The sequence below is a fragment of the Narcine bancroftii genome, chromosome 6 (genome assembly GCF_036971445.1).
Source record: "Narcine bancroftii isolate sNarBan1 chromosome 6, sNarBan1.hap1, whole genome shotgun sequence".
Classification (NCBI taxonomy): Eukaryota; Metazoa; Chordata; class Chondrichthyes; order Torpediniformes; family Narcinidae; genus Narcine; species Narcine bancroftii.
The window spans coordinates 99,109,723-99,247,494 of record NC_091474.1 but is presented as its reverse complement, the minus strand read 5'-3'; the positions used below and the strand labels follow the sequence as shown (position 1 = coordinate 99,247,494).

The following is a 137,772-nucleotide window of genomic DNA, read 5'->3' as shown; positions in this document are numbered from 1 at the left end:
GGAGGAATAAATTAGTAAAAAGCTCACACACAAAATATGTCAGAGCAATGAAGGTCGCAGCAGCAATAGAGCACTTGTTGATATGCATCTGCACTGATTAGCACCCTGACACTTCGCATATGCAAGAAGTGGTATTGATAAGCTGCAATCTTATGATTGATAAAATATTATACAGCAAATGTACTAACTTAGAGATATTTTGTATATGTGAGGAACTAACTATTGGATATTAAAAGATGAGGTCTTTTATGATTGGTGTAACATTATTCAGTACACTATGGATCAGGATAAAAGAGAACGTATTGTAGTTGTTCGGGGGACTTTTGTCACAAATGGCATTTCAGTAGTAGCGGTGTATGAAAGTAACCCAATCTGCAGATTAAAGAATGATCCAACCACGATTGTGGTTGAAGTCAGTCATTTCATGCGAGCACTCTGCAGACCTGAAATCCACAGGAACAGAAAGGAATAGTAGATTCAAGGTGTGAGAGGTGCTTTTTTTCCCCAAACGATGATGGTTATGGAGACTGAGCTGATACAGTACAATGTTTAAAGGACATTCGGGCAGGTACCAAGAGGAAAGTTGTGGAGGGTTATAGACCAAACCAGGTAAATGAGATTAGTGTCGGTAGACATCATGGTGCAATGGATGAGACGATCTGAGAAGACCTGTCCCTGTGTTACAGAATTCTATTGAATATTTAATGGCTCTCATTTGCCCAAACATCTGCAAGATTTGCCCATGACCACATTCAAGTGCAGTAGTTTTTCATTGAAACTAAGTAACAATAATTGAGGCTAGTGAAGCTTTTGTTGATAAAGGTGTTAATCCTTGGTTGGCAGACAACTTAAGGAGTACCTTCAAATATCTCCAAATTAGTTAAAAAGAATATCTATGGATACTGGGGTCGAGTGCAATACACAAATATGTTGGAAAAATTCAGCTCGTCACACTGCATCCATTGGAAGTAAAAGGTAATCGTTATTTTTGAGGAAAAGAAACTTGACATTAAAGGAAGAAATTAATTAATTAAACTTTTTTCAGGGACAAGCTTTTGAGTAGAATATGGGAAGGTAGGAGAATAAAAAGAGATCAGTGGAAAATTACTGTAAATAGATACTCACTAGTCAGTGGGTCAAAAAGCTTGTTTCCATGCTGCCAACTTCAAAAGTAACGAGAATAAGATTTCTTGAATCAAGTTGCTTGCAACTGAGATCTATTGCTTGCAATTCCTGCATCTTATAGAAACTTCAGGACATTCATCCAGAAAACTGAGGCATAAGAATGGGATCCACAGTAACTCAACAGATTGGCTTGATCTGAGAAGACATACGGTAGGGTTGGAGGGTTATCGTTCTGGCTGAAAGTCTGTGACCATGGGTTTTCTGTGAGGAACCAGTACATGGACTTCTTTTTAAAATTTTTTAAATGATATATATGTGATCTGGACAAAGATGCAGTCCAGTATCTTTAGCTGCTCAGTACATTTGCAGAAAAAAAACACTGGATCACAAATTTTGTCAAGAGGTTTGCTTCCTGAAACAAATTGGGGATTATGATAGACAACATCAAGTTGAACACAAAGATAATTTCAGATTTTCTGGATCATGTAGGAAGTTGGAGAAACATTAAATGAATGTTTATTGAATTTAGCATGTTTAATCGCAAAATGATGTTGACACATCAATTGACCCAAAAATGTTTTACTACTGATTTTCGTTTGTACTCAACATCTGATGCCTCTTGTGCCAGTGTCCAACAATAGTTGGCCAACATTGATGGATTCCAGTTGCCCTTTCCATGGTCACAATGTCCTGGCGAAACCATTCACCATGTTCATCACTGACTGCACCAAGATCAGCAGGGAAAAAAATTTCCAAGTGCGAATGAAGAAAATGAATTTTTAATGACACGTTGCATTTCATGGCTTTGGACGCTTGACATACTGTAGATTTCGACAAACAAGTTGACCTTCAGATGAATTGGGTCCCCATTTTCATGGTTTTATCATATATGTTGACCCCCCTCTCAATTTTATGCAAGGAATGTACGGGTACTTACTGGATAAGTTAACATTGTGGTTGGCATAGCATCATGGACTGAAGGGTCTGCACTCTTCGATGATTTTATCTGCAGGACATATTTATAAAGATGGCAGCCACTGAAGAACTGCCCTCCAACTTCACACATTAGTGTTTGCGAGCCCAGGAGTTGGTTTGGATTCCTCCCCCTCCAATTCTTCTTCCTTGAGGCGCCTGACTGCTTTTTACCAAATTGTTGGTAATACAGGGTATATCTTTATCTCCTCTGGATATTGTGAGACTAGCTGAGCTCCTACAATTTCAGCATCTGTAGACATTCATGTTTCTCTTCATGGAGAATACACCAATCAACATCAACATTTCCCTGTGCAGCTGATGGTACACATTTCTGCTTCCATGGAGGAACAGGTGAAGCACAGCCAAAGTTTTCATGCATCTGAACAATCTCAATAATTTCCAATGAGAGCTTTATCCACTGTTGTACTTGAAGCAAACTGCTGTCATGAGATAAAGGAATTAATGGGAGTAGAAGACAGGAATGTTAGGCAGGACTTTTTACAAGAATGGAGTTCCCAAGGAGAGGCCTGATCAACTGGGAAGCTAAGGAAGAAATCTTTAACACAGAGGAGGGATTAGAAAACCAGAGGATGGCTAATGCTGTGCCTTTATTTAAAGAAGGCTGCAGTGACTAGACAACGGCAAGCTAGGTTACTTAGGGGAGATTCTGAGGGAGAAAACAAGGACTCATTAGGGATAGTCAGCATGGTTTGTGTATGGAAAATGGTGTCTCATGAATTTGATTGTTTTATTGAAGTGATGACCAAGAAGATTGATGAGGATAGTGCCTACCAGCAGGTCAAAGGTCTTGCTAAAGTCCGTGTGCTCAAACTCTCACATTTTCTCGAAGGTCAGATCACATGGGATCCAGGATGAAGTGGCCAACTGGATACAGAATTTGCTTGACGATAAAAGGTAGAGTGTGATAGTGGAGGATTCTTACTCAGTCTGGAGGCCTGTGATCAGTGGTGCTATATTATCTATATTAATGACTTGGGTGATGATGTGGTTAAGGTGGTGAGTAAATTTGCGGATTAGTGGTCTGGTGAACAGATGAGAAGATTATTTGAGATTCCAAAGGGATCTAAATGAACTGGAAAAGTGGTCCTGACAAGTGCGAGGTAGTTAAACCAGGGGCAGGTCATACACAGTGAAGAAAGCCCCAGAGAGTGTAGTAGAACAGAAAAACTTAGGGTTCGGGTATATAGTTCCATAATGGTGGCAATACATGTAGACAGAGTGATGTGTGACACTTGAAGACAAAGCATTTTTGAATATTAAGAATGAAGCAGTTGCTTGGCCATCCTGTAAGTAACACAGAATTGAAATACAGAATTGAGAAAAGTACTATTATGTGTTACTCCCGGTCAAAGGAGAACATAGAATAAGTGACTTTCGCAAGAGAATGACCACTTCTGACTGCCTCTTGTTCAGCATGGCACTTTTCCTGGGTTTGTGAAATCATTGTAGAAGAAAAACAAGTACTGAAAGCTCCTCCATGCAAGAGGGTGAAATCATTCACATGGAGAAATAATTTTCTGAAAACTACTGTTCAAGAAATTCGTGAGTTTTGAGAAGTCTGATGCCTCACACTTACCTCATTATTGCTGTTGAGCAACAATTTAAAGAATTGGACTTTCAACACAAAACTTTAAAATCATCTCTTCAGAATTAAACCAATGGCTTTGGTTTTGCCCCCCACCCCACACACACGCACACAACACAGTTAAGTTTAGAGTTAAGTATGTTATTAATAGTTATAAATAAAAATTATTGTTTTGTGGCATTGTGAGCAGTTGAAGATACACAGCCACCAAGTTGAGGGTTGTTAATGACTGTTTTTATTCATATTCAGTGCGCCCCTTTAAGGGCAGCATGAGCTCAGTAACCTGGTACATTGTGACATCATAATCACTGCCCAGGGTGCGTGCTGGAAGGGATGCTGGAGTCTGAGAGAAACCTCTGACGACACCATTTCCCCATGGCTGCCCCGCCATGTGGCAATACAAGCGGGGCCAATTCGCCAAGCGGTCCACTGTAAAAAGTTCTTCTCCCCCCCCCCCCCCCCCCCAACGACCAGGGTGAAGGTTCCGCTGGGCCAGTACAAGACTTTGTATGGCCCCTCAAATTGTCACTGTAGTGGTGCACCTTGTGGTCCCCTCCATACGAAAGCGAACTGGGCCGAGTCAAGATCTTTGGGGAGATGAAATGACCGGGTGCCGTCGCATTCCGGGGGTGGGGGGGCTAGGGAGGACAGTCGCCTGCATAGGTCTGTTAGCACATTTTTGTCGGTGGCCGTGGTGTCAAGGTCTGGGCTGAAAAACTCAACCGGCAGGGAAAGCAGTGTACCATAGACCATCTCCACTGTTGAAGCCTGCAGGTCCTTCTTGGCTGCCGTCTTAATCCCGAGGAGGACCGAGGTAGTTTGTCTGCCCAGTCTGGTCCAGAGAGCCTGGGCATAAGTGATGCCTTCAGGTGCCTGTGGAACCTCTCCACCAACCCGTTAGACTGTGGGTGGTATGCTGTGGTGTGGTGGAGCTTGACACCCAGGAGATTCACCATCTGAGTCCACAGGGCAGACATGAATTGTGCCCCTCTGTCGCTAGTGATCTGCGCCGGGACTCCGAAACGGGCGATCCATTGGCTGACCAGAGTCCTGGAACACGTTTCCGCGGAGGCCTCCTTAATCAGGACAGCCTCTGGCCACCTTGTGGTCCAATCCACCACCGTGAGGAGGTAAAGAGCCTCCTTGGATACCGGCAGGGGCCCAACGACATTAACATAGATGTGTTGGAATCTGCAAACCGCTGGGTCGAAGTTCTGGATGGGGGCTTGCATGTGTCGCTGGACCTTGGAGGTCTGGCACCTGGTACAGTTCCTGGCCAGATCCGCCACCTCCTTCTTCAGCCCGTGCCACACAAACAGCTCAGCGACTATCCGCATGGTTGTCTTTACAACTGGGTGAGCGAGGTTGTGGATCAGACTGAAGACTTTCATTCTCCAGTGCGGCGGGACCACTGGGCATGGCGTGCCTGTTGAGATGTCGCAGAACAATGTGTCTGGGCTGCTGGGCACCCAGACATCCTTGAGTTTGAGGCCCGAGATGCTGGTCCGCAAAGACTGTTTCTCTGCATCATTCCTCTGTGCCTGAGCCAGTTGCTCATAATCCAGGCAGGGCAGGAGAGAGCATTCGCCACTACATTGTCCTTGCTGGCCCTGTGACGGATGTCGGTGGAGAACTCAGACATGTATGAGAGGTGGCATTGCTGTCTGGCAAACCACGGATCCTTGGCGATTGCCAGTGCTTGAGTGAGGGGCTTGCGATCCGTGAAGGCTGTGAACGGCCTGCCCTCGAGGAAGTAGCGGAAATGGCAGATGAGCAAATACAGCCCCAAAAAGGCCAGCGGGAACCATTGTCCATCGAGCCACTGTTCCAGAACCCCCTACCACCACCACCGTAGATGAGGCGTTCTCGGAAAGTGCCATGTGTGCATCCGAGCCTTCTATGTTGTGATGAAAGCCCTGTCCGCCTCCTCTGACCACGATAAAGACTTACCTTTGGTGTCCATGAGTGCGAACAATGGGCGCATGGTGCGCGCAACTCCGGGGATGAAATGATGGTAAAAGTTAACCATCCCCGCAAACTCTTGGAGGCCTTTCAGGGTGGAGGGTTTGGGGAATCGTTGAACAGCCTCTACCTTCTCTGACGCTGGTGCGGCCCATAAATCACATTAGCCATGATATACACTATTTCTTTTCACACATATACAGTGACTTTTTCTCCCCCCCCCCCCTTTCCTCCCAAACCACCCCCCCACCCCCCCCTCTCATCCATTTTAGGTATACAATCTAGGTTGCATTAAGCCAGTCAGACAATGTTGTCATTCAACAAAATTACACCAGAAATTCTACTGAGTCCATTCTTTTCTTTCCTTCTCCTTCCATCAACTTAGGTAATGTTTGTCCCCGGTAGGTTTTCGCTATTGTATTTAATGTAAGGCTCCTATACTTGTTCGAATATTTCAATATTATTTCTTAACCAATATGTTATTTTTTCTAATGGAATACATTTATTCATTTAAATTTGGTAGTTTCTTCCTTTTAATTTGGTTATGTATTCCATTAATATTTAAAGACATATAGTTCAGCGTAGCCCTTTTATATTTTGTTTATCTTCTCTTTCCGTTTTTCCATCATTACCTTTCCTCCTTTTCCATTTCTGTTTTCTTATTTTCAACTCTTTATAAGACAACATTCCTACAACATCTAACATTTTCCTTATTCTCCTATTTCTATCTTATTTATCCCCAATCTCCCCTTCACCTCCTGAGTTGTCCTTTATCCCTTGTCGGACAACCACATCTCCCCTCTCCATTTGGATTTGCGAATCCACTCGCAAGCGTCAACTGATTTTGCAGTGACCGCTATTTCCCCCCACCCCGCCTCCCCCAGAAAAGATTTCACTTTTCATATGTCACAAAGGTCCCTCTTTTAATTCCCTCCTTATTCTCTCTATTCCATTACCTTCCCTTATTAATTCTTGTCTATACTATCTATATTTTCCTCTAAGTACAGATACATTCATGTATGCTCATTGTCTCTATTCACTCTTATACCTCTTTACCTGCATACATATCAATCGTGATCATTTTTACTCTCATTACCCGTCTTCATCCCTCAGTCTATTTTTGTCTTTACCCACATACATATCAGTCGTGATCATTTTAACTCTCATTACCCGTCTTCCTCCCTCAGTCTATTTTTGTAATTGTTCTGCAAATTTTCGTGCTTCTTCTGGATCCGAGAATAGTCTGTTTTGTTGTCCTGGAATAAATATTTTCAATACCGCTGGATGCTTTAGTATAAATTTATACCCTTTCTTCCATAAAATCGCCTTTGCTGTATTGAACTCTTTTCTCTTCTTTAGGAGTTCAAAACTTATATCTGGATAAATGAAGATTTTTTGCCCTTTATACTCCAGTGGTTTGTTGCCCTCTCTTACTTTTTCCATTGTCTTCTCCAGTACCTTTTCTCTTGTAGTATATCTTAGGAATTTTACTACAATAGATCTTGGTTTTTGTTGTGGTTGTGGTTTAGAGGCCAATACTCTATGTGCCCTTTCTATTTCCATTTCATGCTGTAGTTCTGGACATCCTAGGGTCTTAGGGATCCACTCTTTTATAAACTCCCTCATATTCTTGCCTTCTTCATCTTCCTTAAGGCCCACTATCTTTATGTTATTTCTTCTGTTATGGTTTTCCATTGTATCTATTTTTTGAGCTAGTAGTTCTTGTGTCTCTTTAGTTTTTTTATTAGATTTCTCCAATTTCTTTTTTAAGTCTTCTACCTCCATTTCTGCTGCTACTGCCCGCTCTTCCATCTTGTCCATTTTTTTTCCCATTTCTGTTAAGGTCATCTCCATTTTAATTATTTTCTCCTCTGTGTTGTTTATTCTTTTTCTTAAATCCTTAAATTCCTGTGTTTGCCATTCTTTAAATGACTCCATGTATCCTTTAATAAGAGCAAGTATATCCTTTACCTTGCCTTTCTTTTCTTCTTCTATTTCACCATACTCTTCCTCTTCTTCTTCCTCTGGGTTGACCATCTGTTGTTTCTTTGTTGCCCTTTCCTCCTCTTCTATCTTGTTTCTATTGTCTTCTGTGGTCTCTTCTTGCTGCAGGTGTTCTGCAGCTGTCGTTGCCGGCTGTGGAGATCGACTCCCCAGCTGGTCCCCCCTCCCGTCGGTGTGTTTTTTTTCATTCGCATCGCGCATGCGCGAAACTTCGCGCATGCGCGTTTGCGCACTTTTGCTCGGCTCTGCGAGCCATTTTTGTAGTCCATTATTTACCGACCTGAGGGAGTGGGTTTCTCTCTCCGCAGCGGGCCTCTTCGGACAGGTAAGGCCTTCACCTTTTTCCTCCTTTGTCTTCTCTTCCTCTCTTCTTACCGTTGCTTTCGACTTTTCTTTTTTTGTCGCCATCTTCTTTCCACCTTTATACTCACTTTTCTGTAACTTTTATTTCTGTGCCTTTGTGTTTTCCTTTGTTTTTCCCGACTTTTCTGGAGAGGGCTGGAGTTCACCGTCCGGCCACTACTCCATCGCGTGACTCCTCCCGAACTGGAGGGACTCCTTGCAGAATTGGCATTTGGCCGTGTTGACTGTGAGGCAGAAGTCCACTAGCCGGGGGAAAAGAGTGTGTGGAGATGGGCTTTGTGTTCATTGCGGTTGTGACTGGCAATGAGAATATCGTCCAGGTAAATGAACACAAGGTCCAGGTCTTTTCCAACCACGTCCATAAGGTGCTGGAACATTTGGGCCTCGTGTTTTAGACTGAAGGGCATATGCAAGAACTCAAAGAGGCCGAAAGGGGTGATAATGGCCATCTTACCCACATCATCTGGATGTACCAGGATCTGATGGTATCCCTGCACGGGTCCACTTTGGAGAAGACTTATGCGCCGTTGAGAGGTTGGCGGAGAAGTCCCATATGTGGGGCACTGGGTACCTGTCGGGGGTGGTTGCATCATTCAACTGACGGTAGTCCCCGCATGGTCTCCAGACCCTGGACGATTTCGGGACCAGATGGAGTGGCGATGCCCAGGTGCTGTCTGAGTGCCGGACAATTCCCAGTTCTTGGAGCCTGGAGAACTCCTCCTTTGCCTGCTGGAGCTTCTTGGACGGTAGCCATCTGGGTCTAGTGTGCAGCGGGGGGCCCTGTGTGGCGATGTGGTGGAAGACCCCATGCTGGGGCAGGGCCATGACTCTAAGATGGCGAGGAATTTGTGAAGGATCTCATTGAACTTGTTCCTGGCGGTGGCTATGGTGGTGATTTCGGGCCTGCTGTGTCCAGTCAGGTGGAGTGGAATGTTCAGGCGTTGACCAGCCTTTTGCCATTCATGTCAACCAGTAGGCTGTGAGCTCTGAGGAAGTCGGCCCCCAACAGCGCGGTGCCCATGGAGGCTAGGACGAACCTCCAGTGGAACTTCTCCTTCCCGATCTGGATCTGTGCCCTGCGGGCGCAGTAGGTCCTGATAGTGGAGCCATTGGCCACCCACAGGCTTGGACCTCGAGATCGGGTGCAAGTCTCTAATGCTAAGGGGGGAAGGATACTGAGCTCAGCCCCTGTGTCCACCAGGAATCGGTGGCCAGTGGATCTGTCTGTCACATGAAAGAGGCTGTTTGTGTGGCCAGCCATTGCAGCCATCAACAGCGGCTGGTCTGGTCATTTCCCTGAAACCCGCAGGGCTGGTGGCACTTACGGGTAGTAGAAACACCAGGTTGACTGGACCTTCTCTGGCTTGGTCTTGGGAGTGGCTTGTGGTTGGCTGGCTCCAGCTTTTATTTATTTTATTTTTTATTTTTCACACTATAAACCACATTGATCAAGATACAAACATTTTTCTTTTCAAATATATAGTGTCATTTTCTCCCCCCCTCCCTCTTCCCATCCCACCCTCCCTACTTCCCCTCCCATTCATTTAAAGTTCAGAATCTAAGAAACATTAAACCCGTCAAACAATGTTGTCACTCAATAAAAATAAACAAGAAATTCCACTGAGTCAATTCTTTTCATTTCCTTCTCCTTCTGTCATTTTAGGTGATAGATGTCCCTGGTAGGTTTTCTCTATTGTGTTTCATGTATGGCTCCCATATTTGTTCAAATATTGTAATATTATTTCTTAAATTATATGTTATTTTTTCTAATGAAATACGTTCATTTCTATATACCATTGTTGTATTCTCAAATTATCTTCTAATTTCCAGTCTAACATAACATAACATAACATAACAATTACAGCACGGAAACAGGCCATTAGGCCCTTCTAGTCCGCACTGAACCAAACACCCCTTTCTAGTCCCACCTCCCTGCACAATGCCCATAACCCTCCATCTTCTTCTCATCCATATACCTGTCCAACCTTTTCTTAAATAATACAATTGAATCCGCCGCCACTATTTCTCCCCGAAGATCATTCCACACGGCTACCACTCTCTGAGTAAAGAAGTTCCCCCTCATGTTACCTCTAAACCTCTGCCCCTTAATTCTTAACTCATGTCCTCTTGTTTTAATCTTTCCTCCTCTTAACGGAAATACTCTATCCACATCCACTCTGTCAATCCCTTTCATAATCTTAAATACTTCTATCAAATCCCCTCTCAACCTTCTATGCTCCAAAGAATAAAGACCTAATCTGTCCAATCTCTCCCTATACTCTAGATGCTTAAACCCAGGTAACATTCTGGTAAACCTTCTCTGCACTCTCTCCACTCTGTTTATATCCTTCCTATAATTAGGCGACCAGAACTGCACACAGAACTCCAAATTAGGCCGCACCAACGTCTTATACAATCTCAACATCACCTCCCAACTCCTATATTCCATGCAATGATTGATAAAGGCCAGCATACTAAAAGCCTTCTTCACCACCCTATTCACGTGAGTTTCTGCCTTCAGGGAACGATGTACCGTCACTCCTAAATCTTTCTGCTCTTCTGTATTCCTCAATGCTCTCCCATTTACCACGTATGTCCTATTCTAATTCTTCTTACCAAAATGAAGCACCTCACACTTATCAGCATTAAATTCCATCTGCCATTTTTCAGCCCACTTTTCTAAGCAGCACAAATCCCTCTGCAATCCTTGAAAACCTTCTTCATTATCCACTATTCCACCTATCTTAGTATCGTCTGCATATTTATTAATCCAATTCACCACCCCATCATCTAGATCATTAATGTATATAACGAACAACAATGGGCCCAATACAGATCCTTGAGGCACACCACTGGTCACCGGCCTCCAACCTGACAGACAATTATCCACTACCACTCTCTGGCCTCTCCCTTTCAGCCAATGTTCAATCCATTTGACTATCTTAAAATTTATACCTAAAGACTGCACCTTCCTAACTAACCTTCCATGTGGTACCTTATCGAAGGCCTTACTGAAGTCCATATAGACAACATCCACTGCGCTACCCTCATCCACATTCCTAGTCACCTCTTCAAAAAATTCAATCAGATTGGTCAAACATGACCTTCCTCCCACAAATCCATGTTGAGTGCTCCTGATCAGACCCTGTCTATCCAGATGTTTATAAGTACTATCTCTAAGAATTTTCTCCATTAATTTACCTACCACAGACGTCAAACTTACAGGCCGATAGTTGCCAGGCTTCCTCCTTGAACCCTTTTTAAATAACGGAACCACATGCGCAATGCGCCAATCCTCCGGCACTATCCCCATATCTAATGACATTTGGAAAATTACCGCCAGAGCCTCTGCTATTTCCTCCTTCACTTCTCTCAATGTCCTGGGGAAGATCCCGTCTGGTCCCGGAGACTTATCCTCCTTTATATTCTTCAAAGCCTTAAAACTACACCTTTTGTAATCTCTATATTCCCCATATTTACCCAATTTGCTTTTTTTAATCTCACATCTCCCAATATCCTTCTCCTTAGTGAATACCGAAGAAAAGAAACTGTTCAATATCTCCCCCATTTCTCTAGGCTCCACACACAGTTTTCCGCTCTGATTTTCTAAGGGACCAATTTTGTCTCTAGCTTTCCTCTTACCATTAACATATTTGTAGAACTCTTTTGGATTAGTTTTCACCCTGCTTGCCATAGTTTTCTCGTACCTTCTTTTAGCTTTCCTAATTCCTCTCTTAAGATTCCTCTTACATTCAATGTATCTTTCAAACATCTCCTTAACTCCATGCTTCTTATATCTAATGTACGCCTCCCTTTTTCTTCGAACCAAGTTTCCAATATTCCTTGAAAACCACAGCTCTCTCAAACCTTTTGTCCCTCCTTTTAACCTAATGGTTAAACATATGGTCTGACATAATACATTTTTTTGCTACAGCTAGGGCTGTCCTAACAAATCTTTTTTGTACACCATCCAAATCAAGTCCAAATTCTTTTTTTTTAAATGTTATTTAGGAGGAAGATCTCTGGGTTTTTTGGTATATTGCTTTTTGTGATTTTATTTAATATCTGGTTTAGATCTTCCCAAAATTTTTTCACTTTCTCACATGTCCAGATTGCATGAATTGTTGTTCCCATTTCCTTTTTACAGCGAAAACATCTGTCAGATACTGGTGGGTCCCATTTATTTAACTTTTGAGGTGTAATATATAGCCTGTGTATCCAGTTATATTGTATCATACGTAACCTCATGTTTATTGTATTTCTCATAGTTCCAGAGCATAACTTCTCCAATGTTTCCTTCTTTATCTTTATGTTTAAATCTTGTTCCCATTTTTGTTTAGTTTTACCATATGTTTCCTCATTCTCCTATTCGTGCAATTTAATATACATATTTGTTATAAATTTTTTGATTATCACATATTCAAAATTACTTCCCTCTGGTAACCTCAGACTGCTTCCCAATTTGTCCTTCAAGTAGGATTTCAGTTGGTAGTATGCCAACACTGTATCGTGAGTTATATTATATTTATCCTTCATTTGTTGAAAGGATAATAATTTATTTCCTGAAAAGCAATTTTCTATTCTTTTGACCCCTTTTTTCTCCCATTCTCTAAAGGAAAGATTATCTATTGTAAAAGGGATTAGCTGATTTTGCGTCAGTATTAGTTTTGGTAATTGGTAATTTGTTTTATTCCTTTCTACATGAATCTTCTTCCAGATATTGAGCAGATGATGTAATACTGGAGAATTCCTACATTGTACCAATTTTTCATCCCATTTGCATAATATATGTTCAGGTATCTTGGCAGTTGTAAACCTCCTTGTTTATACCATTCTGTTAATTTATCTAGTGCTATCCTCGGTTTCCCCCCTTTCCATAAAAATTTCCTTATTATTTCCTTTAACTCCTAGAAGAATTTTTCCATCAAGTGTATTGGCAATGCCTGAAATAGGTATAGTATCCTTGGGAAAATGTTCATTTTAATTCAGTTTATCCTTCCTATTAGTCGTTTTGTAATTTTTTCATTAGTGGATAATAATTAAGGTTATATAGATGGCCGAGGTTTTTATTTATTTGTATACCTAGGTATCGTATTGCTTGCATTTGCCATCTGAATGGTGATTCTTTCTTAAATTTTGAGAAATCCGCATTATTCATTGGCATTGCTTCACTTTTATTTGCGTTAATCTTGTATCCCGGCACTTCTCCATATTCCTTCAATTTCTTATGTAATTCTTTTATTGATATTTCTGGTTCTGTTAAGTATACTATAACATCATCTGCAAATAAACTGATTTTATATTCCTTGTCTTTTATTGTTATCCCTTTTATTTTACTTTCTGTTCTTATCAATTCTGCTAGTGGTTCTATAGCTAATGCGAACAATAAGGGCGATAGTGGGCATCCCTGCCTTGTTGATCTGCTTAAGTTAAATTGCTTTGATATATATCCATTTACTGTCACTTTCGCCAATGGCCCCTTATATAATGCTTTAATCCAATTAATATATTTCTCTGGTAAACTGAATTTTTGTAGTACTTTGAATAAATAATTCCATTCTACTCTGTCAAAGGCATTCTCTGCGTCTAAAGCAACCGCGACTGTTGGAGTTTTATTCCCTTCTACTGCATGAATTAAGTTAATAAATTTACAAATATTGTCTGTTGTTCATCTTTTTTTAATAAATCCAGTTTGGTCTAGATTTACTACTTTTGGTACATAGTTGGCTAATCTGTTTGGCTATTATCTTATAATCTGTGTTAAGTAATGATATTGGTCTATATGATGCTGGTGCTAGTGGATCTTTCCTTGTCTTTGGTATTACTGTAATTATTGCTGTTTTGCATGAATCTGGTAAGCTTTGTGTTTTATCAATCTGGTTGATTACTTCCAGGAGGGGAGGAATTAATAAATCTTTAAATGTTTTATAGAATTCTATTGGGAATCCATCCTCTCCTGGTGTTTTATTATTCATTAGTTTTTTTATTATCTCTTGTATTTCTACTATTTCAAATAGTTCTGTTAATTTATTTTGTTCCTCTATTTGTAATTTTGGTCATTCAATTTTAGTTAAAAATTCATCTATTTTGTCTTCTTTCCCTTCGTTGTTAGATTGGTATAATTTTTCGTAGAATTCTCTGAAGTTTTCATTAATCTCTGTTGGATTATATGTGATTTGTTTGTCTTTTTTCCTTGATGCCAATACCATTCTCTTAGTTTGTTCGGTCTTAAGCTGCCATGCTAGAATTTTGTGCGTTTTTTCTCCTAGTTCATAATATTTCTGTTTTGTCTTCATTATGTTCTTCTCCACCTTATATGTTTGTAGTGTTTCATATTTTATTTTTTTATCTGCCAATTCTCTTCTTTTAGTTGTGTCTTCCTTCATTGCTAATTCTTTTTCTATATTTGCTATTTCCCTTTCCAACTGCTCTGTTTCCTTCTTCATCTTGGTTACATAACTTATTATTTGCCCTCTGATGAATGCTTTCATTGCGTCCCATAGTATAAACTTATCTTTCACTGATTCCGTATTTATTTCAAAGTACATTTTAATTTGTCTTTCAATTAATTCTCTAAAATCCTGCCTTTTAAGTAGCATGGAGGTTAATCTCCATCTATACATTCTTGGAGGGATGTCCTCTAACTCTATTGTCAATATCAGGGTGAGTGGTCTGATAATATTCTAGCTTTATATTCTGTTTTTCTTACACTGTCTTGCATACGAGCTGATAACAGGAATAGGTCTATTCTTGAGTATGTTTTATGTCTACCCGAATAATATGAATATTCCTTTTCCTTTGGGTGTTGTTTCCTCCATATATCCAAAAGTTGCATTTCTTGCATCGATTTAATTATAAATTTGGTTACTTTGTTCTTTCTGTTAATTTTTTTTCCCAGTTTTATCCATGTTTGAATCCAAATTAAGGTTGAAATCCTCTCCTATTAGTATGTTCCCTTGCGTGTCTGCTATCTTCAAAAAAATATCTTGCATAAATTTTTGATCTTCGTTAGGTGAATATACATTGAGTAAATTCCAAAACTTCGAATATATCTGACATTTTATCATTACATATCTCCCTGCTGGATCTATTATTTCCTCTTCAATTTTAATTGGTACATTTTTACTGATTAATATAGCTACTCCTCTAGCTTTTGAATTATATGACACTGCTGTTAGATGTCCTACCCAATCTCTCTTTAATTTCTTGTGCTCCATTTCAGTTAAATGTGTTTCTTGCACGAATGCTATATCAATTTTTTCTTTTTTCAGTATATTTAGCAGTTTCTTCCTTTGGATTTGGTTATGTATTCCGTTAATATTTAAAGTCATATAGTTCAACGTAGCTATTTCATACTTTGTTTATCTTTCCTTTCCGTTTCCTAATCACCTTTCCTTCTTATCCATTTCTGTTTTCTTATTTTGAATACTTTATAAGACAACATTTCTAAAACATAAAACATTTCCCTTATTCTCCTATCTAAAATTTCTTTAACCCCAGTATCCCCTCCCCTTCCTGAGTTGGCCTTTATCCCTTGTCGGGCAACCACATCTCCCCTCTCCATTTGGATTTGCGAATTCACTCGCAAGCGTCAACTGATTTCGCAGTGACCGTAACTCCTCCCCACCCAGAAGATTTTAATTTTCATATATAACAAAGGTCACTCTCTTAATTCCCTCCTTACTTACTCTCTTCCCTTTCTTTCCCTTATCAATTCTTATCTATACTCTATATATTTTCCTTTAAATACAGATACACTCATGTACACACATGTATACATACACACACACACACACACACACACACACACACACACACATATATATATATATATATATATATATATATATATTCTTTGGCTTGGCTTCGTGGACGAAGATTTATGGAGGGGTAAATGTCCACGTCAGCTGCAGGCTCGTTTGTGGCTGACAAGTCCGATGCGGGACAGGCAGACACGGTTGCAGCGGTTGCAGGGGAAAATTGGTTGGTTGGGGTTGGGTGTTGGATTTTTCCTCCTTTGCCTTTTGTCAGTGAGGTGGGCTCTGCAGTCTTCTTCAAAGGTGGTTGCTGCCCGCCAAACTGTGAGGCGCCAAGATGCACAGTTTGAGGCGATAGCCCACTGGCGGTGGTCAATGTGGCAGGCATCAAGAGATTTCTTTAGGCAGTCCTTGTACCTTTTCGGTGCACCTCTGTCACGGTGGCCAGTGGAGAGCTCGCCATATAACACGATCTTGGGAAGGCGATGGTCCTCCATTCTGGAGACGTGACCCACCCAGCGCAGCTGGATCTTCAGCAGCGTGGACTCGATGCTGTCGACCTCTGCCATCTCGAGTACTTCGACGTTAGGGATGAAAGCACTCCAATGAATGTTGAGGATGGAGCGGAGATAACGCTGGTGGAAGCGTTCTAGGAGCCGTAGGTGATGCCGGTAGAGGACCCATGATTCTGAGCCGAACAGGAGTGTGGGTATGACAACGGCTCTATATACGCTGATCTTTGTGAGGTTTTTCAGTTAGTTGTTTTTCCAAACTCTTTTGTGTAGTCTTCCAAAGGCGCTATTTGCCTTGGCGAGTCTGTTGTCTATCTCGTTGTCGATCCTTGCATCTGATGAAATGGTGCAGCCGAGATAGGTAAATTGGTTGACCGTTTTGAGTTTTGTGTGCCCGATGGAGATGTGGGGGGGCTGGTAGTCATGGTGGGGAGCTGGCTGATGGAGGACCTCTGTTTTCTTCAGGCTGACTTCCAGGCCAAATATTTTGGCAGTTTCCGCAAAACAGGACGTCAAGCGCTGAAGAGCTGGCTCTGAATGGGCAACTAAAGTGGCATCGTCTGCAAAGAGTAGTTCACGGACAAGTTTCTCTTGTGTCTTGGTGTGAGCTTGCAGGGGCCTCAGATTGAAGAGACTGCCATCCGTGCGGTACCGGATGTAATGATAAATATATATATACCCATATACACACATACATAAAGTTCGTGGTCATTTTTACTCTCGTTACATGTCTCCATCTCTCTGTCTGTTTTGTAGTTCTTCTGCAAATTTTCGTGCTTCCTCCGAATCCGAGAATAGTCTGTTTTGCTGCCCTGGAATAACTATTTTAAATACCACTGGGTACTTTAGCATAAATTTATATCCTTTTTTCCATAGGATCACTTTTGCTGTATTAAACTCCTTTCTCTTCCTCAGGAGTTCAAAACTTATGTCTGGACAAAAAAAAAAAATTTTGACCTTTGTATTCCAGTGTCTTTTTGTCTTCTCTTATTTTCTTCATTGCTTTCTCCAATATATTTTCTCTTGTTGTATATCTTAGGAATTTTACTGAAATGGATCTTGGTTTTTGTTGTGGCTGTGGTTTCGGGGCTAATGTTCTATGTGCCCTTTCTATTTCCATTTCTTCCTGTCATTCTGGTCTTCCTAGGACCCTGGGGATCCAATCTTTTATAAATTCTCTCATATTCTTGCCTTCTTCATCTTCCTTAAGGCCCACTATCTTTATATTATTTCTTCTATTATAATTTTCCATTATATCTATCTTCTGAGCTAACAGCTCTTGTGTCTCTTTAACTTTTTTACCAGATTCTTCTAATTTCTTTTTTAAGTCCTCTACTTCCATTTCTACGGCTGTTTCTCGTTCTTCCACTTTGTCCACTCTTTTTCCTATATCTGACATGACCATCTCTAATCTATTCATTTTTTCTTCTGTACTTTTAATTCTTCTTTTTATTTCACTAAATTCTTGTGATTGCCATTCTTTTACTGATTCCATATATTCTTAAAAAAAAATCCATTGTCTTGCCTTTCCCTTCTTCTTCCATTTCTCTATGTTCTTCTTCTTCTTCTTCCTCTGGGTTGGTCATCTGTTGTTTCCTTGTTTTCTTTTTACTCTCTTCTTTCTTGTTCTCGTTGTTTTCTATGTTCTTTTCCTGTTGTTGTGTTGCAGCTGTCATTCTCAGCTGTGGAGATCGACTCCTCACCTGGTCCCCCCTCCCATCAGTGTTTTTTTTGTCATGCGCATCGCGCATGCACGACTCCTCGCGCATGCGCGGTTGCGCACTTTTGCTTGGCTCCGTGAGCCATTTTTGTAGTCCCGAGCTCGGGACTTCAACTGACCTTAGGGAGCGGGCTTCTCTCTCCGCGGCGGGCATCCTCGGACACGTAAGGCCTTCACCTTCTTCTTCCGACGTCCTTTCTTCTTCTCTTCTTCCCATTGCTTTTGACTTTTCTTTCTTCGCTGCCATTTTCTTCCCACCTTTACTTTCACTTTATTTTAATTTTTATGTTTGTGCCTGTGTTTTCTTTAAACTTTTCTGGAGAGGGCTGGAGTTCCCCGACCGGCCACTTCTCCATCACGTGACTCCTCCGTGCCACCTGGTTGAGGGCTGCCTCATTCTCCCTTTTTGTGTGCCAGAGGGCATCCACATGGACAGCTGCTCTCCTCAGGTTCGAGGAGTCTTCATCTGTGAGGAGTCACTGGATGTCCTCTGGGATCTGTTTCAGGAATATCTGGCGTAAGAGAAAACAAGGCTTGTGGTTTTCCGCCAGGGCCACCATTTCATCCATCAATGCCGACGAACTATGGTCCCCAAGCCCATCTTGGTGAAGGAACCTGGAAGCCTGTTGGTGGGGAGTTAGCCTGAAAGTTCCAAGCAGCAGGTCTTTGAGAGCGGTGTTCTTGCCTGTAGCCGGGGTGGTGGTGGATGATGTCATCCACCCTCTCTGCCATATCTTGGTCCAGAGTACTCACGACATGATAGAACATCATGTCTTCTGAGGAGATGTTGCAGAGTTGAAATCGTGCTTCCGCCTGCCCGAACCACATTCTGGGTCAGTGGGTCCAAAAGGGGGGAAGCTTGATGGAGACAGCGTTAACCTCTGCTGAATCCATGAAAAACACCTGGGCTTGTCAGGGTCACCATTGTGGTGGTGTGAGCAGTGGAAGATAAACAGCCACCACTTTGAGGGTCATTAATGACTGCTTTTATTAATATTCAGCATGCCCCTTTAAGGGCAGCATGAGCTCAGTTACCTGGTGCATTGTGACATCATAATCGCTACTCAGGGTGCGCGGTGGAAGGGATGCTGGAGTCGGAGAGAAACCTCTGACGACCCCATTTTCCCCATGGCTGCCCCGCCACATGGCAATACAAGCGTGGCCAGTTCGCCATGAGGATGCCATTGTCTTGGTGAATTTTCCATTGCTGCTGGTTTAGTTTGTAACAGGAGGAATGATACATATGAACAAGACATTGGTGCAGTTCTGGTCACCCAGGTATAGAAAAGGTCTATTATTTTTTAAAAGACTGGGGTGAAGGAAAGAAAAGGCAGGGGAGGAGCACAGACCAACAGAATAAAGGTGATCATTGGTTAGGTATAGGACGACAGGAGAGGAAAGAATTGATCAGTGGAGGGGGGGATGGTCTCTGTGAATGCATAGCTGGATGAAAGGAGAAAGAGGGAAAGGAAAAGAGAGTCAGAGCTCGGGGAAAGAAGACAAAGGAATACATGGGAGGGAGGGAGGCTAATGAAAACTGGAGAAGTTGATGTTAATGCCATGCAGTTGGAGGATGCCCAGAAGGAAGATGAGGTCTTGTTCCTCCAATATGAGGGTGGTCCAAGTCAAGCAGTGCACGACCTCTTGGACAGACATATTGGGATGTGAATGGCTTCTCCCTTGCACCTTTTTTCCGAAATGTACTTATCAAGCATCAAGCACAACTTTGTACACATTGTGCTCCTATTGTAGCGATCTGTGCACGGAGACATGGACTAGTCTGCAAAATGGCCAACGAACGATGACCTCCGCATGGTGAGAAGGTGGGGAACTCTGTCGGGATCACCGGCCATCCCGAGTCCGGTGCTCTGATGTCACTGGGCCTTGACGTCAGTGCCAGGGGCCCCTATAAGCGTGACGGTCAGAAAAATCAAGGCTTTGGTGTGAGTGTTATTCTTCTCCATGCTCTAGTGGCGCGTATTTTTTTGTTTTCTAACAGAAAAAAAAGGAAAAATATTAAGCAGCAGAAGGTGCAAAAGGATTAACAGGGTCATGAAGGCTTGAAATCAGAGGCTAAGAAGGCTGGGACTTACCTCCCTAGAGCGTGGGAGGCTGCTGGGTCTATAATATCACAAGGGGCATAAAAACAGAAAATAGTCTGTCTTTTCAGATGAGTCGGGCAATCTAAAATGAAAGGACATAGGGCAAACAGACCTGACGGTGGTGGGCATATGGAATGAAATGGCAGAGCAAGTGGCAAAAGTAAGTAAAAATCCATTTAAACATGGAAGGGAAAAGTTTAGAATGATTTGCCTAAATGGGGACAGGAGGGATGGGCCCAGGTAGACAACTTGGTTGGCATGGAAGAGCTGAGCCCAAGATACTGTCTGGCTTACGTTGTCTGGCTCAAAGTCTTCCACTTACCATAAACAGCCTCTCCAAATCAACCTCTGCAAGTTTCTGTTTAATATCAAAATTAGCCTTGCTCTCATTCAAAACTTAAACTCTTTTGTTGCATGAGAAAAATCTAATCCACTGGAGCAACTCTGTGGCTCTAAGAGAAAAGGAATTGATGTTTCATGATGAAACCCTTCAAGATTTAGTGTGCAGAGGTGAGGTAGATAATGAAATGTGGACAGGGTAGGAGGGATTGGAAGGGCCAGTAGGACACTGGTGAACATGGGAGGTGTGAAGGATGGCAGACAGAAAGGGGTTTCAAATTTATTTCCAGAGTACATATATGACATCCCTTGCAACTCTCAGATTTTTTATTTCCTGTGGGCATGGCAGAATAATCACTTATTGGTAGTGCAAAAAACCTGTACTCAACGTATATGTAAACATATAAAGAAATGGTGCAATAACAAAGTATTCTGTATTCAGCTACCATAGACATTGATGTACATATTGTGGAATTGCTATACACGTTGTCGAATTGATGCATACGCTGTGGAGTCAGTGCAAGCCCAAGCTTGCATGCTTGGCTTATAAATATCAATGCTTCTGTCGTATGTACAGGAAGTGATGTTATCAGTGATGTCATGTGTTTTCCACAGGTCGCCCACCATTTTGAGAGTCAGTTTGCTTGCTGGTAAGTGGGTCGCCACAAGAGTTTGTTGTTGAGGAGTCTGTCAGTGGAGGGGTAGAGGTGATTGCCGGGTGCAAGACAAAGTTGAGGAAAAGGGGCTCAGGTGGAAGCTGAGTCACATGGGATGGAGGAGGGTGGACGGGTGAAAAGTGGAGACAAAGGCTTCCAGTAATGCAATCTGATCAGCTTGACAATGGTGGTTGAGCTGTTCGGGGTGCGATGAATGTGCAATTATTAATCCTTAGTTTAATGTTAAACGGTATTTCATATTTATATGTCTTAGTAAGGTTATTTTGTGGGTTTGGTTTCAGGCACACAATGACAATATATTTGCATTTTAAAAACAGATTCTTTCAAGATTGCAGCTGACATCATCTCAGGGACAGAAGTCGACTGTGACTGCAGTTGAAGTGGAGCGATGAAAGATTTTATGATGGTTTTTGAGTTACTGAGAACAATGGACCATTTACTTTAGAAGTGTTTGGTGGTCCATCCCAAACATTTCGGAAGCAGGACACCAAACACAAACAATTACTTTGATTTTAAGTTTGGGAAGACAAAAATTGAATGATGCTTTTTAGTATGAAGATATTAAAAGGTTCAAAGGCTGTTATGATGTTGTTAGAAATTAAAGTACCTTTAAAGAAATTGCTCGAGACAAAAATTGAGAACAAAGAACATTTATTACTACAACAATGCAAAGTTGGGTGCTTCCCCTTACCCTGGGAATACACACAGACACTGGGGCTCACCCAACTTTTATACAGTTGATTTCAGTGTAGGAATACCCTCCCCCTTACATTCTTCTGCCTCCTGCTGGAGAGGTTTGGCATTAGGCAATCCTGCCTGCCTACGTGCAATTTCAGTATACTTGGAGAACCAGGGGGGGGGGTATCCTGTCGGTGTCCCTTCATGTCATTGTCCTTATTCACACCTTCCTGATTCTCGGGGCTACAGTCTCTTGATATGCAGAGTTGACTCATTCTATCTAGGGTTGGCTAATTTCATATGTATAAATCTGTGTATGGTTAGCTAATTAGAAATGTATGACTTGGTACTTCTGTCCAGGGCTAGGAGACCCTTATCTGATCCAGACTACCTCAACTTCCTACATTCTATTGTACCTTACCATTCCTTATCTTAGTCCTATGGTCTTGTCACAAAGACTAGAAGATTCTTATGTTAATCGTGCTGACTCTGCTTTCCTGCATCCTAAGCCCCAAGCTTATCCCGTTTGAACTGGTTACAGCCATTTTACTGATGAACTTTAGTTTCTTCCATGTTCATAATTTTAGATCAATTTTCCCATCTCTCACAATCCTCACTTTTCTTTTAGATCAGTAATACTGATCTTTCACCATGATCAGTGTTACTGATCTTTGGTTACTAGTGTCAGTGTGACTGATCCCCCCCCCCCTTCCTCACTTTTCTTTTAGATCAGTAATACTGATCTTTCAATTGTAAGGTGTAGTTTTACCCAGCTGGTCAATAACCGAATTGTAACACCTGTGTAAAGTCTTTAGGTAGGGGAGCACCATGAAGGTCAGAGTAGCGAGTCCAGCTGCTTATTAGGGTTGTGAGTATCAGGCTCCAGTTCTCAGTAAAGAGTCTAGTCCATCCCACATCAGTCCGAAGTTGCCACGTCTGAACATGGGCATGGGCAGATTCACGTTGAAACATTGAAGCAGTGTCTTTTAACCACCCGACTTTTGTAAGCATTGTCCTGACGAAGTCTGTGAGAGACGCTGCCTTCAGCAGCAACAAGTAGCAGTCTCTGAGAAACGCTGCCTTCAGCAGCGAACGAGTAGTCAGGCGGTTCCGTTGAATTGTGGCTAGTATCTGATGTCCTCTTCAGCCCCGAACCCTAGGGCCACCGATCTCCGAAGGCTGTTTGGAGCCTGATATTAAAGTGTCAAGCAGCTCACGTTGTTGGTAACTGGTGCTCCCCTTCACGGGGTGATGAAAAGAGACCAAGCTGGGGGGGGATTGTTTCTTGTGATTTAACTGTGTGTTGCAGCTTGTCTGCTAACATTAGCATATGTATCATTGAACTTGTGAGTTGCAGCCTGTCTGTGTACATTAGCATATGTATTAACTCTCTCTCTCTCTGTGTTACATGTACAATCCTGACTACCATTCTGTCTGTCTTTGTCCCACCATGTCCTTTGTGCTATCGCTTCAAAACTCCTGTCTTTAATACCTGTGTAGGCTAAGATACAAATTAGATGTACTCCACTAAAGCTGTTCAGTTCCCCTGGTCCGTATTGGAATCCCTTGTTAACCCATATCCCACTATGACTATACATTAAATCTATGCCCTGTCTACATTCTAAAGGAGCACAATTGTAACCTCTGCTGCCCCTATTCCAGTGGGACTTAAAACATTAACGAACAATATTCCAAAAAATGAGTAAAACAACAATGAAAGTAAAACCCATTGAAAGCAGCAATAAAATATAACAATAACTGAATAAACAACAATAAATGTAAAGCTCATTGAAAACAGCAATAAAATACAACAATAACTGAATAAACCACAATAAATGTAAAGCTCATTGAAAACAGCAATAAAATACAACAATAACTGAATAAACAACGATAAATGTAACACCCATTGAAAACCGCAATAAAATACAACAATAACTGAATAAACCATTAAAATACGACAATAAATGTAAAAACCCATTAAAATACGGCAATAAAGAATACAACAATAACTCTATAAACCATTAAAATAGGACAATAAATGTAACATTATGGCACTTTGTCACGGCGCAGTGTAAGTTTCAGGTCTGAAGGATGAGGGACTGCATGCCAGGTTGGGGGTTGAATCTGTGTGTCGTGATGTTGTGGTTCAGAAGCTGGTTTAATTCTTTGAATGTGGGTCCAGCCTTTCTCTCTTGTTCTTACTGCGGTGTCTGTAATTAAAAGTACACAGAAGGGACCATCCCAGGCAGGTTTTAGTTGATCCTCTTGCCATGCTTTTACATATAACCAATCACTAGATTTTAATAAAATGAATAACAATCTGACTTTCCTTTGTGTTAGTGTAAAAATTGTAAAATGAAACACAAACCATATTTGCATGGGTTTTGAATATGTTAGACCTTATTAAAATGCAGTTGGAGCTGCTTGTCTGTATGGGGCACAACCCTCCAATTTGTTAGAGTACATAACAGACATTGTAGCACAAGAGCCTCTGCAAGAGAACTTGAAACATATTCAACCTTTAGTTCTGCCTTAAGTAAAATGCCTTGTGCCACAGCTCACAGGAGCTGGTCTTATTTAAAACAGTCTGTAAAACAGGCACCAAAAAAAGTTAAAAGATGTTCTTATGAAGATTGCACACACAATAATTTAAGTACAGGCTAGTTTCTATTATATTCCACTTAAAAGTTCTGCTGCATGAATCCTGGAGCTTGTGGAGTCATTATTGAATCAAGAAATATTGGTGCCATGCCAATCTCATTCTAACATGCCAATTTCTCCAGTCCTTAAGTCAAGATGTACTGAATAGCATCTGGTACAAGATCTGTGAGTTCTTAATGATATTATTCTTATGCACCCAATTGTTCTGAACGATGCCACCAATTTAAATCATATTCCACCTATTGCAGTACTCACACAGCACCATAGACCAGTTCGCAGGTTTATTTCTCCATTAAGCTGAATCCACTCGCGCAGGGTTTAGCTCCATGATCATTTACAATGTAACTTCCGCACTACCGGATTTAAATATAAACCTGATGAATGGGGAAAGTTATCATGAATTAAATAACAGCGGCAATACAGAGAAATTGTGCTGAGGCATTAATTTCACTCCAGAGGAAAATGCACCAGAGAAATAAATGATTAAACTTATAGGAATCCCCATAGGAATCCCCAGAGGTATCTTTATTCTCCAGAGGTGGGTGATCTTTAAACTCACGGACCTTGACTGCTGAATGTGTAGAAGAAATGTATTAAATGTGTTGATAGGGCTCCATACCTCTAACTGCAAGACAAGAGCCTGAAGCCTCAATTTCAAGTGCCACAGTGCACTTAAAGGGACATGCACACTCCCCCTTCAACTGGCTGATCCAGCCACTTTACACATCAGATCCTTTCTTTATCTCACATACACTTAAAGTTAAGATGTATAGAACTCACCCTATTTGCGCAAACATTTCTCCCTGCAAATGTTATAACATCACTCAACTCTCAGGTACTCCCTGTGCAAAATCACATTTAAATACAATTTATTTCATAAATTGGAATTAACTGGTAGTTAAATTCGCTAATTCTACAGTATTGAAAAACGATCATTTATGACATTTAATTTTTAGCATGAATTTTAATCAATATTGGTCAGTGACTGAAGTGGGAAGTCGTGATTTATGAAATTATCTCTGGTCTCTACTCTCCCACTCCCTGCACTTCTCCCAACATTCAGGAGCTGGCACACAGTCCCTGCCTTTTTTCATGTTACTCATCTACTATTCCTTTAACTGCTTGCATCAAAATGTTAGCCTTTGCTTTCTGCTTATCCTCAGATGTCTGGACAAATGCTTTTTGTGTGATCTGTAGAAGCTGGGTTATTCCCTGCTCATGCCAATTTTCTGTCTTTTGTAATTTTCTCCTAATGTCTGGGGCTGAGTTGGTAACAAAACCTGTTAGTACCAATTGTTCCCCTGCTGGGGATTCTATGTCGAGACCCCCATATTGTATATTTGGTCCCAAAAATTGGTCTAACTGTTCGGCACATCCCTGGGGATCTTCTATCAGGGAGGTCAGTTCTTTCTCAAAGTTACGCACTTCAGTACTGGTCAGGGGCACATTTACGAAACCGAGACCCTCTCCCATGGGAACTTCCCGCAGTGGTCTCATCCAATTGGTTTCTGGCTTATTAGGTCTGGGTTCCTGCTCCCTGGGAAATGAATCAAAGGGTTCTGCCCTTTCTTCCTGAAGAGTCTCACGCTGTTCTGAATTAAAGTTACCTCTCTCTCCTGTCAACAGAGGTGGTAATCGAGTGCTTTGTGAGCAAGTTATCATACCAGTCCTGCTCTCTTCTCTCTTCTCTAGTGGTGGGGGAGGTGGGGAAGGTGCAGAAGGGTAGGTCATAGGAGGGGAAGGAAAGATAGGAGCCGGCATAGGAGGAACATAAGGTGGAGGGAGGGAATGTAACACATCCCAACCCTGTGATTCAGGGACAAGAGGTTCCTCCTCTCTCTTATTCCTGAATTCTTTCTCATTCAAAACCAGCTGTTCAATGGATCCCTTGAGCCAGCAGGCTGCATATTCCCTGCTCTCAACATTGTCTTTCTGGTTTTGATAGAGCCATAGGTTCAAAGCTTCACACATCCATTCATCCTCGGATCCGAATTTTGGCCAGTACACGGAGCTCCCTTTAACCGGGTATTTAACCCATTCATTACAACAATACCTGACCATCGTCAGTTTGTCTTTACCGCGGGTCTTTCCTGTGCCCCACTCAGATAACATCAACCCAAGCGGGCTGTACGTAGCTATCTGGTGGTCACGTCCTGTGTCAGGACTCTCATCTCTACTGCCCGCTATTCCCATCCTTAGGAACAAGTAAAATACTCTTACCGAGTTCTGGCAGTACTGCTCTAGCGCGCGTCCTTCCGCCGTTTGTTCTCAATGCCTCTTCTCGGATATCACTCGCTTCTTCCACTGACCAGCCACCCGTCGCCCGTGAGTCCAGCTGAATCAGCCGGGGTGCACCTACTCTCGTCGTCGGGGTACTCTGTCAGTGGAGGGAGTGTGATCCCGGACGAGCCCCCATTTGTTAGAAATTAAAGTACCTTTAAAGAAATTGCTCGAGACAAAAATTGAGAACAAAGAACATTTATTACTACAACAATGCAAAGTTGGGTGCTTCCCCTTACCCTGGGAATACACACAGACACTGGGGCTCACCCAACTTTTATACAGTTGATTTCAGTGTAGGAATACCCTCCCCCTTACATTCTTCTGCCTCCTGCTGGAGAGGTTTGGCATTAGGCAATCCTGCCTGCCTACGTGCAATTTCAGTATACTTGGAGAACCAGGGGGGGGGTATCCTGTCGGTGTCCCTTCATGTCATTGTCCTTATTCACACCTTCCTGATTCTCGGGGCTACAGACTCTTGATATGCAGAGTTGACTCATTCTATCTAGGGTTGGCTAATTTCATATGTATAAATCTGTGTATGGTTAGCTAATTAGAAATGTATGACTTGGTACTTCTGTCCAGGGCTAGGAGACCCTTATCTGATCCAGACTACCTCAACTTCCTACATTCTATTGTACCTTACCATTCCTTATCTTAGTCCTATGGTCTTGTCACAAAGACTAGAAGATTCTTATGTTAATCGTGCTGACTCTGCTTTCCTGCATCCTAAGCCCCAAGCTTATCCCGTTTGAACTGGTTACAGTCATTTTACTGATGAACTTTAGTTTCTTCCATGTTCATAATTTTAGATCAATTTTCCCATCTCTCACAATGTCATACCATGCCACATGAAAGATCTGTAAGGAATATATTAGTGAAATGAGACATTTTTGAATCAGATGAAGAAGAGAAGGCCATCTGTATCGACAGGATTGGGAAACCAGCCATCAATTCTTTAAAAGAGGGAAGGCTATCTGTGTTCTCCTTAATAAAAGGAGGAACACCAACATTTTAAAAGAAACAGCCACTCTGACTGCCTCTAATAAAAGAGGGCAGTCTCGTGTCCATGACAAAAGGTTATGACAGAAATCATCGTGGAAAACAGACTCCATAACTCCTAGACAAGATAAGGAGTTTGTGAAATCACTCGCATAAAGGAACTGAAAATACTCTACAAAAGAAAGTTGTGAGTTTTAAAGAGATCTGAAGACATAATGTTTTAAAATGCTTCATAATTACTTCTGAACTGTGATTTCAAACACACACACATTCACGCACACGCACGCAAACACACATGCACACACACACATACACGCACACATCTACATTTGCACATAATGGGGGGTTTAAGCTAGAGTTAAGTAAAAAATTTTATGTTATTTATAATTTAATAAAAAAACTATTATTTTGAATTTACCATGGTCTGATGAATTTTCCATTGCTGTTCCTTTGTACTAATAACATGTTATTAGTTCGTAACAGGAGAAAGGTGAAGACAAATTGGATCAAGTGGAACTGGTGGGGAAGAAATCCTGTTGGTGACTTGCAGGTGGAAGAGGACAGAACCAGAAGGGGGAAGGCATTGAAGATGGGTGGGGGTGGAGGTGGGAAAGTAGACAAAAATAGGAAGAAGAAGGTAGAAGAACAAATGAATCAGACAAAGGGAGAGGGGATTCATTACCTGAAATTGGAAAATACTTAAACCTGTGCCTTCTAGTTCAAGACTCTGCTGTCCCAGGAAAATGGGCCCTGAACACCTGTCCTATCCTTGCCCGATAATTTGATAAACTCAGATAATGCCCCCTCAGCCTCATATGAGAATAACCCCAGCCTATCCTATTGCTCTGTCTAACTCCAGCATCCATTCCTAGGCAACATCCTAGGTGTAGAGAGGTGTTGTTCCTCCAATTTATGGGTGGTCTTGGTGGGATGAGGCCATGGATAGACATATGAGCATGGGAGTGGATGCAGAACTGAAATGGTTGGCCACTGGGAGGTCTCTGTTGTTGGTGTGATGGAGCGAAGATGCTTAGTGAAGCAATCTCCCAGTCTGTGCCCAATCTCTCTGACATAGATTTATCAGGTGTTGTTCCTCCAATTTTGGGTGGTTGGTGTGATACTACATTTATCAGGTGTTGTTTTACAAGATCACAAGAAAAATTAACAGAAGTAGGCCATTTGGCCCATCGAGTCTGCTCTGTGAAACCTTCCTGAGCTAAACTGTTCTTGCATCTAGTTCCAAGTTCCGGTCTTGTCCCTATATCCCTTAATACCATGACTAATTAGATACCTATCAATTTCCCCCAAAGATCCTGCCTCCACAGTTACATGTGGCAATGAATTCCATAAATCCACTACCCTCTGGCTAAAGAAATTTCTCATCTAGTTGTAAATTGGTACTTTTTAATTCTAAGACTGTGCCCTCTTGACCTGGAATCACCCAACAGGGGAAACATCTTATTTACATCCACTCTGTCCAATCCATTCATTATTCAAAATGTTTCTATGAGATCCCTTCTCATTCCTCTATATCTAATGAATAGCTAAGTGTTCCTCATAGGTTAGCCTCTCATTCCTGGAATCATTCTGGTCAACCTCCTCGACACCCTCTCCAACCTTGATATATCCTTTCTAAGATATGGGACCCAAAACTGCACGCCGTACTCCAAATGAGGTCTCACCAGTGCCCCAAAGAGTCTCATCAGCACATCTTAATTCTTATACACAATCCCCATTGAAATGAATGCCAACATACCATTCAACTTCTTTACTGCTGATCCAACCTGGCGGTCAACTTTCAGGTTATCCTGCACGAGGACCCCCAAGCCTTATTGTACTTCTGAGGTTTGAATTTTCTTTCCATCCAAATAAATTATTTCCCTACCAAGATGCACAACCATACATTTCTCAACATTATATCTCATCTGCCATTTCTTCCCACATTCTCCAACTTGTCCAAATCTCTCTGTAAACTTTTGATTTCTTATACACTTCGTACTCTACCACTTGTCTTTGTGTCATCTGCAAACTTCACTACAAAACCATTTAATCCACAATCTAAATCCTCAATATATATTGTAAAAATAAGTGGCCTCAGCACCGACCCTTACGGAACCAGCAACCAACCAGAATCGGATCCTTTTATTCCCACCCTTTGCTTTCTGCCTATCAGGCTCATCTTATTAAACAGCCATTTTGAAAATCCAAATACACAACATCCACAGCCTCTCCCTTGTCCATCCTATATGAGATTTCCTCAAAAAATTCCAATAGGTTGGTCAGGCAGGATCTTCCCTTCATGAACCCATGACTATCATGCCATGCACCTTGAAGTATTCCATAACCTTGTCCTTGAGGTTTGATCCAATATCTTTCCAACTACCGAAGTCAGACTAATAGGCCTGTAATTTCCTTTTTTCTGCCTCCCTCCTTTCGGAACTACATTTGCGATTTCCAATCCTCAGGAACCATGCCAGAATCTATTGATTGCAATGCCTCTACAATCTCCAAGGCCACCTACTTCAGAGCCCATTGGTGTACCTCATCCGGTCCCAGAGACTTAACTACTTTTAGACCATTCAGCTGACTAAGCATATCTCTCTTGTAATCTTGACTGTACTTAATTCAATTTCCGGAGACCTTTGAATATCAGGTATATTGCTAATGTCCTCCACAGTGAAGACTGATGCAAAATATCCATTTAATTCCTCTGCCATCTCCTTGTCACCCATTATAATTTCTCTAACTTCATTTTCAATTGGCCCTATGAGTCATAACATTTCAGAGACCTTTGTCTCTCTTTTACTTTTTATATATTTGAAGAAACTCTTTTGTAAGTTATTTGCCAATTTCCTTTCATAATTCATCTTTTCTTTCCTAATGACTTTCTTTAATTCTCTATGCAATTTTTGCTACCCTGTCTGCCCTCCCTTTTGCTTTTGTTTTAGCTTTAGCCTCTCATGTTAGTCACATCTGCATCATTTTATCATTCATAATTTTCCTTTTCCTTGGAATATATCCAACCTGGGCTTTCTTTATTTCTTGAAGAAATATCAACCTATTCTGTTCTGCTGCCCCGCCCACCCCCCCCCCCCCCCCACCCCACCATCCAGTTTACTTTTCCAGTCAACTTGGGCCCATTCCTCTCATACCTTTGCTGCACTGAAATATTGACACACCTAATATCAATCACTTTTTTCTTTTCAAATTGGAAGCTGAACTCCATCACGTTGTGATCACTACCCCTGAGGGGTTCACAACCTTTAAATCCCTAATTATTTCAGGTTTATTACACATCACCCAATCCAAAACTGCCGATCCTCTGGTGGGCTGATCAACCAGCCATCCTTAAGGCATTCTATAAACTCATTCTCCTGAGATCCTGTACCTTCCTGGCATCCCCTTTCATATTAAAATCTCCCATCATTATCTTGACATTCTCCTGACACACTTTTTCTATTTCCAGCTGCATCTCGCAGTCCACATCCCGGCTGGTGTTTGGAGGCCTGTAACCCATAAAGATTCCACAATTTCTGTCTCTATGACCCTCCTTTCAAGTGATTTAGTAGCATCACTTACCATCAGGGCCAAGCCACCCCCTCTACCTGCCTATCTTTCCTATACTTTTATCAGGTGTTTTACTTTGCTGACTAACATCCTGGCTGTGTCTCTTTTGAAGTGTTTCCAGCACCCACATCCTTGCATACAAAACAATAATGGGAATAAGAAGCTATGAGATACCCAGGATTATGAAAACATACAGAACGCATAATATATAACACAAAGAAAAGTTAGAAGATAAAGAGGCAGGATCAGTGAAGTAGTTTGATAGAGAAAATTGTAGAAAAAGGAATATTTAAACAAGGGGAGCACTGTCCATGTTATGACTGAGGGGGGAATGGGGTGAGCGCAAGTGCATGGGAATTGGAAGAGATGTTTATGGGAAGCTCCCAGGACAACCACCAATAAGGGCTGCAGCGGTTGGTGAGAAATCTGCAAGCCTACTGTATGTATGGGACCAGTTGTCCGAGCAAAAATTTCTGGTGGATAAGGGTTAAGAAATTAGTGTATTTCAATGCACCAGTTTTAACACACACCATCCTACACCAGACCTGCAACTACAAGCAGTTAGCAGTTCCAACATTCCGACCTTTGGCACTAGGAAGATGAATGTTAAGTTTGAGAATCATCTCTACACTTGGCCATTTATTATAGCAGCAGTATCCTGACCTTTGCTTGGTGCAGATTTTCTTTGGGCTCATTCATTCCTTGTTGACTTTAAAAGGCATCAGCTAATAGATAGAATTACTTTTCAGACTATTCCTCTGGCAGATGCCTATACCCCTGCTCTGCACCTTCAAACAGTAGGTAAACCAGGAGATGAATTCTCCAAGCTGTTGGAAGATTTCCCTGAGATTACTACTCTACAATTTTCTGCCTCCACTACAATGTACGGTGTTACTCATCGCATTTGTACTAAGGACCCTCCTATCCATACTATAGCACACCACTTGCCTTCAGAGAAGCTGCGCTTAGCAAAGGAGGAGGAACTAGGCATATTTCGTAGGTCCGACAGTCCCTGGGCATCTCCATTACATATGGTCCTGAAACACAATGGAGGTTGGTGACCTTATGGAGATTATAGACATCTTAACGACACCTCCATCCCAGATCATTATCCGATACCTCATATTCAAGATTTCTCAGCTAATTTGCAATGAGGTGAAGCTCTTCTCCAAAATAGGTGAGAAGTCATTACAAAAACAGCAATAATTACCCCATTTGAGTTGTTCGAATTTTTACGAATGCCGTTCAATCATTCCAACGGGTGATGGATGCTTTAGGATGTGGTATGACCAATGTCTTCATTTACCTCGACGATATTTTAGTGGCCAGTGAGACTAAGGAAAAACATTTGGAACATCTTTGTACACTTTTTATTCATCTTCAAAAGTTTGGACTGACCATCAATCTGCATAAATGCAGTTTTTGACAAGAAATTTCTTGGGGCATAGGATTACTCAGGAAGGCGTGATTCTGCTGCCATCCATAGTTGAGGCCATGACCAAGTACTCAAGACCTGCCACAGTTAAAAGCCTGCAGGAATTCTTTGGACTGGTAAATTTTTACCGTCGGTTTCTTCCGAGAGCTGCTTATACCATGGAGCCTCTTTTCAATTTACTGTCTAGAAGCGCCAGAAACATCCAGTGGACTGAAGAGGGAAACAATGCCTTCTTGAAGACGAAAGAGTTGCTGACTCATGCCACTATGCTCAGCTACCCAGTTTTAAATGCAACCACTGCTCTTTCTACAGACACTTCCAGTATGGACGTAGGAGGTGCACTTCATCAATATGTCAATGGGGAATGGAAACCGTTAGCATTCTTCAGCCGCCATTTTCGTGAAGCAGAGAAGAAATACAGTGCTTTTGATATGGATTGTTTGGCTATTTACTTGTCTATTTTACTTTATTTTTTGGAGAGCAGAGAATTTACTATGTACACTGACCACAATCCCTTAACATTTGCATTTTCCAAGGTTGCAGAGCCCTGGTCAGTACATCAACAATGGCAATTATCATTCATTTCAGAATTTTCCACAAAAATACTACATATTTCCAGAAAAAACAATGTAGTAGCCGATGCACTTTCCCGCTCTGCTCCACTCGAGGTTTCGTTTGTGAATCAAAATATTGACTACACAGCTTTGGCCACGGCCCAAGGACATGACCATGAGATGAATGTTTATCAGACTGGAATCATGAACCAGTAATTGAAAGATGTCCAATTTGGAGATAATGGCAAACTACTCCTCTGTGATATATCAACAGAGCACCCACGCCCAGTCGTTCTGGCATCATGAAAACGTTGAGTATTCAACTCTGTGCATTGTCTCTCACATCCATCGATTAGATAGACTGTTCATATGGTTTCGGACAGATTCATGAGGTATGGAAAATAAACCACATGAACTACCATCCATTAGTATGGAACAATTTACACACACTTTGTTTCAAAACTAATAATCCATTATGTATTTACTACACAAGGCCACAGTAATGAATAGAAGGCGGGATATAATGAAACACGTGGTTCTAAACATGATTAGATTACTGGGTAGAGAATAATGAAAATAATTGTGGTGAGCCATGGGATGACGTTCTGTTAAGATATGAAGTTATGAATGATTGGGGGCAGAAATGTAATTAAGTCAGGACTATAATATATAAAAGGGCAGAGTCTCATAGCAACAGGCATTTCAGAGTCCAGGCTTTGATTTGTCTCAGCTTTTGTTTGCAAATAAAGACTTAAACTTTTCTGAAGAATTCTCCATGTTTTCTGACTCATTTTTGGACATCAGAAAACCACAACAGTGGCACGGCCTTAAAAAAAATCTTACACAAATAGCAAGGCCACGCATTGCCTGCCAAAAAGCAAAGGTTCAGCGACATACTAAGGCATCGTTGCAGTCCTTCCCGGCAGTTACTTGGCGTTTTGCTTCCCTCTTCATTTCACTGGATGTTTCTGGCGCTTCTGGACAGTAAATTGAAAAGAGGCTCCATGGTATAAGCAGCTCTCGGAAGAAACCGACGGTAAAAATTTACCAGTCCAAAGAATTCCTGCAGGCTTTTAACTGTAGCAGGTCTTGAGTACTTGGTAATGGCCTCAACTTTGGATGGTAGTAGAATCACGCCTTCCTGAGTAATCCTATGCCCCAAGAAATTTCTTGTCAAAAACTGCATTTATGCAGATTGATGGTCGGTCCAAACTTTTGAAGATGAATAAAAAGTGTACAAAGATGTTCCAAATGTTTTTCCTTAGTCCCACTGGCCACACATTGTGGGTCTGCTTCCTGTTTAAAGAGGATACCGTTATCTTTTAACAGTAATAAGACAGGATTACATGATGGACCGAGGCCATGCCTATGGTAGATGCTACTTCAGACACTTGTATTCGGGCGTTCTTCAGTTCCTGGGTGTCTCGTTTTGGTTTACCAGCACGTTACTTCGGATAGAAGACCACAATTTACTTCCTCGCTGTGGATGGCCTTGACTCACTTCCTCAGTACAACAATTCATCATATGAATGCCTATTATCCCCAGGCCACTGGAATGGTGGAAAAATTTCAACGACATTTAGCCTGACTAGGCTGATGAGCTGCCCTGGGCATTAGAACTCCAAAGGAAGTCCTCCAAGCTTCATCTGCAGAACTTATGTATGGTGTACCGTTGGTGGTCCCAGGTAAATTCATCCTCTACCATTCCAACTTCAGCAATGATCCTAAGGAACTTCGAGCAGGCTAAGGGATACCATAGAAAAATCGACCCTTATACCACCATTGTCTCATGCAGAACATTCTTCTTTTGTACCTGAAGACCTCAAAAACTGTGAATATGTGTTTGTCCGAAGGGGAACACTTGGTCAACCTTTGCAGATGTCCTACGAAGGTCCTTAAAGGATACTCAGACAAACTGTATGTTGGACATTGGAGGGAAGCCGCAGTCTTTCACTATTGACAAGTTTAAACCAGCTCACGTGGACAAGTCTTCCGCACTGCAACAGCCAAAAGTCTGTCGCAACCTGAAAGACAGACATACCTTCCTGCCAGTTCTTGGTGGAGGGGCGCATGCGGTGGCGCTATGGCAGCACTAAAACTCCTAGCAGGCGTCGAACCGGCCATGTGATGTCAGTGCTTGATGACACCAATACATGCTGAGCAAAGGGGCGTGGCAAGATGATGTAGAAGGAGAATGTGTGTTCCACCTCTCCCCAGCTGGATCATTAAATACCCAGTTATTCAATAGTATAAAAATGATTAAAAATAAGATTTACAGTTATTTAAATAACAGTGCTTTATGACGGCATCTAATGTGAAAAAGTTTAAACCTCAAATTCAGAAAAAAATACCGTATGGAAGAATTTAGGCCTACCTATATAGCTGAAACCATGGAGTCGTCGCTGGGAGTCTCCAACCCTCAGAGGACTCCAGCCAGTTCGAGTTTGACTCCGGCGCCGATCCTGCATCGACAAGATGGCGCCGATACATCAGTGAGTTCGGCAGTTGCATACCCCCGTTCACATGAAGCCATGTGCGCAGGCAGCACGGCTGATAAGAGAATCCGTGACCTCACTGGGAGGCCCACTGGCACGCAGGGTAACGTCGGAGGATGCCTCTGCGCGCCTGACGGCCTTACTTGGCCTGCATGTTGCATCGCAATCCCGAGAGCTATTGGAGAAAGTCGGTGCTGTGGGGAGCCCAAACGCCAGTGTCCCGAAGAGGTCGGGGTGCCGGCGTCAGGTGTCCAGACCCACAGATGTTTAGTCAAAGGACCTATGATGACTGAGGAAGAAGAGGAACTTACCTTATTGGAATTCATCCAGGAGGAGGAGCTTGCAGCAAAAAAAGATGAATTTCAAAAATCGGAAGTGGAATCTGGACTGATTCAGTTTTCACTGTTTTGGAAGGGATTGCTTGTCAAATATAGCAAATGCATAATATGTCAAAACAAATATCGACTCAAATGAATCAAGGATTTATGGAGATGAAAATAAAAATGAATACTTTGTGATGAAATGTCAACTGTGAAACAGGAAATGACTAGTTAAAAGTGATATTAATAAATGTATAACATCAGTTGATGTTCAGATAATTTTTTAAAAATTGTAACTGCTTCTCTGAGTGTCAAACTCAGGTAGAACGTAATAGAGAAAAAATGGAAAAAGTGGAAGGTTCTTTTGTAGATTGGGGGATTCAGAAAAGAGATTTAATGAAGAAGATTGATTCGTTGGAAAATCAAAGTTGGAGGAATAATGTGAAAATAGTTGGTCTCCCAGAGGATATTGAAGGTGCTGACCCTATAAAACTTTTTAAGCACTGGATCCCAGAGGTGCTGGGTAAAGAGCTTTCCCTTGAAGGTTTGGAATTGGATAGGGCTCATAGAGCTCTGAGAAGAAGACCACTTCCAGGACAAGCATCGAGAGCAGTCTTGATTCATTGTTTAAAATATCAAGATCGCCAGGGAGGGTAAGAAGAGGATAATATGGCAGATGAATGTGTGGCTGCATAACAGGTGCAAGGGGCAGTATTTCAGGTTTCTGATCTTTTGAATGTCTTCTGGGGAAGGTACGACCTGTACAAAAAAGAAGGGTAACACCAGAACTGGACAGGACCAATATCCTGCCAGAGAGGTTTGCTACAGCTGATGGGGAGGGTTTAAAATACTGGTAGTTTGGCAGGAGGATTGGAACCAAAATGATAGGGCAGAGAATAGAGCAGATGGTGGAAAGGTTCATGTATTTTGAGGGAGAGCAGGCTATGGAGGGAGCATAAATGGAGTTTGTTGGAAGAATTGAAATGTGTTTACTTCAAAGGAAGTATTAACAATAAGGGAAATGAACTTAAAGGATAGATCAGTACCTGGAATTAAAATGTGGCATTTACATAAACTTGGCTGATGCAAGGACAGAAAAGTAGACTCCATCATCAAGGACTCTCTCCACCCAAGCTATGCCTTGGGAGCTTATGCCTTGTAAGCTATGCCTACAGGAGCCTGAAGACAAACACCCAATGTTACAAAAACTGTTTCTTCCCCTCTATAATCAGATATCTGAGTTGACAATGAGAACCACTACCTCACTTTTTTCATCTTTTGTATTAACTTAAAAAAAAGTGTATTTATGGAGATGTAATTTATAGCAATTTTTTAACCTGTAATGGACAATACTGCCGTAAAATAACAAACTTCATGTCACATGTTTGTGACAATAAACCTGATTCTGATTGGCTGCTGCAGTTACTGGGCTTTAGATGTTTCAAAAGGGATATGAAAGTAGGTAAAAGTGGCGGTGGGGAGGGGAGTAGTGGCATTACTGATCAGGAATAGTACCACAGCTGGAGAAAGGAGGAAGTTTTCGAGAGACTGTTTAATGAATCAGCGTGGGTGCAAGCTAGAAACTGAAAGGGAGTGATTTCTCGATTGCAAGTAGCCAACAGCTGCCAACCTCAACTTTGTTTTTGGCTATGGCCTTTGAAGGACTCTGCTCAAAGTTTATGGCCTGCCCTTCGTTGTGAACCAGTCGTTTAGCTGTTTTATTTTTTACTTATCTCTACTGATGACATAAAAACATTATTAAATATTATGTTACGTAAGGCGAGACAACTTAAATACTTAAATAGCTGGTCTGTAGGCCCCCAAATAGCAACCGGGACACTGAGGAGATGATGATGGCAGATTTTGGAATGGTGCAAAAATAACTGGTTTGTTGTTATGGGAGACTTCAACTTCCCAAATATTGAGTGGCACCTCCTTTCTGCAAGAAGGAAAGATGGGGCAGAATTTGTCAGGTGTGTCCAAGAAGGATTTCTGACAAAGTATGTGGACAAGTCGACTAGAGGAGAGGCCTTTCTGGAAATGAACCTGGTCAGGTAACAGACCCCTTGATAGGGGAGCATTTCAGTGGCCGAGACCAAAACTCCCTGACCTTTAGCATCGCTGTGACAAGGAGAGTAGACAAAATGGTCAAGTGTTTCATTGGGGAAGGGTTAATTACAATGGAATTAGGCAGGAATTGGGGAGTAAATTGAGAATGGATGTACTCGGTGGAAAAGCTGAGAAATAGAAAAGTTAGGATAAGGGAACTGTAGTTAACAAAAGTGGTGAGACAGGTATGAGAGGAAGAAGGTTGAGGAATCAAAAGATAAAAGGACTTATGAGAAGTATATGGTAACCAGGAGGAAATTAATAAAGGATTTAGGAGAGCAAGAAGGCCTTGGCAAGTAGGATTAATCTATTCGTACATGAAGAACAGAAGGATGACTTGAGTGAACATGGTGCCATAAAGGAAGCAACATGGGCCTGGGGGCAGAGGAGGTGCAAAATGAATACTTTGCTTCAGTGTAGAACAGGCTTTTGTGCTGAGGTTAAGGATGAGGTTAATGAAGAGGAAGTGCTGGATTTTCTTAAAAACGTTTAAAATGTGTAAATGTCATCGAGGATGCAGGTGTTGTGAATAGTTGTTGTAAGTTGCAGTAGGAGAAGTCACAGATGTGAAGGTCAAACTTGAAGGTGGAGTGTTTGGTTAATGGCAGGATACTTAACGGCAAGGAAGAACAAGGGACTTTGGGATCCAAATTCATAATTCTCTCAAGGATGCTGTGCAGGTTGATAGGGTAGTTAAGGCAGCTTCTGGTACGCTGGCATTTATTAGTCAGGTGACGGGGGGTTGGGGGGGGATTGAATTCAAGAGCTGTAAGGTAACAATACAGCTCTATAAAACTCTGGTTAGACCACACTTGGAATATTCTGGTTGCCTCATTACAGGAAGGATGTGGAAGTTATGGAGAGGGTGCAGAGAAGATTTACAGGATGTTGCCTGGATTGGAAAATGTGTCTTTTGAGGCAAGGTTAACAGAGCTGACTCTGGAGTAAAAAAGGATGAGAGGTAAACTAATAGAGGTTGACAGATTATGAGAGGCATAGAAAGGGTGGCTTTTTCCCACGAGCATTTTTTTCCCCAAGGGCGTCAATAGCAAATACCAGATGTTATCTGCTTACAGTGAGAGGAGGAAAGTTCAGGGGAGATGTCAAGGAAATGTGTGTGTGGTTTTTTTTTACACAGAGAGTAGTAGGTGCCTGGAATGCATTGCCAGAGCTGGTGGTGAAAGCTGGTAGAATAAAGATATTTGAAATACTTGTATACAGACGTATGTTGCAAGAGAAGATGATAGAGAAGGTTTAAATTGTTCAATAGAGCCTGTACTATGCTGTCAGGTTCCATGTTCTATTATCCACAACTCTGCCAATTTTTTTGTCATCTGTAAACTTACTGATCAGCCAGCCTGTAGCAGTCCATGGCTGTCGCCACAGACTGGCACACATGACAAAATTCGAACAATTGAGCGGGCTGCACAAGGTGTCAGTGGCCTTTTCCCAAAGGCTGCTGCAAAATGGGCTTTGCCAGTCAATTGCTGGTGACGGATCACGAAAGGGCCAACTGGTGCACAAACCACACCTGTCAATGACGCTGCAGCAAAATAGGCCGATTCAGCCAATCACCAACGACGGGTCGTGGGGACACCAATCAGAGCCTGAAGGAACATGGGTCATGGCCATCAGTGACGTGGCAGCCAGGGTCAGCCTGACTGTATAAAAAAAGAGCAGCCATTCATTAAATCAGTGTCAACTGCACTCCTTGTTGTATATGTCTTATTTCTGCGCTATAACCTCGAGACATGTCACAGTGGTGACCCCAACTGGTCCAAAGGGCATTTTTGGACCCAATGCTGGATATCAGAATGGAAGGCCAACCTTCAATCAACACAATCTCCCTGAGGCTGCAGAGCTTCTTTACGAATGATACAATATAATTGGTTACACAGGAAATATGCCACACCCCAAAAGTTAAATAAATGGGACCCAAAAGTATCAGATGGATATTTTCGCTGTAAGAAGGAAACGGGAACAACAGTACATGCAATTTGGGCATGTGAGAAAGTGGATAAGTTTTGGGAAGATCACAAAAGCAACATACCAAAAAATCCAGAGATCTTTCTTCTAAGAAGTAAAGAACTAGGCCTCAATTTGGATGAAGCACAAAAAAGATTTATTATGATAGCCTTAGCTATAGCAAAAAAATGTATGTCAACCTGGAAATCAGAAGAGAGCCTGAGAGTACAGCAATGGTACATGGAAATGAATAAATGTATTCCATTGGAAAAAATAACATATAATTTAAAAAATAAAGTCACATTATTTGAACAAATTTGGGAACCGTATATGGAACACAACAGAAAGGGCCTACTGCGACCTCTACCCCCTAAAATGATAGAATGAGAAGACGACGAAATGAACTGACCCAGTGTGTAAAAGTAGGTGACACAATTTTCTTGTTTATTTTCATTGTGTGATGACATTGTTTAATGGATTTATTGTATTGTACATGTTGAATGTTTAGTGGGTAGAGAGGGGGGTGGGAAGGGAAGGGGGAAAAGGGGAGAAAATGACACTGTGTATATTCAAAAGCAAAATGTTTGTGTGTATTTGTTAATATGGTTCATAGTGTGAAAAATAATAAAAAAAACTGCAGAGCTTTTGGGCGTTGCAGGCACAGGTGTGTTTCCAGCAAGCCGAGGCACAGTTTGCCATTCGCCTGATCTCTGCCAACGACACACGCTACTACCACATAATAAGTGTCCTCGACCAGGACATCGTGGCCCGGATCATCGACTTCCTTCAGTAGCCCTGGAGCAAGGGAATTATGTGGCCATCAATGAACTACTAACCCGCACTTTCAGGCTCTTGAGCACACGGCCCGACTTGTATATGGACGGGATGGGGGACAGGGCCCCTTCTGTCCATGCTCACTTTCAACGATGTCCACACCTCTTGCCCACTGTTTCAGCTGATCTTTCTGGAGTGGCTGTCTGAAGACATCTGGCTGCTCTTCGCAGATTTCAACGCTGCCAGAAAGGTAGCTCCCGAAGTGGATGTGCTATGGGCGGCGAAGAGAGATTCCTGCGCTACACTGAAACAGGTGATGACACCTTGACAACAGCGACCAGCCAGGAAGCCTAATCACCCAAGCGACAGACCCCATCAGTGAGCTGTACTGATTTTATCACCAATGCTGGGGTTCAGAGGCCCATCGATGCCACTCCCCCTGCGCGTTCCTGGGAAATGCCAGAGCCGGCCATTGTTGATGGCTGCCACAACCGTACACATCAAAGCCTACTTCATATACGAGCCACTAGTTCCTGGTCGACACTGGGGCTGAAGTCCATGTCCTTCCCCCTCCACCTCCGACGCCTGCAGGTCAAGAACTAAAGGATGCTAATAATTCAAATATATGGACCTATGCACCATTTCCCTTCGTTTTGGCAACTGCCATTTTACCTGGAGGTTCACTTTGAACCATTCGACAGCCACTCCTGGGGGCCAACTTCCTCTGAGCCAACTCTCTACTGGTGGACATTAAGGGATGGCGACTGGTCCACTCAAAGACTTTCCAGTCCCTTTCACTCAGTGGCACTAGACTCATGGCCTCACCTACATTCAAAGACTGCTGCTGACAATGCGTTTGCACGCATTCTTGACGAGTTTCCTTCCATAACAATGCTACATTTCACATCGACCACACCCAAACATGGGATGCAACACCAGATCCTCACTCAGGGACCGCCCCTCCACACCACCTACCACCTGAGAAATGTAACCTGGCAAGAGAAGAATTCCATAAAATGGAGGAGCTTGGAATTGTACAACAATCTGAGAGTCCGTGGGCCTCACCGCTCCACATGGTGCCCAAAGCATCAGCAGGGTGGAGGCCATGTGGAGACTACTGACACCTCAATGATGCCACTGTGCCCAACAGGTATTTGGTCCCCCACATATAAGACTCGTCGCTAACCTTCAAGGGGCACCAATATTCTCAAATGTTGACTTAATCTGGGACTATTATCAAATCCTGATTCACCCAGATGATATCCCCAAGACCGCCATTAACACCCCCTCTGGACTTTTTGAGTTCCTTTGGATGCCTTTCTGATTAAAAATATTCAGCTCAAACCTCCCAGAGATTAATGGATGCAGTGGGCCGGGATCTCAATTTGTTTTCGTCTATCTTGATGATATTCTGATGGATAGTTGTGACCATGCTGTTCATTAAGATATTTGTGCACTTGCCTGAGTGAGTATAGGTTGACCATTAACCCAGCAAAATGCCAGTTCGGCCATGACTATTGATTTCTTGGGGCACCATATTAATAAAGATGGGGCCAGACCACTGCCCAAGAAGGTTAATACCATTCAGTCATCTGCTAGGCCAAATACAGCCTACAAGAATTTGCTGGTATGATAAATTTTTAGCACCAATTCATTATGGCAGCAGCCTGCATCATGAGGCCATTATTCTTCCTCATTTCCAGTCACAAGAAAGATATATGAACAAATGAGGCTTTCCAATCCACTAAGGATGCTCTGGACAATGCAACGTTACTGGAGCACCCTATGCCTGATGTCCCAACAGCCCTCACAGTGGATGCCTCTGATACAGCAGTTGGGGATGGCCTTGAGCTGCTAGTGTATTGACAATTGCAGCCACTAGCCTCATTTAGCAAGCACCTCCGGCCGCCAGAAATTAAATACAGTGCATTTGACCGCGAACTATTGACTCTGTACCTGGCAGTGAGGAATTCTCGATATTTCCTAGAGGGCAGGAAATTCCAGATCTTCAATGACCATAAACCACTTTTAGCAAAGTTTCAGATCTATGGTCAGCCAGGCAACAGACACCTTTCTTATATTTCAGAATTCTCCACCGACATTAGTCACATCATGGGAAAATCCAATATGGTAACCTGACGCATTTTCCCAACCTGCCATTTCCGGCATACAGGTCCCCACCCCAGGAATCGACTACATGAGCCTGGCGAAAGCACAACAAGCGGATCCCAACATTCCCACTAACTGGACTGCAGTAACTGGCCTGCAGCTGGAGGATGTCCCAATAGGCCCAGGTAAAATGACTCTTCTGTGTGATACAGCTGCCAGTAAGCCATACCCAATCATCTGGGCCAATTGGAAAAGACAGATTTTCGACATGGTCCACAATCTGGCACAACCCTCCATTAGGACCACTGTCAGAATGATAGATGACTGATTCATCTGGCGTGGCCTCTGAAAAGAGGTCAGCCAGTGGGCAAGGGCTTGTACACAATGTCAATCTGGTAAAATCCAGACACACATTAAGGACCCTCTCCAGACTTTTGAACCATCGCAGTGAAGGACACACAGGTGGACATTTTTGGCCCACTATCGGTGACACAGACCATTCAACCAGGTGGCCTAAAGCAGTCCCATTACCTGAGGTATCCACTAAGACATGTGCTAGGCCCCTGCTGAACAATTGGCTGGTATGCTTTGGGGTTCGAGAACACCTCACCTCTGATAGATGAGCCCAATTTACCTCCAGTCTATGGGCAGCCTTAGCCAATACCCAACTCCACCAGACAACAGATTGATGGAGAAGTTCCATAGGCACCTCAAACCAGCCCTCATGACCAGACTCTCAGGACCCAACTGGACAGATGAGCTGCCAAGGGTCCTCTTGGGCATTTGAACTGCACCCAAGAAGGATTTCAATACATCTGCAGCCAAGATGGTGTACGGCATGAATTCTTGGCTAGTACCCCAGAAGACCCACCAGCCATCTCCCTAGCCAGATTGTGTGAACGCTTGCCCCAACACTTCCCAAAGCGCATGGCCATTCCTGATTTATAGTCCCCAAAGACTTCCAGAATTGTAAATATGTTTTTGTGAGGTGTTGTGCTCACTGGCCACCAATTCAAAGACCGTACTAAGGCCATATCACATCTTTCAACACAATGGGTCCACCTGGGTTCTGGTCGTCGGTGGCAGGAAAGAGGCTTTCACGATTGACTGGCTTAAACCAACACATTTGGACAGCAGTCAACCAATTACACTCCAAATCTCTTGCCGCAGGGGCAGGCCTTCCAATCCCCAGTTCTAGGGGGTGGTCATGTAGCAGCCGTTGCTGCAGGCTGACACAGAAGACGTTGTCAAACACGGCAATCGAGTGGGCTGCATGAGATGTCAGCAGTCTGTTCCCATAGGCCGCTGCAAAAAAGGGCTCTGCCAGACAATCGCTGACGACGGATCGCGAAAGGACCAATCTGCGCCCAGGATGGCACAAACCACACCCGTTGATGATGCTACAGCAGAATGGGCCGATCCAGCCAATCAGAGCCTGAAGGAACTCAGATCACGCCCTTCGGTCACATGGCAGCCAGGGTCAGCTTGACCATATAAGAGAGCACCCAGTTCATTAAATCAGTGTTAACTGCACTCCTTGTTGTGTGCGTCTTATTTCAGAACTATAACCTCGAGACACTCCACAAGCCTACATTTTCAACAATAATCATTTGTATACATCACAAATAGTAGAAATCTGTGGTGGCTCAACAGGTGCACTGGCTCATGGAGTCAGCAGCAGATCTGACCGTGAGAGCTCCAGGTGCAGGGCAAGCCCACAGCCTAGTGCCTAATATTACTTCGTACTAGGCACGCAGTGAGCAAAAGAAGCACACAGAGTCGAAAGTGAGTTGAACCAACTGACTTTAATAGAACTTTCGCACGCATTTAAATCCCTCAGATCCTGACTCTGTGCGGTTCTTTTGCTCACGACACGCCTATTGTGACTGCAAGTCTACTAGTCACAGATATCTAGTAACAATATCCCTCCACTTCTATTCTTCATCTGTTATGGTCAAGCCAATTTTGAATCAAATCTACCAATTCTCTGCGGATCCCATATAACCACTTACAGCACAGAACAGGCCAGTTCGGCCCTACTAGTCCATGCTGTAACAAATCCCCACCCTCCTAGTCCCACTGACCAGCACCCGGTCCATACCCCTCCAGTCCTCTCCTCTCCATGTAACTATCCAGTCTTTCCTTAAATGTAACCAATGATCCCGCATTGACCAAGTCTTTCGGAAGCTCATTCCACATCCCTACCATCCTTTGCGTAAAGAAATTTCTCCTCATGTTCCCCTTATAATTTTCCCCCTTCAATCTTAAACCATTCTCGTGAACCTTCTCTGCACTCTCTCTATTTTGGTTATATCTTTCCTATAATTTGGTGACCAAAACTGTACACAGTACTCCAAATTTGGCCTCACCAATGCCTTGTACAATTTCATCATAACCTCCCTACTCTTGAATTCAATACTCCGATTTATGAAGGCCAACATTCCAAATGTCTTCTTCACCACACCACCTGAGTATCAGCCTTGAGGGTACTATTTACCACAACTCCTAAATCCCTTTGTTGCTCTGCACATCTCAATAGCCTACCATTTAATGCATATGACCTATTCAGATTTGCCTTTCCAAAATGTAACACCTCACACTTATCTGTATTAAATTCCATAAGCCATTTCTCAGCTCACACCTCCAGCCTTCCTAAATCACCTTTTAATCTACGGTAATCTTCCTCACTGTCCACAACACCACCAATCTTTGTATCATCCGCAAACTTGCTTATCCAATTCTCCACCCCTACTTCCAGATCGTTAATATATATAACAAACAATAGTGGACCCAGGACCGATCCCTGAGGAACTCCACTAGTCACCGGCCTCCAATTGGACAAACAATTTTCTACCACTACTCTCTGACACCTCCCATCCAATTCCCATTGCTGAATCCATTTCACTACCTCCTCATTTATACCTAATGCCTCCACCTTTTTTCCTAACCTCCTGTGGGGAACTTTGTCAAAAGCTTTACTAAAGTCTAAATAGACAACATCCACAGCTTTCCCTTCATCAACCTTTTTTGTAACCCCCCTCGAAAAATTCAATCAGGTTTGTCAAGCATGATCTACCCCTGACAAAACCATGCTGATTACTCCCTATCAATACCTGTACCTCCAAATATTTGTAAATGCCATCCCTCGGAACACTTTCCATCAACTTGCCCACCACAGACGTCAGATTTACGGGCCTATAATTCCCAGGTTTACATTTAGACCCTTTCTTAAACAGCGGAACCACATGCGCCACCCTCCAATGCTTTGGCACCACCCCCGTGGCCAGTGACATCCTAAATATCTCTGTTAATGGCCCCATTATCTGTCCACTAGCCTCCCTGAGTGTCCTTGGAAATATTTTGTCCGGTCCCGGAGATTTATCCACCTTTATCTTTTTCAACACAGCCATCACTACCTCCTCGGTTACCCTTATATGCTTCATTACCTCCCCTTGAGACCAATCCTGCTCGCAGCGCCAATTGTCTTGGGTAAACTTATACCTCTCATTTTGTTCATTTAGATTGGTCACAGTGTTTAAGCTACCGAAAGAAAATAGACACACACACCGAGAGCAGTTCAGTTTATACAAATGAATAAACATTAGTAATAAAACTAATTCAAAAGCTGATTTCACACTACAATATGCAAGCCCTTCCCAACTATACTTATCAACGCTTGGACTGGTCCCAACTGCCGAAGCGAGGCAACGACTGCACACTTGTAGTAGGTTGTCAGGGCGCTGGTAGCAGCTTCTCCACCTCCCCCGACCGGGACGTTGCTCGGACTCTGGCTGTTCTTCCTTCTTGACAAGGGGTGTTCCCACCCCTTGGAGAGTCTAAACTTCAGCAGCAGGACCACAGGCTTATATACCCCAAAAACAATTAATCATGCGCCTACTCCTTCTAATATTTGTCAGTCAAAATCAAAACTGAACATTACATTCTACAATTTAGAAGATTAATTATTATGGAACCAGGATGTTATAACTTCCTGGTTTATCTCGTAGATACAAAGACTTATTAAAACTTCTCGAGCAAGACAGGTTGTGACCAATTCGTCAATTTCAGAGTGTTGCATTTGACAACTGCTTTCCCTGGGCCTCACAGTGGAATTCCATTTCAAAGTGTATCTTCAGATAAGTCCCCATGGCTGAGTTTAATTACATCTGCTAGTTCTGAAAGTAAGGTGACCTGCGTGTGGACCCAGTGTCGTCAGTTCCACATAAGCAAAAAGCATCTGGGTACATGGTTTTAATCCTCCATTACATTCCACCCCTTGGTCACAATCTGTCATTTGCGAGGCCTAACCAGTATTTGAGTACAGAGGGAGCGAAAAAAGAGAAATCAAAACAACAATTACAAAGATAAGCAATGACGCGAGCAACCAACGGAGGATAGTGTGGCCCACTCCCCCAAATGTAGCAGTTAGCCATGAGAAAGGATTCCAACCAAGGCTCAAATTATCCTTGTTGGCCACAATACCCAGATACTGGAGCTCACGAACAGATTTTGAAACATGCTGAACAATAACATATTTATATAAGCTGCACTTGAGGCTGGTGACTGAGGACTTCCTTGGTGTAATGCATCGGACCGTGTTTCCCATGGGGAACTCCCTTGGAACGTCCTCGACATTACAAATCCAATTGCTGGCATCAAAGCAGCTGTTAAGCCAGATCACCAGGAGTGTAAAATGGAGAACCTGGAACAAAGAAGCCTGACACATGTCACTCACGATACCATAAGCGTTCAGTGTTTAAACAGACTAAATCATCCTGTCCCTCAATAGCTACCCACCGAGTGTTACCCTGGGCAGGTGTCACTATTTCCCCATTTACAGGAGGGCCACTACCTGGTGGTTCCACCCATACCTTTTGTCCAACATTCTCTTAGTTCGGGGATGGGGGGCAATGACTGTTATTCCTCTGGAATAGGCTGTAATTCAGGAGCGTGAAGAAGTCGGTGGAAAGGTGTACCTCCTTTTAAAGGGCGATGATTCAAATTGTCGACTGCCTGCTGCAGCACATGGCACCATTCCTTCTGGGTCCCCAGTGATGTTAACAAACGAATTTGTTCCTTCAGTAAGCCGTTCATTTGTTCAACTAACCCGGCAGCCTGCGGGTAATAAGGAATATGGTGGACCCATAAAATACCGTTGTCATTTGCCCAATCACAGATTGCTTTCCCGGAGAAGTGCGAGCCATTATCAGAGTGAATCTCCTCTGGAACATCATAACGATAAATCAAATGGTTTAGTCCTTGGATAGTGCTAGCTTGGTCAGCTGTCTTGGTGGGAAAGTAAAAACCAGGCCCGAAAAGGTGTCAACCATTACTAGGACGTAATATTTACCCATACAGTCTAGCATGGGGCCTATGTAATCAATTTGCCAGACCGCAGCTGAGTGAGCACCCCGTTTTATTTGGCCATGCGGACCAGGTGGAACGGTATGGAACTTCACAACTTCTGGGCATGTACGTACGACCATGCGGACATCATCCTGATGGACGGATAAAGCATGTGTACGGGACCACATAGCTGATCCCTTCTCCCCCAAATGACCACTCTGTTCATGTGCCCATCGAGCCAGGGGGACGGTATCAGCACAGCTGATAGTGGCAAGCTGATCTGCTACTGCATTATGTTGAGCCATGTTAGTCGCCATATTGGTATGGGCATCAACGTGATAAACGGTTATCTCACGATGGTGGGAAGCATCCCACAACAGCTGCCACAACTCTTTGTCCCATACTGGGCAGTCATGTATCATCCAGTTGTTCTTTTGCAAATCAGGCATCCATACCACAAGTCCATTAGCCAAAGCCCAGGAATCAGTAAACAGGCGAAGAGGGTGATCATGGGGATCTAGTGGTAAAGTGACTGCCTTCAACTCATCATACTGACTGGAGCCACCATCCCCCTCCTCCGATAAGTGAGTTCCTGACCTGGGATGGTAAGCCACCTGTTCGTGTACGCGGCCCACCCCTTCAGGCCCTCTGGTCGCATGACTCTGAATATACCACTTCCATTTAACAATAGAAGACTGCTGAGCCCGCCCGATCTTTAGATTAGCATTATTAGCCAGGACCCAATTCATTATAGGAAGTGCAGGTCGCAATTGAACATCTGCATCACCTGTCATTCTTTCAGTCTCTAGCAGGGCCCAGTAACAGGCTAGTAACTGTTGTTCAAAAGCAGAATAACGAGCGGCAGCCTCGGGCATGGTATGTGACCAGAATCCCAGTGGGACTCGGCGACCCTCTTGTTTCTGCCAGAGGCTCCAGGAGGCCACATCATCAATATAATGGTGAATTGAGAGGGAAGGCGATACTGGAAGGTGGGTGAAGGTATACTGGCGCCCCTTCCAGGTAAAGGCGAACTGATCCTGTGAGTCCTCAGCTATAAGAATACTGAAGAAGGCGTTAGCGAGATCAATGACAGCATACCATGTTCCTGAGTTCCCAGTAGCAATGTTTTCAATAAGGGTGACAATGTCCGGAACTGCTGAAGCAAGTGGTGGGGCATGTTTGTTCAAAAAACGATAATCAACTGTCATTCTCCAGGAGCTGTCTGGCTTCTGGACCGGCCAAACGGGGCTATTAAAGGGCGATGTTACGGGCCTCACTACCCCTTCTTCTTGCAGAGCATCGATGGTGGCAGTAATCTCTTCCTGCCCCCCAGGGAGACGATATTGTGGAATGCACACTGGTTTCATGGGGGCTGGCACCATCACAGGATCCCACTTAGCCTGACCCACTACTAGTTTTTTTGTAATAGTTCGAATTCCAAATTCAAATCCCCCTTGGCTAGTATTAAGGGCCATACCGGCCAACATATTAATACCCAGGATACACTCGTCAGTAGCAGCCACCAGGGCATGTAACCAGACAGGGGAAGGGCTATCACCCACCATGGCACAGACTTTTATTTCCTTTGCCAGGGTGACCGCTCCTCCCAACCCCTCTATTCGAAAGGCCGGTCCAGTCCAGAGGTCGGGATTACCAGGAATCACCGAGTGCTCTGCACCGGTGTCGACCAAAGCCAAGTATTGGCGATCATTACCCCCACCCCAGTGGATTGTTAACGGTATGTAGGGCCGCGGATCCCCGTGTGTGCGCCGTGTCTCGATGGAGTAGACACGGGAATCCTGCCCACACCTTCAGGCTTCAGAAGGGTTCGGGGGCTTCCAGGACCACATGCTATCGTTATCTTTAAGAGCCTGTTTAACCCATTGTTTTACCTCATCATGAGTAACTGGAGCAGGAGAAGCCAGCTCGATAGAAGCAGCAGTGGGAGCAGAAAGCACAGCTGGGCCAGGAGGACTCAGCAGCTGGGGATGATGTTCCCCTGCTTTTTGCCTAAATCGATCTCCAATGGCAGCCAGCTCTTTTACAGAGAAATCACGGATCATTGACTCCTTCTGACCCCTGTTCCCACTTTGGCTCACAGGGTCCTCCACCCAGTCCAGGGGAGGAGGTGGAGGCCATCCAACAGAGGGAGTAGGCCATAGAGCATAAGCAGGGGTTTGGGTATTTTCCCCTGGGTCCACATGGGAAACCGGGGTATCTATCCCTTCCATCTCTACCCTTACATCATCCCCCCTTCTGTCTGTTTGGGAAATCTGCTGCCTTATAGGGTGGGCGTGAACAGCAGATGGAGAGGGTAGTATGTTAGACACATGCTGAGGAGTATCTGCATTATTACCATTGTCATTCCAGATATTCCCATCCCAATCCTCAATTACATCAGGATCGTCACCATTCCTTATCATGGCATGAATACGATATGGATCGGGTTCTACTCCATGCCTTTCCTTATCTGCACAGAGCTGCTGCTGGAGTTTAATATTACGGCAAATCATTTGGACATGCTTATCTTCCCATTCTTTGGCTCTGTCCTGACTGGTGCGAACAATCTCGCTCATCATGGAACAGCATTGTCGCAGGACTTGTAGCTCCTCCTCTAATTGCTTTCTTTTGCACTGAGATTCTACTTCTCTTTGAATTAATTCTGCTTCACGCTGAACGGAGTGGCGTAATGCTGTGGCCAGCAACCAAAAACCATTCGTCAGCGTTCCCTTTTTATCAGGAAATTTACTTTGTCGAAGGAGAGTGGCAACCCGCTCTCCCAGAGGTGCACTTGATGAGTCTAACTTCTCATCCCAACTAATGGGTGGTCCCAACAAAGACAGGGTATTGGCCAACATGCCAAACCCATCGTCTTTGGAAGTCCATCCAGGAATCAAGAACTGCTCAGGGCTCACCTCTTTCTTTCGGCGAAACATCTTGAGACCAATCCTGCTCGCAGCGCCAATTGTCTTGGGTAAACTTATACCTCTCATTTTGTTCATTTAGATTGGTCACAGTGTTTGAGCTACCGAAAGAAAATAGACACACACACCGAGAGCAGTTCAGTTTATACAAATGTTTATTACTAATTCAAAAGCTGATTTCACACTACAATATGCAAGCCCTTCCCAACTATACTTATCAACGCTTGGACTGGTCCCAACTGCCGAAGCGAGGCAACGACTGCACACTTGTAGTAGGTTGTCAGGGCGCTGGTAGCAGCTTCTCCACCTCCCCCGACCGGGACGTTGCTCGGACTCTGGCTGTTCTTCCTTCTTGACAAGGGGTGTTCCCACCCCTCGGAGAGTCTAAACTTCAGCAGCAGGACCACAGGCTTATATACCCCAAAAACAATTAATCATGCGCCTACTCCTTCTAATATTTGTCAGTCAAAATCAAAACTGAACATTACATTCTACAATTTAGAAGATTAATTATTATGGAACCAGGATGTTATAACTTCCTGGTTTATCTCGTAGATACAAAGACTTATTAAAACTTCTCGAGCAAGACAGGTTGTGACCAATTCGTCAATTTCAGAGTGTTGCATTTGACAACTGCTTTCCCTGGGCCTCACAGTGGAATTCCATTTCAAAGTGTATCTTCAGATAAGTCTGAGTTTAATTACATCTGCTAGTTCTGAAAGTAAGGTGACCTGCGTGTGGACCCAGTGTCGTCAGTTCCACATAAGCAAAAAGCATCTGGGTACATGGTTTTAATCCTGCATTACACCACTATTTTTCTTTACGTCAACTGGTTCAATATTTTTTTTCCCTAGTGAATACCGAGGCAAAGAAATCATTCAAAATTTCCCCCATTTCCTCTGACTTCTCACTCAGCCTACCCTAGCTATCTACAAGGGGTCCAATTTTATCCCTCACTAATCTTTTAATGTATTTATAGAAACCCTTTGGATTTATTTTCACTCTCTCTGCCAAAGCCTCTTCGTGCCTTTTTTTGGCCTTTCTAATTTCTTTCTTAAGATTCCTTCTACACACCTTGTAGTCAGCTCCCTGTTCTTTATACCTCTTGTACACCTCCCTTTTTCTCCTAACAAAATTTTCAATATTCCTTGAAAACCAAGCCTCCCTATGACTTCCAGCCTTTCCTTTGATCCTCACTGGGACATAACTACTCTGTACCCTCAAAATTTCTTTTTTGAATATCCTCCACTTTTCATTTACACCCTCACCTGAAAATATCCTGTCCCACTCAAAACTCCCCAAATCCCTTCTTATTCCTTCGAAATTTGCTCTTCTCCAATCCAGAACCTTAACTTTAGGCCCCTCCTTGCTCTTCCCTAAAACCACCTTAAAACTAACAGAATTATGATCACTAGACCCAATTGGATCTCCAACATTAATGTCTGATACCTGACCTAGCTCGTTCCCTAACAGGAGATCCAGTATTGCACTGTCCCGAGTTGGTTCTTCTACTAATTGATTCAGAAAACAATCTTGAACACATTTAATGAACTCTAGCCCATCCAGCCCTCTAACTGTATGGGTATCCCAATCAATGTGAGGGAAGTTAAAATCTCCCATGATCACTACCTTATGATTCTCACACATATATGTTATCTCTCTACACATTTGTTCCATTTGGTGGTCTGTAATACATCCCTATTAGCACCCTCATGCCTCCTTCACCCCTCAATTCCACCCAAACAGCCTCACTGGACGATCCCTCCAGACCATCTTGCCACCTCATGGCAGTAATGTCCTCCTTAACAAGCAGAGCAACTCCTCCCCATTTTTTACCCACTGATCTATCACATCTAAAACAAATGTATCCTGGAACATTAAGTTGCCAGTCCTGGTCCTCTTGTAGCCAGGTCTCATTAATTGCCACAATATCGTGACCCCAAGTATCTGTCCATGCTCTAAGCTCATCTACCTTGTTCACTATACTTCTTGCATTAAAATATATGCATTTCAGAGAATGACCCTCACATACATTCTCTTTCCCATGAGCCTTAATCTTCTGAATCAAACTATCATAAGGGACCTTATTGAATGCTTTACTAAAGACCATGAGTGCAACATCCACTTCCCCAACCTCATCTTCGAATCTGAACAAATTCAGTCAAATTTGTAAGACATATCCTCACCTCACAATGCTGACTATTCCTAATATGCCCATGCTTTCTCAGATGTGAATGGATCCTAATCAGGACAATTCAGAATGTCCTTTCTGGCTTCATCTGCTGTGGAGGGGTCGAGACATGCAACAAAAATTGACTAGACCAGATCACAAAGGTTCACCAGAAATTGGGTCTGTGGGCGCGGCGCTCCCTCTCAATAACAGAGAAGAACTTGGTCATGAACAATGTTCTTTCTTATTTTTAGTAGTCAGTGTGCACAAAAATCTTAGGTTGTACAAATTATTTTCCTGTGACAAAAGTCTGTGCACATTGAATGCTTGTGCAAAGGTAAACTTAAAATTGTTTCAAGATAATTTTGGCCCAGCCTATCGCTCAGGGCTAATAAAACTGTATTGGCATGTTTTAATATCATACAAGTATGATCGCATTCTATGAAGTAACGTATTTAGTTAAGATTTTATTCTATACTTTTAACTATTTTGCGCTAACCAGAGCAGTTCATATGGGGATCCAAACTGAAAGAGTCGCCAATGTACAAGTTGCCAGACAACAGCAGCAAGGCCATACCCAAAGTGGTCCTCATCCTGATGACCACCCTCATGTGTGGAACCAAAGTACGAGGACTCCATATGCCGCTATGTGCTGAGGTTTTATCTGTCCCAGGTGTTGCAAAGGATGGACCTGGCCTCAGTCAGCTGGACTTTGCCACACTACTTCATGGAAAAGCTTTTCCAGACGAACACCTTTGACCACACATCCATCAGGCAGTGGTCAGCACAGAACGCTCTACAGACGAGGACTTGATGGAAATAGTGAGTTGGTTTCCCTGAGCAGATCGTCCAGGTCATCTGGCAGAATACCTCATCATCAGTGCTCACGAACAAGCACCACGACTTGGCCTGGCTGGCAGTGAGAGGAGTGCTTCTAGTCAGATCCTTCCTGGATAACCAGAACGTTATTCACAACACATGTTGTTCCTGAGATGACAGCAATGAAGTGGAGACAGTGACCCACCTCTTTGCAGAATGCAGGTTCGCAAAGAGTGTGTGGAGAAGGATGTAAGGGTCCTTGTCACAGTTTATCCCCTGCATTAGTATGACAGAGGACTCTCTGATTTACAGCTTTTCCCAGGGATGCACGGAGATGGATATCCAGAAATGTTGGAAGATCCTCTATTTGGTGAAGGACACCCTTCGGGCTTTCTGAAATTTGCTGGTCTTTCAGTGCACAAAGATGTCATTGCTGATTGACATATTCCATGCTGCACAAGTACATGCTGTGGGACGTGCTGAGTCTGAGAGTTTGGAAATTTGTGAAAATTATCATTATCCTATTGTGTCCACGAGGAGTCCATCACCATTCATATGCTGAGCAGATGGCTTCACTCTTGGGGACTAGCCTAGTTCACAGCATTCCCGCTTCAAATTCATGCAACTCAAAGCGGAAGATAACTACATTACATTTCAATTGTAGAAGAATGTTTTTCAGAAGGTTCAAATACTTCTGTACCTGAAACATGCCTATCCCAATGCTTACGAATTAGCTCCTCCATACAGCTCACGATCTCCAACCATATCTCATCAAAGAGCTCTGTTACAATAGTATTTCTTCTGCAGCTATTTGGGGAGATTGAAGGCAGACCATTTCTGTTTTTGTATTGTATGGAAAGATCCAACCTTGTCTCAAAGCAGTCATCTTCCCTGTGTAGACAAATGGCACAACTCTTTGAATAGATTACATACATTTAACGAAAACATATAGATCTGAACTGACATCGAGAAAAGAGCTGGAGTCTGTAATAAGAACAAGACAAAGGTGCTATTGTTTGAGTGGTGGAGTCACACAGAAAGAAACAAGACCCTTGCCCCATATATCAATGCCAATCATCGTCCTCATCTATATTAATCCCATTCACCACCATGCCTTGGCCATTCAAATGCTGACATGGATACTTCTTAAATGTCATTTGAATTTCTGCCGCCAATCACTGTATTGCAGATTCAAAATGAAACAGTTGTCTTCAGAACAGCAAATTCTAAGACCCTTCCACCCCATTCTAACAATACGCCCCTTCAGCTTCCTATTCACTAAGGAAAACCCATCTTAAAAAAAGGCCCTGCCCTGTAACGTTAGCTATTTCTCTCCATGGATGTTAATTGACCCTATAACTCTCCAATTTCTTGTTTGCTCAAGATCCATTCTTGTGTATTTTCCATCTTATCCATAATTGAAAAGTACCATCTTAGTCAATACTCTGGTTAACTTATATTCATCTTTCCAGTGCATTCAATGTCCTTCTTGAGGTGCTGCGACCAGAAATGCACACAGTATGTTTTAGAGTTGTACCATAATCTCACAGCTCGTGTATTTCACAACATGTTTAACACGTTTAGCCTGTAACCGGAATGCCTTCTTAATCCCTGCTGCCACCTTCAGGGATCCTTGGACTTCAATACCAAGATCCTGATGCTCCTCAATAGTCCTCGAAGCTCTTCTATTCCTGATGTATGATCTAGCCTTAGTAGTCCTCCTAAAATATATCACCTCACACTCAGATTCACAGAAGCATACAACACAGAAACAGGCCTGTTGAAACACTACATCCATGTCGACCATCATACCCATTTGTACTAATAAAACTATAGAACATTACAGCACAAAAACAGGCCTCTTCAGCCCTTCTAGTCTGTGCCAAACCATTTTTTCCCTAGTCCCACTGACCAGCATCCAGTCCATAGTCTTCCATACCTCTCCCATCCAGATACCTGTAAACTGAGCCCGTATTCACCACTTTAGCTTGAAGTTTGTTCCACACTCCCACCACTGTGTGTGTGAAGAAGTTCCCCCTCATGTTCGCCTTAACATTTTTCCCTTTCACTCTTAACCCATGCCTTCTGGTTTGTATCTCACCTCCCCTCAATGGAAAAAAGTCTATCTACATTTACTGTCTATCCCCCTCAAAATTTTAAATAGCTCTATCAAATCTCCCTTTATTCTTCTACACTCCAGGATATAAAGTCCTAACCCTTTTAACCTTTCCGTGTAACTTAGTTCCTTAAGTCTAGGTAATTCTTCTCTGCACTCTTTCTATCTTATTGATATCTTTCCTGTAGTTAGGTGACCACAACTGCACACAATATTCCAAATTTGGCCTCACCAATGTCTTATACGTTACCGATACATCCCAACTCCTGTACTCAATGCTTTGATTTATTGAAGGCCAAGTAAGTCAAAATCTCTCTTTACAACCCTATCTACCAATGATGCCACTTTCAGGGAATTATGTTTTCCCAGATCCCTCTGTTCTACCGCACTCCTCAGGGCCCTACCATTAACCATAAATGTCCTTTCTTGGTTTGTCCTTCTAAAATGCAATATCTAACATTTTTTCTTTGTTAAATTCCATCTACCAATTTTCATCACATTTTTACAGATGGTCCAGATCCCTCTTCAAGCTTTGAAAACCTTCTTCGCTGTCCACAACAACTCCAATCTTAGAGTCATCTGCAAATTTGCTGATCCAATTTACCACATTATTATCCAGATCATTGATATAAATGACAAACAACAATGGAACCAGCACCAATCCCTGAGGCACACCACTAGTTACAGGCCTCCAATCTGAGAAGCAATCATTAACCACTACTCTCTGGCTTCTCCCATCCAGTCATTGTCGAATCCAGTTCACTACTTTACCATGGATATTGAGCACCTGAACCTTCCTGACTAACCTCCCATGTGGGACCTTGTCAATAGCCTTACTAAAATCCGTGCAGACAACATCACAGCCTTTCTTTCGTCAACTTTCCTGGTAACCTCCTTGAAAAACTCTAAAATTGGTTAAATATAATCGACCACGTATAAAGCCATGTTGGCTATCCCTATTGTCAAATCCAAATAATTGTATATCTGATCTCTTAAAACACTTTCCAACAATTTACCTAATACTGACGTCAGGCTCACTGGCCTATAATTTTCAGGGTTACTTTTGGAGCCTTTTTTTAAACAAGGTAAAATCCTGAGCTACCCTCCATTCCTCTGGCACCACATCGGTGGCTAAGGACATTTTAAATATTTCAGCCAGAGCCCTACAATTTCTACACACAAATATCTTGTCAGGCCCTGGGGATTTATCCACCCTTATTTGCTTTTAGACAGTAAGCACTTCCTCCTCTTTAACCTCTATAGGTTCTATGACCTCACTACTTGATTTTCTTACTTCCTACAACTCTTTTCCTGAGTGAATACTGTTGAAAAAATATTTAAGACCTCTCCCATCTCTTTTGGCTTCATACAAAGCCAACCACTCTGTTCTTCAAAGGGACCAATTTTGTCCCTTACTATCCATTTGCTCTGTATATACCTGTAGAAACCCTTAGGATTTTCCTTCACATTGTCTGCCAAAGCAATCTCATGTCTTTTTTTAGCCTTTCTGCTTTATTTCTTGAGGTTTTCCTTGCATTTATTTTAATGCTCCCCAAGGACCTCATTTACTCCATCTTGCCTATACCTGTGATATACACCTCTCTCTTCTTCCAAACCAGATCCCCAATATCCCTCGAAAACAAAGGTTCCCGTATCTTCTAACCTTGACTTTGATCCTGACAGGAACATATAGACTAGGTTCTCTCAAAATTTCGTTGATCAATACCTTGTCTACAGCATTTCATGCTTTGACAATTCAAATTCTCATCCAATTCGCAAATGCTGTCAGACTTATCTGCTTCCACCACCTACTCAGGCAGTGTGTTCCAGATTTTAACCATCCTCCGAATAAAAAAATTCTTTGGATCAAATTTACGATAATTTCACAAATCCAGGCAAGGGTTTTAGACGAAATGACCATTTCCATGGACACAGAGGCATTACTCTCTCTTAATAAAGAAAGGCAGTCTAGGTGGCCATCTTTTCTGAAGACACTTTGATCCTGTGTTCCTCCCTTGACAAGGAGACAACAATAGCAGTCCTTTCTCAGAATATTATTGCATTTCTGACTTCAGGTGGAACTAGTTCCTTATATTAAAGATGCTTTCTTGAAGTGTTGTAATCACATGACATCACTACTGGGTCTGTTTGAAGGTTCATTTCTCCAGAAACAACTTAATGAAGCAAATATCTTTTAACCAGATGTCTTTCTGAGTAAACATTCACTGTCTTTAGTTTTTCTATGGAACAATCAACTCTAGTTTTATTGCTCTGTTTATGGCTGGACATAGTAGACACAGCAGCTCTGTGTATGTTTCCAACCCACAAGGTACTTCTCAAAAATATAATATACTATAACTTAAAGATTAGTAATAGCATAATTCTGTAACACAGTTTCTTAGCAAAAGATTAGAGGGAGATGGGCCAAATGCATGAAATGAGATGAGCTCAGATGGTAACAAGGAGTAATGATGAAGGAGAGTGGTTGTCTTTGGCAAAGGTCCCAAATAGAAAGCTGGTCCAAAGGGTAAGGTCCCATGGGCAAATTGACAATTGGGTCTAAAATTTGGCTTGGTAAAGTGAAATGGAAATCACAGGTTCCATAACCTCCACACATGAGAGAGGAAATTGTGAAAAAATCATTCGTTTGATACAAGAATTCGTGATTATTGAGAAGTCTGATGACTTGGCACATCACTTACTCCATAATTACTTTTGAAAAACAGTTTAAAGATTCTGAGTTTCAATACAAAAGATTTATAAAACTGAACTTTGAAATTGACTTTTCAAAATCATGCCTGAACTATAATGGTTTGGGATCTGCCCCTCACACATATACATTTGTACAAAGTGGGGTTAAGTTTAGAATTAAATAATAAATGTTATATTATTGTTATTAATAAAAATTATTGTTTTGAAGGTATCATTGTCTTGGAGAATTTCTATTGCTGCTGGTCTAGGTCATTTTAATGTCTTTTAAAAGTCACAACTGTACTGCCTCCACAGCTTCCTCTGGCATCTCATTCCATATGCCCTGTGTGTAAAACTTTCCCCTCAGTTTCCTTTCCTTTCTATATTTAAATCTATGCCCTGTGATTTTAAATTCCATATTCTGGGCATTCCCTTTAAACGGCCTGTTAAATGAGCCAATGGATCATATTAAAATCCTGTGACCACAGGGTCTGGGCCCAAGATGGCGGCACCCATGTTTGGTAGTGTCCTTGAGGGATCGCAGACTCCAGGGAAGGACTGGTGCAGAGCACAGAAAACGGGGAGACCACCCCCTGTTGAGAAGAAGTAGAGGACACGACCTTTCGGGATGGTTGCCTCGCAAACCAGCGAGGGACTCAGCGGATGAAGAATACACAGGCTGTTGATGAATAGAGAAGAGGAACCCACACAGGTTATAGGTGTGTGTGGTCAAAGAACACTCAAAAGATTGGCTCCAAACTGGCTGAAGAGGTACCAGGTATCTGAACTGGGATGTGAGAGAGTGCTATGGGTCAGAGTTGGTGTGAGAAGAGATCTAATCAGGGGGGCATTAGGGTAAAAGCAATGGGGGAGGGGGCATTGGGGGCCACAAATGATCATTTGAGGACTCACTTAGTGGAGGGGGGTTGAGGGGGTGCCATACTTGCCATGAAACTCGTCCATCCGTCGCACCATCACATTTCCCCTTTTCATGGAGACTAAATCACGTGATTCATTTTGGTGACCCCTGGTACGGTCCACAATCCCCTAGTGATGCTAGTGCTGTGGGTGGGTGGGGGGGGCATAATAATTCATTTGGGGGGGTCATGGTCTGTGAATGCCCCCCTCTCCTCACCTGTCATAGGCACTGAGGGCTTCCTGATCATGTCTGAGCTCTGTTTCCCAATGGTTTGTCTGAAGGCTGTGTGGCTAAAGGAATGCTGGAGGTGAATCCATGGACACTCAGTGACTTTGTGGGGACTCCCTTTTGCTTCTCCTTCTCTGACTGTCAGGGATACATCTTGAATCTTATCAAAGATTATGACAATTTATCTTATATGTGCCCTTCATTACTTTATATACCTTGAAAGGTCACCCCTTCGCTTCCTTCACTCCAGGGAGAAGTCCCAGCCTATCGATCCTCTCCTTGTAAGTCAAACTATCCAGCCCTGGTTACATCCTTGCAAATCTTTTCTGTACCTTTTCCAGATTAAAGACATAATTCTTATAACTAGATGACCAAAACTGCCCACAATTTCCACATGTAATCTCATCAATAGGAAAACACAAAATCTGCAGTTACTGGAATCTTGAGTCGATAAATAATGGCATGGAGGAACTCAGTATCCATGGGTAGAAATGGTCAGTCAATGGTGACCCCATAAAGGGTCAGAACCCTTTATCAAACCTCACCGATGTCTCCTGTACTCATTACCCTGGCTGATGAGGGCAAGCATGCCCAATTCCTTCTTTACCACCTACCACAGGAAGGGAATGCAGTAACATTCTGTGAACAAGGACTGCTAAAGAATATTAGCTCTAAAGAGAAGTGGAGCAGACTTGATTGGCTGGGTGGCTCAATTCTGATCCTATATCTTACAAGTCCCTGCCGCCCAATTAACCTATACTCCTGGTATGTAGTTGTGGGCCTAAATTAAAAATTAAAAGGTTGCCCACCCCTGATCTATATGCTTTCTTCACCCACCCTATCTTATTTATGCTGTCACTTACAGGGAGCTATGGATTTACATTTCTGAGATCATTGTCCTGCCATTCTTTTGCCCACTTAAGCCAGTTGCTCTTGACCCTACTATAACCGTTGACAATCTTCATCACTGTTCACTACACCACTAACCTTACTGTCATTACGCTACCTATAATCACAGGCGAACCACTTTTATAAAATAAAGAACAGTGGGACCAGCACCCATCCTGACAATATTCCACTGGTCATCGGTCTCTAATCTGAATAACAAAGCTTTACTATCATCTTGTCTGCTACCACCACTCCAATTTTGATTTTAATTGGTGAATTCATTCTGGCACCAACTAGCTGACCAATCAAATTTGTCAAACACAATTTTTCATGCACAAAGCCTTGCTGAATAACTCTAATCTTTCCAAATGCAAATAAATTTTGTCCTCCTAATCTCTTTGAATAACTTTACCATCAGATAATAGACTTACTAGCCTTTAGTTCTCTTGCTTATCCTAAGCACGTTATCCTCCTGTATTGTGGAAACTCACCTGTGGGTAATGAAGATACCAAAATATCTGCCTAGGCCTCATCAATCTCCTTCCCTTATCTATGTCCCTCATGATTTTATTGTATATCTGGTTAGGACAAGGATTTATCCACTTTATGTACTTGAAAGCTGCCGACATCTCCTTTGTAATGTGAAACTTTCATGCCCTTAGATTAATAGAGTTATTGAGTACGAGACCAGGCTCATTGTCCTAACTGGTACATGCCAACCAAAATACTTATTTTATAGACCTCAATAAGATCCTTTCTCAACAACCCAGGAAAACTGGCTGAGCTTTTCCAGTCTCGTACAACAAGTCAACTTTCTAATTCTGGCAATAACTGGAAATCTCTTCTGTACCCTTTCCAATAATTGGGACCAAACAGCACACAATATTTCAAGCATGGCCTCAGAGTAGATGTAAATAAGATGTTTCCCTTGGTGGGTGAATCCAGGACAAGAGGGTACAGTCTTAAAATGAGAAGGAACCCATTTAAAATAGAGATGAGGAGAAATTTCTTTGGCCAGAGGGTCGCGGATTTGTGGAATTCATTGCCACTTACAGCTGTGGAAGCTCAATCATTGGGGAGTTTAAGGAGATTGATAGGTATCTAATTAGTAAGGGTATCAAGGGATATGAAGAAAAGGCCGGAAATTGGAACTGGATGTGAGAATGGTTTAACTCAGGATGGAGTTGCAGAGCAGACTCGATGGGTTGAATGGCCTTTATCTTGTGATCTTGTGAGACAGTTTGGGAAGAGGTATAGTTAAGGTAACTGTGGGAATTTCTCTTTGGCTTGGCTTCGCGGACGAAGATTTATGGAGGGGGTAAAAAGTCCACGTCAGCTGCAGGCTCGTTTGTGGCTGACAAGTCCGATGCGGGACAGGCAGACACGATTGCAGCGGTTGCAGGGGAAAATTGGTTGGTTGGGGTTGGGTGTTGGGTTTTTCCTCCTTTGCCTTTTGTCAGTGAGGTGGGCTCTGCGGTCTTCTTCAAAGGAGGTTGCTGCCCGCCAAACTGTGAGGCGCCAAGATGCCCGGTTTGAGGCGTTATCAGCCCACTGGCGGTGGTCAATGTGGCAGGCACCAAGAGATTTCTTTAGGCAGTCCTTGTACCTTTTCTTTGGTGCACCTCTGTCACGGTGGCCAGTGGAGAGCTCGCCATATTATTTATGGGTTTATAAAATATATCTGTAAATATATTGTCACCCAATATGAAAACCTATTGAGAAAGAGAGAGTTGCCAGAGATGGACTAAGTGAATTTGAGGTCAGGGTCAAAGTTGGCAGCAAAGTGGTTAAAGTTGATGAGCTCAATGTGGGTGCAGAAGGCAGCACTAATGATAACATGGAGGAAGAGTTGAGGAGCCTTGCCTGTGTAGGCTTGTAGCATGGATTATTCCACATATCCAACAAAATGGCATAGCTGGGGCCCTTAGGAGTACTCATGACTACTTCTTTGACTTGAAGAGATTGGGATGAGCCAAAGGAGCAGTTATTGATGGTGAGTACAAGTTCATAACATAACATACCATAACATAACAATTACAGCACGGAAACAGGCCATTAGGCCCTTCTAGTCCGCACCGAACCAAACACCCCTTTCTAGTCCCACCTCCCTGCACAATGCCCATAACCCTCCATCTTCTTCTCATCCATATACCTGTCCAACCTTTTCTTAAATAATACAATTGACTCCACCGCCACTATTTCTCCCGGAAGATCATTCCACACGGCTACCACTCTCTGAGTAAAGAAGTTCCCCCTCATGTTACCTCTAAACCTCTGCCCCTTAATTCTTAACTCATGTCCTCTTGTTTTAATCTTTCCTCCTCTTAACGGAAATACTCTATCCACATCCACTCTGTCTATCCCTTTCATAATCTTAAATACTTCTATCAAATCCCCTCTCAACCTTCTACGCTCCAAAGAATAAAGACCTAATCTGTCCAATCTCTCCCTATACTCTAGATGCTTAAACCCAGGTAACATTCTGGTAAACCTTCTCTGCACTCTCTCCACTCTGTTTATATCCTTCCTATAATTAGGCGACCAGAACTGCACACAGAACTCCAAATTAGGCCGCACCAACGTCTTATACAATGTCAACATCACCTCCCAACTCCTATATTCCATGCAATGATTGATAAAGGCCAGCATACTAAAAGCCTTCTTCACCACCCTATTCACGTGAGTTTCTACCTTCAGGGAACGATGTACCGTCACTCCTAAATCTTTCTGCTCTTCTGTATTCCTCAATGCTCTCCCATTTACCACGTATGTCCTATTCTAATTCTTCTTACCAAAATGAAACACCTCACACTTATCAGCATTAAATTCCATCTGCCATTTTTCAGCCCACTTTTCTAAGCAGCCCAAATCCCTCTGCAATCCTTGAAAACCTTCTTCATTATCCACTATTCCACCTATCTTAGTATCGTCTGCATATTTACTAATCCAATTTACCACCCCATCATCTAGATCATTAATGTATATAACGAACAACAATGGGCCCAATACAGATCCTTGAGGCACACCACTAGTCACCGGCCTCCAACCTGACAGACAATTATCCACTACCACTCTCTGGCCTCTCCCTTTCAGCCAATGTTCAATCCATTTGACTATCTTAAAATTTATACCTAAAGACTGCACCTTCCTAACTAACCTTCCATGTGGTACCTTATCGAAGGCCTTACTGAAGTCCATATAGACAACATCCACTGCGCTACCCTCATCCACATTCCTAGTCACCTCTTCAAAAAATTCAATCAGATTGGTCAAACATGACCTTCCTCCCACAAATCCATGTTGAGTGCTCCTGATCAGACCCTGTCTATCCAGATGTTTATAAGTACTATCTCTAAGAATTTTCTCCATTAATTTACCTACCACAGACGTCAAACTTACAGGCCGATAGTTGCCAGGCTTCCTCCTTGAACCCTTTTTAAATAACGGAACCACATGCGCAATGCGCCAATCCTCCGGCACTATCCCCATATCTAATGACATTTGGAAAATTACCGCCAGAGCCTCTGCTATTTCCTCCTTCACTTCTCTCAATGTCCTGGGGAAGATCCCGTCTGGTCCCGGAGACTTATCCACCTTTATATTCTTCAAAAGCCTTAAAACTACACCTTTTGTAATCTCTATATTCCCCATATTTACCCAATTTGCTTTTTTTTATCTCACATCTCCCAATATCCTTCTCCTTAGTGAATACCGAATAAAAGAAACTGTTCAATATCTCCCCCATTTCTCTAGGCTCCACACATAGTTTTCCGCTCTGATTTTCTAAGGGACCAATTTTGTCTCTAGCTTTCCTCTTACCATTAACATATTTGTAGAACTCTTTTGGATTAGTTTTCACCCTGCTTGCCATAGTTTTCTCGTACCTTCTTTTAGCTTTCCTAATTCCTCTCTTAAGATTCCTCTTACATTCAATGTATCTTTCAAACATCTCCTTAACTCCATGCTTCTTATATCTAATGTATGCCTCCCTTTTTCTTCGAACCAAGTTTCCAATATCCCTTGAAAACCACGGCTCTCTCAAACCTTTTGCCCCTCCTTTTAACCTAACAGGAACATAAAGCTTTTGCACTCTCAAAATCTGATCTTTAAAAGACTTCCATCTCTCTACTACATCCTGCCCATAAAACAAATTGTCCCAATGCACACCCTGCAAGTCCTTTCGCATCTCCTCAAATCTAGCTTTTCCCCAATCAAAAACCTCAATCCTTGGCCCTGATTTCTCTCTTTCCATAATGACATTGAAGCTGATGGCATTATGATCACTGGACCCGAAGTGCTCGCCAACACTAACCTCCGTCACTTGACCCATCGCATTTGCCAACAGTAGATCTAACACTGCTCCTTCTCTGGTCGGCACCTCTACATATTGTTGTAAAAAACTATCTTGCACACATTTCACAAACTCTAACCCATCCAGTCCTTTCACAGAATGTGTTTCCCAATCTATATGTGGAAAATTAAAATCTCCCATAATTACAACCCTGTGCTTATCACAAATATCTACTATCTCCCTACAGATTTGCTCCTCTAGGTCTCGGTCCCCTCGGGTGGTCTATAATACACCCCTACAAGTGTAACCTCTCCTTTCCTACTCCTCAGTTCCACCCAAATAGGCTCCGTGGATGTGCCCTCTAATCTATCTTTCCTAGGCACCGCTGTAATATTTTCCCTGACAAGCAATGCAACCCCACCTCTGAGGAAACCCAGGGATATTCAGTTGCCAATCACATCCTTCCTGCAACCATGTCTCACTAATCGCTACCACATCATACTTCCAAGTATCAATCCACACCTTCAGCTCAGCCACATTTTTTACAATACTCCTGGCATTAAAATATTTGAATTTCAGAGATTTCCCAATTTTTAATCCCCGTTTTCCCTCATCTTTAATAACAACATTATTTACTTTTCCTGCCAATTGCCCTTCATCTTCTTCCAGAGCATTTCCCTTCTCTATCACCTGCCCATCCATATTCAAATACTTACTACAAACTTTCTTTGTTTGCATTCTAACCTTCTCCTTACTGCTCTGTACTATTTTGTTCCCTCCCCCCAACCATTCTAGTTTAAAGGATCCTGAGTAGCCCTAGCAAATACCTCTGCCAGGATTCTGGTCCCCCTGGGATTTAAGTGGTCCCCCTGGGATTTTCTGCCAGGCAGAGAGGAGAGTGGTGGTGGTTAGGTCTATTATTGAGCAAGAAGTGGAGTCTTGAGACTTTTTTTATGGGAATGGAAATGGAGTTGAGGTACGATGATACCAGTTTGGTGGGGAAGGAGCATGCGGGACTACAAACAGGTCTACTACGGCAGTTTGGTTTGTGAATCTTAGGTAGGAGGTAGAACAGGGTAGTGTGGGGTTGGGAATCAATGATACTTTGGAAGGGAGAATACTAGAAGTGATGAGGTCAGCGATGGTGCAGGAAACAATGCTTCTTCCTGAGGTCTTTTTAAGGGGTAAGAGGTGTTCTGAGATCTGGCACCAGTAAGGTAGAGGTCAGTACGTGAGTGTGATGATGGTGAGGTTGTGATTGGTGCAGAGAAAATGGAGGGCAGTGTATTTGGAGGGGATAAGACTAATAGGTGAGTAGAGAGGTGAAGTTGAGACTGTTGATGTCTTGGAGGAAATTGGAAATGAAAAGATACAGAGTGGGCAGAAAGCCAGTTCTACGTATCCAAGAGGAGGAAGGAAGCTTAGTGGGAAAAGGAGTCCTCAGTGACGGTGGAGAATCCTTCGTGAAGAAGGCTCAGAGGTGGAGAGGGTGGAAGAAGTTTGGCATCATGGCAGGCGAGGAACTCATTGAGGTGTGGGTGAAGCAGGGGGCGTAGGTAAGGCATGGATTGGGGGCACAGTATGGCATCTCAGAGAGGGAAATGCCAGGGGTGGGTACTGAAGACCTAGCAGGAGTTCAAATACAGGCATAAACAGAATAATACAGCACAGTACAGGCCCTTTTAGGCCTCGGTTGAGCCGACCTATATATTCCTTCAAAAAAAAAGTACTAAACCCTCCCTACCTCATAACCCTCTATTTTTCTTTCATCCATGTGTCTAAGAACCACTTAAATGTCCTCAATGCATCTACCCTCTTTAAAAATTCTATCAAGTTCATGAGACGTGAATTTTCACAACAAATAATTTTCCCCTAAATGTTGACAGTTTCTATCTTTCACAATCCTCTTCAGCTGTTTTCCTACCACTGATGACAGACTTGGATTATTCTTAATGCTCTTTTAAACAATGGTACCACCTATGCAATCCTCTACTCCCCCAGAACTTCTCCCATCCTTAGAAATGAGCCATCAAATTCCCTCCTGCCTTTCCACAATGTTCTGGATTCACCTGGTCTGGATCTGGAGATTTATCCACCCTGATATGATTTAAGACTGCTAAACCTCTTTATTACTAAGGCAGACATGCTTTATGCTATCTTTAGTTACCTTCCTCCAGTCCCACTCTTACTTATCCTGTTCAACAGTAAACACATTCACAAAATATTTAAGGTTTTCCTTTCTTCTCTGGATCTACACATGGACACCCTTCTGATCCTGAAGTAATGGACTCCTTAATTAATTCAAGGTATGGAATCTTGAAGTTAGTTCCTGCATGGTCGGTGCCAAGGGGAGCATTCACAGGCATGGCCTTTTCTTGTGAGGTGCTGTGACCAAATTTTCTCGCTGCCATTGCTCACCGTCAGACCCGGCCTCGCTCGTGTCACGAGTGTGGTCAAGCGTCACCAGCTTGATGCACGCTAGTGACTCTACACGCAATAAAAATAGCGCTTTCAGCTGCGATATCAGAGGAGTTGTACGTCCGCTCGTTAGATAGGCCGCTGCCAGCAGTGACAGAGTCTATGACTGTCGGATTGTGCTCCACCTGGTTACCCTAATGCCCTCCTTTAACACTCATTCCGGCGCCGACCATGATTTCCTGGAACGTTGAGCTGTCAGTCCTACCCTTTCTTCTCATACATTGACAGTTAATCAGCCTGAGCCGTTGGACTCCTTCCATGAAAATAGAAGTAATTTCTCCTGTGTCTAATGTCACTCATGACTCGACTGATTTTATTAATCTATTCAGTTTCCCATTACCCCAGCCAAATTAATTTAAATCTCCTCAAAGCACTAAAAAATCTCGGTGCAAGGTTGTTCGACCTATCTGATATAGGTACAACCCATCCATCCAACCAGCTCCCAAATCGATCTGTGATTCAGGTCAGAGGGACAACTGGCCACTGCAAAAAGGGGCTGAGGGTAAGTACCTCAAACAATAGAGGGGGAAGGAAGTGACAATGGTGGTTATGGTGTAAATAGAATTGAATGTAACAATGTACAGTTACGGGAATGTATGGATATGAAAGGGTGGAAATAGACTCTGAATGGTTTTCCTTTTATAAATAATTTATTGTGAATAAAGTCTATTTTTGGTTAAAAAAAACTGGCGACTGTGAATTGCTCCTGTACATAGGGATAAATGGTGGTTGTGGTGGGGGTTAATGTGCAGGTGGAGAGAATAAAGTGCGTGTCTGGTGGGCATAAATGCTTGATGGTCAGCAGAGAATGAAGGGACTGACTCTCTGACCCATGTTTCATGTCTTTAACCACAGAATGGTGAACCTCTGGAATTTGCTGCCACAGTGGGGCTGAGTGGGAGAATAGATAAATGGCAGAGTGGACTCGATGGGCCAAAAGGCTCCTATATCTAATGGATTAGGAGAATGGAGAGAATTTTAAAATTTAAATTATTATTTTTTTAAATTTAGACATACAGCACAGTAACAAGCCATTTCAAGCCCATGAGTCTGTGCCACCCAATTTACACTCAATTAACCTACACCCCTGTTTTATTTTGAATACTGGGAGAAAACTAGAGCCCCTGGGTGTGATTTGAACCCAGGTTTTGATCACTGGCGCTGTAAAGGCATTGCACTAACTGCTACACCAACCGTGCCGCCCTAAAGTGGCAAATGAAATATAATGTTAGTCATGACTTTGGAAGAAGACAAAAATTGGCAGTATTTTCTAAATGGGGAAAAATTGAAAATACCCAGATGCAAAGGGACCTTCGTGCAGAAGGAAAGACTTGCATGTTGAGTTGGTGGTGGAGGGCAAATGCAATACTGGCATTCATTTCATGAGGAACAGAATATAAGAATAGGGAACTGATATTGAGGCTCTATAAGGAACTGGTGAGACCTCTCTTGGAATATTGTGATCAGTTTTGGGCTCCTCATTTAAGAAAGGATGTGCTGATGTTCAGAGGAGGTTCACAAGGATGATTCTAGGAATGAAAGGGCTGTCATATGAGGAACATTTGACAGCTCTTGGCCTGTACTTGTTGGAATTTAGGAGAACAATGGGGGATCTCATTGAAACATTTTGAATGTTGAAAGGCATTGACAGAGTAGATGTTTCCCATGGTGGGAGAGTCTAGGGCAAGAGGGAACAACTTCAAGATTGAAAAGTATCCACTTGGAACAGAGGAATTCCTTCAGCCAGAGGTTTAAATCTGTGGAATTTGTTGCCACAGATGATTGTGGAGGCCAAGTCATTAGGTGTATTTAAGGCAGCGATTGATAGATTCTCGACTAGCCTAGGTTACGGGGAGAAGGCTGGGCAGTGGAGCTGAGTGGGGAAATGGATCAGCTCATGATTGAATTGCAGGGTAGACTTGATGGGCTGAATAGCCTATTTCTGCTCGTCTTATAATTTCTTTCTTTAATAAACACATATTCCTCCCCAACTGTCATTCATAAAGCCCGTACACATATCTCCTCCATATTTTGTACTTCATTTACACCCATCCTACCCTGGTCCTCACTTTCCACCCTCCCAGGGTACAATTACGACACATATCCCAACATTAATGCCAACTTCCTACTTTCATCTTGATGAAGGGTCACACCCTGAAACATTGGTTTCTCCCCAGGGATGCTCATTACCCTCTGAGTTCCCCAGCAACTCATTATTTGATCAAGATTCTACCACCGGCAGTCTTTGTGTTTCTCAGTTGATTTTGCAAATCACCTGTGCTCTATCAGTACCATGAGGATGGAACAAGCTTTCCTGGACTGTGTTGAATAGAAAATGATGAGCAATGATGCTGAAGCTAATTTAAAACAAAAATGAAATTAATGAACATTTGGAATAATTGCCTCTGATACTAACAGGTCTTTGCAATGAAGTGCCAGATATTCCTCCACAAAGCCTTCTGCAATGATCACATCGTCCTTTCGTTCCTCTTCTTCCTCCTGGGGAACCTTGGCAATCTTCTGCATGAACCTGTTTCCTTTGCCCCGATGAAATTGTGAGATCGGTGCACTGTTACCAACAAGACAAATTCTGAAAGGAAGAGAACATGATTGCATCCTGTTCAAAAATAGATGATTAAATTCAACTTGGGGAGGACGACTGTGCACTGTTTCTATTCCTCACTGACGGGTGATAGCCGGAGGGTGAGATATAATTCCTAGGATGTTCTACATTCAATCCACAGCCTGAGATGGTCAAAGCATGCACACACAGTTGAGAGGGAACACTGTCTCTCCTCATAAAGTAAGACCCAACTCCTTGTGAATCTCGCTTCATCACACCCTTCCTCATGTGAGGCTATCGGAATTAAATGAAATTTTCCAGGTGGAGGCTCACTGGCACCCTGTCTAGCTGTAAATTACAACCCAATTCTGATACTCAGTGTCGCATTTAATGAAGCCAAGTGTGCTGAAAACTTTCTTTACCATTTTGTGTCGCCAATTTCATGGAAGTATATCCTGTGCCCTCCATAATGTTTGGGACAAAGACAATTTTTTCCCTCTGCTCCACAGTTTTAAATTTGTAATTAAACATTTCACATGTAATTAAAGTACACCGTCAAGATTTTATTCAAGGTTATTTGTATACATTTTGGTTTGACCATGTAGAAATTACAGTGTAATGGTGCTGTAGATAAACTACAACTCCCAGAAATCTAGCAAATTAGGATGGGATGTCATTACATGGTGTGTGTGGTTAAATGTTTTAAAAGAATGCACGAGTGACTCGAGTAAACAAGTTCTGATTTACCTGCAACTTTGTGAGTCATTATTTCGCGTTCATCGGCCACCACTGTGTTTTCAGTGTTTATGATTGGTGACCCTGACAGGTCCAAAACGAGCTTTTGGACCATATGGAGACTGCAGCTGTTGCTGTTAAGCTACCGCTCTTCTGGACGGCGGAACCAGAGCTGTGGTTTCGACAGGCTGAAGCACAATTTCACCTCAGATCAAGGTCGACGCAACTTGCTATTATCACCTCGTCAGTGACTTGAACCAATCCACTGCCAAGCGAGTTGGTGACATCCTGCATGATCCACCTGAGCCTGGAGAGTGCAAGTATGACCCTCTAAAAGCACTCACGATATCAGCTATGGACCACAGTATTGACCATGCGGCTCTCAGCGCTGCCCAAGCACAAGACGGTGAGATGGAATTGTATCGCACCTTGATAACCAACCTTCAATGGAAGGACGTGCAAATCAATGCTGACGGCAAGCTGCTCTTTTGTGTCATATCAGCAGGACATCCATGGCCAGTGGTTCCAGCTTCGTGGAGACATTGCATTTTTGATTCTGTCCATGATCTTTCTCATCTATCCATCAGATCGACAGTTTGTCTGATTTCAGACAGATTTATTTGGCACAGTCTGAACAAAGACCTCATGCAAATGGCCAGATCTTGTGTAGCTTGTCAAAAAGTTAAAATCCACCAGCTAACAAAAGCACTGCTACAACCCTTCCAACCAGTAACTTGTCGCTTCAACCACATCCATGTGGACATTGTGGGACCAATTCCAGTTTCATGAAGCTACCGCTATCTCTTCATGGTGATTGATAGGTTTATGAGGTGGCCTGAGGCAGTCCCCATGGCAGATGCTTCTACAGACTCTTGTGCACGAGCATTCCTTAATTCCTGGGTGGCTCGCTTCGGCCTACCGGTGGATGTCACTTCTGACTGAGGACCTCAATTTATATCTTCGTTATGGACGACCTTATCTCGGCTGCTTGACACTAGGCTTCATCATACAAGCCTTAATGGCCCGTTTGGATGGTCCCAACTGGGCAGATGAATTACCATTGGTGTTGCTTGGCACTAGGACAAATCCAAAAGAGGATCTTCACGCTTCATCTGCGGAGCTTGTATATAGCACACCTTTGGTGGTCCCAGGGGAATTAATTCCACATGGATCCAGTAAAGATGAATATCCTAAAGAACTGCTGAGCAGACTAAGGGATTCCATAGGCAAATTATCCCCTGTACAACCATCATCACATGGCAAACATGTTTCTTTTGTACAACACAAACTGAAGGACTGTGAATACAGGTTCATACGTAGAGAAACACATGGACAGCCCTTGCAGGTGCCATATGAGAGACGAGGTCAACCTACATCTTGGACATTGCCGGGCAGCCTCTGTCATTCACAATTGACAGGCTCAAACTTGCCATGAAAACTGCTCATTCAACATTCATTAGACCGACACAGGGGTAGACCTCCCAAAAAACTACCAGGTGATAGTGCCAGTTCTGGGGTGGGGGGGAGGGGGGATGTGTAGCAGCGCTATAGATAGACTACAACTCCCAGAAGTCTAGTGAACCGGCACGGGACGTCATAATATGGTGTGTATGGTTCAGTGTTTTAAAAGAATATGTGTGTGACTCAAGTAAAAGATTTACCTGCAACTCTGTGTGTTGTTATTTTCCGTTCATCAGCCACCACTGCGTTTTCAGTGGCTACAACAGCACATTTTATACATAGTCCCTCATTTCAAGGCACCATAATGTTTCGGACATTTGGCTTCACAGGTGTTAGTGAGTATGTTTAATTGCTTCATTGGTGCAGGTATAAGAGAGCTGGGTTTGTTTGAAGCTTTTGATCACCTTTGGAGTCTGTAGCTGCCATTTTTCAACATGAGGAACAGAGATGTGCCAATGAAAGCAAAAGAAGCCATTATGAGGCTGAAAAACAAGAATAAAACAAACCACCCAAACCTTAGGATTTCTAAAATCATAAGTTTGGAACATCATTAAGAAGAATGTGCTGGTGAGGCCAGTAATCACAATAGGACTGGTATTCCAAGGAAGACCTTCACTGTTGATAATAGGATCCGTGATGCTGATTACATGCTGGTTGGCTTATGGTCTATCTTATGGATCTGATTCCTTCTCCCTGACTTTCACAAAAGGAAGGAATGTGCCTCAACTCTTTGTCCTATACCTCTGCCCAATCCATATACCCGTCTGTTCATTCAGGCATAAATTTGGACCTGCAACATGGTAACAGACCATTCTGGCCCAATTTACACCCAATTAACCTACATCCCTGGTACGTTTCAAATGGATGGAGAAAACTGGAGCCCTGGGGGAAAATCCACACAGACATAGGGAGAACGTACAAACCCCTTACAGACAATGTGGGATTCGAACCCTGGACCCAAACGCTGGCACTGTAGCAGCATTACGTTAATCGCTACTCCAACTGAGCTGCCTTGTCCTGCTGTAGGATGAAGAATTATCCAATGTGTTTGGAGGCATTTGCTCCAATTTCAGCAGGTAAGAAGTTTTTAAACACCTTGGGATTCATTTTCCTGTTGCCATCAGCAGCACCACTGAAGATAAGTGCACCAGTATATGTAGCAGCCATAACACTTCCACCACTGTGTTTCACAGATGATGTGGAATGCTTTGGATTTTGAGCAGTTCCTTTTACCTCCATAGTTTGCTCTTGCCATCACTGATGCAAGTTAATCTTGGCCCTTTTTCCAGAATTCTCCAGCTCTTTTAAATACTTCTTGGCAAACTAATCTGACCATCCTGTTTCTGTAGCTAACTCATGATTTGCATCTTGCAGTGTAGCCTCAGTACTTCTGTTCATGAACTGTTCTGCAGACAGTAGTTATTGACACATCCACACCTGCCTCCTGAAGACAGTTTCTGATTTGTTGGACAAGTGTTCAGGGATTTTTCTTCATAATGATGAGAAATATTCTGTCATCAGCAGTGGAGATCTTCCTTGGAATACCAGTTCCTTTGCAATTCCTGAGCTCACCAGTACACTCTCAATGATGTTCCAAGCAGTAGATTTTGGGAATCCTAAGGTTTAGGTGATATCTTTTACTGTTTTGTTCTTGTTTTTCAGCCTCATAATGGCTTCTTTGACTTTCATTGGCATAACTCTGGTCCTCATGTTGAAAAATGGCAGCTACAGACTCAAAAGGTGATCAAAAACATAGATGCAAGCCCAGCTCTCTTATACCTACACCAATGAAGCAATTAAACACCTGTGAAGCCAAATGTCCCAAACATTATGGTGCCCTGAAATGAGGGGGATTATGTATATGCTATATTATGCTATAATTTCTACATGGTCAATCCAAAATTCATGCAAGTAATCCTGAATAAAATCTGAGATGTGCACTTCAATGACATGTGGATTGTTTCATTACAAATTTGAAACTGTGGAGCATAGGGGTAAATAAAGGGAAAAAATCTTTGTCCCAAACATTATGGAGCGCACTGCATATTCGTGACCTATCTTATCAATAAAAATTCTCTTACATTGCATGTAGTGATGGGAGATTCCATTGTGACGGGAACAGATGAGAGGTTCTGTGGATGAGATTTAGACTCCAGGATGGTATTTTGATTTTCATGTGCCAGGGTCCAGGACATCTCAGATTGAGTTCACGGCATTCTCAAGAGGGAGGTGAGGAGCTAGATGTTGTGGTCCATGGAGGGACCAATGCTGTGGGTAGGAAGGGTGATTAGTTTCTGCACATAGAGTTCAGGGAGTTAGGCACCAAGATGAAGGACAGGGCCTCCAAGGTTGTGATCTCAGGACCTCTCTCTGTGCCATTTGCTAGTAAGGTTAGAAATAGGGGGAATAATGAAGTTTAACACGTTACTACAGGAAGCGAGGGAAGAGACTGCTGGGGTGTTGGCAATGATCTTTGTGTCCTTCCTGGCCAGAGGGGAGGTGCTGGAGGATTGGAGAATGGCAAATGTAGTCTGCTTGATTAAAAAGGTTATTGGGAAATTATGGTCCAGTGAATCTAGCATCAGTGGTGGCCAAACTATTGGAGAGGATTCTTAGGGACAGAATTTACAAGCATTTGGAGAGGTATAGCCTTCTCAGGGATAGTCAACAGGGCTTTGTGAAGAGTAGGTCATCCCTCACGATCCTAATTAAGTTTTTTGAGGTGGTAACAAAAGAAATTGATGAAGGTAGGCATTAGGTATGTGTACAGGTACTCGCTGACTTATGATTGTAATGCAGACTGAGGGAACGGTCGTATCTCGGAATGGACACATGTCAGAATTGTGTACATTGTTAAAAAAATTAAGAATATAAAATTTATGTAGTTTATGTTGCATTTTACAAACTATGCAGGGCATGTAAGAGCCAAAATGTGCATTCTTACCTTGTTAATCGATGTGCCAGTGTCCGTAGGCTGGGTGTGGCCATTTTGATTCCTGTGCACAGGCGGGAATCTTCGGTTGGTGCACGCACAGTAGGTTTGCATATTGGAGTTTGGTTGGTGCATGCGCAAGACTTAAGCATCCTAACGATATCCAACCGAAGACTTGTGCATGCGCACAGGAATCAAGATGGCCACGCCCAGCCTACTGACCCCAGGACGCTGACTAACAAGGTAAGTGTGCACATTTTGGTTCTTACATGCCTTGCATCCCTGTTATAGATTGTCAAATACAACATAAACCTTATAAATTTTATAATTTTTCTTATTTTTTAAAACAAATTTTCAGTCATATGTGCGGATGAATGCAAATCACATAGGTTGCAAGCTGGGGAGTACCTGTATATGAATTTTAGTAAGGCATTTGACAAGGTCCCCCATGGTAGACATTCAGAAAATCATGAGGCATTGAATTCACAGAACCTTGCTGTGTGGATTCAGAATTGGCTTGCCTACTGAAAGCAGAAGGTAGTACTAAATGAAACGTATTCTTCCTGCAGTCTGTGACTTGTGGTGTGCCACGGGGATTTGTTCTGGGATCCCTGCTCTTTGTAAATTTTATAAATGACCTGGATGAAGAAGAAGGATGCATCAGTAAGTTTGCAGATCCCACAAAGGTTGGAGGCATTGTGGATAGTGTAGTAGGTTACAACAGGCAAAAGAGAGGATGCAGAGTGGGTGGAAAAGTGCCAGATGGAGTTCAATCTGGATAAGTGTAAGGTGATCCAATTTGGAAGGCCAAACTTGAAGGCAGAGGACATGGTTAATGGCAGGATTCTTAATAGTGTGGAAGAACAGAGGGACTTAGGCCATCCAATTCATAGCTCCCCCAAGGTTGCTGTGCAGGTTGATATGGTAGAAAACTTATGGTTTGCTGGTTAGTCGGGGGATTGAGTTCAAGAGTCTTGAGGGGTGATATGGGGCTAGACTTGAATTCTCTACTCTCTCCGAAAAAGTTTTAAAAAAAGAGTGAAGAAGCCTGAATTGACTGCAAGAAAATAGAAGAGGAAGCTATCGGAAGGCCTACAAAACAATATACAATGCCACCTAAGAAAGAAAAATTGACTGTTACTTTTCAAGAACTTGAACAAGAAAAAGAAGCTGATAAAGAAGAGAGGCCTATCTTGAAGAGCGATCCTAGAGCTCTCCAGGAGGAGTTGCACATGTGCAGGGCACAAAAAAAAAGAGGTAATTTAACAAAAGCTCAAGAAGCCTCCAGTTCCAGTAATGAAGAAGAGGAGCTGGAAGAAGAAGAAATGTATGTTGAGCACAGAGTTTTGGCCAAAAAACAGGAGAAAATAAAGGAGTCTTATACAAATGATATGAAGAAGAATATGGATTCTTTCCAACAAACTTTGTTAGAGTTAATAATGGAAGTTTAAAAAAATGTAATAAGGGTATAATTGAAAATAAAGGTTCTATGAAGAAGGTGGAGAGAATGTTGTCGCAAATGGAACAAAAATTTCAAGTGATGGACGCAAAAATTAAAGGTAATGAATTTGAAATTCAGCATGTTGAAGACCAAATGAAGAAAGTTCAAGTTGAGGCGGCTGCAACTAAAGAACAATTAACTAAAAAAATTGATATGTTTGACAATTTTAGTAGAAGAAATAATATAAAAATTGTTGGATGTAAGGAAGGCAACGATGGACAAGATATGAAGAGATTTCTACAATGTATTCCACAAACTTTGGGGGTAACTGAATTTCAAGGAGATATTGAGATTGAATGAACTCATCGAGCATTACGACCTAGGCCATGGCCAGATCAGAAACAACGTTTGATTCTGGTCAAGTTGTTTTGATATGAAGTGAGGGAGAAGATCTTGGAGCTGGCTGCGAAGCAAGCGAAGAAAAGACAATCACCATTCATTTATAATGATAATAAGATTTTCTTTTACCCTGATATGTTTTGATTTGTTGAAAAAAGAAAAAAAATAATGCTGTTAAAAATGTGCGATGGAAGAAAGGCTACACTTTTGTTTTAAGATACCCAGCAGAACCCAATGAAGCGAAAGTGTTTACAGATTTGTTGTCTGAGAAAAAGAGATGAGAACTGGGAGATATTTGAAGAGAGAGAGGAAGTGGAAAGATTGCAGTTGGGGATGTATAATGAAATTATACAAGTTTTAGGAGGAGAGAGAATATTAGAGAGGACAGTTTTTACCTGATTGAATTGTGTAAAAATATGAATTGATCATTGTTGGTTTGAATAGATTTGAGGTATAAGAGATAGTATAATTTTGGGGGAGTTAGGTGGGGGTATGAGTCTGGCATCTGCGAAATCTAGTGGGCGGATGTGGTTTTCGATCGCTCTCCTATAGATCAGAGGTGTAAAGACGCACTGTTAATAATGTACGCCTTTTGGGGGGGGGGGTAGAGTTTCTGTTCTTTTCTTTGTTTCCTTTCTTTTTAATACATCTAAATTTAATAATTGTATAATGAAATATTTAGTTAGTATTTTGGATGTGGGAGGACTGGAAAGTTGGATGGTTATTGGATTTTATGAGAGTTTAGATGGCTGATTAGTATTAACATTAATGGGATTCAGAATCAAATAAAACGGAAAAAATTACTGATATATATGAAAAAAAATTAAAACAGACATAGCTTTTTTACAGGAAACACATTTGACAGAAAAAGAACATCAAAAATTAAAAAGAGATTGGGTAGGAACAGTAATAGCAGAATCTTTTAATTCTAAGGCTAGAGGTACAGCAATATTAATTAATAAAAATTTAGCAGTTAAAATATTGGATATTAACATGGATGTAGCGGGGAGATACGTTATGGTGAATTGTCAGATTTATTTGGAACAATTAACCTTAATGAATGGATATGCAAGATGTCTTCATGAATTTATTAAATGGCAAGGGAAAAGTTATATTGGGAGGGGAATTTAATTTTGTTTTAGACCCTAAATTAGATAGAATGGTGAAAAATAAGGTAGCAAAAATGGTAACTGATTTGATGAAAAATAATGGATTTAGTGGATATATGAGGAAAAATCCACCCAAATAAAAGAGATTATTCTTTACAATTAAAAAAAAGTCTCGAGGAAATATTCTTTCTTTCTTTCTTCTTTGGCTTGGCTTCGCGGACGAAGATTTATGGAGGGGTATGTCCACGTCTGCTGCAGGCTCATTGGTGACTGACAAGTCTGATGCAGGACAGGCAGACACGGTTGCAGGCATGTGGTAATATTACAGCTCTATAAAACTGTGGTAAGACCACACTTGGAATATTGTGTTCAGTTCTGGTTGCCTCATTGCAGGAACGAAGTGGAAGCTATGGAGAGGGTGCAGAAGAGATTTACAAGGTTGAAGCTTAGATTGGAGAAAGCATCTTATGAGGCAAGGTTAACAGAGTGCGGGCTTTTCTCTTTGGAGCAAAGAAGGTTTAGAGAGTTTGGTTGCGTTATTTCTATCCACATCCTTCCTCTTTACTAGAACATGTTGGTCCTGTCTAATTATATGGATTGAAATAAACTCTCACAAGTCAGAGATACACTTGCCTGATAACAACTGCTCCCAGTTATGTCTCCTTAGCTCCTCCCTGATAATGTCATAATTTTACCTCCTCCAATTTAATATTTTCGGTCAGAATGCAGCAGAAAAAGTTGATTCCATATACCACGAAATAATCAATCTGTGCACATCAAAAATATTGCTAAATTTAAGGGCTGTCCAGAGGAAATCCCCAGCAGATAGCCTTCAACTGAAATGTATCAGGTGATTGTAAACTGACAATGTAATTTCGCTTAATTCACTTAACAGAAGTTATATTCTGTTGTGATATTCTTGGCTAAGACTTACTCATTCATAGCATTACCAGAACCTGGGATGGAAAATGGCTCTGGGGTTTTAATCTCCTCTGGGCCAGGATACCAACCATAGGCTTCATAACAAGGAGCTGCTATCTGTGTACCCAAGATTCTGTCAAAGAAAATAAAATAAATACTAATAGTTGAAAAGACAGTAATAAGTAAAGTTACATATTGGTACACATAAATTAATAAAACATGATAGGAGTAATTGAAAGCAACATCAACAAATTGAAAAGAATTATAGGAAATGCACAACTGATCAAAATTAGAATGAAACAAAGTTGATATCCTGTCTTGGAACATGAAAATAAATGACAAAAAGGGCTATTTCATAGACCAAGAGCGAAGGAGGAGAGAGAGCATATCTCCCCTAAACTTTCCTCCATTCACCTTAAACAGATGCTCTCTGGTATTTGCTGTTGTCAACCCAGGAGAAAGGTGCTGTCTGCCTAACCTAAGCACCTCATAAACTTATCAACTCTTTTAAATCACCTCTCATCCTTCATTATTCCAAAAAGAAAAGCCCTGGTTCTGTCAATCTTGCTTCGTATGACATAACGGTTAGCACAAAGCTGTTAAAGCAACGACTGTGGTTCAAATCAGGCACTGTCTGTAAGGAGTTTGTACGTTCTCTCCATGTCTGCGTGGTTTTCCTCCGAGTGTTCCAGATTCCTCTCACCCTTCAAACTGTAGGTCAATTGAGTGGCAAGGGCTCGAGAGTTGAAAGGGCATGTATATCTAAATTTAAAATTGTTAAAAATCTCCCTCATAATTTGTTTCCCTCTCCTCCTTCTCCAAAACTTTAAGGAATAAAGTTTTAACTGATTTAACCTTTCCCCATAAATCAGCCCTTCATGTCCTGGCAACAACCTTATAAATTTTGTCTGAAGGATGTGAAAGATATTGAGCTCAGGGTGGGGTACATTGATAGTCTGGTGCATGTCAGTTGGATATCTGAGAATGTGTTGAGGGGCTGAACAAGAACTATCCCAACATATTATGCAAAGCAAGAAAGGAGATTGCTGATGCTCTGACAGAGGTTTTTATAACAGAACACCATGGGAACATACCCTCCAGCTCATGTCTGTACAAAACATGATGTCCAAATCAAACTCAAAATCTGCTTCCTGGATCTAATAGATATCCCTCCACCTCATTCATATTTAGCACGATATTTGGATATGGTTCCAACACTATGCCTGGTAGCCCGCTCCAGGCACCAACCATTCTTTAAATTATTTTTCTCACATTCACTTTAAAGTTCCTCTCCCTTACCCTAAGTGCACAACCTCTAGTGCCAACCGTTGCCCTGGGGAAAAGATTCTGACTGTACACTCTTTCAATGCCTCTCATGATTTATACACCTCGATCAGGTTGCCTCACAGCCTCCTACACTCCAGAGAAAACAACCCAAGTTTGTCCAATCTTTTTCTATAACTCATATCCTCCAAAGCAGGCAATGTCCTGGTAAACCTCCCCTGTAACCCACACAAAGCCTCCATATTCTTCCTGTAATGGAATGACCAGAATTTCACACAGTATTGTAAGTGTGGCCTCAGCAAACGTTTTAAACAGTTACAATATGACCTCATTTTTATACTCAACGGCCCACCCAATAAATCCAAGCCAAATGCCTTCTTTACCAACCTAACATCTTGAGAGGCCACTTTTAAAAAGCAATGGACCTGGACCCTCAAGTCCCTCTGCACATCAATTCCTTTAAAAACCCAACAATTAACTGCATATTTTACCTTTTCATTTGATCTCCCAAAATGTAACAACTCACACCTATGCAGATTAATCTCCATTCCTCAGTCCATATCTGCCACTGATGCTGTATCCTTTGATAACCCTATGTACAACTCCCCTAATTTTTGTATCATCACCAACGCCACTCCCTGTGGAATACCACTGGTCACAGCCTCCAGCCCGAATGATAACCTTCCACACTACCCTCTATGGGCCAGCCCATTGTGTATCCAAACTATCAACTCACCATGCATCTGCACTTTCTGAATCAGTCGGCAATGAAGGGGAATTTCAAATGCTTTACTAAAGTCCATGAGGACAACATCTGAACTCCCCTCATCAACTATCTCTGTCACCTTCTCCAAAAACTCAATCAAATTGGCCCCCCAAAAAGCCGATGTTGACTGTCCATGAGTTTCCCCATTTGTATGAACCCTCGTATTGCTCATGGTGAGGAGACCTCCTGAAGGTCCTCAGGCTTCAACAGCTTCAGTTTGTAACCAGGGGCCGAGAAGTGACTCTCGGATCCTGGAGCTTGGGTTCATTGCTGGGACAGATAGAAACTCATGAGGTCACAGAGGTGGAGAATGCGGACCTAAAATTTCCTGGATTATCTTTTTCCCCTTATTGAACAAAGGTACAAAATTAGCCACCCTCTATACCTTTGGGATTTCTCCTCTTAGAACATAGAACCTTCAGCCCACAATGTTGTGCCAACCTATAAAACCTACTCAACAATCTAACCCTTCCCTACCTCTATCTTTTTTTGCATCCATGTGCCTGTCTAAGGGTCTTTAAAATGTCCCTATTCTACCCACCTCCACCACCACCACCCATGACAATGCATTCCAGGCACTCACTAATCTCTGTGTTAAAAAACATATCCCTGATGTCTCAGCTAAATATTTCTCCCCTCATCTTATGATGATGTTATATGGTACTGTTGTGAGGGACGATGCAAAGAGGTATATGAACACTAGTGCTGTTCATTTATATATGAACGGCAGCAGAGATAAACCAGGTAAATATAGACTGGTGAGCCTGTTGACAATGCATGGGAAATTATTGGAGAAAATTCCAAGGGATAGGATTCATATGCGTTTGGAAATACATTTGACAAAGTCCAACATTGAAACATAAGAAGATAAAAAATAGAAACAAGAGAAGGCCACCTGGCCTGTCGAACCTTCTCTACCATTCAACAAGATCATGGCTGAACAGGCCATGAACTCAGGCTGCTAAGCCTGTTCCCCTTAACTATTAATTCAATTACTGTGTAAAAATCTATCTCACTCTTGCCAAAAATATATTTAATGCGGCATCCTTTACTGGTTCCTCGGGCAGGAATTCCAGGTTCGGGTAAAGTAATCATCCCTAACCATTAAAATCTTCCCTGACCATTGTAACCTTGCCCTTTTTACATGCCTTCTCTATTTCCCTCTGTAGTTTGCACTCCACATCGTGGCTGCCATTTGGAGGCCTGTATACAACTCCCATCAGGGTCTTTAAGAACCATTGAACACTACAGGACAGAAAACAGGCCATGCAGCCCTTCTAGTCTGCATCAAAACATCATTCTGCTAGTCCTACTGACCTGCACCCATTTTTACTCTTCTTTCTTTCTTTGGCTTGGCTTTGTGGACGAATATTTATGGAGGGGTATGTCCACATCTGCTGCAGACTCGTTGGTGATTGACAAGTCCGATACGGGACAGGCAGGCACGGTTGCAGCGGTTGCAAGCGAAAATTGGTTGGTTGGGGTTGGGTGTTGGGTTTTTCCTCCTTTGTCTTTTGTCAGTGAGGTGGGCTCTGCGGTCTTCTTCCAAGGAGGTTGCTGCCCGCCGAACTGTGAGGCGCCAAGATGCACGGTTGGAGGCGATATCAATGTGGCAGGTACCAAGAGATTTCTTTAAGCAGTCCTTGTACCTCTTCTTTGGTGCACCTCTGTCTCGGTGGCCAGTGGAGAGCTCACCATATAACACGATCTTGGGAAGGCGATGGTCCTACATTCTGGAGATGTGCCCCACCCAGATGAAGTCATTCCAATGAATGTTGAGGATGGAACGGAGACAGCGCTGATGGAAGCGTTCTAGGAGCCGTAGGTGATGACCCATGATTCGGAGCCGAACAGGAGCGTGGGTATGACAACGGCTCTGTACACGCTGATCTTTGTGTGTTTCTTCAGGTGGTTGTTTTTCCAGACTCTTTTGTGTAGTCTTCCAAAGGTGCTATTTGCCTTGGCGAGTCTGTTGTCTATCTCTTTGTCGATCCTTGAATCAGATGAAATGGCGCAGTTGAGGTAGGTAAACTGGTTGACCGTTTTGAGTTCTGTGCGCCCGATGGAGATGTGGGGGGTCTGGTAGTCATGGTGGGGAGCTGGCTGATGGAGGACCTCAGTTTTCTTCAGGCTGACTTCCAGGCCAAACATTTTGGCAGTTTCTGCAAAACAGGACGTCATGCGCTGGAGAGTTGGCTGTGAATGGGCAACTAAAGCGGCATCGTCTGCAAAGAGTAGTTCACGGACAAGTTGCTCTTGTGTCTTGGTGTGAGCTTGCAGGCGCCTCAGATTGAAGAGACTGCCATCCGTGCGGTACCGGATGTAAACAACGTCTTCATTGTTGAGGTCTTTCATGGCTTGTTTCAGCATTATGCTGAAGAAGATAGAAAAGAGGGTTGGTGCGAGGACGCAGCCTTGTTTCACGCCGTTGTCAATGGAGAAGGGTTCGGAGAGCTCATTGCTGTATCTGACCCGACCTTGTTGGGTTTCCTGCAGTTGGATAACCATGTTGAGGAAATTGGGGGGCATTCGAGGTGCTCTAGTATTTGCCAAAGCCCTTTCCTGTTCACAGTGTCAAAGGTTTTGGTGAGATCAACAAAGGTGATGTAGAGTCCTTTGTTTTGTTCTCTGCACTTTTCTTGCAGCTGTCTGAGGGCAAAGACCATATCAGTAGTTCCTCTGTTTGCGTGAAAGCCACACTGTGATTCTGGGAAGACATTTTTGGCGACACTAGGTATTAGTCTATTAAGGAGAATCCTAGCGAAGATTTTGCCTGCAATGGAGAGCAGTGTGATTCCCCTGTAGTTTGAGCAGTCTGATTTCTTGCCTTTGTTTTTGTACAGGGTGATGATGATGTCATCACGAAGGTCCTGAGGCAGCTTTTCTTGGTCCCAGAAAAGCTTGAAAAACTCATGCAGTTTGGCATGCAGAGTTTTGCCGCCAGCCTTCCAGACCTCTGGGGGGATTCCATCCATACCTGCTGCTTTGCCACTTTTCAGTTGTTTAATTGCCTTATATGTCTCTTCCCGGGTGAGGACCTCATCCAGCTCTAGCCTTAGGGGCTGTTGAGGGAGCTGGAGCAGGGCGGAATCTTGGACTGAGCGGTTGGCACTGAAAAGGGATTGGAAGTGTTGTGATCATCGATTGAGGATGGAGATCTTGTCACTGAGGAGGACTTCGCCGTCTGAGCTGTGCAGAGGGTTTGGACTTGGGGTGAGGGGCCGTACACCGCCTTTAATGTCTCATAAAAACCCCTTAAGTCGCCAATGTCGGCGCTAAGCTGGGTTCGTTTGGCGAGGCTAGTCCACCACTTATTTTGGATCTCCCGGAATTTGCGCTGAAGGTGGCTGCATGTGAGACGGAAGGCTCGTTTTTTCTCTGGCCAGGAAGACTTTGCAAGGTGAGTCTGGTGGGCAGATCACTTCTTTGCCAGCATCTCCTGGATTTCCTGGTTGTTTTCGTCAAACCAGTCCTTGTTTTTCCTGGAAGAGAAGCCCAATACCTCTTTAGTGGATTGCAGTATGGCCATTTTCAACTGATCCCAGAGGGTTTCAGGAGACGTGTCCGTGAGGCAGTTTGCATCCTTGAGCTTTGCTTGGAGATTTGCCTGGAAGTTTCCTCTCACTATGTCTGACTGCAAGTTTCCAACATTGAACCTCTTTCCGGTTCTTGAACTGTTCTTGAACTTTGGCTTGAAGTGAAGGTTTCTTAATTCCATATCTTCTGACCCAGTCAGAATTCCAAGGATTCTATATCTTCTGACCCAGTCTTCTCTCTTCAAAAGTTTAATTCCATGTTTAACCAGCAGAACCACCTTTCTGCCCACCTTCCTGTCCTTCCAATACCCTGTGTATCCACAGATATTTAGTGGTCTTCGTTCAGCCATGACTCAGTGATGGCCACAATGTCATACCTGCCAACTTCTAGCAGCGCGACGAGATCATCAACCTTATTTCTTGTATTGTTGGAATTTAAATACAAGACCTTCAGTGCTGCATTCATCACCCTTTTCAATTTCATTTCTAAAGTGCCCTGTTAAATTTTTCTAGATTGACTGCCTATCCTTCCTCTTAATACAGATATCTACTTGTGAATCTTCTGCCCTATTCACTGCCCTCTCAATCTGGCTCCAACCCCTCTGCCAAATTAGTTTAACCCTCCCCAAGCCTAGCAAGCCTGTCCACCAGGTTATTAGATCCCCTGCTGTTCAAGTTCAATCCCTTTTGTACAGGTCATACCTTCCCCAGAAGAGATCCCAATGACCTATCAATCTGAACCCCTGACCCAGCTCTTCAGCCATGTAATCTTCTGCCACAACTGCCTATTCCTGCCCTCAATGGTGCATGACACAAGCAGCAATTTATAGGTCCTGCTTTTTAGCTTCCTTCCTAACTCCTTACATTCCCCTTCACAATTTCATCCCTTTTCCAATTCTACATCATTGTGAACCATGATATCTGGCTGCTCACACTCCCACTTGAGAATGCTGTGGACTTGATCTGAGACTATCGGACCCTGGCACCTGGGAGGTAACAAACCATCCGGGAGTCTCCATCTTGTTCACAGAATCTCCTGTCTATTCCTCGAACTATTGAATCCTCAATCACTATAGCTCTCCTCTTCCACCCCTTTCCCTTCTGAACCGAAGGGCCAGATTCTATGCCAGAGACCTGACCACTATGACTTGTCCCTCAACAGTATCTAAAATCATTATACAGGTACTTATTGTTGAGGGGAACAGTCACAAGGGTACACTGTGCAGACTGTCTATTCCCCTTCCCTCTCCTAACAGACATCTAGTTACCTGTCTCTTTCCTCTTGAATGCAACTGTCCCCTTATAGCTTCAGCCCATCACCTTTTCTGCTTCGTGAATGATCCAGTGTTCATCCAGGTCCAGTTCCCTAACTCTGTCTGTAAGGAACTGCAGCAGGATTCACTTCTTGCAATTGTGCTGTCCCAGATTGAAGCATTACTCTAGGTTAATATGAAGAGATCTTTACTGACCTCATTGAGGTACATCCTCAGCCTCTCCTCTCCGAAGTTTCTAACTCACTACTCCTACTCTGGGCCACTCACACACTGGCTGCTCCAACAGCCGTTCCACTTGTGCCTGCTTTACTTATATTTTTTCTTGCGAATGAAGTGGAATTTGATTAGTTCACTAAAGCATTGAGCCCCAGAATATTTCTTTTTAAAACTCTTCTCCCTGATATGGGCATAATTCTCTCTTCTTGAGAACTGATTGGTCCACTAAAGCTCTGAGCCCCGTGACTTCTCCTCCTTAAACTCTTCTCCCCAACCTGTGTTCCAAATTGATTGATCCGTGCTCTTTGTGATTTTTATCAATGACTTGGACGAAGAAGTGGTGGGGTGGGTCAGTAGGTTTGCGGATGACATGAAAGTTAGAGGTGTGGAGAGTAGAGAAGTTGATTAAGGTTACATCAGGATGTAGACCTGATGCAGATTTAGGTGAGGAAGTGGGTAGATGGAGTTCAATCTGGATAAATATGAAGAGATACATTTCAAAGTTAAATTATATACATGACAACCTACAATCCTGAGATTTTTTTTCTGCGGGCTGGGAAGGCTTAATTTGAAGACAGTAGGTCATGTTTTATGAAGCAAGGTTCACAGAGCTAGGGCTTTTCTCTTTGGAGCAATGAATGATGAGAGGAATAAAAGATTGTGAGGGGCTTAGGTAGGGAGAACAGCCAGCACCTTTTTCTCAGGGCAACAACAGCAAATATCAGAGGACATCTGTTTAATGTGAGTAGAGGAAAGTTCAGGGAGATGTCAGAGGAAAGTTTTTTTTTATACAGAGAGTGGTGGGTGTCTGGAATACAATTGCCTGGGGTTGTAGTGAAAACTACTAGAATGGGGATATTCAAAAGACTTAGATAGGCACATGGATACAAGACAAATGGGTGTGAAGTAGGGAAGGTTTAGATTGTTGTGGAGTAGGTTTCTTTAAGTCGGAACAACATCATATACTCTATGCTCTACGCCCATCTGGATTTGGTATCTGGAATGCACTTCCAGACCTCTGGCAGTGAATTCCAGATGCAATCACTATGTTGAAGCATTTAGACAGCAAGGTAAAACAATAAATGGCCATTCTTCAGGCAGACAGGCTCGAGCTGTTATTGGTCAGTCCACACTTGGAAAATTGTGAGCAGCTGTGGGCTCCAGAGGAGGTTAACAAGGATGATCTGTTAAGTGAATGATATTTCACATGAGGACCTTTGAAGGCTCTGGGACTGTACTCGATGCAGGTTTGAAGAATGAGGGGGATCTCATTGAAACTGATTGAATACTGAAAGGCCTGGATAGATAGATGTGGAGAGGATGTTTCCCATAGTGGGGGAGTCTGGGACAAGATTCTCAGAATACAAAAACATTCTTTTAGAACAGAGATGCAGAGTAATTTCTTTACTCAGAGGGTGGTGAATTTGTAGAATTCGTTGCAACAGATAGCTGTGGAGGCCAAGTCAATGGGGATATTTAAGGCGGAGGTAGAAACATTCTTGATCAGGAAGGGAATGAAGAGTAATGGAGAGAAGGTACGAGAATGGGGTTGGAAAAGATGTGAAATCAGCACTTGATGTGCTGAATGGCCTAATTCTGCTCCTATGTCTCATGGTCTTACCGAAAATGGGGGAAATGGGCCCTCCATTCTTGACTTTCCTCCTCCAGCCTCTGCACACGTGAACATTTCTTCTCTTCAAACAGCAGTTCTTCAATCTCCAAGAACATTTGTTGTATCTGCTGTGAAGCTGCAGACTCAAACTCCTGGGAGATGGCAAAAAAAAAGGCCTCCAGAATGAAAATGATTTTTAAAAATTACTGAGGTCCTGAGAAAACTATTGAATAAAAGGATTGCATCATTTCTCTCTGTATCACTTTTGGGCATATTGAATCATACAGCACAATAATGAGCCCTTTGGCCCATAATATCTGAACTAATTTACTTCAATCAAATATAAAGCTTTATGTACTTTTATGGGCAGGACAGCTAGCGCAGCACGGTATGGTTAGTGTAGCAGTTAGCAATGCTATTATAGTGCCAGAGACATGGAATCGAATCCGGCGCTGTCTGTAAGGAGTTTGTGTGTTCTCTCCATGACTGCGTGGGTTTCCACTGACCTTTCAAACAAAAAACATACAGGGGTTGTCTAATATGATTATTTGTCTCAGGTTAACTTAGCAAACTACTCTAGGGCCAAAAAAAGGACTTCTCTGCACGACTGAAATGGTATATTTTTTTCTTGTACTAACTGTAACTGTGAATATTTATTACTGATCTTTGGTGCATATGCACATTGCACTTAGTGTATGACAATAAACTCATTCAAGTCTTAGAATGCGGAATAGTAAAAAAGAGGAACAGGCTTTTCAACTCATATGCTGAAATGATGCCAATCTAATCCCATCTGCGTGCACTTGGTTTACCTTGCATGGTCATGTGCCTGTCTGAACGCCTCTTAAACATAAACACTTATCCTCTGAATCTCTTAAAGGAGCTGGTAGAAACTCACCAGGACGTGGCACCCATAGCAAATAAAGAATTACGGAGTATAAGGTGATGTTCCTCCAGTTTGCAGCAGCTTTGGTTTGACAGTGCATGATACCATGGATAGATATGTCGGTGTGGGAAAGGGTGTGGAATTAAGATGCTTGGGCACTTGGAGGTCCTTGTTATTGCAGTGGACAGAGTGGAAGTGCTCAACAAAATGATCGCTCAGTCTGCGTCCAGTCTCACCAAAGCAGAATAGGCCACATTGGAAGCAATCGATGCAGTAAATGAGCCCTGCATACTCATGTGAAGTTTTACTTCACTTGGAAAGACTTATTAAGGCCCCAAATGGTGGTGAGGGAGAAGGTGTGGGCACAGGTGTAGCATTTCTTGCAGTCACTGGGGTAGGTACCGAGAGAGTGATTTGTGGGAAGAGAGGAGTTGGAGGAGGGAGTCCAAAAGGGAGTGGTCCCTGCGGAAAGTAGACAGGGGAGAAGAGGGGAAGATACATCTGGCAGTGGGATCCCATTGTAGGTGGCACAAATTGAGGAGGATAATATGTTGGACATAGAAGTTGTGGGACGAGAAGTGAGGATAAGAAGAATCCTGTCCTTGTGGCGTTTGGTGGCACAGAAGGCCAAGGAAAATGTGTGGGAAATGCAGGAGATGCTAGGAAGGCTGAGCTGATGGCAGTACAGAGGAAGTCATGTTTTTGAAGGAAGACACTTCTGATGCTGTGGAATAGAAGACATCATCCTGGGAGCAGATGCAATGAAGGAACAAAATCCTTACAGCTGTAGTCAAACTAACTGCGGAAATTTGTCTCCTGAGATGGAGAAAGGAAAGAGGTTGCAGAGATGGACCAAGTAAATTTGAGGTGAGGATGAAAGTTAGCAGCAAAGTGGATAAATTTGATGAGCTCATCAAAGATGCAGGAGGCAGCACCAATATAGTCATCAACAAAACAGAAGAGTTGACAAGCCTTGCCTGCATAAGCTTGTAGCATGGATTGCTCCACATATCCAACAAAAAGGCAGGCAGAACTAGGACTGTGTGGGTACCCATGGCTACCCTTTTGACAGAGAAACTGTGATGAGGCAAAGAAGTTGTTATTGGTAGTGAGAACAAGTTCTGTCAAGTAGAGGAGGGTGGTGGTGAAGGGGGCCTGGTTTGGTCTGTAACTGAGAAATTGAGGGCTTTGAGACCTTCAGTATGGGGATGGAAAACTGGACGTCCATTGTGAAAGTGAGTTGGTTGAGTCCAGAGAACGGGAAGTTGTTGAAGAGAAGGGTGACATGTGAGATATTGTGGATGTAGTTTGGAAGAGATTGGTCCAATGGGAAGATAATACCAGTTTGATGGGGCAGGAGCAGGCAGAAATAAAGGATCTTCTAGGACATTTGGGTAAGAGGTGAAACTGGGCAGTGTGGGATGGGGTAACCAGGAGTTTAGAGGCTATGGGAGGAGTTTAACAGGAAGTGATGAGGTTGGTAATGGAGCATGGATGGTGGCTTGATGTTTCTTGTTGAGGTCCTGTTCAAGAGGCAAGTAAGAAGAGATAGCTAAGAGTTGTCATCTGACCTCAGTCAATGCATTAGACCACAACACCACCCTTTTCAGCAGGTTTGATAGTGGAATTGAGATTGGTGCGGAGAGAGTAGAGTAGAGTAGAGAGTGAGTTTTGCAGTGGTGAGATTTGAATAAGTGAATGGAGTGCTGAAGTCGAGATGGTTCATGTCTTGGGGGCAGCTGGAAATAAAAAGATCCAGAGTGGGTGTCCAAGAAGGGGAAGAAGGCTTAAGGTGAGAGAAAGGGTCTTCAGTGGGCGTGGAGAATCCTGGTTGAAGAAATAGGAATGGAGGCGGAATTTACGGAACAAGGGATTGGCATTGTGGTGTGCGCAAAACTTGTTGAGTGGATGAAAGGGGACAAAGGTGAGATCTCTACTGAAGACGGTGTTCCATCTCAGAGAGAAGGTTGAAGTAAAAGTAAAGACCCAGCAGGGATCTTAACCTTTCTCCTTCTCTCCTTAAATCTATACTCCGTAATATTTGATATTTTCATCCTGGGAAGAAGTCTGACCATCTTGTAAAAACATAAAAATGCAGTAAGGCTTGCAGCGCCCAAAGATACATAACTGAGTTTTCGGACCTGAGAACTTCAGCACTTTTGTGTTTTTATTATAACCACAGGGGCTCCAGACTTTTGTGGAAGGGGTCAGGCCCGAAACATTGGTAATATATCTTCACCTCCAACTGAGACTGGCTATCCTCCAGTATTTTGGGGATTTTACTACAATCATAACATCTGGAGAATTTCATACTTCACTCTGACCATAACCCATTGATCCTCTCAGTTTTATATACTTCTATCATGGATTCCCTCAGCCTCCAATGCTCCAGAGAAAACAATCCATTTGTCCAACCTAGTTTGGGGCGGCATGATTGGCGTAGTGATTAGTGCAATGACTTTACAGCACTGGCGATTGTATTCAGACAGGGGTTCGAATCCTGCGCTGTCTGTAAGGAGTTTGTACGTTCTCCCCGTGCCTGTGTGGGGATGAATTGGGTAACATGGAGTCGTGGGCCGAAATGCTCTGTTACCATGCTGTATGTCTAAATAAATAAAAAATAGCTAAGTTTCCAGGACCAGGTAAGATTTAGGTAAGGCTACTGTGGACAGCGAGGGAGGCCATTGCTGAGCAATTGGCAATGATATTTACATGTCACTGGGGAGAGGAGAAGTACTGGAAGATTGGAAGGATGCAAATGTTGCTCCCTTGTTCAAGAAAGGAAGTAATTATAGACCAAGTGAGTCTTACTTCAATGGTGGGCAAACTGTTGTAGAAGATCCTGAGAGTTGGGATTCACAAGCATTTAGAGAGGCTTGATATGATTAGCGATAGTCAGCCTGGCTTTGCAGGGGAAGGTCACGTCTCACGAGCCGAGCCTGACTGAATTCTTTGAAGATGTAACAAAGAACATTACTTAGCAATAAACAGTGAGGCACAGTTGCTGCAGAGAAATGGATTGGAGGTCAATCCACAGGACCTTAAGAGTGGCAGAGTCTCCCTCCCTCCCCACCCCCCTCACATTGATGTGATCTACCAAGGTCATTGAAGGGGGTGCACAAAATTACTGATGACCCTTTCCACCCTGGACACAGACCTTTCAGTAATTCCTGTCAGGGAAATGAACCAGGACCACCAGGCTGAGAAATAGCTTCTTCCCATGGGCAGTGAGAATGCTGAACAACCAAAGGAACTACTCACATTAATCACCCGAGACTCTCATGTACACAAAACAACATGTACCAATTATTTATTTATTTATTTTTATCGATTTAATACTTGACTTGCATACAGCATATATTATTTGTCTGCACGTGTGCTATGTCTGGTTCATGTCTTGCACTGAGGACCAGAGAACGCTGTTTTGTTGGGATGTACTTGTACAATCAGATGACAATAAATGTGACTTGACTAATTAAGGAAGAGTTGGAAATGTAGTGTGTATGGATTTCAGTCAAGCATTTGATAAAGTTCTCCATGCAAGGCTAATTCAGAAAGTAAGGAGACATGGAATCCAGGAGGTCTCACTTTGTGGATACTGAATTGGCTTGCCCAGAGAAGGAAAAGGATAGTTATAGACGGTTCACATTCTGCATGGAAGTCGGTGACCAGTGGTGTTCCTCAGGGATCTGTCCTGGCACCCCCTACTCTTTGTGATTTTTATAAATGTCCTGGATGATGAAGTATAGGGAGTATAGGAGTAGTAAGTTGGCATATGAAATGAAAATTGGTGGTGTTGTGGATAATCTTGAGGTTTGTCAAAGGTTACAAAGGGAGCTGGACTAAGAAATGGCAGATGGAGTTTAATCCAGAAAAGTGTGAAGTGGTTCATTTCAGTAGGTCAAATGTGAAGGCAGAATACAACGTTAATGGGGCAACTGAGCAGTGTGGATGAACTGAGAGATCTTGGGGTTCAGGTCGATCGGACACTCAAAGCTGCTGTACAGTTGACAGTGTTGTTAAGAAGCCATATCGTGTGTGGCCTTCATTAATCGAGGGATCAAGTTCAAGTGAAGTAATGTTGAAGCAAAACAAGACCCCACTTGGAGCATTGTGATCCGTCTGGTCACTTCATTGCAGGAAAGATGTGAATGCTAAAGAATGGGTGGATAGGAGACCAAACCTTATGAGGATAGGTTGAGTAAACTTTGTCTTTTCTCCTTGTAGAGATAGAGGATGAGGGGGTATCCTGATAGATAATGAAAGGCATGGCCAGAGTCTTTCTTCCAGGGCTGAAATGGTTAACACAATGGGGCATAGTTTTAAGGTGCTTGGAAGTAACTACAGGGTCTATACAAGAGTTAGGTTTTTCACACAATGGTGGGTGCAAGGAAAGAACTGCGGGCAACAGTGGTAGAGATACAATAGGATATTTTGAGAGACGATTACAAAGGTATATAGAACTAAGAAAAATGAAGGGTTATGCAGTTGGGAAATTCTTGGTAGTTTTTAGAGTAGATTACTGGGTCAGCACAACACTGTGGGCCAAAGACCCTGCACTGTGGTGTAGGTTTCTATGTTTTATGTTCTCTCCAACATTCATTTTGAGAACCTCTCTAAGGCTACCACATCCTTCCTGTAATGCAGTGACCAGAACTGCATATATTCCAAACGTGGGTCAACCAAGGATCTGTTCAGTTACAATAGGTTTATCAACCATTCCACTGATCTCCCCCCCGCCCCACCCCCAACTATAAAAGGTCCTCCCAAACTATTATCACCATGTCTCCTGTAACACCAGGAGATCAAACACTCTTAGTCACTGCTGCATAACGAACTTCCCTCATCAGCAGACCACAATCTGTGCGCACCTGCTCCAATGCATGCCCACATTTTGGAAAGTCGGATCACCTGGCTGTGCTCCTTCCTGGATATAGTCAGAAACCATTAGAGATGGTCCAGGGAGGCAGAAGAACGGCACTGCGACAGCGTCCATGAACTGGATTTGAATTAATATGCCATAGTCATCACCGACTTAATCAAGAGATGTACAGATGAGTATGTTCCTTCTGACTATCTGAGTGCATCCTAATCATAAACCATGGATGAACCAAGAGATCTGCAAATTGTTGAATATCAGATCTGTAGGAGATTTAGAAACATACAGAAAGACTAACTACAACCTCCAGAAAGCCTTTACCAATACATTGAGAATATTCCAGACCAAGCCAGAGTTTCAGACAGACACGCAATAGTTTTCACCACTTGTATAGACCATTACATCCTGTAAGGCAAATCAAGGTAGTATCATCAATGATGATATATCTCTCCCAGACAAGCTGAATGCCTTCTCTGCTCACTTTGAAATGGAAAATAATGAAGAACTTTTGTGAGTTCCCACAGCCTCCAGTGTCTGTGCTCCCAATTTCTGAGGCTGATGTATGAATCCTCAGAAAGCATCCAGCCCGAGTGGTTTACCTGGGTGTGTCCTTAATACTTGCGCAAACCAAGTGGCTGAAGCTTTTACAGATATATTCAACCTCTCGCTACACCAGTCAACGGTCCTAATCTGCTTCAAAATTATTCCAGAGCCCAAAAGGAGCTGGGTGATGTGCCTCAATGACTATTGAGGCACAATCACTAACTTGGACTCCCTTCAATTCGCCTATTCTCATAACAGATGAATGGCAGACACCATCTCGTTGACCTCTCCATACTGCATTAGATCACACAGACTGCAGAAAGACCACTACGGCTATTATTCATTGACCTCAACATTTAACACTAACATCCTGGCAAACTTAAAGCCAACCTAAAGAATCTGGAACTGTAAACCACTCTGCAGCTTGACTTCCCTCATCAGCAGACCACAATCTGAGCGCATCTGCAACATCAGTTTCGCTTGATTGACCATCAACAGAAGTCAAGTGCCATGTGTCTTTTCAACCTTCCTGTTCTACCAGCGTCTACCATCAGCATGGATGCATTCCCGGCATCCACCACTCTCCATGTAAAAATAATTACCTCTGTTATCTTCCCTAAACTTTCCTCCATTTTATATTGCAGCTCTGGGAAAAAGGTGCTGGCTGTCCACTCTATCCATTGCCTCTTCAATCTTATATACTTCTATTGTCAATTTTTATCGTTGTTCTAAAGAGAAAAGCCTAAGCTCACACAACCTTTCTTCATCGGACATGTTCTTCAATCCAGGCAACATCCTGCTAAATCTCCGTTGCACCCTCTCTGAAGCTTCTACATCATTCCTGTAATGAGGTGACTGGAACTGAACACAATACTCTAAGCAGAGCTTTATAGAGATTCAACATTTCCTGAGCTATTCAATTCGATTCCCAGACTAATGAAGGCCAGCACTCTTTACGGTTTATTAATCACCCTATCAACTTGCTCAATAACCTTGAGAGATCTTGGGACTTGGACCCAAGATCCCTCTGCACTGTTAAGAATTTTGTCATTAATCACCATCTTCATGTTTGATCTTCCAAAGTAAATCACTACACTTCCCTAGATTGAACACCAACTGTGAATTATGTTCCCACTCTTTATCCTGTCTATTTTCTGTGGTAACCTTCCATTATATCCAGAATACGTTCTACCTAGGTGTCATCTGCTAACTTATGGACCTACCCTTTCACTTCTTCGACCATGTCATTTATAGAAATCACAAAGAGCATGGGTCCCAGAGCAGTTATCTGCAAAACACCACTTGTCACTATCCTCCAGGAGAATATGATTCATTTACAGTACAAAAATCTGGATTCCAGAAATCCAGACCACGTGAGAATTTGGACTTGGTTTTTGTGTGTGTGCATAAGCACCACAGATGCACAGCGGCAACAAGCGACCACGCGGAAGTTGCAGAAATGCAAGGAAAAGGTTAGTTTTATATTTGTACTTTGTATTTTATATGTAAAAAAGTTTTGTTAATAAATTATCAAAATTTACATTTATACTCCTTAAATTTGAATTTTAAAAGTTCTGGCCAAGACTTTATGACCTTCTGAATGAATCTTCATAGGGAACCTAGTCAAACACCTTACTAAAATTCAGACACCATATTGACCACCCATCTTCGTCAATTTCTTTTGCCACCTCCTCAAAACATTCAATTAGGCCTGTGAGGCACAACCTGCCCTTCAAAAATCCCTAATGACTATCCCTAATAAGACTTTATTCATTAGTCAGAAGACTTATCATGATCAAGATGTACTACTTACGTTACCATTCCCGGAGAAACTGGAGCTGCAGGTTGTGGACAGTCTGGTGTCTGTGTAGCTGTTCACTGCAGACCAAGGTTGCCAAATATCAATCAACATGAGATGGGGATTAGTATCTTCAGAATTCTTGGAATCTCTGCAATATTATCAATAGTCATCAGTGTAAAGGTATACCCTGGGGGAAAAAAAATACCACATACAGAAATGGAAACCATTCATTGTTTGACAGGCCATGATCTTGTTTCAGGACAGAACTGCTTGAAAATCATGAAGAATTGTAGTAGACCACACAGACCTCTCAATCTTCCTTATTTATTTAATAAAATCATAGCTAATCCTTTGTGGACTTAAACTCAGGCAGTAGCCTGAGTGGATCAAGGAGGGAAGTTTTAAAAGCTGAGCAAAGTAACACGTACTGCCTGCTTTCCACTGACAGGTCAAATGTATAGGTCAAAAAATGAACTTCAGAAAACAGCTGTTCAAGGTAAAACAATCTGTTCTTTCCTATTCCCAGCCAATTGAGCAACATTTAGCATACAAAAGGATGGCAAGTTTCAATAGAGTGGTCATTTTGGGATAGGAAAATTTTGAGGTGCAGGGACTCTAATGATTAAGGCTTCAGAGAGGTGGCGAAGGAGTGACCTTTATTAGGTGGCATGGTTAGTGTAGTGGTTAGCACAACACTATAATGGTGCCAGTGACCCATGTTGTATGTAAGGAGCTTGTATGTTTTCCTGTGTGTCTGCGAGGTTTCCTCCGGGTACTCCGATTTCCTACCACCCTTCAAAAACCTACACATAAGTTAATTGGTGTATTTTGGCAGCATGTGCTTGCGGGCCAGAAGGGCCCATTACCATGCTGTATGTCTAAATTCCAAATTTAACCCTTCTTTCAACCCAGCAGAAATGGGAGTCAATGGAATAGCATGCTTATCCTGCATCATCTGGGAACTACATCTACATTTGCAGGAAGTGCATCCAACTGCATCTCCTCTCAGACCACAAGGATCAGTTGGAGTGGCAGTTCCTGAAACCATGCCACTATGATTAGATACAAAAATTGCTGCGTGATAGGAGGCAGAGGGTGGGTTGTTCATCTGCTTGACATGTATATGAATAATTCAGGTGATAATGTGGCTGGCATGATGAGTAAATTTGCAGATGACACCCAATCCCACGGTATAGCACAGGCATTCTCAACGAGCATCCAACGGACCCCTGCGCGCCAAAACACATTTAAGTAAAACCCTGGTTTTCTTTTCATTTCTTGTAATATAAATACTTTTTATGTTTTTGATGTAGTTGGTAGGAGAGAAGTATGGAAGAAACCAAAAGACAGGGATGGGGACCCATAAACTTTGAGCAGAGTCGTAAGGGGCCATTGCCAAAAAAAAAGATTAAGAATGGCTGGTTTGGAGAATAGTGAACAACATTATCTAAGATTATGAAAGGGATCAACAGAGATAACTTACAAGGAATAGCAGATGGAATTTAACCCAGAGAAATGTGAAGTGACGTATTTTGGGAAGTTAATTCAGTGAATGGCAGGGTCAGTGGAGTGTTGTTGAACAGAGACACCTTGAGGTATAAGTGCATAGTTCCTTGAAAGTGGCAGCGCAAGTAGAAAAGTTTATGAAGATGGCACTGTACACTCATCACCACGAGTTGGGATATTGCCTTACAATTATACAAAACATTGGTTAGGCAATACTTGGAGTAGTGTGTGCAGTTTTTGTTAGCACGTTATTAACTTGGAGAGGGTGCACAGAGCAAGAGAGTGATACACAGGTTTTACACTTGCTTCTCTTTTACATTTAACCAGTGTCACTAAAGGGTTTCAGCTTGAACGTTCAACATTCTTTTTCTCCTTCTGATACTGGGTGACCCACTGAATTCCTCCAGTTTATTGGTGTGGACAAGTTTGGGTAAATGATCAGTTTTAATGTGAAACAATTCTATGAATCTCTCAACATTTAACAAATAGATGCTGGATAAGTGCATTTTCCAGTTTCTTGAGACACTCTTACAAATGAGTGCAACACAATAGGCTGCAGATGTTGGAATTGTAGTAAAAACACCGAAATGCTGGAGGAGCTCAGCTGGTCTTTTCAGCATCTATAAAAGACAAAGACATATTGCTGACGTTTCAGACCTGAGCCCTTTAAGAAAAAAAATCAAAAAGGCAGAAGTGGATATAATCATATAACAATTATAGCACGGAAACAGGCCATCTCGGCCCTTCTAGTCTGCACTGAACCACGTACTCTCCTCTAGTCCCACCCACCTGCACCTTGCCCATAACCCTCCATTCCCCTCCCATCCATAAACCTATCCAATTTTTCCTTAAATGACAAAATGGACTCTGCCACCACTACTTCTCCTGGAACCTCATTCCATACAGAGTGAAGAAGTTCCTCCTCATGTTACTTCTAAACTTTTGCCCCTAACTCATGACCTCTTGTTTCAATCTTTTCTACCCTCAAGGGAAAAAGCCGATCCACATCAACTCTATCAAATCCCCCCTCAACTTTCTATGCTCGAAGGAGAGTCTCAGAAAGTTTCCAAGGAAAGTCTCAGAATTCAAACAACGGGGGAGGAATCCAGACCAACGAAAGGTGTTAATTGGATGTGATAAGGGACGAGGTCAAATTTATGAAGATGGCACTGTACACTCATCACCACGAGTTGGGATATTGCCTTACAATTATACAAAACATTGGTTAGGCAATACTTGGAGTAGTGTGTGCAGTTTTTGTTAGCACGTTATTAACTTGGAGAGGGTGCACAGAGCAAGAGAGTGATACACAGGTTTTACACAACAGGGGGTGGGTTTAACAAAAGCCCAAGAAGCCGATATTAATGTTATCCGGTTGGAGGGTGCCCAATCGGAAGATGAGGTCTTGTTCTCCAATTTATAGGTGGTCTCAGTCTTGCAGTACATGAGACCATGGACAGACATGTCAGCAAGGAAATGGGATGGAGAATTGAAATGGGGAGAGGAGTCACATGATGGAGTAGTGGCCAGTCAGGGAACTCCAGCCCTCTCCAGAAAAGTAAAATAAAGACAGTGAAAAAACAAAGGCACCAACATAAAAACCAAAATAAAGTGAAAATAAAGGTGTGGAGAAAATGGCAGCGAAAAAAGAAAGTCAAAAGCAACGGGAAGAAGAGAAGAAGAAAGGACGTCAGAAGAAGAAGGTGAAGGCCTTACCTGTCCGAGGAGGCCCGCCGCGGAGAGAGAAGCCCGCTCCCTCAGGTCAGTTGAAGTCCCGAACTCGGGACTACAAAAATAGCTCACGGAGCCAAGCAAAAGTGCGCAACCGCGCATGCGCGAGGAGTCGCACATGCGCGATGCGCAAGACAAAAATAACACTGACGGGAGGGGGGACCAGCTGAGGAGTCGATCTCCACAGCTGAGATTGACAGCTACAACACAACAGCAAGAGGAAGACACAGAAAATAACGAGAGCAAGAAAGAAGAGAGTAAAAAGAAATCAAAGAAACAACAGATGACCATCCCAGAGGAAGAAGACCAACAGCAAGACATTTCTAATAAAAATAAGAAGACCAAAAATACACAACAAAATAAAACAAACAAACCAACAAGAAAACCAGAAGAGACAGAGGCAAAGGACACAGATCCTGGAATGGACTCAGAAGAAGAAGAGGAAGAACATAGAGAAAAGAAAGATGAAGGGAAGGGCAAGACAAAGGATATTTTTTTTTAAAGAATATATGGAATCAGTAAAAGAATGGCAATCACAAGAATTCAGTGAAATAAAAAGAAGAGTAAAAAGTACAGAAGAAAAAATGAATAGATTAGAGATTATCATGTCAGATATAGGAAAAAGAGTGGACAAGGTGGAAGAACGAGAAACAGCCGTAGAAATGGAAGTAGAGGACTTAAAAAAGAAATTAGAAGAATCTGGTAAAAAAGTTAAAGAGACACAGAGCTGTTAGCTCAGAAGATAGATATAATGGAAAATTATAGTAGAAGAAACAATATAAAGATAGTGAGCCTTAAGGAAGATGAAGAAGGCAAGAATATGAGAGAATTTATAAAAGAATGGATCCCCAGGGTCCTAGGAAGACCAGAACTACAGGAAGAAATGGAAATAGAAAGGGCACACAGAACATTAGCCCCTAAAACCAAGATCCATTCAGGTAAAATTCTTAAGATATACAACAAGAGAAAATATATTGGAGAAAGCAATGAGGAAAATAAGAGAAGACAAAAAACCACTGGAATACAAAGGTCAAAAAATTTTTTTCTATCCAGATATAAGTTTTGAACTCCTGAAGAAGAGGAAGGAGTTTAATGGAGCAAAAACGATCCTATGGAAAAAAGGATATTAATTTATGCTAAAGTATCCAGCGGTACTTAAAATAGTTATTCCAGGGCAGCAAAACAGACTATTCTTGGATCCGGAGGAAGCAAGAAAATTTGCAGAACAACTACAAAACAGACAGAGAGAGGAAGATATGTAACGAGAACAAAAATGACCACAAACTATATGTATGTGTGTATCTAGGTATATATAGATATATATGTATGTGTATGTGTGTATGTATATATATATAAAAAATAGAATATAGGTAAGAACTAAGAAGGGAAAGAAAAGGAAGAAAGGAAGTATGGGGGGATTTAAGAGAGTGACCTTTGTTGTATATGAAAATTAAAATCATTTCTGGGGGGGATGGGTGGGGAAGTGTTATGGTCACTGCGAAATCAGTTGACGCTTGCGAGTGAATTCACAAATCCAAATGGAGAGGGGAGATGTGGTTGCCCGAGAAGGGATAAAGGGCAACTTAGGAAGGGGAGGGGATAGTGGGGTTAAAGAAATTTTAGATAGGAGAATAAGGGAAATGTTTTATGTTTTAGAAATGTTGTCTTATAAAGTGTTCAAAAAAAGAAAGCAGAAATGGATAAGAAGGAAAGGTGATGATGAGGAAACGGAAAGGAAAGATAAACAAAGTATAAAATAACTATGTTGAACTATATGACTTTAAATATTAATGGAATACATAACCAAATCAAAAGGAAGAAACTGCTAAATTTACTGAAAAAAGAAAAAATTGATATAGCATTCATGCAAGAAACACACTTAACTGAAGTGGAGCACATGAAATTAAAGAGAGATTGGATAGGACATGTAACAGCAGCGTCATATAATTCAAAAGCTAGAGGAATAGCTATATTAATCAGTAAAAATATACCAATTAAAATAGAAGAGGAAATAATAGATCCAGCAGGGAGATATGTAATGATAAAATGTCAGATATATTCGGAGTTTTGAATATACTCAATGTATATTCACCTAACGAAGAAGATCAAAAATTTATGCGAGATATTTTTTTGAAGATAGCAGACACGCAAGGGAACATACTAATAGGAGGGGATTTCAACCTTAATTTGGATTCAAATGGATAAAACTGGGAAAAAAATTAAATGAAAGAACAAAGTAACCAAATTTATAATTAAATCGATACAAGAAATGCAACTTTTGGATATATGGAGGAAACAACACCCAAAGGAAAAGGAATATTCATATTATTTGGGTAGACATAAAACATACTCAAGAATAGACCTATTCCTGTTATCAGCTCGCATGCAAGACAGAGTTAGGAAAACAGAATATAAAGCTAGAATATTATCGGACCACTCACCCTGATATTGTCAATAGAGTTAGAGGACATTCCTCCAAGAATGTATAGATGGAGATTAAACTCCATGCTACTTAAAAGGCAGGATTTTAGAGAATTAATTGAACGACAAATTAAAACGTACTTTGAAATAAATACGGAATCAGTGAAAGGTAAGTTTATACTATGGGACGCAATGAAAGCGTTCATCAGAGGGCAAATAATAAGTTATGTAACCAAGATGAAGAAGGACTACAATCAGGAAACAGAGCAGTTGGAAAGGGAAATAGCAAATATAGAAAAAGAATTAGCAATGAAGGAAGACACAACTAAAAGAAGAGAATTGGCAGATAAAAAAATAAAATATGAAACACTACAAACATATAAGGTGGAGAAGAACATAATGAAGACAAAACAGAAATATTATGAACTAGGAGAAAAAACGCATAAAATTCTAGCGTGGCAGCTTAAGACAGAACAAACTAAGAGAATGGTATTGGCATGAAGGAAAAAAGACAAGCAAATCACATATAATCCAACGGAGATTAATGAAAACTTCAGAGAATTCTATGAACAATTATATCAAACTGAAAACGAAGGGAAAGAAGACAAAATAGATGAATTTTTAACTAAAATTGAACTACCGAAATTACAAACAGAGGAACAAAATAAATTAACAGAACCATTTGAAATAGAAGAAATACAAGAGATAATAAAAAATTACCGAATAATAAAACACCAGTAGAGGATGGATTCCCAATAGAATTCTATAAAACATTTAAAGATTTATTAATTCCTCCCCTCCTGGAAGTAATCAACCAGATTGATAAAACACAAAGCTTACCAGATTCATGCAAAACAGCAATAATTACATTAATACCAAAGACAGGGAAAGATCCACTCGCACCAGCGTCATATAGACCAATATCTTTACTTAACACAGATTATAAGATAATAGCTAAATTATTAACAAACAGATTAGCCGACTATGTACCAAAAATAGTAAATCTAGACCAAACTGGATTTATTAAAAAAAGACGAACAACAGACAATATTTGTAAATTTATTAACTTAATTCATGCAGTAGAAGGAAATAAAGATCCAACAGTAGCGGTTGCTTTAGATGCAGAGAAGGCCTTTGACAGATAAGAATGGAATTATTTATTCAATGTACTACAAAAATTCAGCCTACCAGAGAAATATATTAATTGGATTAAAGCATTATATAAGGGCCTTTAGCGAAAGTGACAGTAAATGGATATATATCAAAACAATTTAACTTAAGCAGATCAACAAGGCAGGGATGCCCACTATCGCCTTTACTGTTCGTGTTAGCCATAGAACCACTAACAGAACTGATAAGAACAGAAAATAAAATAAAAGGGATAAAAATAAAAGACAAGGAATATAAAATCAGTTTATTTGCAGATGATGTTATAGTATACTTAACAGAACCAGAAATATCAATAAAAGAATTACATAAGAAATTGAAGGAATATGGAGAAGTGTCGGGATACAAGATTAACGCAAATAAAAGTGAAGCAATAATGCGGATTTCTCAAAATTTAAGAAAGAATCACCATTCAGATGGCAAACGCAAGCAATGCGATACCTAGGTATACAAATAAATAAAAACCTCGGCCATCTATATAAACTCAATTATTATCCACTAATGAAAAAATTACAGGACGACTTATAGCATTGGAAAGACTTACCACTAACACTAATAGGAAGGATAAACTGTATTAAAATGAACATTTTCCCAAGGATACATTACCTATTTCAGGCATTGTCAATACACTTGACAGAGAAATTCTTCAAGGAATTAAAGAAAATAATAAGGAAATTCTTATGGAAAGGGGGGGAAACCGAGGAGAGCACTAAACAAGGAGGCTTACAACTGCCAAACTTTAAAAATTATTATAGAGCCGCACAATTAAGATGCCTATCAGATTTTTATCAAACAAGGGAAAAGCCAGATTGGACTAGATTAGAACTAGATAAAATAGGGGAGAAGATACCTGAACATATATTATATAAATGGGATGAAAAATTGGTACAACGTAGGAATTCTCCAGTATTGTATCATCTGCTCAATATTTGGAAGAAGATTCATGTAGAAAGGAATAAAACAAATTACCAACAACCAAAACTAATACTGACGCAAAATCAGCTAATCCCTTTTACAATAGATAACTTTTCCTTTAGAGAATGGGAGAAAAAAGGGATCAAAAGAATAGAAAATTGCTTTTCGGGAAATTAATTATTATCCTTTGAACAAATGAAGGATAAATATAATATAACTCACGATACAGTGTTGGCATACTACCAACTGAAATCCTACTTGAAGGACAAATTGGGAAGCAGTCTGAGGTTACCAGAGGGAAGTAATTTTGAATATGTGATTACAGACACAATGATAATCAAAAAATTTGTAACAAACATGTATATTAAACTACAAGAAAAGGAGAATGAGGAAACAAATGGTAAAACTAAACAAAAATGGGAACAAGATCTAAACATAAAGATAAAGAAGGAAACATGGGAGAAGTTATGCTCAGGAACTATGAGAATTACAATAAATACGAGGTTACTTATGATACAATATAACTGGATACACAGGCTATATATTACACCTCAAAAGTTAAATAAATGGGACCCAACAGTATCTGACAGATGTTTTCACTGTAAAAAGGAAATGGGAACAACAATTCATGCAATATGGACATGTGAGAAAGTGAAAACATTTTGGAAAGATCTAAACCAGATATTAAATAAAATCACAAAAAGCAATATACCAAAAATCCCAGAGATCTTCCTCCAAAGTAACATAAAAAACAAAGAATTTGGACTTGATTGGGATGGTGCACAAAAAAGATTTGTTATGATAGCCCTAGCTGTAGCAAAAAAATGTATTATGTCAGCCTGGAAATTAGAGGATAACTTGAGAATACAACAATGGTATATAGAAATGAATAAATGTATTCCATTAGAAAAAATAACATATAATTTAAGAAATAATATTACAATATTTGAACAAATATGGGAGCCATACATGAAACATAATAGAGAAAACCTACCGGGGACATCTACCATCTAAAATGACAGAAGGAGAAGAGAATGAAAAGAACTGACTCAGTGGAATTTCTTGTTTTTTTTTATTGAGTGACAACATTGTTTGACGGGTTTAATGTATCCTATTTTCTGAACTTTAAATGAATGGGAGGGGAGGTAGGGAGGGAGGGAGGGGAGGAGGGAGGGGGGGAGAAAATGACACTGTATATGTTCAAGAGGGAAAATGTATGTATCTTGATCAATATGGTTTATAGTGTGAAAAATAAAAAATTTAAAGAAAAAGAGAATTGAAATGAGTGGTCACTGGGAGATCCATGCTACTGCGGCAGATAGAGCCGAGGTGCTCAACAAAGCAATCTCCCAATCTGCCGCAGTAGCGTAAATCTCCCAGTGGCCACCCATTTCAATTCCCATTCTCTGCAAGTAGAGGAGACCGAAGCAGAGCACTGGATGCAGTAGATGACCCCTACAGATTCACAAGTGAAATGCTGCTTCACTTGGAAGGATTGTTCGGAGTCTCAAATGGTGCTGAGCGAGGAGGTGTGGGCGCTAGTGGAGCATCTCCTGCTGTCAAAGGGGTTGGTCCCAGGGACGATGAGTGGGGGCGGTGGTGGGGAGGTATGGACAAGAGAGGCACAGAAAGAGCAGTCCCTGTGGAAGGCAGAGCAGTGAGGAGAGCGGAATATGTGCCTAGCAATGGGATCACATAGTACATGGTGGAAATGGCGGAGGAGCATGTGTTAGGTGAGAACAAAAGGAATTCTGTCCTTGTTGCATGTGGGGTGGAGGGGGCCAGGGCAGATGTGCGGGTAATGGAGGATATGTGGGTAAGTGGCGAGTTGATGTTGGTAGAAGGGAAGCCATGTTGTTTGAAGTAGGACATCTCTGATGATCTAGCATGGAAGTTATCATCCTGGGTGCAGATGCGATGGAGACAGAGAAATTGAGAGAATGGAATGGAATCCTTACAGGGGACAGGGTAGGAAGAGATGTACTCTTTATATTCTTATTGTACTCTTACAATGCCTAACTTGCAGAGGGATTTGGAGCAGCTGGAAAAATGATGTGCAGACAAGTGTGAAGTGCTGCATTTTGGAAGGACAAATCAAGATAGGGCATACATGATAAACAGTAGGGCACTGAGGAGTACGTTGGAACAGGGATCTGGCAATAGAGACTGCAACATTGGCCTTCATAAATCAAAGTATTGAGTATAGGAGCTGGGATGTTATGGTAAAGTTACACAAGACACTGGTGAGGCAAAATATGGAGTACAGGTATTCCCCCCCGCTTTTAAAAAGTTCACTTTGTGCCACTTTGCTTTTATGAAGACATACATTAGTACCTGTTTTTGCTAACCAAAGAGGATTTTTGCTTTTACAAAATATAGCGAAAAGTGAGAGTGGCGCCACCAAGTGCCTTCCCTGGGAACTTCACATAGCTTTGAACTGTGTCTGTGAGCATCTGTGCTTTATCTCGATTTATTTTGTGCATCCGTTAGCAAGATGTATCCTAAGGTATCAGGAAAGGTATCAGCTTATAAGGGTGTTACACTTAGCGTAAAACTGGACATAATTGCAGTGAACAAAATAAAGACATCGTGCGTGCGTTGAACTTGCCTGCGTCCACCATTTGTACCACTTACACACAGAAAGAATCTTGAAAGCTGCCGAAGTTACTATTGGTTCTGTCAGTAGCAAGGTGGTCTCTTTTAGTCAGCATCCAGTAATGGATAAAATGGAAAGTAGTTGTGCAAAGCGAGATTTTTTTGGAATATTTTGTTTTAATTTTTCAAAGTCTCATAAAGAACATTATTACATACATACATACGTACACAATCCTTTATCCAGAACCCTTGGGGGACAGTGTGTTCTGAATTTTGGATTTTTCCAGATTTCAGAAATCCAGATTTAAGCCCATCCGAATTGTGCTGCCGTATCCACCCCACCCCCTTCCAGTTGCGCTGCTGTCTCCCCGCCCGACACGCGCTGCCAGTCTCTCTCCCCACTTGCCGGATTTTGGAGCTTTCTGAATTTTAGATGTCCAGATAAAGGATTGTGTGCCTGTAGTATTTTAAAATTAGAGTCTCATATGATTGCCCAAATTTCACCCCATCCTCCCAACTGCTATCCTAAAAAAACCGACCAAATCTCTGGCTAAATTGCAAGATATCCTGGAAGATTATGGGAAGGTTTCTGAGTATAAAATACATTTTAATAAAAGCCAAATTATGCCCCTAACAAAAGGAGGTTATAGAGAGTTGCAACAAGGAAGTAAATTTGATTGATCACAAGAGGGTATTAAATATTTAGGGTTAAGGGTAGACAATAACCTGTGGAATTTATATAAAATGAATTACCTCCCCTTGCTTGGAAAGACTGAGGAAGATTTACATAGATGGGGGCAGCCTGCACATTTCTTTGATGGGCAGGATCAGTTGTATGAAGATGAAAATATTTCTTTCAATTCTTGCCAATTCTTGTACCAACAAGTTTTTTTAAAGCACTTAACAATCATGCCAGACAATTTATATTGAATTCTGAGATGCCAATAGTCTTCATGGAAAAATTTACTTTGGATTATTAAAAAATATTATTTGGCTGTCCGATCAAAATTCAAAGTGTGGTGCTCCATTAAGTTATCTTAATAAGAATTCAGTCAATATTTTCAATTAGCTGAAACAGAAATCACTGGACAATGGTGAGGAAAGTGTTGCAAAAGTAGAATTTAAAGGAAGCCATGGGTGGTTTGATTGTTTTTTGAGGCGAGGGCAGCTTCTGAGCTTAAAGATTACCAGAGAATTCTTTGGCTGCTGATGTTCACAGAAGAACTGAAGAAAATAATTACAGAAGGTCGTTATTCGTATTAGTAAGTTTTTAACTCTGACGAAACTGAAATTTATTGGAAAAAATTGCCAAGCAAGACATCTATTTTGATAAAAGAAAAGCAGGCTAAGGGACACAGGCATTGAAAGACAAGTTTACCCCAATGCTTATTATTAACACCACTGGTGATGTGACTTCTACTACTATACCATTCAGAAAATCCGAGAGTACTTAAATGCGTTGATAAGAATACACCTCCTGTGTGTTTTGTTCACATCCAAGTGGTTGGAATACCTGTGAATTTTTTCTGAGTACGAGTGGATATGTTAGTCCTTTTGTTGAAAAATACTGTTATAAGTATTATGTGTTTGTCAATAATTGTGCTACTCAACCACGTGGCATTATTGAGTATGGCAATAATATTTGTGCTGTGTTCTTACCGCCGAATACAATGTTGTTGTTGCAACTGTGTGACCAAGGCCTAATAGCCACAATCAAAGCTTATATAGAATATAGAACAATACAGCACAGTACAGGACCTTCGGTCCTCAATGTTGTGCCAACCTATTTTACTATTCACAAAATGGGATAAGTTTTAAGTGCCATTGACAGAGAGGGCAACTCCTGAACATCTTTCTGAAGATCTGTAAAGACTACAATATAAAATTGGCAATTGCCAATCTTGGAGATGCTCTCGATAGGCTAACAGTCTCAATGAGAAATGGTGTTTGGAGGAAATTGTGTCCGAAGCAATGAACGATTTTAAAGACTTCGAACCAACAACAATAAATATGGCAATAGTGACTATGGTTAAGGAGGCTGGGTATGTGGAAGTTGACGAAGATGATGTTGAAGAGGTTTTGGCATCCCATGAACAAGTACTGACAGATAAAGAGCTGATGCAATTGCAAGAAGAAAGGATACAAATTGAAACTGAATGCAATAGCGAAGGGCTCAAAAGTGATTGCCCAGGAACTGAATATGAAGCACTTGTGTGAGATTTTCGCCATAATTGACAGTGCTGCAAATGATTGCAGAAAAGTATGACTTTAATGTTGAAAGGGCATGTAGGTTTACGGCAGGTTTGCAAGATGCTTTGAGTGCCAACAAAGAACTGTATAATAGAAAAAAGCATGAAGTTAAGCAATCAAGCATACTATTGTATTTAAAGCTTTCCACACCAGCCACAGCAGACAACAAACCTCAACCTTCGACATCAAGGCAAAGATGTCAGTGTCCTGCCTGCCTTGATGGATTCAGACGACGATGAGATGTTCCTCTCTCTCCTACTCCCCAATCTCCTGTGCCTCCCACCTCCAACGACTCAGCCTAACGCACAATCGTCACCACCTCTCAGCCTTCCAGGGTGCTCGCTGTCTTCCCGATATTGGTAAGTGAAACTAACTGTTCTTTGCCGTAAGCCATTTCGGCTTACAAAAGGTTTCATAGGAAAACTCTACTTTTGGATAGCGGGGGATACCTGTATTGTATTCAGTTTTGGTCTCCTCACTGCCAAAAAGAATCAATAAAATTGAAAGAGTGCAGAGATTTACTGGGATGTTGCCAGGAACTGAGTTACAGGGTCAGGTTAAATAGGTTTATTCTTTGGAGATTTAGAGTAAATGCAAGTAGGCTTTTATAACTGAGGTGAGGCGAGATACAAACTAGAGGACATGGGTTTAGGGTGAAAGGGGAAAAGTTTAAGGGGAACAATAAGAGAAACGTCTTCACACAGAGTGGTGGGAGTATGGAATGAGCTGCCAGCTGGTGGTGAATGTGGGCTCAATTTTAACATTTAAGAAAAATTAGGAGGGGTATATGTGTGGGAAGGTTATGGGGGAATATGGTCAGAGTGCAGGTCAGTGGGTCTAGGCACAACAGTTTGGCACAGAGTACAAGGACCAAAGGCTGTAAGTTCTAATTTCTAATGGGCTGTTTTAGATTAGAGGGTAGCTAATGTTGTACAGTAATTTAAAATGGATAGCTTGGACAAGCAAGGAAATTATAGGTCAGGGAACCAGATATCAGTTGTGAGAAAGTTGCAGAAGTGGATTTTGAGGCATAGGATCTACCAGCATTTGTCTCAGCAAATGCTTTGTGGTAATCATTGAGTGTGAAAAATCCTATCTCATGAATTTGGTATGGGTAGAATATTTTGAAAAGGTGACCAAGGAGATTGACAAGGGCAAAATATTGGTTATTGTCTATGGACAATTGGATTCCAAACAGGCTTGGTGGAAGGAGTCAAAAGGTAGTAGAGGAGGGTTAATTTTCTGATTGAAAGCCTCTGACTGGTGGTTTGCTGTTGGGGTCAGTGCTGCATCTACTGTTGCTTGTTGACTACATTAATAATTTGAATGACAATGTTAACACGGTAATTAAATTTGTAGAAGACAGTGATTTAGTGGGCAATGAGGAAGGATATCGAAGTTTACAACAGGATCTAAATCAATTGGGAAAGTGGTGCAAGGTATTGCAAGTAGGATTTATGTTTGGCAAGTGTGAGATGTTGCACCAGATAGGATTTTCACAGTAAATTATGGGACCCTGGATAAAGCTATAGAACAGAGTGAGTGTCAGGAGCCAGCTTGAGTACATTTAAAAAGAAAGCAGAAGCGGTGGGCAAGGGTTAAACAGAACGGTGATTGGCGAGAAGAGTAATAAAGACAAGGGGCAGTGACAAATAAAAAGAGGTGGTAGCTTAACAGGAGCAGCCAGAGGAGAGCAACATGTGTGAGTGGCTCAGGGTAAGAGTGGGACTTTTGCTCATGAGACTTTGGTGAGAAAATGCTGAGAATGAGCTTGTTTAAAGCAAGATAAGGTCAGATAAGATCTTTGTATTTAAATTAAGAAGAGTTAATGGAGACAGCAGCTAGAAAATTGAATGCCAAGGGCAGCGTGTGGGGAATCTGGGACAGCACAATTGTTCCTAATGACTACCTCTGCATCCAGCTCCAGCTCTTGGGAGTCTGAGTTAGGGAACGAGAGCTGGATGAACTCCAGATCATTTGGGATGCAGAAGTAGCAATAGAGAGGTACTTCAGGGAGACAGCCACCCTAAAAGAGGCAGCTGGGTAACTATTAGGAGAAGGAAGGGGAATAGGCAGACAGTGCAGAACACCTCTGTAGCTGTTCCCCTCAATAACAAGTGTACAGTTTTGGATACTGTTGGGGGGGGTGGGGGTGGGTAAATCTATCAGGGACAAGTTGTAATGGTCACATCTCTGGCTCAGAGGCTGGCCCCTCGGTTCAGAAGGAAAGGGAGACTCGTTTGTCAGGCGAATAGATCGGATGTTCTGTGAACAAGATCAAGGCTCCCGGATGGAAGGTTGCCTCCCAAGTGCCAGGGTCAGGGATGTCTTTGATTGAATTCACAGTATTCTGGAGGGGAAGGCTGAGCAGCCAGATGTCATGGTCCACATGGGGACAGTAGTAATGATGAGGTCCTAAAGAGGAAATGTAAGGAAATAGGAAAGAAGTTTAAAAAGCAGGACCTCAAGCGTTGTCATCTCGAGATTGCTGCCTGTGCCTTGCACCTGAGAGGGTTGAAATAGGAAGTTGTGGCAGATGAATGTGTGACTGAAGAGTTGATGCGCAGGGGTTCAGATTTGTGGATTATTGGGATCTCTCCTGGGGAAGGTCTGACCTGTACAAAAAGGACAGGCTGCATCTAAGAAAAAAGGGACCAATATCCTCACAGGCAGGTTTATGAGAGCTGCCAGGGAGGGTTTAAACTAGTTTGGTGGGGTGGGGGGGGGGGGTGGGAGGGTGGAAACCAGAATTTGAGTGCAGTGAATAGGGAAGACAGTCAAAAGCATGAGTTCTGAGTTTGTGAGGAAGGACAGGCAGGGGACAAAACATAAATATAGCCAGTTAGAGGGTTTGAAATGTGTCTATTTCAATGCTAGGAGAATTAGGGATAAAGGGAAGAACTTAGCACATGGATCAGTACGTGGAACTACAACATTGTGGCCATTACAGAGACTTGGCTGGAGGAAGTGTAGGTACCAGGGTTTAGGTGTTTTAAAAGGAATAGGATGGGAGATAAGAGAAGGGGGTTGGTGGGGGGGAGGGAGTAGCATTATGGTCAAGGATAATATCACTGCTATAGAAAGAGAGAGCACTACAGAGGGAGTGTCTACTGAGGCGGTGTGGATGGAAGTCAGAAATAGGAAGAGAACAATCACTGTATTAGGAGTAGTCGATGTGCCCCCCAAATAGGAGCATATAAGCAGGCAGATTTTGGAATGGCAGGAAATACAGATTTGTAGTCATGGATGATTTCAGCTTCCATAATATTGACTGGCACTTCCTGACTGCAAGAGGGATGGATGGGGCTGAATTTATCAGGTGTGTTCAAAAGGGATTCCTTACACAGGACGTGGACCAGCTGATGAGAGGAGAGGCCATACTGGACCCAATTCTGGGGAATGAACATGGTCAGGTGGCAGACTTCGCGGTCGGGGTGTATTTTGGTGAGAGTGACCACAGCTCCCTGAGCTTTAGCAAAGTTATGGATAAGGATAAAAGCTGAAAATATGGAAAACTGTCGAATTGGGGAAAGGCTAATTACGATGGGATGAGTCTGGAATTAGCAAGAGTAAAATGAAAACAGATGTTCAAGGGTGAAAACACAGAACTAATGTGGAGGAAATTTAGGGATCACTTGTGCTGGATTCAGGGAAGGTTTGTCCCAGTGGGACAGGAAAAAGATGGTAGGAAAAGGAAAACATGGTTGACGAAGCAGGTGAGGAAGATAGTCAAGAGAAAGGAGGAACCATACATTAGATATAAGAAGCAGGGAAGGCTCATGAGATACATGGTAGCCAGGAAGGAGTTTAAGAAAGGACTTAGGAAAGGTCAAAGGGGGCATTGAAGTCCCATGACATGTAGGATTAAGGAGAACCCCAAGACATTCTATCCGTATGCGATGAACAGAAAGATGACAAGAAAGGTGAGGCCTGTTATGTGTGAAGGAAATGTGGCCTCCCTGCCTGTCTGGGACGTGTGTATTCTGGGTGGTCACATGTCCTTACCCCGTCTGAAACTTGTTTGCAAGTCACATCACCTGTCAATCGAAGATGGGCTTCGGCCACAATTTACACCACCTTGCCATTGCCTAAGTCAAATCACTATTGGCTAGACACACAAATTAACACCCAATTTAGCACAGGCACAGAGTACATTTTGGCCTCTTTTCCTCGTGGTGATAGCCCCGGACACCACTCCATGCCAGTTCGCTACAGTGGATGTTGCTTTGAAATATAGCAGGCAAGCTGTGCACCGCACTCAAGCTCAGCCGTAGGATTGCTTATAGATCAATACTTGGAGTAGAGCAGCCATTCCCAATGATCAGGGGTCTGGAACCGTGTGTATATCCCTGCAGGTATCATTTGTACTAGAACTGCCTCTCAACGATCAGGAATCTGGGAACGTGTGTATATCCCTGCAGGTATCGTTTGTACCAGAGCTACCGCCCAATGATCAGGGGTCCGGAAATGTGTGTATATTCCAACAGGTATCGTTTGTACCAGAGCTGCTTCACAATGATCAGGAGTCTGGAACCGTGTGTATAACCCTGTAGGTGTCATTTGTACCAGAGATGCCTCCCAATGATCTGGAAATGTGTGTATATCCCTGCAGATATCGTTTGTACCAGAGATGCCTCCCAATGATCTGGGAAAGTGTGTATATCTGTGCAGGTATCGTTTGTACCAGAACTGCCTCTCAACGATCAGGATTCTGGGAATGTGTGTATATCCCTGCAGGTATCGTTTGTACCAGAACTGCCTCTCAACAATCAGGAGTCTGAAAACGTGTCTATATCCCTGCAGGTATCGTTTGCACCAGAACGGCCTCCCAATCATCAGGGGTCTTGGAATGTGTGCATATCCCTGCAGGTATCGTTTGTACCAGAGCTGCCTCCCAATGATCAGGGGTCTGGAACCATGTGTATATCCCTACAGGTATCATTTGTACTTGAACTGCCTCCAAATGATCAGGGATGTGGAACCGAATGTATATCCCTGCAGGTATCGTTTCTACTAGAACTGCCTCCCAATGATGAGGGGTCTGGAACCGCGTGTATATCCCTGCAGGTATCGTTTGTACCAGAACTGCCTCTCAATCATCAGGGGTCTTGAAATGTGTGCATATCCTTGCAGGTATCGTTTGTACCAGAGCTGCCTCCCAATGATCGGGGGTGTGGAACCGTGTGTATATCCCTACAGGTAACATTTGTACCAGAGCTGTCTCCCAATGATCAGGGATCTGGAACCGTGTGTATATCCCTGCAGGCATCGCTTGTACCAGAGTTGCCTCCCAATGATCAGGGGTCTGAAACCGTGTGTATAACCCTGAAGGTGTAATTTGTACCAGAGATGCCTCCCAATGATCTGGAAATGTGTGTATATCCCTGCAGATATCGTTTGTACCAGAGATTCCTCCCAATGATCGGGAAAGTGTGTATATCCCTGCAGGTATCATTTGCACCAGAACTGCCTCCCAACGATCAGGAGTCTGGGAATGTGTGTATATCACTGCAGGTATCATTTGCACCAGAACTGCCTCCCAATGATCAGGGGTCTGGAACCGTGTGTACATCCCTGCAGTTATCATTTGTACCAGAGCTGCCTCCCGATGATCTGGGAATGTGTGTATATCCCTGCAGATATCGTTTGAACCAGAGATGCCTCACAATGATCTGAGAAAGTGTGTATATCTCTGCAGGTATCGTTTGTACCAGAACTGCCTCTCAACAATCAGGTGTCTGGGAACGTGTGTATATCCCTGCAGTTATCATTTGTACCAGAGCTGCCTCCCAATGATCAGGGGTCTGGAACCGTGTATATATCCCTGCAGATATCGCTTGTACAAGTGCTGCCTCCCAATGATCAAAGGTCTGGAACCGTGTGTATAACCCTGTAGGTGTCATTTGTACCAGAGATTTTACCAATGATCTGGCAATGTGTGTATATCCCTGCAGATATCGTTTGAACCAGAGATGCCTCCCAATGATCTGAGAAATTGCATATATCTCTGCAGGTATAATTTGTACCAGAGCTGCCCCCCAATGATCAAGGGTCTGGAACCGTGTGTATAACCCTGTAGGTGTCATTTGTACCAAAGATGCCTCCCAATGAATTGGGAAAGTGTGTATATCTCTGCAGGTATCGTTTGTACCAGAACTGCCTCTCAACGATGAGGATTCTGGGAACGTGTGTATATCCCTGCAGGTATCGTTTGTACCAGAATGCCTCTCAACGATGAGGATTCTGGGAACGTGTGTATATCCCTGCAGGTATCGTTTGCACTGGAATGGCCTCCCAATGATCAGGGGTCTTGGAATGTATGCATATCCCTGCAGGTATCGTTTGTACCAGAGCTGCCTCCCAATGATGAGGGGTCTGGAACCGTGTGTATATCCCTATAGGAATTATTTGTACTTGAACTGCCTCCCAATGATCAGGGATATGGAACCGTATGTACATCCCTGCAGGTATCGTTTGTACCAGAGCTGCCGCCTAATGATCAGGGGTCTGGAAATGTGTGTATATCCCTGCAGGTATCGTTTGTACCAGAATGCCTCTCAACGATGAGGATTCTGGGAACGTGTGTATATCCCTGCAGGTATCGTTTGCACTAGAATGGCCTCCCAATGATCAGGGGTCTTGGAATGTATGCATATCCCTGCAGGTATCGTTTGTAGCAGAGCTGCCTCCCAATGATGAGGGGTCTGGAACCGTGTGTATATCCCTATAGGAATCATTTGTACTTGAACTGCCTCCCAATGATCAGGGATCTGGAACCGTATGTACATCCCTGCAGGTATCGTTTGTACCAGAGCTGCCGCCTAATGATCAGGGGTCTGGAAATGTGTGTATATCCCTGCAGGTATCGTTTGTACCAGAGCTGCCGCCCAATGATCAGGGGTCTGGAACCGTGTGTATATCCCTGCAGGTAACGTTTGCATCAGAGCTGCCGCCAAATGATCAGGGGTCTGGAAATGTGTGCCTATCCCTGCAGGTATCGTTAGTACCAGAGCTGCCTCCCAATGATCATGGGTCTGGAACCGTGTGTATATCCCTGCAGGTATCGTTTGTACCAGAGATACCTCCCAATGATCTGGGAATGTGTGTATATCCCTGCAGGTATCGTTTGTACCAGAGATGCCTCCCAATGATCAAGGGTCTGGAACCGTGTGTATAACCCTGTAGGTGTCATTTGTACCAGAGATGCCTCCCAATGATCTGGGATTGTGTGCATATCCCTGCAGATATCGTTTGTACAAGAGATGCCTCCCAATGATCTGGGAAAGTGTGTATATCTCTGCAGGTATCGTTTGCACCAGAATTGCCTCCCAATGATCAGGGGTCTGGAACCGTGTGTATATCCCTGCAGGTATCATTTGTACTAGAACTGCCTCCCAATGATCAGGGCTCTGGAACCGTGCGTATATCCCTGCAGTTATAATTTGTACCAGAGCTGCCTCCCAATGATCAAGGGTCTGGAACCGTGTGTATAACCCTTTAGGTATCATTTGTACCAGAGATGCCTCCCAATGATCTGGGAATGTGTGTATATCCATGCAGATATCGTTGGTACCAGAGGTGCCTCCCAATGATCTGGGAATGTGTATATATCCCTGCAGGTATTGTTTGTACGAGAGCTGCCACTCAATGATTGGGAGTCTGGAACCGTGTGTATATCGCCGCAGGTATCGTTTGTACCACAGCTGCCTCCAAATGATCAGGTGTCTGGAACTGTATGTATATCCCTGCAGGTATCGTTTGTACCAGAGATGCCTCCCAATGATCTGGGAATGTGTGTATATCCCTGCAGGTATCGTTTGTACCAGAGATGCCTCCCAATGATCAAGGGTCTGGAACCGTGTGTATAACCCTGTAGGTGTCATTTGTACCAGAGATGCCTCCCAATGATCAAGGGTCTGGAACCGTGTGTATATTTCTGCAGGTATCATTTGTACCAGAGCTGCCGCCCAATGATTAGGGGTCTGGAACCACGTGTATATCTCTGCAGGTATCGTTTGTACCAGAACTGCCTCTCAACGATCAGTATTCTGGGAACGTGTGTATATCCCTGCAGGTATCGTTTGTATCAGAGCTGCCTCCCAATGATCAAGAGTCTGGAACCGTGTGTATAACCCTGTAGGTGTCATTTTTACCAGAGCTGCCTCCCAATGATCTAGGGTCTGGGACCGTGTGTATAACCCTGTAGGTGTCATTTCTACCAGAGCTGCCTCCCAATGATCAGGGGTCTGGAACCGTGTGTATAACCCTGTAGGTGTCATTTGTACCAGAGATGCCTCCCAATGAACTGGGTAAGTGTGTATATCTCTGCAGGTATCGTTTGTATCAGAACTGCCTCTCAACGATCAGGATTCTGGGAACGTGTGTATATCCCTGCAGGTATCGTTTGTAGCAGAACTGCCTCCCAATGATCAGGGGTCTTGGAATGTGTGCATATCCTGCAGGTATCGTTTATACCAGAGCTGCCTCCCAATGATCAGGGGTCTGAAATCGTGTGTATATCCCTACAGGTATCATTTGTACCAGTGCTGCCTCCCAATGATCAGGGGTCTGGAACGGTGTGTGTATCCCTGCGGGTATCGTTTGTACCTGAGCTGCCTCCCAATGATCTGGGAATGTGAGTATATCCCTGTCAGTATCATTTGTACCTGAGATCCCTCCCAATGATCTGGGAAAGTGTGTATATCTCTGCAGATATCGTTTGTTCCAGAACTGCCTCTCAACGATCAGGAGTCTGGGAACGTGTGTATATCCCTGCGGGTATCGTTTGTACCAGAGCTGCCACTCCCAATGATCAGGGGTCTGGGAACGTGTGTATATTCCTGCGGGTCTCATTTGTACCAGAGCTGCTGCCCAATGATTAGGGGTCCAGGAAGGTGAATATTACCTTAGTGAATTAGTAATCAGTGTGTTAATAAAAGCTTTGTGATCAGAATCTTTTCTCTCTGAGCCCACCAAATCTGATAGCTTTCTCAACACAACAGGGCCACTAAAGCATAAAGGAGGTAACATGTGCCTGGAGGCAGAGGAGATTGTGGAGGTCGTAAATGAATACTTTGCTTCAGTAATCACAAGATAAAGTACCTTGATAAGTGTGAGGTTGAAATAGAACTGACTTGTGTGCTGGGCAATGTGGATATTAAGAGCAAATCTTGTTAAAAATATCAAAATTGGGAGTTACATGATGTCGGAGAGGGAGTAGGAGTGTAAAAACAGAGTTCCAAGGAAAACCAAGTGAATTTGTTTTTAAAATGGCCAAAAAGACCCCAATATTAATAGAAAATACAGAAATAATTAAATAATCGCCAAAATGATTGGGAAGAAGACAACAAATGGTAAAGAAATACCTCAATACCCCTCTACACCATCCTGTGGCGGTGAAAATGGCAGAGCCTGCCCGAAGTACTCGGTGAGGAGAAGAGGATGATGGAGTTGCAACCCACTTTGCAGGCGGACAGTCCACTGAAACCATCCCCCAGAGGTCTCAAGGAGGCGAAACCAAGCGGGCGGGCAGGCCCGGAGGAAAATGCAGACACCACGACAGTAGAAACAGTGCCCCTACAATGAGCCCCATGCATGGAGGGCGGAAGAGGGCCGAAGGTGCCACCGGTATGGGGATTGACAGAGGGGCAAAGGAAAGCACGAGTGTTCAAGGCTCAGCATTAAAAGAACAGCAAGCAAGAAAAGGTGCAAATGGTACCACAGACTTACCCTTGCCTGCGGAGAGAGGTGAGTCCTGGGCACAGTGGTGATGCTCTAGCGACGGCGGGGATGATTACGACCCAGCAGTGATGGCGTTGGGCAATAGCAGCGCGGGAAGCAGCACGAATGAAATGTACAAACTTACTTTGCAAACAGACAAGAGGAAAATAACAGAGGAAAAGAAGGACTGGAGTATTTTATGAAAAACATTATAGTGATGATGGAAACAGTAAATGAGGCTTCAGAAGAGAATAAAAAATGTTTTAAGAGATTTGTCAATGGAGCAGGGAGAAGTTAGGAAAGCTATGGGAGAACTATCAGGAAGGGTGACTACTGTAGAGGAAAGGGTGGAAAGGATGGAAGGTAATGTGGAGAGATTCGAAAATGACAGGGAAACCTGGGCAGGGGAGAAAGAAAAAATACGGAATAGACTAGACACTCTTGAGAACCTTAGCAAAAGAAATAACAAAAATTGTAAGGGTGAAAGAGGAGAAAGAAGGGAGGGATCCAACAGCATTCTTTAGGGAATGGATCTCAAATATATTGGGGTGGGAGAGAATAGGGGGTTGGCCGTCCAAATAGAAAAGGCTAGTCGCTTTCCCAAAGCTGGGTCCGGGACGGAAACCCCCATCTGTCCTGATCAAATTGGCCACATTCCAAGATAGGGAAAAAAATCTTATGGGCAGCAGCTCTGAGAGCAAGGGAGAGGAGCGGGGGCTAAGTCCTGTTCCATCCAGACATCATCACAATGCTCCTTAAAAAAAAAACAAAGAATTTGATCTGGTCAGGAAAATGTTAAGAAACAAGGGAATTCGATCAACTTTATTATCTCCAGAAACCCTGAAAATATTCCTGGTAATGGGAGGGATGAATTTTTTTTTTTTTTTTTTACTGAGGTCAGAGAAGCAGTGAATACATTAATACTTTGTCTACCGCCCAAAAAAACACCCCAAAGGAGACAGGAAGAGAAGGGAATCCAGGCTGTGTATACAGTTGGTTGCATATAATGTAAAAACATTGAAGCAGTTAATTTAACAAAAGTAAATGTCATTAAAAAAAAACATTCATTGAGAGCTCCAGAGCGACCAAGAAGGTGGTGAGCATCGAAGATGGGTGCAATGGGCACATCCCAGGATGAGAAAAGCAATGGTGCCAAGAGTTTTAGAGTTGGTGTCATGAGGAAAGAGAGGGTTGGGTTTTGGGGGGGGGGGGGAAGGTGCAAGGACTGTATACTACCTGTTTGTGTTTTTACTTTTTGTCTTAATTTTCTAGGATTTATTTTATATATGGCCGGCAGGACCAAAAGGAAGAGCACTATGGACTGGGCGAAAGTAAAATGAGAGAGGCAAAGGGAAGCCATCAAAGGTAAAAGAGCTGGGGCAATGGATGAAATAATCAAATTTTTGAGCTTCAATGTTAATGGCTTAAATGGGTTTGTGAAGAGGAAGTGAGTCTTGGCAAACGTTAAAAAAAAAGGTGGATGTGGCCTTTTTGCGAGAGACCCACTTTACGAATAGCGAACATCAAAAACTTTAAAGAACCTGGGTGGGACAAGTGATAGCGTCCTCTTTTAGCTCCAAGGTCAGGGGAGTAAATTATTTTAATAGGGAAAAATGTCCCAGTAAAGATCAAAAGCATAGTAATAGACCCAGCAAGTAGATTTGTAATGATATATTCTGAACTCTGGACACTCATTAACTTTGACGACAAAAAAATTATACAAAATGTCTGAAGGGCAGGAAAATTTTTTAATTGGAGGGGACTTCAATTTTTGCCTGGATCTGGTAATGGACAAATCAGCCAAGAAAGTGACAAGAACTAGGGTGGCAAAAGCAACCCTGGCCTTCATGAAACAGCTAAATCTGGTGAATGCTTGGAGACAATGGCATCCGAGGGAGAGGAATTACTGCTTCTACTCGAAACAGCACGAATCTTACACTAGAATTAACTCGTTTCTTGCCTCAGCTCAGCTAGAGGGCAAAAATGTATAAGCTGAATATATGGCAAGGCTATTATCAGATTATTTGCCTTTGACTCTAACTATTGTCATGCCAGATAAACAACCGCCACAGCATACAGGTGGCGCCTTAACCCGCAGCTATTGAAATAAACGGAATCACTGATGTTTGAGCTCAAATAGGAATATTTTGCAAAACAAATTGTGCCTCTACTGCCAATTAATTTCTGCTATGGGATACATTAAAAGCTTGTCAGAGAGGACAAATCAATGGATATACTAAAAGTATTAAAAGAGAGCACATGAGGGTGGTCAATGAATTGGAACTAGAGATACCTCAATTGGAAAAGGACTACCAAAGATCAGGCTCTGAGGGAAAATACAGAACACTAATAAATAAAAAGCTCAAGTACAACACTTTGCGAACATACAAAATAAAACAAGCAATATTAAGATGCAAGCAAAGCTAGGGAAAAGAGCCCAAAAGGTACTGACCTGGCAGCTGAGTGCAGAGGAAACCGCAAGGACAATCAACACAATTCAAACAGGGCCAGACAGGATTTTTTTATAAACGAAGAAATAAATGAAGTGTTAAGGCAGTTCTATACACAATTATATAAATCTGATTTGAAAGGTGATTTGGACAAAATGGAGGATCTCTTGTCCAACTTGGAATTGTCAAATTTACAATCTGAGGAGCTGGAAGGGTTAGACACTCCCTTCTCAGAAGAAGAAATAGTAAAAGCAGTGAGCTCGATGCAGACTAATAGGTCTCTGGGGGAGGATGGGTTCCCTCCTGAATTTTATTTAGAATTCAAGGACCTGTTAATGCCACTAGTTTTGGATGTGGTGGAACAGGCAGCTGAATCCCATACCCTCCCAGAGTCTTTTTTAATCGATGGCAATAATTACGGTAATTCCTAAAAAGGATAAAGCCATCCTCTTATAGACCAATCTCATTTTTGAATACAGATTATAATAGATTGGCTTGGTATCTACCAAAATTAGTAAAACCAGATCAAATGGGGTTTGTGCAGAAAAGACAATCAGCAGACAATACAAGTAGGCCTTTTAATAAAGTACACCCGGTGCTGTACTCCGAGATTCAAGACAAATGTCTCTGTTGGCGGGCTGACCAGGGTTCGGAGATTTTAGCCAGGGCAATTTGTGGTCTGTGAAAGCCCTTCCCTCAAGAAAGTACCGGAAGTGGCGGATGGCTAAGTATAGTGCCAGCAGCTCTCTATCGAAAGCACTGTACTTTAGTTCAGAAGGCTACAAATGTTTGCTGAAGAAAGCTAATGGGAACCAACTCTGTTGCTCCAGGACTCCACCAATCACTGTACCTGAGGCATCGACTGTGAGAGCCGTGGGTTCATTTGGTCTAGGGTGGGTCATGAGTGCAGCTTTGGCCAGGGCTTCTTTGGTTTCCACAAACACACGTGGGGATTTGTCGTCCCAGGTCAGGTCCTTCTCCTTGCTGGACATCAGGATGAACAGAGGGCACATCATTCGAGCAGCTGCTGGAATAAACCTGCGGTAAAAGTTTATCATCCCCACAAAATCCTGCAGACCTTTGGTTGTACTGGGCTTCGGGAAGCTGTGGATGGCCTCTACCTTGTCGGGTAGTGGCATGGCCCCTGTCCTTGGTAAGCCTTTGGCCCAGAAAGTCGATGGTGTTCAGGCCAAACTGGCATTTGGCCAGGTTGATGGTGAGGCCGAACTCCTGCAGACGACAACAGAGATTTCGGAGGTGCTGAAGGTGTTCCTGTCAGGTTCTACTTGCCACAAGGATATCGTAGAGGTAGAAGAAAGTGCCGCCCAGGTCTCAGCCCACTGTGTCCATCAGTCACTGGAATGTCTGTGCCGCATTTTTGAACCCGAATGGCATCCTCAGAAACTTGAACAGCCCAAATGATGATAGCCATCTTAGGGACGCCATCAGGATGTACCGCAATCTGGTGATATCCTCACATGAGGTCCACTTTTGAGAATATTGTTGCCCCGTGCAGGCTTGCCGTGGCCTCGTTGAGCCGGTGATAGTCACCACATGGTCTCCAGCCCCCAGTTGCTTTAGGCACCATGTGCAGGGGCAAGGCCCATGGGCTATCGACCGTCAAACGACACCCAATTCCTCGAGCTTGCAGAATTCTTCCTTGGACAGTCGGAGCTTCTCCCAGGGAAGTCATCTCGCCCTTGTGTGGAGAGATGAGCCCTTGGTCAAGATGTGATGTCTGACGTCATGTCGAGGCATCTCCACTGTGAAAGGATTGCCGGGAATCCCGCTACCACCTTGGAGAACTCATCTTCTGAGATGAGTCCAGGTGCATTGCCAGAAACCTAGTGCCCCTCAGTGCGATGGTCTGGTAGGCCTTGGTGTGGACGAGTCGCTTACCCTTAAGGTCCACGAGGAGGCTGTGGGCTCACAGGAAATCCGCTCTGAGAAGTGGTTGTTCCACTGCGGCCAGTGTGAACTCCCATGAGAGGTGACCGCCTCCGAACTGCAGCTTGGCCCTACGAGTGCCATAGGTCCGTATACTGCTGTTGTTGAAAGCCCTCAACATGGGTCCCGCTCGCCTGCGCCCAGTGTCCAACCCTGTTGGGGGTATCATGATGACCTCTGCTCCTGTATCAACCAGGAAGCGCCTGCCGGACAGGCATTCCCAGATGTACAGGAAGCTCACTTGGTGGCAGCCGTCGTGGCCATCAGTGACAGCTGGCCTTGTCATTTCCCTTGAATTCACAGGGGGACTGGCATTGGCGGGCCTCGGTGCCCCATCTCCGGTGGTAGAAGCACCGTCTGTCATTGGACTCGCTCCTGCCTCTCATCTGCTGTTCCTTGCTTGGGACTGATTGCAGGACTTCTTTACGAACCCCACAGTAGCCGAGCACTTCTGTTTCTGTTTTCACAGAATGTCTGCCCATGCTGCAACTTTCCAGGGGAGGGTGAAATCCGCATCCGACAGGAGCAGTTGGACGTCTTCAGGAATCTGTTCCAGGAACGCCTGCTCGAATATGATGCCGGGCTGTTCATCTTCCAGGAGGGCCAGCATCTCGTTGATGAGTGCCGTTGGGGATCTGTCTCCAAGCGCATTCAGGTGGAGCAAACGTCTCCTCGCTCTAGCTGCGAGAGTCTGAACGTCTTTGAAGGCAATGTAAGTGCCTTCCGATGGTGGCCTGTGGATAAAGTTGGCCACTCTGTCTGAAGTCTGCGGATCCAAGGCGCTGACCACATGGTAGTACCGGGTGGTCTCTGCTATGATGGCCCGAATCTAGAACTGAGCTTCCGCCTGGTTGAACCACACGCCTGGTCGAACTGTCCAGAAGGTTGGGAGGTTCAGGCCGACTGCGCTGACTGCTGCTTCATTCTCCATTGCTAGGTTTAGATTCCTTCTATCACGTTAGGGTCACCAATTGTAGCCGACCGCTACAAAGTAACGCACACACACAATGTGGCAGGTTAAACTCACTTTATTAGGGCTGGAAAGGCTGCTTTTATACTGTTCAAGTACCCGCCATTTTTGCTGATTGACTGAGTCAGCCATACGAATAACAATAGCAGGCGGGAACGTCCATGCATAAGAATGCCTTTCTTCCCCAGCCTGTTTTTGCTGAGTTAGCTGGGCAGCTTGACCAATGCCATTTTAGGCCTGTTGGTCTGATGCTGCCCCAGCTTCTACCCCCGCCGGTTCGTTGACCTGGGAATCGCTTTAGCGATCTCTGTCTGTGTCTGCTGCTGCACGATGTGCTGGCCCGGTCTCTGCAATTGCGGGCCGCCATAATGGTTATTCTGCAAAAATTGCATAAGGTCAAACCAGAAACCTCAGATTTGTGCTTTAGATGTGGCGTAGAGATGGGAACTTTTGTGCCAAGGTGAGATTCCTGCTGAGTAGAATTAGGGGACATTTTGGAAAAAAAATCACGGGCGGAGTATCCGCAGGACCCAGCTTTGTTCCTGATGGGGGATGTTATGGACACAAATCCAAGACTGTCTAAACATCATATTCAATTTGTGAAGGTCGTCTTGGCAGTAGCTGGAAAATACATAATAGTTACCCGGAAATCTGACTCTCAGCTAAGCACAGCAAGATGGAACACAGAGATGCAGAGCTGTGTTCCCCGGGAGAAAATTAATTACAACTTGAGAGGGAGGTAAGACACATTCGTTGAAGTGTGGCAGCCATACATGTTGAAACACAGGTGTGATTAGCCTTTCTCAATAGGGATAACAGGATCACACAAGCCCTGAAATACTGAAAAATACGAGACAATTTGGAAGCCCTGTTGGCTCCCCGCCCCTCCCCACCCTTTTTTTCTTCCTTCATGAATCTGTATTGTTAATTTTAATAATTAATTTTTATGCTTTTTCCTGGGTTGAAGGGGAGAGAGGGTGAAGGATGGGGGTGGGGAAAGAAAAAGGGAGGACTTGGCAAACAATGATCTGTAAAAGGGGAGGATTGTTCTCCTACAACACCAGACTAATATGTCTGTAAAACTATAAATAAAATTTTCAAAAAAAAAACCCATCAAGATAGATAGTCCCCGTGGCCGGACACGATATTACCCCTGGTGGCTGCAGAAAGTGAGGGAAGAGATTACTGGGGCAGTAGCTATGATCCTCGAGTCCTCTTTGGTTGCAGGGGAGGTGCTGGAGGATGGGAGAATGGCAAATGTAGACCCCTCGTTTAAAAAGGTAATAGGAAGAATTCTGGGAATTATAGACCTGAGTCTTAAGTCAGAGGTGTGTAAACTAATGGAGAGGATTCTTTAAAGATTAGATCTATGAACATTTGGAGAAGTCCAGTCTATTCAAGGATAGTCAGCATGGCTTTGTGAAGGGAAGGGCATGCCTCAAGAGTTTAATTCAGTTTTTTGAGGAGGTAACAAAAGAAATGGTCGAGTGGTGGATGTGGTCTATATGGATTTTAGTAAGGCATTTGACAAAGTCCCCCATGAGAGACTTATTCAGAAAGTTATAAGGAATGGAATCCAAGGAAGATTGGCTATATGGATGAAAAAAAGGTTTGCAGGTAGAAAGCAGAGAGTAGTAGTGGAAGGAAAGTATTCTGCCTGGAGGTCAGTGACTGGTGGAGTTCTGCAAGAATCTGTTCTGGGATCCCAGCTCTTTGATTTTTATACATGATCTGGATGAAGAGGTGGAAGGATGAGTCAGTAAGTTTGTGGATGATACGAAGGTTGGAGGAGTTGTGGATGGAGCTGAAGGTTGACAAAGGTTAGAAGAGGATAGAGATAGGATGCAGTTTGGTGGAGAAGTGTCAGATGGAGTTCAATCCGGATAAGTAATGCATTTTGGAAGTTTAAACCAAAAGGATGAGTACAGGGTTAATGGTTGTAAAAACACAAAATGCTGGAGAAGCTCAGCAGGTCAAAACGTGTCCTTTATGTAGCCAAGGCAGAGATACATAAACGATGTTTCTGGCTTGACCCCTTCATCAAACTAGGAGAAAATGTCAGCAAAAGTGTTCAGACACTTGCTGGCATTTTCTCATTGCTGTTGCTACATAAAGGACACTGACCTGCTGACCTTCTCCAGCATTTTGTTTTTACGGTGTCTACAGAATTTTGTGATTTTATACAGGGCTAATGTTGGTTACTTAAGAGTGTGGATGAACAGAGGGACCTTCGGATCCAAATCCATACATCCTTCAAGGTCGCCGCACAGGTTGATAGGATAATTAAGACACACGAGATGCTGGGCTTCATTAATGGGAGATTGAGTTCAAGAGTAGAGAGGTCACGTTGCAACTCTACAAACTTATGGGGAGACCACACTTAGAGTATTGAGTTCAGTTCTCGTCAACTCATTATAGAAAGGTTGTGGAAGCTACGGAGAGGGTGCAGAGGAGATTTACCAGGATGTTACCTGGATTGGAAAATAAGTCTTATGAGGCAAGTTTAGCAGAGGTGATACTTTTCTCCAGACCATAGAAGGATGAGAGACTTAATGAGAGGCATTGATAGGGTGGACAGCCCCTATTTCCCAGGATAGGAATAGCAAACAACAGAGGACAAAGTGAAGGGAGGAAAGTTTAGGGGAGACATCAGGGGTAAGTTTGTTGTTGTGTGTGTTTTTTTTTCTCTTTTCTTTTTACACAGAGAGTTGTGGATGCCTTGCCAGGGATGATGGTGCAAGCTGAAACATTAGGGGCATTTAAGAGACAGGTACATGGATGGAAGAAAAATACTTTAGCACAACATCAGGGCTGAAAGGCCTGTACTGTGTAATAGTGTTCTATGTTCTAGAGAGAGACCAAAGAGTGGAAGTGGCAACTCAGATGGAAAAGGTGATGAAGAAAGATTTTGTCACACTTGCCTTCATTGGTCATGATGTTGAGTACCAAAGTGGGGCATAATGATGCAGCAGTGCAAGGGGTTGGTGAGACCACACCTGACATATTGGGTGAAGTTCTATAGGAAGGATGGCATTAAATTAGAAATGGTGCTGGAAAGATTCATCAAGATATCACTGGGACTTGGGTTTGAATTTGTGGGAGAGGCTGGGTCGGAGGAGAAGGTAGCCAACATCAACCTGGTTACAACCTCTTCCCACTGCTACCTTTAGTCAGGAAGTACAAAAGCCTGAAGGCCAGCACCTCTCAGTTCAATACACAAAACATAAACACCAACTGCCAATTGCTTTCCATGGATGCTGCATGACCTGTTGAGTTCTTCTCATACATATTGTTCCAGTTCTCTAATATTTGCAGGCTTCTTGTTTCTAGGCTTCTAGGTTTCCAACAGCTGTCGGGCTCATTAATCAACCCTTGCTACACTAATTCATGACTGCTCTGAGACCGTAATGGGATTGTCTGCACAGATTTATCATCTACTTCTGCAGTTTTTTTCATTGTTTTCTGTTCAGCTGTAAAAAGTGAAATGTGAGTCCAATGTGTCATCGGCAGCAGTGAAAAAGTGCTCAGACTGACACCAATGTTTGTATGGGAGCCAATAGCAAGGATTGACAGTTTTTCACATCATCTTTACAGCGAACACAGCTTCTTTAGACCAGCATGATCAACCTAGCATTTAGCACAATGCCTTTATAGCACCAGCTATTGGGACCGAGGTTTGAATCCTGCGCTGTCTGTAAGGAGTTTGTACATTCTCCCCGTGTCTACATGGGTTTTCCCCGGGGATTCTGGTTTCCTCCCACTGTACTGGGCTAATTTGGTGTAAATTGGACTGCACAGTTTTATGGGTTTAAATGGCCTGTCACGGTGCTGTGTGTCTAAAAAAAAAAATAAATTTATTGTCTGATCATTGTACATAACTACAATCAAAAGCAATGCTGGATTTCTCCCTTCTATAAGGGTATTGAGGTTGCTAACTACAATTTTACTACACCATAGCTGAATTATGTTCCCTCACCAAAGACTAAAATCCAACTTTGGATAATAACAAATATAGTCCTTCACAAGCAAAATAGAAAGCAGTCTCTTAGGTTGCTTCAGACACACTTTTTTAACATGTACAAATAAAAGCAGGATAACACAATAGGACTGAAACAAATGAAGCTCATACCCATTAGAGATGGAATCTGCAACATCAGTGCTGGTGATTGGAGAGGAAGCTGGAGTTTGGCTGTCAACGCTAGATTGCAACAGATCATGTCTGTGAAAATAAAAGTCAATTTGTACACAGAATTGTATTACAGACATAAAATATTCCAGCAGAGGTCAGGTCCTTCGGCCCACGTTGTACCGATCTATGTAAACCTACTCCACAGCAATCTAATGATTACCCACCTCACATCCATAACTTGCATTTAGGTGTCTGTCTAAGAATCTTTCCAATGTCCCTTTTGTACGAACCTGCACAACTACCACCATCACCAGTCCAAGTAGAAAAACTTACCCTGACACCTCCCCTAAACTTTTCTTCACTGACCTTAAACAGATATCCTCTGGTATTTGCTATTGTCGACCCTATCCACCCAATCTATGCCATTCATTATCTTGTATACCTCTATTAGGTCAGTTCTCACCCTTCATCACACCACAGGAAAAAGCCCTCCTTCTGTTAACTTTGACAGGATCTCCAAACCAGCAAACAGGAAGGAGATTGAAAATGCATCTGAATGGTGCAGCAACAACAAACTTGCACCAAAACTAAGGAGCTGATTATTGATTTTGGGAAGAGAAAGCCAGAGGTATACAATCCAGTGATCACTGGGGGATCAGAGGTGGAGAGGGTGAGCAAATTTAGAATCTTTGGAGTCACTATCTCGGAGGATCGAGGATCTTACGTGGACCCAACACACTAAATGGATCATGAAGAAAGCACATCAATGGCTCTACTTCCTCAGGAGTTTGAAGAGGTTTGGTATGACACTAGAAAACCTGGCAAATTTGTACAGGTATGTGATGGAAAGTGTGCTGACCAGCAGCATCATAGTCTGGTATGGCGACCCCCCCATACCCCTAGGTTGCGGCAAACAGCCCAGGATATCACAGGCAAAACCCTCCCCACTATCGAGAACATCTACATCTACAAGGAACAGTGGAATGGAAGAGCAGCAGCAATCATCAAGGTTCCACACTATCCAGCATATCCTCTGTTATCACTGCTGCCACCAGGAAAGAGGTACAAGTGCCACAAGACTCGCATCCCCAGGTTCGGAAACAGCAGCTACCCCTCCACCACCAGTCTCCTCAACAAACTGAATTACAGGCTCATTTAAGGACTCTTATTTCTGCACTTTATTGATTAAAAAAAATTTCTCTATTGCACAGTTAGTTGGTTTATTTACATTTGTTATGTTTACAGATCTTTATTGTTTACGCTGTGTATATTTTTTTTGCATACTACTAAGTAGTCATTCTGCCTTCTATCTGCACCTCCCACTGTGTTAGAAAGGAAGTTACTGAAGGACCTCTTTCACCCCAGACATCCTCTTCTTCCTCCTCCCATTATGTACAATCAGGCTCAAAGACGGTTTTTTTTCCCTGCAGCCATCAGAGTGTACCCACAAAAGCACTCTCATGCTGCTCTTGCAATGAAGCATTTTTGTACTATGCTGTGTAATTGTGCCCTCTTTGCATGGCTGCACATATGTTTAAGTTGACTTTCTAGACTCCTCATAGAAGATCCCTTCTTATTGTACCTGGATAACATGACTATAAATTTGAACTTGAACAAAATATTTCCCATGGACCACATGTGTTCTCAAAATCTCCCATTCCAGCCTACCAATTTGCCCATGTTGGTTAGGCATTAGGAAATCCCAAAGATGGTTTGGTTTCCTTCATAATGGGGTCTGAACATCTAAAAGTGGAAGTTATAGAGAGAGAAATGAACTAAGACACTTTTCTGGATTGGAGAACATGTCTTGAGGAAAGGTTGAGTAGCAAGGGATTTTCTCTTTAGAATGAGACAAGAGGCAACTTAATTGAGGTGTAGAAGATTATGAGAGGCATAGATAGGTGTTGAGCCAGCATCCCAGGGTGTCAATGGCACATCTATTTCAGGTAAATAGAGGAAAGTTTTAGAGAGATGTTGGAGGAAGGTTTTTTTTTTATTACAGAGTAATGGGTGCCTGGATTGCATTGTGGGGAATGGTGATGCAGGCTGGTACAATAGGGCTACTTAAATGACTCTTAGGTAGCCACATGGATGTTAGAAAAATGGAGGGTTATGGGCTGTGAGAGAGGGGAGGCTTAGAATGATGTGGAATAGGTTTATATAGGTCAGAACAACATTGTGCTGTTCTATGTATAACTTAACACTTTTCCAGATTGAACTCTATCTGCCATGTCTCTGCTTAACTGCATCCTGTCTATATCCCATAGTAACCTACAAGGCCTTCAACACAATCCACAAAACCTTCATCTGTCAGATTACTGAGTATAGACATTGGGAGGTCATGTTGCAGTTGTGTCAGATGTAGATGAGGTAACATTGGAATATTTTGTTCAGGTTTGTCACTGTGCTACAAAAAAGACAGTCAAGTGAAGGGGTGGAGAGAAGAGTTACAAGGATGGTGCCAGGACTTGGGGTTCTGAGCTATAGGGAGAGGTTGAGAAGGCTGGGGCTTTATCCTTAGAACGTAGGAGGAGGGGTGATGTAAAGGTGCACAAAATCATGAGAGGAACATAGAACACTACAGCACAGAAAACAGACCCTTCTAGTCTGTGCCAAAACATCATTCCGCTTGTCCCACTGACCTGCACCCATTCCATAACCCTCCAGTCCTCTCCCATCCATGTATCAATCCAATTTATTCTTAAGAGTGAGCCTGCATTTACCACCACTCTCTGAGTGAAGTTCCCCCTAATATTCCCCCAAAACCTCTCCCCTTTCACCCTAAACCCATGTATATATCCCTCCTAATCCGTGGAAAGAGCCTTCTTGCATTTACTTTGTCTATACCCCTCACAATTTTGTATACCTTGATAAAATTTCCCCTCATTCCTCTTTGCTCTAAGGAATAAAGTACAAACCTATTTGATCTTTCCCTGTAACTCAACTCATGAAGACCCAGCTACATCCTAGTAAATCTTCTCTGCACTCTCTCAATCTTATTGAGATCTTTCCTGTCATTTCGTGACCAGAACTGCATACAATGTTCCACATTTGGTGTCATCAATGTCTTATACAACCTCAATACTTTGATTTATGAAGGCCATGATGCCAAAAGCTTTCTTTTCAACCCTCTCTACTTGCAACACCACTTTGAGGGAATTATGTTTCTGTATTCCCAGATCCCTTTGTTCCTCTGGACTCCTCAGTGCCCTATCATTTACCAGGTATGTCCGACCTTGGTTTGTCCATCCAAAATGACACCTCAGACATCTGCCATTTTCTGACTCATTCTTCCAGTTGGTCCAGATTCTCTGCAAGCTATGAAAGTCTTCCTCATTGTCCATAGCAACCACAATCTTAGTGTCATCAGTAAACCTGCTGATCCAATTTACCACATTATCATGCATATCATGGATAACAAACAACGAGCCCCACCACTAATCACAGGCCTGCAGTCTGAATAGCAATCATCCACTACCACTCTCTGTCTTCTCCCATTCACCCAATTTCAAATCCAGTTTACAACCTTTCCTTGAAGACCAAGTGTCTGAACATTCTGAATTAACCTCCCATGTGGGATCTAGTCAAAGTCCATGCAGACCACATCCACAGCCTTTCCTTCATCCTAACCTCCTCGAAAAACTCTATAAGATTGGTTACAGACCTACCATGCACAAAGCCATGCTGACTATTCCTTGGCTGTCCAAATACTTGCGTATCCAATCTCTCAAAACACCCTCCAATAATTTACCCACCTCTGACGTCAGGCTCACCAGCCTGTAATTTCCTGGTTTACATTTGGAGCCTTTTTTTAAACAACAGAACAACATGAACTACTTTCCAATCCTTCGACACCACACCCACGGCTAAAGACATTTTAAATCTATCAGCCAGGGCCTCTGCAATTTCTACAGCAGTCTCCCTGAAGGTCTGAGGGAATATCATGTCAGGCCCAGGGGATTTATCTACCTTTATTCGCTTGTAAGGCAGCAAGAACTTCCTCTTTAATCTCTATATGTTCCATGCCACGAATGCCTGTTTCGTTTCCTTCCTTGCATACTATGCCAGCTTCCTGATGCAAAAAAAATTGTTTATTCCCCCCCCCTCCCCCCATCTCGTGAGGCTCCACACATAGACCACCACTCTGATCTTCTAGTTGACCTATTATGCCCTTTACTATCCTTTTACTCTTAACCTTTGGGTTAACCTTCACATTATCTGCCAAAGCAATCTCATGTCTTTTTTTTTGCCTTCCTGATTTCCTCTTAAGTATTCTCTTACATTTTCTATATTCTTCTAGTGTCTCATTTGCCCCCTTGTTGCCTATACACCTCTCTCTTCTTCTTAACCAGATTGCCAATATCCTTTGAAAATCAAGGTTCCCGCTGCCTGTTAACTTTGCCTTTAATCCTGACAGGAACATGCAAAATCTGCACTCTCAAAATTTCACCCTTGAAGGCCTTCCACTTACTGAACACATCCTTGCCAGAAAACAACATCCCAATCCACTCTTCCTAGATCCTTTCTCACTTCCATATAATTGGCCTTTCTCCAATTTAGAATCTCAACTCGAGGAGCAGACCCGTCCTTATTCTTTGGCTTGGCTTCGCGGACGAAGACTTATGGAGGGGTATGTCCACGTCTGTTGCAGGCTCGTTGGTGACTGACAAGTCCGATGCGGGACAGGCAGGCACGGTTGCAAGGGAAAATTGGTTGCTTGGGGTTGGGTGTTGGGTTTTTCCTCCTTTGCCTTTTGTCAGTGAGGTGGGCTCTGCAGTCTTCTTCAAAGGAGGTTGCTGCCCGCCGAACTGTGAGGCGCCAAGATGCACGGTTGGAGGCGATATCAGCCCACTGGCAGTGGTCAATGTGGCAGGCACCAAGAGATTTCTTTAAGCAGACCTTGTACCTCTTCTTTGGTGCACCTCTGTCTCGGTGGCCAGTGGAGAGCTCGCCATAGAACACGATCTTGGGAAGGTGATGGTCCTCCATTCTGGAGACGTGATCCACCCAACGCAGTTAGGTCTTCAGCAGCATAGTTAACTTGAAACTAATGACATTATGGTCACTGGACCCAAAATATTCACTCACACATACTTCTGTCACCTGACCTGTTTGGTTCCCGAACAGGAAATCAAGTATTGCCTCCTCCCTTGTTGGTACCTCTATATACTGATTTAGAAAACTTTCCTGAACACCTATGTCAAACTCCAAGCCATCCAGCTCTTTTTCAGAATGGGAGATCCGTCAATATGCGAAAATTTAAAATCTCCTATCACAATTTTCGATCCATCAGTCTGCTATCTCTTTACAGATCTGCTCCTTCAATTCTCTGACTATTGAGCAGTCTATAATACAATTCTTTCAGTCTGGTCACACCTTTCCTGTTCTTCAGCTCCAACCAAATGGCCTCTGTGGACTAGCCTTCTGAGCTGTCCTGGCTAAGCACAGCTGTAATATTTTTCCTGACTAGCAATGCCACTCCTCCCCCTCTATCACCTCTGAAACAATGGAACCCCAGAACATTGAGCTGCCAGTCCTGTCCCTCCTCCAACCTTCTCACTAATAGCAATAATGTCATTATCCCATGTGCCAATCCATGCCTTAAGATCCCCTGTCTTTCTAACAATACTCCTTGCATTAAAATAATTACACCTGAAAACATTTGTATCATGTACAAACTTTTGATTTCTCTCTATACACACAGTCCTCGCATGACCTTTATCCTTCTCCACCTCACTACTTGCTCTAACACTCTGGTTCCCATCCCATTGCCAATCTAGTTTAAACCCTCCGGAAAAGTACTAGCAAACCTACCCATAAAGATGCTCGTCCCCCTCTAGTTCAGTTGCAAACCGTCTCTTCAGAACAGATCCTAGCTTCCCGGAACAGAGCCAATTGTCCAGAAACATGAAGCCCTTACTCCTGCACCATCTGATTAGCCACATATTTAGCTGCATTAACTTCCTATTTCTAGCTTCACCAGCACCTGGGCACAGGTAGCACTCCTAAGATTGCAACATGGAGATCCTGTCCTTCAACTTTTCACCTAACTCTCTTTGCAGGACCTCCTCACCCTTCCTACCCACATCATTGGTCCTTACATGGATCATGACATCTGGGTGCTCACCCTCCCACCTGAGAATAATGAGAACTCAATCACATCAGGTGAATGCGGTCTTCTGGCCAGAGTAGGGAAATCAAGAATTAGAAGACTTATGTTTGAGGGTGTAGAGGTGTGAGAGATTTGATAGGTACCTGAGGGGCAACATTTTAATTATACTAAGTGGTGGGTACCTGGAACAAGCAGCTGGAGAAGTTATTATTGCAACATTAATAAATGTTTTAACAAATATGTGGATTGAGTAGTCCAAAGCCAGATAGGAGGGATCAGTGTGGGTGGGATATTTTTGCATGGCATGGGCAAGCAGTGTGAGACTCGATGACTCTTGTGGCTGTTCCAACTTTCTCAATAATTAATGGGATTACAACATCCAACACTGTAGCACAGTCCAGGCCCTTTGGCCCTTGATATTGTGGCAACCTATATATTCCTACCTAAAAAAACTAAATTCTCCCTACCTCATAAAACCCTCTATTTAAGAGTCTCTTACAATGCCCCTATTGTTCCAGCCTCCACCATTGCAATCCAGGCACCCACAACTCTGTGTTAAAAAAAAAACTTACCCCTAATGTCTCCCCTAAACCTTCCTCCTTTTATTTTGTACAGATGTTTTCTGGTGTTTGCTACCCCTGCCCTGGGAAACAGGTGCTGGCTGTCTACATAATCTATGCCTCTCATAATCCTGGAGACCTGTATTAAGTTTCCTCTCATCCCACTTTAATCTTGGCTCATCTGACATATTTCCCAATCCAGCCAACGTCCTGGTAAATCTCCTCTGCACCCTCTCTATAACTTCCACATCCTTCCTGTAATGAAGTGACCAGACTGAACACAATACTCAAGTGTGGTCTTACCAGAGATTATTTTTAAAATGGAAATTCCCTTATGAAAACTTCACCTCATATTCTAATACTTTATTTTTGATTTTCAAAGACATCAATTCAGACAACAATGAACATTCCTTCGACACTTATGTATCCCCTCCCTATCCCCTGACACCCACCTCAATACAACTGAGAATGAAGTTATATAAATTATACAAATACAAAAAAAACACAAATGCTGGTGAGGTCAACGACCCTAGTCAAAAACTGAAAATCCCAGGAATTTAAATAAGGGGGGGGGGGAGAGAGAATATTCATTGTTGGTTATCTAATTGGACTAATCTCTTCCACTTAAAAAGGAAAATTGAAAAATTATAATTCGAGGCAGTCATGAAGCTAGTTTTTCCTGCAATCAAGGAAGCAAAGTGGTGACCTCATATAAGACTATGAATGGCATATTTTGGGAAATCTTTTTACTATAGTAGAATGGCAAAAACAAATAGATCTGGGCTTGTGGGAGGAAAGTCTCGCTGATCCTGGAAATCACCACCAGAGAGGTGATGCAATCACAGGGCTTAGGAAATATTTAAATAAGGACTCGAGACGAAGGGCCCGAGTTCCCCTTTACTTCCGATGGGGACTGCGCGACCTGTTCAGTTTCCAAGCATGTTTTAGAAACTGCAAAGTGCTGAACAATCTGCGAGCTGCAAAGCCCTCTTGTGTCGCCGCCATTCACAGGCCTGTGGCGTAGTAGTGGCCCTGAGGATGGCCCCAGTAACACCCCCCACCCCCACCCCTTACCTCTCCTCTCCAACACCCTAATCCCCTCCCCACTCCCTTCCTCCTCCACTCACATTTCCAATGTGTTACAGACCGGCCTCCGACTGTATCTGCGGATCATCTCGGAGCCGAAGATCTAAGTCCCCTAGCTACTGCGGTAGCACCTCCATCGGCCCATATTACCGGAGCAAACGGGAAAACGAGGGGTGGGCAGGCATGTGACCACGTGACCATCAGGGACCGGTTGCTATGGTGAGTCCGGCTCTTCCCTACCTCGTCCAGTGCAGCCGCTGCCCTTTCTACACCTAGTGGGTGGAAAGGAGGAGATGTTGCCGAGCGACTTCGGCTCAGCAGATGGCTTTATAATGTCCTGCTCCACTGGGTGACATCTTTATCTCGAAGTACCCGTGTGTGAGGTAGGAGCCCCCCTGGGCCCCATGAACGGGCCTGGCTGGTGGTGGTGTGCTGAGAAAAGAACCAGGCCGAATCCGGAGGGAGTTGGGGGTGGCTCTCCCAGTGGAAACAGCTGTATAGTGACATGGAAATCGACTCATTCAGGTTTGGACGTTCATACATCACATACAAGAAATAAATAGGGTACCTTTTGGAAAAGTTGGTGCCCATATTACAGGTATACATTTATAAATGACTTTCTCTAAATCTCAGGAAACTCCTTGGAAGAAATAAATAAAACTGAATAAGGTTAGAATCGTGATCCCTTGACAACCAGGTCTGCTTTTTTTCTCTTTTCCTACTAATTGTTTTTTTTTAAATTTTATTTAAGAATTTCACAAAATAAACATATCCAAAATACTCAACCAAAAATACCCCCTCTCACCTAACTCACCCTCAACAACCCACCCCACTTTGGAGCTTAAAAAAATTATATTGGGTTTTAACATGTGTGGTGTGTCATCCTTTTACATTTAAAAAAACATTTACTTAACATCCAAATACAAACTCCACATTTTAACAAAAAAAATTATTATTCTACAAATTATGTTATATTTTTCAAATAAATACAGTTGTATTTCATGATGCCATCTTTGTTTACTCAATTTAACATCATTTTTCCAGATGATAGCTATACATTTTCTAGATTCTGCCAGCCCTAAACGTATAAATGCAATTTGAGATTTATCCAGTCACAAAGCTGCCATTAATGTATTCACATAACCCAATAAATATACCCATGGGTCAATTTGTAGATCTATCTAAAATAAATCTCACAAAAACTTAATAATTTTTCTCCAAAAAGGTCTGACTTTTGTACATTCCCATGCTGAATGTAAGAAAGTACCTATCCGTTCTCCATACCGAAAACACAAATCTGATGAACTAAATCCATATTTTTTTCAACTTTTCAAGAGTTAAATACAAATGATCCAAAAAGTTATAATTAACCAAACTATATCGTCCATTAATTAACTTTGTAACACAGTCAACACACATGTTAGACCACTCCTCCAAAATATAGGAATAGATAGAACTAATTGTATTTTTATTTCTTTTCTCTCCTTATTGGGATTATTATTTGGGGGGAGGAGTTTTTATTTTCTATTATTTTTTCGGTATTTTTATAAAACCATCACGTATAATGGAATTGATATGGCTATATGCTTATTATATTGGAAACTTGGTTCGAAGAAAAAGGGAGGCGTACATTAGATATAAAGAAGCATGGAGTTAAGGAGATGTTTGAAAGATACATTGAATGTAAGAGGAATCTTAAGAGAGGAATTAGGAAAGCTAAAAGAAGGTACGAGAAAACTATGGCAAGCAGGGTGAAAACTAATCCAAAAGAGTTCTACAAATATGTTAATGGTAAGAGGAAAGCTAGAGACAAAATTGGTCCCTTAGAAAATCAGAGTGGAAAACTGTGTGTGGAGCCTAGAGAAATGGGGGAGATATTGAACAGTTTCTTTTC

At 42.7% G+C, this 137,772-nt stretch overlaps 1 protein-coding gene and 1 long non-coding RNA gene across 4 annotated transcripts; one reads left to right on the top strand and one right to left on the bottom strand.

Moving 5' to 3' along the window:
• Positions 1-18,908: 18,908 nt before the first annotated feature.
• LOC138736405 (uncharacterized) lies at positions 18,909-21,725 on the top strand. The gene is made up of 3 exons (XR_011340270.1): positions 18,909-19,302; positions 19,777-19,967; positions 21,460-21,725. It is a non-coding gene; the product is annotated as an uncharacterized lncRNA (long non-coding RNA).
• Positions 21,726-53,756: 32,031 nt separating this feature from the next.
• On the bottom strand, positions 53,757-136,329 carry LOC138736403 (protein FAM149B1-like). 3 transcript variants are annotated; one of them, XM_069885879.1, is made up of 7 exons: positions 135,920-136,322; positions 128,121-128,210; positions 96,332-96,467; positions 88,220-88,362; positions 79,536-79,655; positions 70,378-70,551; positions 53,757-55,241 (listed from the first exon to the last, which is right to left on the bottom strand). In XM_069885879.1, the coding sequence occupies exons 1-7, from the start codon at positions 135,964-135,966 to the stop codon at positions 54,998-55,000; spliced, it is 954 nt and encodes a 317-aa protein (XP_069741980.1). In that variant the 5' UTR covers positions 135,967-136,322; the 3' UTR covers positions 53,757-54,997. The 3 variants fall into 3 exon arrangements, 2 of the variants coding, with proteins under 2 accessions (XP_069741980.1, XP_069741981.1); XR_011340268.1 differs by lacking the exon at positions 53,757-55,241 and adding an exon at positions 74,802-74,988 and having other exon boundaries at positions 70,468-70,551; positions 135,920-136,329; XM_069885880.1 differs by lacking the exon at positions 79,536-79,655 and having other exon boundaries at positions 135,920-136,323.
• Between the last annotated feature and the right edge of the window lie 1,443 nt (positions 136,330-137,772).

Coding starts and splice junctions, on each gene's coding strand:
- LOC138736403 (XM_069885879.1), bottom strand. CDS start 135,966: ATGATCCGCAGATACAGTCGGAGGCCGGTCTGTAACACATTGGAAAT. Junction 128,211..135,919: donor GTCTGTAACACATTGGAAAT/GTGAGTGGAGGA, acceptor TTATTTTCACAG/ACATGATCTGTTGCAATCTA. Junction 79,656..88,219: donor GCCCATTTCCCCCATTTTCG/GTAAGACCATGA, acceptor TTTCTTTGACAG/AATCTTGGGTACACAGATAG.